Source organism: Mesocricetus auratus, unplaced genomic scaffold (genome assembly GCF_017639785.1).
Source record: "Mesocricetus auratus isolate SY011 unplaced genomic scaffold, BCM_Maur_2.0 Super-Scaffold_15014, whole genome shotgun sequence".
Taxonomy (NCBI): domain Eukaryota; kingdom Metazoa; phylum Chordata; class Mammalia; order Rodentia; family Cricetidae; genus Mesocricetus; species Mesocricetus auratus.
This window is the reverse complement of record NW_024429186.1, coordinates 76,376,634-76,520,812: the sequence shown is the minus strand read 5'-3', so window position 1 is coordinate 76,520,812 and position 144,179 is coordinate 76,376,634. Positions and strand designations below refer to the sequence as shown.

At 39.5% G+C, this 144,179-nt stretch overlaps 1 protein-coding gene across 7 annotated transcripts; it reads left to right on the top strand.

Annotated features, from left to right (window-relative positions):
* The first annotated feature begins 24,484 nt into the window (after positions 1 to 24,484).
* On the top strand, positions 24,485 to 114,182 carry Etv1 (ETS variant transcription factor 1). 7 transcript variants are annotated; one of them, XM_040743215.1, is made up of 13 exons: positions 24,485 to 24,613; positions 26,029 to 26,160; positions 26,985 to 27,072; positions 28,392 to 28,439; positions 38,281 to 38,334; positions 72,959 to 73,088; positions 75,828 to 76,016; positions 79,811 to 80,058; positions 95,816 to 95,884; positions 97,577 to 97,645; positions 101,347 to 101,516; positions 105,457 to 105,558; positions 109,484 to 114,182. In XM_040743215.1, the coding sequence occupies exons 2-13, from the start codon at positions 26,116 to 26,118 to the stop codon at positions 109,703 to 109,705; spliced, it is 1,434 nt and encodes a 477-aa protein (XP_040599149.1). In that variant the 5' UTR covers positions 24,485 to 24,613; positions 26,029 to 26,115; the 3' UTR covers positions 109,706 to 114,182. The 7 variants fall into 7 exon arrangements, with proteins under 7 accessions (XP_040599149.1, XP_040599147.1, XP_040599148.1 ...); XM_040743213.1 differs by lacking the exon at positions 24,485 to 24,613 and adding an exon at positions 24,750 to 25,605; XM_040743214.1 differs by lacking the exon at positions 24,485 to 24,613 and adding an exon at positions 25,752 to 25,899.
* Positions 114,183 to 144,179: the final 29,997 nt, after the last annotated feature.

Genomic DNA, 144,179 nt, shown 5'->3' with positions numbered 1-144,179 from the left:
GGTATTGGCACAAAAATAGACAGGCAGACCAATGGAATCGAATTGAAAATCCGGGTATTAACCCACACACGTACGAACATCTGATCTTCGACAAAGAAGCTAAAAATATACAATGGAATAAAGAAAGCATCTTCAACAAATGGTGCTGGCATAATTGGAGACTGGCATGTAGAAAAATGCGGATCGATCCATGTTTATCGCCATGCACAAAACTTAAGTCCAAATGGATCAAAGACCTCAACATAAATCCAGCCACACTGAACCTCTTAGAAGAGAAAGTGGGTGGTACCCTTGAAAGAATTGGTACAGGAGACAGCTTCCTGAACATAACACCAGTAGCACAGACAGTGAGCTCAACAATTAATAAATGGGACCTACTGAAACTGAGAAGCTTCTGTAAGGCAAAGGACACAGTCAGCAAGACAAAAAGGCAGCCCACAGAATGGGAAAAAATATTCACTAATCCCACATCTGACAGAGGGTTGATCTCCAAAATTTACAAAGAACTCAAGAAGCAAGTCTCCAAAACAGCAAAGGACCCAATTAAGAAGTGGGCTGCAGAACTAAATAGAGAGTTTTCAATAGAGGAGTCTAAAATGGCTGAGAGGCACTTGAGAAAGTGCTCAACATCCTTAGCCATCCGGGAAATGCAAATCAAAGCAACTCTGAGATACCATCTCACTCCTGTCAGAATGGCTAAAATCAAAAACACCAATGACAATTTATGCTGGAGAGGATGTGGTGAAAGGGGGACACTCCTCCATTGCTGGTGGGAGTGCCAACTGGTTCAGCCACTTTGGAAAGCAGTATGGAGATTCCTCAGAAAAATGGGAATAAACCTACCACAAGACCCAGCAACTGCACTCTTAGGCATATATCCAAAAGATGCCCATTCATATAACAAAGATGTCTGTTCCACTATGTTCATAGCAGCTTTATTTGTAATAGCCAGAACTTGGAAGCAACCTAGATGTCCCTCACCCGAAGAATGGATAGAGAAAATGTGGTACATCTACACAATGGAGTACTATTCAGCAGAAAAAAATAATGGAATCATGAGATTCGCAGGCAAATGGATGACACTAGAAGAAACCATCCTGAGTGAGGTAACCCAGTCACAAAAAGAGAAACATGGCATGTACTCTCTCATATATGGATTTTAGACATAGATCTGGGGAGTGCCAGCCTACAATCCTATTGCCAGAGAGTCTGGGAAACAGAAACTTCATTTACTGGCTGGTTAAGTACTGAGCTGAACTCAAGAAAGCCAGTATCAGAGAGGGAGGACTGATGATCAAAGGGATTAAGACTGGGCTGGTTGAACCCCCAGAAACAGCTGACCAGACAAAGGTTAACTCTTGAATCCCAGGCATCAGCCTGGGAATCCAGCATGGGACTGATCAAGACCCCTGAATCTGGGTGTCAGTGAGGAGGCCTAGGTAATCTATTGAGCCTTGGACAGCAGATCAGTACCCATCCCAAGTATACATACGGTCTCTGGACTCCCATAGAACAATGTGAGGTGCACTCTCACCCTGAACTCTTGGGGAAGGGTCTAGGCCCTGCCCTATATGAAATGACAGACTATGGACACCCCCATGGAGGGCCTCACCCTCCCTGGGGGAATGAGGGGATAACGGGGGGGGGGGATGGGGGGAGGGCACGGGAGGAGGGGAGGGAAAGGGAGAGGGACCTCGTACTGACTTGTGAAGCAACCTTGTTTCTTATCTAAATTTAAAATGGAAAATAAAAAAATATTAATAAAAAAAAAAAAAAAAAAAAAAAAAAAGAAAATTAAATGAAACTTGCTGTGGGTGAGCTACCTTTGCAAGATGGAAATTTAAGATTTTTTTCCCAATTGTTGCTCTTGGAGATAGAAGTTTATAATTCATGTTATCCATTATATCATACCATATGTTATATCATATAATTCATTAATAATTCATGTTATTTTAAAAATAAACTCTATTTAATGTGAAAAAAAAAAAAAACAATTGTTTCTCAATTCTGGCCTACAGTCTAATGTTCAGATAAAGCTGTCTTTTTAGTTTGTGAGGCAAACTAAAAAGAACATATACAAATACGCACACATATGTTATGAGGTTATTCATTTCTACTCTGGGAGCTTACTCTAAGTATTAAATATCCGTATGCTGACTTTTGTTGTTCTTAATAATATATATATATATATATATATATAATTTTGTTGTTTGTTTGTCTGTTTTGAGACAGGGTGGTCCTTTGTGACCTGGAACTCACTATATAGTTAGAGCTGACCTTATCCTTGCTGTGACCCTCCTCTCTCCATCTACTGAGGTTACAGGTCCACGATACCTGGCAGAACATATTCTTTTATATCATGTGCATGATGTTTTCAACTATGCCATACAAACATTGAGGGGAAATGGGAGTCTGAGGAAGGTGGATCTCAAATTCAAAACCTGTCTCATCTTCTAAAATGAACAAATCAACCAACAATCTCTCAGGTTTTCAAAGAAATTTCTTTGTAGAGATTCAGTTAGAGGCATAAACAAATAATCTCTGAGTTTCTGTTGTTTCTTGACAAAAAAAAATCTAGCTATGCAGCCTAGAGCAGACTCCTGCTATCAACATTTTGCCTCAGGCTCCCAAACTCTAGGATGGCAGATGTGTACCACAACAACAGTCTCTCCATGAGCTTCTAATAGGGAAAGAATTCTTCCATTTTCCTGAGTTCAAGACTAAATAGCTGCTTTGTCCATTGGTAAAGTTGGGGAACAATAGAAGAAATTCAAAATAGAGAAGAAGACACAGTGAGAAAGTTGCTACTTCAAATACTGACTGATACCAAATTAATACTCCTCTTATTAGAAACTTTCATAGTAAAAAGCATCATTTATGTCCTCCTGCTGACATAGACTCAGTACAACTGATCAGCCATTGCAGTAAACTCACCCCAAATAGGTTTGTTTTTATCTAAATCATTTCTACGTGTTTTTCACAAGTATAGCTCATGCAATGTTGGTTAATACAGATGTTGGGCCAGAGCAGAAGGTGTCAGATGACCAGACAGATGTGCCTAAACTTTAGTGCTGGCTGTCTTCACCCTCACCTTCACTACTAGTCCCGTCTCCTAGAGTCATTCTCCTTCTCCGATACACCAGCTATTTCTGAGATCTGAGTTGCATAGCCATAGCTCTGATAATGCCAGATGGCTTTTTGAATTGTTTTAAATTCACTTGTATCCAACCCAACATTTCTCAAATCTTTGCTTTTTTGTTTTCTTTCCAGATAACATCATAACCATTGGTAACTCCATTTCTAAGGCAATCCTATGCCTCTGGCCTTTACCAGGCACACACACACACACACACACACACACACACACACACACACACACACAGTCACACACACTCGCACACAGTATATAAAATAATAAAGTAAATTTTTGAGCTGGGAGGTGGTGGTGCCCTTCTTTAATCTAAGTACTTAGGAAGCAGGGGCAGGCAGATCTCTGAATTTGAAGCTATCCTGCTTTAGGGCAGGCAGGGCTACTCAGGGAGACCCTATCATGAGCAGCAAAACAAAAAATTTTGTATGGATTTAAGCACTAGCATTAACAAAAACATAGATACATAAGGAAAGGATATGACACACCAAATGTGAGAATAGACTTTACATGTGACATGTATTTAATATGTGAGTGTGGTGTGTGTACCTATAGATATATGCATATGGTTTGGTAATGTCGGTTCAAAGATTTGTGGGTTCTTTTTAGTGAGAGTTGAGATCATATGGTAGATCCTAGGGTGCGCTGGTAAAATTACTGGCTGATAAGGTAAATACCATAGGTCACAAGGACAAAGTTTATAGTTCTGCATGTGAGATTCCCACAAAACTATAGGCTTACATCTGGGAAAAAGTGAGGCTGTTCTCAAAGGTCAATACAATTAGGCATTAAAACATGGTTTGTTTCTATTTTAAGAATCTTATTTGAAATACCTCTATATAAATGGAGTATTTCTTCTGTTTTAGCAACTTCTAGAAAAATTTAATTATGAGGGATATATATATATACAAATGTATATATATATATATATGAGAATGAGAGCTCATATTGCCTCTGCTGACTTCAGACTTTCTATGAAAATTAAGATGACCTTGACTTTCTGACCCTTCTGACCCCAGCCGTGCCCATGCTGGGATTGAAATCATGTATCACCTAGCATCATTTATGCAGTGCTAGGGATTAAATACAGGCTTTCACAAATGCTAGGAAGGCACTTTATCAAATAAACGACATCCCTACTGTTGTGCTGATATTGTTGACTACCAGTGGGCAAGAAATGAAGAACTGGAAATCAGGCTCCAGGACAAGGGTGTTTCTTTCTTATGCTCCCTAAATTTTTCCTTTCTATCTTTTGTCAGTAAACTCTTGTCTAGCCTACTGGAGGTACTGGGTTCAATATTCAGCAACTCAAAACATGTATAAATAAGTGAGAATAAGAAAATAAAACAAAAAGCTAAGGAAATAACTAGGACTTGGCATAAAATATCCATAGTTATCAAAATATTGAGAGGTAAAATCTTAAGCCAATGCATAAATAAACAGAATACTATAGTCTGTCATGGCATGAAGCATGTTCGTGTGGGATGCATGTGCACAGTGAGGACAGAGGTGATCAATTGGGGTGGGAGTTCCCAGGTGCTGCTTAATTTTTTTAAATGGTGTCACTTAAGCTGTTGTTTGGATGTATTTGTGGCTTGTATCAGAGAAGGATTTATCTTCAAACAACAACAAAATGTTAACACACACACACACACACACACACACACACACACACACACTGGTCTGTTATTGTCCTGAAGTTCACTAGGTCCCAGGAGCTTTCCTGTCTCTCTTTCCAGTACTGGGATTACAGATGTGCACATGATGCTTAGTGTTGTTTAACCTCAGGTTTACAAAGCAAACACTTAGCCAATCATGCTCTCCCAACCCCTGCACAATGTTAATGAATACTAAAGAGAGAACTCAGCATGAGAAAGTAAGTGTGAACTCCGGAACATTAGATTTCATATTTACTACACAGAGCTTCATTCTACAATGGCAAATCCCTAAATGATACTTTATCTTGAAGTTCTATGTCTCCTTTACCTGAACAACTTTAAAACTTGTCTGCTATGGTAGTGCATGCTTGTTTTTTAAAAACAAAACAAAGAGAAGACCCGCCCACACAGGAAAGACATCAGCCCCTCCAAGACCCCAACCCCAGCGAATCCAGCTTCAGGAAAGACATCAGCCCTTCCAAGACCCCAACCCCAGCAAGTCCAGCTTCAGGAAAGACATCAGCCCTTCCAAGACCCCAACCCCAGTGAGTCCAGCTTCAGGAAAGACATCAGCCCTTCCAAGACCCCAACCCCAGCAACTACAGCTTCAGGAGACCTGCCCACACAGCAAAGAAGTCAACAATTCCAAGACCCCAACCCCAGTGAGACCAGCTTCAGGAAAGACATCAGCCCTACCAGGAGCCAAACTCCATGTCAGCATCCCCAGCTTCAGCTGCAGGAAGGAAGGAGACCAGTAGAGACGGAAAGACCCCACCAGCACCCACTGAAAGAAGAGATGGGAAGAAGAGAGAATAAGAGATCACTCAGCAATAGAAACACCAACATGACTCCACCAGAATCCAGGGATCCAACACCAGCAAGACCCGAAAAGCACAACATAGATGAAGAAGAGGAGACAGACCTTAAAAATTATTTCATGAAGATGATGGAGACCCTCAAAGAAGAAACGAGGAAATCCCTTAAAGAAATAGAAGAAAAAACAAAAAATTCCAGGAAATGGGGGAAAATTTCAAGAAATAAACAAATCTCTCAAAGAATCTAAAGAGCACCAAGAAAGAACAACCAAAAAAATTAAGGAAACAACTCAAACAGTTGAAGGATTGAAAGCTGAAATAGAAACGATAAAGAAAACACAGAATGAAGGGATGTTGGAAATAGAAAAGCTGGGTAAATGATCAGGAACTACAGATGCAAGTAACACCAATAGAATACAAGAGATAGAAGAGAGAATCTCAGGTGTTGAAGACTCATTAGAGGATATAGAGTCGTCAACCAAAGAAAATCTCAAAACCAACAAATCCTTAACACAAAATATCCAGGAAATATGGGACACCGTGAAGAAGCCAAACCTGAGAATAATAGGTATAGAAGAAGGTGAAGAAATTCAACTTAAAGGTACAGAAAACATATTCAACAAAATCATAGAAGAAAACTTCCCTAACCTAAAGAAAGATATGCCTATGAAAGTACAAGAATCTTACAGAACACTGTAAAGAGAAGCTTTTTCTTTGCTAGCCGCTTCGGTTTATCCCCCGCCAGACGCCTGGGCTCTGCCGCTTTGTAGTCCCCAAATAAACACACAAGACGCTGTATTAATTATGAAGCTGTTGGCCTTGCTTGTTTCTTACTAGCTAGCTCTGACTTAAGTAATTACCCCATAATTGTTAATCTAAGTATGTTTCTTACCGGAGAATAGTTCCAGGCTTCCTACCCCCATGGCGTTACATGTTGACTCTCTTGTGTTTCTCCTTCCCAGAATCCTTCTCGACTCCTAGTCCCTCCTATCTAGATTCCTCATTGGCCAGACAGTACTTTATTGACAAATAACAGGCAAATAACAGACTTCCCCAACAAACACCAAATAGGCTCGACCAGAAAAAGAAGTCACCTCGCCATATAATAATCAAAACATCAAACCTACAGAGTAAAGAGAAAATATTAAGAGCAGCTAAAGAAAAAGGCCAAGTAACATACAAAGGCAGACCTATCCGAATTACACCTGACTTCTCAATGGAAACGATGAAAGCCAGAAGATCCTGGACAGATGTTCTACAAACGCTAAGGGAACAAGGATGCCAGCCCAGACTACTATATCCAGCAAAGCTCTCAATTACCATAGATGGAGAAAACAAAATATTCCATGACAAAGCCAGATTTAAACAATACGTATCCATGAATCCAGCTCTACAGAAAATGCTAGAAGGAAAACCTAGAGCCAAGGAAGATAACTACATTCACAAAGACACAGGCAATGTATAATCACACTTTACAAAACACCAAAAGAAAAAGGGAGGAGAAACTACACAAAATAACTTCACTAACAATAAATCAAGCACAAACAAGGATCACCAATCAATGGTCATTAATATCCCTCAATGTCAACGGCCTCAACTTGCCTCTAAAAAGACACAGACTAGCAGAATGGATATGAAGACAGAACCCTTCCTTCTGCTGCATACAAGAAACACATCTCAACATCAAAGGCAGACGTTATCTCAGAGTAAAGGGTTGGGAAAAGATCTTCCAATCAAACGGTCCCAAGAAACAAGCGGGTGTAGCAATCCTAATATCTAACAAATTAGACTTCAAATTAAAATCAATCAAAAGAGATGAAGAAGGACACTTCATATTCATCAAAGGAAAAATACATCAAGACGAAGTCTCAATTTTAAACATCTACACCCCAAATACAAAGGTACCAACATTCGTGAAAGAAACATTACTAAAGCTCAAAATGCACATAAAATCTCACACACTAATAGTAGGAGACTTCAACACTAGGCTCTCACTGCTAGACAGGACCTCCAGACAGAAACTTAACAAAGAAACAAAAGAATTAATAGAAGTTATGACCCAACTGGGTTTAACAGACATCTATAGAACATTCCACCCAAATACAAAGGGATATACCTTCTTCTCGGCACCACAAGGAACCTTCTCTAAAATTGACCACATACTTGGCAACATAGCAAATCTCCACAGATACAAAAAAAATTGGAATAACCCCCTGCATCTTATCAGACCACCATGCATTAACATTAGAATTCAACAATAACACAAATCGCAGAAACCCTACAAACTCATGGAGATTGAACAATGCACAAATGCACCATCCCTGGGTAAAGGAACAAATAAAAAACGAAATTAAAGACTTCCTCGATTTCAATGAGAATGAAGACACAACATACACAAACTTATGGGACACTTTGAAAGCAGTGCTGAGAGGAAAGTTTATAGCACTAAGTGCCCACATGAAAAAACTCGAGAACAGTCATACTAGAGAATTAACAGCACAGCTGAATGTTCTAGAACAAAAAGAGGCAAACTCCCCCAGGAGGAGGAGACGCCAGGAAATAATCAAATTGAGGGCTGAAATCAATCAAGTAGAAACCAGGAAAACACTGAGAAGAATCAATGAAACAAAGAGTTGGTTCTTTGAGAAAATCAACAAAATAGATAAACCTCTGTCCAAACTAACCAAAAGACAGAGGGAGAGCATGCTAATTAACAAAATCAGGGATAAAAAAGGGGACATAACAACAGACTCTGAGGAAATCCAGAGAATCATCAGGGCATACTTAGAAAATCTGTACTCCACAAAATTTGAAAATTTAAAGAAATGGACAATTTCCTGGATAGATATCACTTGCCAAAACTAAATCAAGAACAGATAAACAACCTAAACAGACCTATAACCCCTAATGAAATAGAAGCAGTCATCAAAAGCCTCCCAAATAAAAAAAGCCCAGGCCCAGATGGCTTCAGTGCAGAATTCTACCAGAAATTCAAAGAAGAGCTAATTCCAATACTCCTCAAAGTATTCCACACAATAGAAGCAGGAGGCTCACTGCCAAACTCTTTCTACGAGGCTACAATTACCTTGATACCCAAGCCACACAAAGACACAACTAAGAAAGAGAACTATAGACCAATTTCCCTCATGAACATTGATGCAAAAATACTCAATAAAATACTCGCAAACCGGATTCAAGAACACATCAGAAAAATATTCCACCATGATCAAGTAGGCTTCATTCCAGGAATGCAGGGATGGTTCAACATTAGAAAATCTATCAATGTAATCCACCATATTAACAATCTGCGAAAGAAAAACCACATGATCATCTCACTAGATGCTGAAAAAGCCTTTGACAAAATCCAGCACCCCTTCATGATAAAGGTCCGAGAGAGATCAGGGATAACAGGAATGTACCTGAATATAATAAAAGCAATATACAGTAAACCAACAGCTAACATCAAACTAAATGGAGAGAAACTCAAAGCAATTCCTCTAAAATCAGGAACAAGACAAGGCTGTCCACTCTCTCCATATCTCTTCAATATTGTACTTGAAGTTCTAGCTACAGCAATAAGACAACAAAAGGAGATAAAGTGGATACAAATAGGAAAAGAAGAAGTCAAACTTTCACTATTTGCAGATGATATGATAGGTTACATAAGTGACCCAAAAAACTCCGCAAGGTTACTCCTAGAGCTGATAAATACCTTCAGCAATGTGGCAGGATACAAGGTAAACTCAAAAAAATCAGTGGCCCTATTATATACAGATGATGAAGTGACTGAGAAAGAAATCAGAGAAACATCACCCTTTACAATAGCATCAAATATCTGGGGATAATGTTAACCAAGGAAATTAAAGACCTGTATATCGAGAACTTTGTGTCTTTAAAGAAAGAAATCAAAGAAGATACCAGAAAATGGAAAGATCTCCCATGCTCTTAGATGGGTAGGATCAACATAATAAAAATGGCAATCTTGCCAAAAGCAGTCTACAGATTCAATGCAATCCCTATCAAAATTCCATCACAATTCTTCAAGGACCTGGAAAGAACATTAATCAACTTTATATGGAAAAACAAAAGGCCCAGGATAGCCAAAACATCCCTATACAATAAAGGAACTTCAGGAGTCATCACCATACCTGACTTCAAGCTCTATTATAGAGCTATAGTCCTGAAAACAGCTTGGTATTAGCACAAAAATAGGCAGGTAGACCAATGGAACCAAATCGAAAGCCCTAATTTTAACCCACACACCTATGAACACTTGATTTTTGACAAAGAAGCTAAAACTGCACAATGGAAAAAAGAAAGCATCTTCAACAAATGGTGCTGGCATAACTGGGTACTGGTATGCAGAAGACTGCAGATAGATCCATGTTTATCGCCTTGTACAAAACTTAAATCCAAATGGATCAAAGATCTCAACATAAATCCAGCCACACTGAAACTTTTAGAAGAGAAAGTGGGAGATACTCTTCAACGAGTTGGTACAGGAGACCACTTCCTAAACATAACACCAGTGGCACAGGCACTGAGATACACAATTAACAAATGGGACTTTCTGAAACTAAAAAGCTTCTGTAAGGCAAAGGACACAGTCAAAAAGACAAAAAGGCAGGCCACAGAATGGGAAAAGATATTCACTAACCCTACATCTGACAGAGGGCTAATCTCCAAAATTTACAAAGAACTCAAGAAACAAGTCTCCAAAACACCAAAGGATCCAATTAAAAGGTGGGGTACAGAGCTAGATAGAGAATTCTCAGTAGAGGAGGCTAAAATGGCCAAGAGACACTTAAGAAAGTGCTCAACATCCTTAGCCATCAGGGAAATGCAAATCAAAACAACTCTGAGATACCATCTTACTCCTGTCAGAATGGCTAAAATCAAAAACACCCAAGACAATTTATGCTGGAGAGGATGTGGAGAGAGAGGAACACTCCTCCACTGCTGGTGGGAGTGCCGACTCATACAGCCTCTTTGGAAATCAGTATGGAGATTCCTCAGGAAAATGGGAATTAATATACCACTAGACCCAGCAATTCCACTCTTAGGCATATATCCAAATGAGGCAAATTCATACAACAAGGGCATCTGCTCCACTATGTTCATAGCAGCATTATTTGTAATAGCCAGAACCTGGAAGCAACCTAGATGCCCCTCAACTGAAGAGTGGATAGAGAAAATGTGGTACATTTACACAATGGAGTATTACTCAGCAGAAAAACAACAATGGAATCTTGAAAGTCGCAGGGAAATGGATAGCACTGGAAGAAACCATCCTGAGTGAGGTAACCCAGTCGCAAAAAGACAAACATGGTATGTACTCACTCATATATGGATTTTAGACATGGTTCAGGATAGTGCCAGTCTGCACTTCCACTGATAGAGAGTCTGGGAAACAGGAAAGAACCTAAAAGATATGCATATATGCATAGTACCCAAGAGAAGAGGATGGAGACAAGATCCCCTGAATGGATGGGGAACACGGCGAGGGGGGGTGGGTCCTGGGAAGAAGAGAGGGGGTGAAGAGGAAGAGAGTTGGTCATGGGGGAACAGGAAGTTGAGGGGGTGGGCGTAGAATAGGGGGAAGCTGGAATCATAGGATAGAAGACAGATCAGGCACCAGAGCAACCTCGAGTGATCTAAAGGGATAACACCAATTGGCAAGCTAAGCAATAGTGGAGAGACCACCTTGAATGCCCATTCCTGATAATGAACTTGATGTCTATAACCATCCGGGAGCCTTCATCCTTTGACTGATGGAAGCAGAGGCAAACATACAATTAATCACTGAACTGATCCCAAGGAACCCAGTGACAGAGAGAGAGGAGTGATGAGCAAATTGGCAAAGAATGGGCTGGCAAAACCAGCAGAGACAGCTGATCTGAACAGGGGAGTGCTCTTGGACCCCAGACTGACAGTGGGGAGGCCAGCATGGGACTGATCTGGACCCCCCAAATGTGAGTGTCAGCGAGAAGGCCTGGACAACCTATGGGGCCCTGAGCTGTGGATCAGTGTCTATCCCTGGTATACAAACAGTCTTCGTGTGCCTATAGCACAAAGAGGGATGCTCTCTCAGCCTGGACTCTTAGGGGAGTGCCTGGACCCTACCCAGAGTAAAATGACAGACTCCAGATATCCCCTATGTGGAAGGATTTGGCAATAGGGTGGGAGGGTGGGGGGGGAAGGGGAGTGCGGGAGGAGGGGAGGGAGAGGGAACTGGGATTGACATGTAAAACAAGCTATTCAAAATTAAAATAAAAAAATAATAAAAAAAGAAAGAAAACAAAACAAAACAAAAAAAAAACAAAACAAATTCATCTTTATTGATAAAGTAGAGTTGGGTTCCAGGCACAATTTTCTGTTGAAATTAGCATATTTTGAGCAAGAAGTACAAGAGGGAAGCCTTTGTTGTGTACGATGCTTGTAAATGTAAATATTTATAAGTAAGATCCCTGGTTCCATCCTGCCCAGTAAATATTATGACCCCATGTCCAAAGTTGTGACCACCAGTGACACCCTACACACATTTCCATCTTGTCTATATTCACAGACACAAGAGTGCAAGGCTCTACTAACTGTACAATCCTAAGCAATACAGCATGGTGCTTGTGGACACAGAAGTAGACTATGAGACAAGCACATGAATGAAACAATTAACAAACTCAGAGGAGTGGATAACTTGGGGGAACTGAGACAGGGAATTAGCAAAGGATGTTCGAGGAGCTTCAACCAGAACTGTGATTCTTGTTATACAAATGTTTCGGCAGCAAATACAGTGACAAGTTAGGGTTTGTCAAAACTAAGTGCAGAATTTATTGTTGTCAGTTTGTGACTCTATTCAGCTCAGGCTTAAGAACTTTACCATAATCTCAGAATCAATGGTACACTACAGGCCCAGCTGAGGGGCTTTGGTGCCTCCAGTCTTCTGATACACTGAGTGCATGCTTGTAATCCCAGCACTCACGAGATGAAGGCAGAAGGACTGAAGTTCAAGGCCAGCCTAGGCTACACAGCAAATGTGATACTAATCTGGGTTATATAAGATCCTAACTCTGAATAAACCAAGAGAAATAAACAAAATGTACTTATCAACGATTTTGACATTCACTTAATGTCTCTGTTTGGATATTGCTCCAGAATTATGGCAATGTAAGCTGGAATCTAATAGTAGGAGCAATTTGTTCAATTCAGAATGTGTTGTATTACACACATTGAAAAAAAATTATTTTGTTAGTTTGTGTTACTTGGAAAATCAGAGTCCTTGTTAGGGTTCTTAGTCACATTAATAAAAAAAAAAAAGATAAGTGACTCAGAAGAGAGCTCCAGGACAGTTTTAGTAGTGTTTAAGAGAAAATTCCTAGGTCAATCAAGCGGTCAATCTCAACAGCTGCCTGAAGGGGTGGGATGGAGATGAAAAAGAGAGAAAACCATGCTGTTAAGGATAACTACACGATGGACAAGCAGCCACTCAGTGGGGAAGAGGGCTTTAGAGAAGCAGAGGAAAAAATCCACAGTACTAGAGAAAGTGTACTTACGTTCTGGCCAACAACCAAAAGAACAAGACGGAAGGAAGAGGGAGGAAAGCCACCATTCTGGAGACAGACAGACCTAACAGGACCTCATGAGGACAGCAGAGACTCTGTTAAGAAGAAGTACATAATCTCAATAAAGGGGTAGGTATTTCTCCCATCTCTTTTCACATCTTAAGATGAATCAGCTTTCCTGGGGTTTAGTCCCTTTGCTAGGTGCCTGACCTGCACAACTGTATTAATTCTTAGCAGAACGGACAGAGGCGTGGCTCTACCATGAACAGAGTGTAGTCTTTTTGTCCAGAAGTAATAGCTTCTTCTAATGGGTGTGGTAGTTTGAGTGCAATCGACCCCCATAAGCTCATATGGAGTGGGCACTGTTCAGGGGTATGTGAAGTGTGTCACTGTGGGGGCAGGCTTTGAGGTCTCTGCTGCTTAAAATTTACTCACAGTTGCAGTTAACTCCTATTGCCTTCTGATCAAGATGTGGCCAAGCAGACATGTCTGCCTGGACTCTGCAATGCTCCCTGCCATGATGAGAATGAACTGACCCTCTAAAACTGTAAGTGAGCCACCCCAATTAAATGTTTTCCTTTATAAGAGTTGCTGTTGTCATCCACAGACCCCAAGCTGTAGGATATCTACAACACAGGGCACCGGCAGGATGTCCAGGAAGAGTCCTAGTAGGGACCCAGCATGGAATGTGTAGTGGAGACAAAACCAGTGACTCTATGCAATGAACACTTGTAAGTAGAGACGTATGGACAACGGGATGTGCCTCATGACTGCCTGCCTTGCTGGGATGCACGGTAGCTTCCATGCCTAGACCTTTAATTCCTTCCTTTTTATTATTTTATTTTCTTCATTGTTTTCTCTTGAATATTTTTTGGGGGGTGCCGTGGGGAGGGTAGATGCAAAGGGACACAAATTAATGGGGTCAAGATACATGATGTGAAAAACACATAGAATAAATATGTTCTATTTTAGATTAAAAGGGGTTGCTGTGTCGCTTCACAGCAATAAAAACCCTAAGAGCACTAAAAATTTGTAAAATGACCACTTGTGGTTCCAGCCTTCTTAGATCACTCTGTCAAGCAGGTGGGTTTGGATGAGACAGCATGTGACTGAAGTGACAATGAGTCCCTACTAAGGTAAGGCTGAAAAGACTATGCTTTGAGCTCTCACTTTGGACTCACACAGGGGACAAGTGATGAGCAACCTTACAAAGAAACCCACATTCAAAAACCTGAGATTATGTGAACTGCGGTCAATAAGAAGCTTAGACTTGTCGCTTGCTTCATTTGGGCTGAGTGGCAAGAGTTCTTAGCCCCAGATGATGGCAACCCCAGATTCTAACAACTTCAAACAGTTTAAGAGAAACAGGGTTTGAAGAAAAGGGAAAAGAGAAAAAGCTCCCATCTTGCCTTGCGCATGCTAAGGTCTCTAGTGACCTACATAGACTATCATGTGGCAGAATTCCTGAGTTAGGAATGTTGCCCTTAGTTAGGGTTTTATTGTTAAGAGACACCATGACCAAGCACCTCTTATAAAGGAAAACATTTCATTGGGTGGCTTACAAGTTGAGCCCATTATCATGGAGGGACATGATGGCATGCAGGCAGACATGGTGCTGGAGAAGGACTTGAGAGTTCTACATCTTGATCCAAAGGCAACAGGAAGTGAACTGTGCCAGTAGAAGTAGCTTGAGCATAGGAGACCTCAAAGTCCACCCCACAGTGACACACTTCATTCAGCAAGGCCATACCTACTCCAACCATGTCACACCTCCTACTAGTGTCACTTTCCATGGGGAGCATTTTCTTTCAAGCTACCACAAGTGTTAATGGACAAATTTCCACAATTTTGATATCAATGGTTTAATTAGATTTTTATTTACTATTCACAAACATGGTGTTGTTCAGTCTTCTAAGTGGAAAATGTCTTCAATGAGTTGAAACCTATGGGCAACTTTTAGAAGCAGAAAAAAATACAGGTGGGCCCCTGGTCTGTTTCTTAGGCAGACACAAAAGAGTAATTGCTGGAGAGGTGATCTAGTGATATTCCGGATTCCTCTGAAAATTACGTCTTAGAAATAAACAACTTGAGTTTTGGTTGGAGACGTGGGACCTTAGCACAAGTGACACCACCACCTTTTATGTCTGTTGTCTTTTCCTTAACAGAGAAACACGACAGATATCCTGGAAGCTTCTCTGACTCGATGAAGGATGCTCTAGTTATGCACATTGAAGAAGGTGCTTCAGGATTGTCAAAGTACCATGGTAATAATGAATGTAGATTGGCTAGAGTTTCTAAACTTCATACTAACCTGTAACTCCAAAGGGGATGATTAGCATATGACTGTCAAGTGCAGATAACTTGAGAATCAATAACAGGGTATGTTTGAGCAGTGGTCAGGTACTAAAAGCTTAAAAGAAATGAACAAGATATTTCTAAGTATGGGTTCATATGTTAAATGATAAGAGTGCTGATAACTAACTGAATAAATGAATTATACATCTTCTTTTGGGGAGACTGAATCATATAATAAATATCCTACATTACATTGGGAAAGAAACATTTATAGCTGTTCAATAAATGCTGTGACCTTTTCCTTCATTTTAACTGATAAGGTATTATTTTTAAGAAGCCTACAGGATATGGAGGTGTATGGCTATAATCTCAGCACTCATTAGTTGGAAGCAGGAAGAGCAGGAGTTCAAGGCTAACCTCTACTACATGGAGAGTTCAATGTCAGCCTGAGCACATAGTAAAACCCTTTTTCAAAAAATAAAATGAATAAAAGAAAGAGGGTAAAAATAGAAACCGAGAGGGTGGAGGGAGAGAGGGGGAAGGCCGGAGTGAGAGAAATTGGGAGAGGGGAGAGGAAAGGAAGCAGGAGACCAATCTGAGTAGATCTCAATAGGAGTGGTAGATAATGTGTGCAAGCTCAAAAAATAATGCCCATGCTTGAACCTGTAAATACCTGAAGCAATGATTCCTTCTTGAAGGCCATTCTGATAACATTGCCTTCTTTTATAATTCCAAGTGGTGCCCGAAGTATCACATGAAATCTTCCCTTAGAAAAATAAGACTCCATACATAAGCAGGATTTTTCTAATTATACTATGCTGTTCCCAATACATATGATAAACCAATGAGCACTGATATTATGTGACACCATTGCTACAAGGAGTAATTGCAATCTGCAATCTAAAAGTGAACCAAGAACAAAACCCTGAGCTTTATTTAGAGTGTGTCACACAGATATAAGGAAGAGTTGTAGCTTTCTTTGATGTGCTCACATGAAATGCCTGTAGTCAAACGGCTATTTTTAAACTTGAGAGGAAACTCAGGGACAAAAGGAACATTTTAAATATAAAAGGGAATTCAGGAAGATCACAAAGAAGTAAAATCACTATTACAAAGTTCAAAGACACATTGTTCTTCAAATATCAAGAAGCTGACTTAAATATCATTGGTGACCCTTATTCAGGGGAGACTTTCTAGGGTTTAAGGAAGTGATGGACACAAGGCCACTCTCTGCACCCTTTTACAAACTGCTTGGTTTTGGGCCACTATTATGTTTTACTTTCTTGCAACCAAGTCTTCTATTGTGTCAGACTTTTGAACTCAGAAAAGAGATCTAAACTGCAAGATAATGGGTGTGTTGTGACAAGCATCAAGTCAGCTAACCACCAAAGACTGGGAGAGGACTCTGAAGTGTCAATTCTCTGAGCAGCAGACAGTCCCTTATCTGTGTTAGGGACCAAGAATTGGCCTCTGCACGGATAGGAGCCAGAATTTTGTTTCCATTGTGAGAGGAAGTCAGGCTGCTTCTTGACTCAAGCATAGTCCTGAAAGGCCTCCATAAGACTATATGGACAGATCTCAATGAAGACTTGCCTAGAGAAGAGATCTAGTAGTGTTAGAAAACCCTCTAAATGTACATGGATAGCAAATGGTGCAGAAGTCCTCTGCTGCAACGCAATTCCATTTGCTGGTGTCTTTTGTCCTTGCAGAAATTTTGGAAAATAATCTTTATATGCAATTTGCAAATGTGGAAATTGACACGTGGAGAGAAGTAATCTGACCTGTATTGGGACTAGACTTCCTTTCAGTCAATGATTTGTGAATGCTGTCTTTTCATTACTCTGGTGGTGTGTGTGTGTGTGTGTGTGTGTGTGTGTGTGTGTGTGTGTATTTGTGTGTGTGTTTCTTTTGCTCTCAACTGGTATGACCAGCAAAGCCATTTATTAGGAATATAAAAATTATAGAATTGCTTTAATAAGAGTTCAAGGACATCAATTACAATCCTTTCATTTAACAAACAAGAAATCAAAAGAGGCACTGGTACACCTGAGATTGTGAGTCATATACTTTGGACACTTCATTGGTACACACATCAATATCACATCTCTAGAAATCACAGAGAATGTACGTTTCTGTGCCAAAAAAAAGAAAAGGAGATAAAACTTTTACATTTGAGAAACACATTGAGCTCTGTATCACTTTTAAATCATCATGTTTGTATTATTAGAGCAAAATTCTATTTCTATAGCTTTGTTGAAGTGAGATTGAAAAATACAAAAGATGCATTCATTTAATGTACATAAAGGATGTTACTTTTAATATTATGGTTGAAACCTGGAAATTCATATACATTAGCCAAGGGCCTCCAGTGAGGCATATTTCCAGCCTCCTCATTCTCTTCCTCTTCCCAACATTTTATTCATTTATATTACTACTACTACTACTACTACTACTACTACTACTACTACTACTACTACTACTACAGTTGTTTGAGACAAGGTTTTTCTGTGTAGCCCTGATTGTCCTGTAACTCACTTTGTAGATTATGGTGGCTTTAAACTCAGAGATCCCCTTGCCTCTTTCTTACAGGTACAGGTAACAAGCCTTGAGCCACATGGCAAAAAACAGATAAGAAATATGAATTAATTCAATTGAAAGAGTTAGGTAGTAACCAGTCTGAACTATCAGCTGAGCATATATAGTTTATACTAAGTCTCCAAGTCCATTATTTGGGAAGTGGCTCCCGGTTATTTGGGAGCAGGCATTCAGGACAGGAAAACTCTACCTACACAAGGGTGCATGTGTGCATTCTTTCATGTTGGAAGCATTTGCAATCTGACATGAAAATCAAGGACAACATTGTTTTTCTTGACACAGTGATCTGGCTGAGTAGCCTAAAATGTCTAGAACTCCTGTCTTCAAGACACCAACCCATTAAATACTCTTGATTAGCTAGATGACAAGCATGTACCCTCATGCCTACAAGAACAAACTTTTACCTTACGCTATTTTCCGTGCAGATGTCTGACCTTTCTCAGTTCTCTAATGGACAGTTTTGATTTCATGTTTCTTTGCTTGTGGACAGGAGGGAAAGAACTGAGGCCGACAAAAATGTCTCCATCAGATTGGCCTATAGGCAAATCTGTAGGGCATTTTCTTGACTGTTGTTTGATATGGGTGTGGGAGGGCCAGCCCAGGGTAGAGGGTGCCACCTCTGGGCAGATGTGTTCCTCCATGGCTTTTTCTTCACTTCCTGTCTCCAGATTTCCTGCTTTGAGTTCCTGCTGACTTCCCTTCATGAACGAATGTGCTCCATGACAGGGATGTGTAAGCCAGATAAATCCTTTCCTCCTCGAGTGATTTTAAATGTTTGTTTTTCTATCTTTATCAGTGTTTTGTCTGCATGCAAGTATGTTAACCACCTACATTCCTGAAGTACTTGGGTTCTGGGCTCCCTGGAAATGGAGTTACATAGTGTTGTGACCTGCCGTATGGAATGGGGAAGAGCCAAACTCCTAGCAGTAAGCAAGAGAAGCAAGTGCTCTCAAACAATGAGCCATCACTCCAGTCCCTACCCCTGCCTCGCAAAGCACATCAAGTTGCTTTGGTCATGGTCTTTACTGCAACAGAAGAGAGCAGACCTGTCAAGGCTAATATCTAAATTCTGTTTATATTTTGGAGGAAGCCACTCAGAAATATGCCATCTGTTATTAACTCATTCACCAGACAATGTACGCAAAACTGTCTGTATGCCACTAAGAACATTAGACTTCTGTGTTTTGGAATATTTGATTGCATTATGATGTTCTGGGACTGTTAATAAAGTTAAATATTTTATCAAGGGGCAGAATCCACAGCTAGTTGACTGGAAGCAGCCTTAGAGGACCCAGATATAGAGGTAGAGGCACAAGAAGATACAGGGAGGGACTTGGAGAGACTCTTGGCCTTTTCCATCCTGGAAGGTGGAAAGAGAGGGTCAGTTAGTCATTGTCTCATTGCTTCCTTAATCCGTCCGTTTTTACCCCAGTATCTGACTCCCAACATTCTGTTAGTAATAGAACGAATTAGATAAGAGCTTTGGTTCTGAGGATTTTATCAGTGGATAAATGGTGACAAACAATAACACAGAACACAGAGGTCAGAGTAATGCCCCTTAGATATCAGATAGTGGGCCTCTCTAATGCTCCAGTGGTGTTCAGAACTAGATCTAGGAAAAAGATGTTTAAGAATATGTGTACTGTACATAGATACATCTGTCTTTACTCACACTATCTCCTTTTTTAAGAAACAAAATATGTGGAACCATAGATAATGTTCCCTGGTTTGTTTTCTTCGCTACTTCTTTTAAGAATAAGTCACAAAGACACTTGGAAACATAAACATGCACACAACAGCTAAAATCATAGGTGGCACATCAAATTCAGTAGGAAAGTGTGAGAGGCAAAGGAAACAAAACAAACAGAAATTACAAAAGTACACAAGGGCAAAACTGAGAGCCCATGTCCCTTCACAAGGAATGTTTGCTCCTTTAAACATTACTTCCTGTTGGTAGTTTCTAGCCCAAGCAAGTTATTTTCTGTAAGCAGAAGTTTCTGTCCTGCAAGGCCGGCCCACACAACCCAGGTGGAGACTCAATATTAATTATAAATTCTCAGCCAATAAATAGCTCAGGCTTGTTACTAGCTAACTCTGTACATCTTAAATTAATCTATATTTCTTGTCTACACTTTGCCATGGTGCTTGCTACCTCTTCTCTATAGGGCATGCCGTTTTGCTTCCCTCTGGGTCGGCTCACTACTCCAAGACTCCACTCTTCTTCTACCCAGAATTCTGAATTGGCTGTCCCACCTAACCTTATCCTGTCCAGCTATTGGTCATTCAGCTTCATTATTAAACCAATCACAGTGACATATATTCACACAGTGTAAAAGAACATTCCACAATTTTCTGTTGCAAAACAACAGAATTAGGAGTTCTGGCCTATTAAGTTTCAAACCTGGGAAAAACAGCCAAGGTGTCTAGTTAACACATTAAATGGACCTGGCCTCCAGGTTCTCCCAGCATCCCTTGGTTCCTACCTGTTAGAGAGTGATTAGCATACCCTGCCCTCTACCTTGAACTCTTCAGCCCTCCACAAGGGGCTCTTCTCCATGTAAAGCAGGCATTTTGGTTACCCACCCCTTTTTGTACCTTTGGTCTCCTGGCTCCTGGACATGGTTCCCTCTCTCCCTTTTCTCTTCCCTTCCCCTTCTCCCCACATGGTCCAGCTCAACGTGGACATGTCCACTCTGGACTCTCCCAGATGTCCCTGCCTCTGGCTTGTGCTCTGCACCATATCTATAATAAACTTTCTTCTCCATCATGCCTGGAAACAGTCACGTCCTTTCATTTCTTTTTTATTCCTTATTTTCATTCATGGCCCAGTGTTACCATTCTTTGATTTTTTTGCAGGCATGCTGATACGGGTTGTTGGACATAATTTGAATTTTAAATGTTGTCTGTGAATTTCCTGTGAAGGTCAATGTGTAGGTCAGGTAAAACATGTCTGACTGGCACACACTGAGCACTTCCCCTTGTACTCTTGTAGAAATAAGCACAGGGTTCAGACCCCTGCATCTTAGCTCCAGCCCACAGTGCCCAAGACCAAATGTGTTCAAGAACCTGAATTCTTAAGGAGTTTCTTACATAATCTCATTTGTGAACCAGGACAATCACACACTTAGAAAAAAGAAAAGAAAACAGATACATTATCACAACTGAATTCCAAAGCATTATAATTCATAAAACCCAGGGAGTGCTCTCTTGGTGGGATTGGATTGCATCTAAAGCTTTTCTTCTGTGGCAGTTGTGGGATTTTTCAGGTCAGGATTATTGACTCTAATTTAGGGTTTAGCAGATAGTTCCCATGTAAAGGAACAGGAGATAATATGAACTCATGTTTAATACATTACATAAGGTCCAAGCTACAAGGTATGTGACTTCCTTTGCTCTATCATCTACATTCCTGGGCATTAGGAGTCAGTTTTTGAGTTGATGGTGGACAGACTTTTACTAGATGACAGTGGCAGTGTCAACCGTAGGGAGGCGAATGTCTTCTACCCTGTCTTCTCTCTCTCTCTCTCTCTCTCTCTCTCTCTCTCTCTCTCTCTCTCTCTCTCTCTCTCTCTCTCTCTCTCTCTCTCTCTCTCTCTCTCTCTCTCTCCCTCCCCCTCCCTCCCTCTCTCTCTTTCTCTCTCTCTCTCTCTTTCTTTCTTTCTTTCTTTCTCTCTTTCTTTCTTTCTTTCCTTTTTCTTTTGTTCTGTGTAGTCTTGACTGTCCTGGAACTACTCTGGAGATCCTCCTGCCTCTGTCTCCACAGTGCTGGGATTAAAGGTGTTTATCACCACCTCCTGCCTTCTGTGCTGTCTTGTTTGATACTCTTAACTGTCACCTCACATTCCTACTTGCCTTGACAAGGATATCCCCATGAGGTTTTCAGCTATCTTTCAGCATGCTGATGAGTCACCATCCTTCCCCTTGGATTATTTTCATATAGTTCATAACCCTATATAATGGCATATCTTATCCTGATCTATTTAATGTACTCCTATGGAAAAAATCCAGGTCATCAACAATTCACTTACATAGCATTTTATTAAAACAATTTACAAAATTGCTACTCTACTTAATAATATAATTTTGAGAATTTTAAATTTTAATTATACTAGCAATTTTGTTTCACTTATTTTATTTTTTCCTCAGAGGAGAGGTATGTATCTTTCTGTATCCCTGACTGAAACTTGCCTCATAGACAAGGCTAACCTCAAACTTGCAGCCATTCCCCTGGCTCTGCCTCCTGAGTGCTGGAATTACACGCATGGGCACCCTGCCTGCTATATTAACCATTTTTAAAAAATAGGACCACAATATTTTGTATTTTTCTAGACAATTTTCAGAGATGAAATTACTAACAACGTTCCTTTTCAATGTCATAAGTCAACTGCAGCAAACCACTAATACATATCATTTTACTTCATAAAACAGCAGCAAAGGAACTATAAAGCTTTAAATAACTTTATATAGAAGTTAAAAAACTTTCCAAAAAGGGGGGGCACTTGGGGAGTAGGGGGGTACTTGCGTTCTTTCAAGAGCTCTTATTTCAAAACCCAAATGGGATTTCAAAATACAAGTAAATAAATGTCAACTCCTCTTGGCCTTTGAGCTGCCATTCTATGTTTGAAATCTGGCCAAAGCGAAATTTTCCATTCAAGAAGGACTGAAATGTACCACACTGATTTAAAAAGACAGTCTCAAACGGGGGAAGGGGGAAACTTGTGCAACTTCAGAATACCTCTTCTTATGCAGTCATTTTCCATCCCTGTAACCCAACTGAAAATTATATTACCAACCCTTTCGTTACTTTCTGCTACCGGACTTATTGTTCTTTTCCTCAGTGACAAGAGTAGACCACAGCTGGATGCCAGGCTAGACCCTAGTATTTCTGTAAGCCGCCAGGGGAAGAACAAGCAAGAGAGAAAATGTCTCACTGACTATGAAGCCAGAGGAAGAGAGCTGCAGAGAGAAGGGTCCGGTCACAAAAAGCACGTACTTAGCTCAGCAGTTTGGCTGCTTGGAAGAGTTGTAGAGTGGGTGAATGGCTGCTTAGTCAAGTAAGAAAATCCCTCTCAACTACTGTGAGAGCTGCAAAGGAAAACTTTGGAGCTCCAGCAGCAAGATGGACCATCCCAGGGGAAGAAGGGGCCTGAGTAGGGCCGATGGGCTTTGGAAACCAGAACTGAAATCGTCAGCCAGTGAGAACTTGCACTAAAAGTACCTGGAGAGCAAAATGACCCCGGGATAAACCAAAAGTAGAAACAGAAACAAAAGAACCCTTAGGGGAGAAAGCTGAATACTTCTGTAGAGACAGCTTGCACTTTTCAAACAGCCTGTTGCTGAAGAGAAAGCAAAAGTTGCTAGACCTCTCTAAGCTCACCCCCCCCCCACTCTCAGTTTTCTGTTCTTTAGCAGGACTTTCCTCAGGTAGGACACCCCGGAATTGTCCCCTGTGAGGGTTCCTTTTCCCTGGTCTTCGTCCCTCTCACTCTCTTCTACTGCCTTTGGACCAAAGGGTACTTTCCCTCATCTACTGTCATTTGTTACCAAGGCTGCATAGGGGAGGTAGTAACGGATTAAAAACTTTGGTGGTTTTTGAGAACTTGGGCCTTTGTTGTGTCTCCCCCTCCCCCTCCACGCCCCGACCACGTGACCCAGAGAGCTCGGGATTTTGTGAATGGAGCCGAAAGGTGGCTGGGAGGGGGAGGGGAAAGTCACGCGCAGCCAATCCGCGGGCGGAGCGCTGAGGGGTCAGCGATAAACAACAATGGACTGGAAATCTACGGTTCCTCATTGGCCTTCGGAGAAGCTCCGCCCTCTCCCGGTTGCCCTGGAGACTCGTCCGGCTCCGTCCTCCTCCGAGGGTTTTGGAAAGTGTTTGTTGGGGTTCCGTCCCGGGTTTGCAGGTCGGCGGGGTACCCGCGCCGCCGCCCCCTGCCTCCCCGTTCTGGTTGCACCCTCACAAAGCGCTCCGGCGCTTCCCGACTCCGGCTCTGCGGCGTCCCGAACGCAGCGCAGCGCTCGCCCGCGCTCCGATGCAGAGCTCTCGGGGAAGGGGACATGCGCGGTGCCCGGGGACCAGCCCCGCGTGCGCCCCGGAAAGCTGCGCTCCCCCGAGACGAAACGCGGAGTGCTTGTCGTACGCCTCTTGCCCAGCGGGTCTGGCGTGCCAGGCGCGCACCTGCCCATTTTACTGTCCCCACCGCGTTCCCGTTAAAGACAGAAACTTTCAAAGGGAACTAGAGCGCCGCAGCACGCCGCTCCGCGGGAGGACGCAGCTGGTGGAAAAGTCCTGCATTCCCAGCCCCGGTCTCCACTAGGGTTTCAAGTGACTTTCAACACCATGCAGCCTCTTGTCCGCGCCTCCGGGCCTCTCCTCCCGGGTGGGACAGGGGCTACGAAGGGGGCGTCTGAACTGAGCCCCGTGGGCTGGCAGCTTCAGAGACGTCCAGGCTGCCAAAGGTCCCATCATCGTCCTTGTAACCCGAGCTCTCCCCGCTCTCCCCTCCCCTCCCCTCGGTGGAGGAAGTGAAATCCTCAAGTACAGTAAGTGACACTCTCCGCCTCTCTGTATACATAACAAAAGCTCCGGAAGCGGCGGGTCCGGGGTGGGGTGGGGTGGGGTGCGGGGGACGTCTCAACCACCCAGGCCTCCCCCACCCCTCCGTGGCCGGCAGGAGGTTTCTTTTCCCTCGCCACTCGCCCAGAGTGAATCCGATTTTTACACTTTGCTCGCCTTCGCCTTCGCTGCACCGCACTCCTCCGGATCCTCCCTACGGGCTCCACCTCTCCCAAGAAGCCCCTTCTCCAGCCTGCTCTCCTTTCTTACAGTATTTTTTAAATCCCACGGACAAAAAATAAAAAAAAAAGGAGACCTTTTCAGTTGAGGATGCATTAAGAAAAAAAAAAGATTCAATAAGCCCTATATAGTGTTGAAAAATGAGAAAGTATAGCTCGGGCCGAAAGCTGGTGGGGAGCGAGGCGGGAGCATGCGGTGGGCTTGGGCTCAGAGCTAGGGAAGAGGGACTGGGGGACACTCGCTTTGTAGATCTGTACCTGAACGTCACGACGGGGCTTTAAGGGTATCTGCCCCATAGTGGACCAAACATGCTAGGAAAGAGAATTGGTTGACTTGGTACGCTAGGTTTCAGTATCCACCTTCCCCCATCCCCCGGGTCTTGCCTAAAACAGCAAGTTCGGAAGGTTTCCTCGGTGGCTTTTCTGGGGTGCGCACCCTGCGCCTCCCCGCAGAGCGGTGAGAAGGCAAGAGGGGCGCAAGAGACCCAAGGGTAGGGGCCGAAAGCCGCCTGATTGACAGGCCGAAATCTGATCTTGTGAAAGAGACGTGGAGCCAATGGGAGGCAGCGATCCATCAGTTTGGATTGGAGGCCCCTGGAGGAGAAGTAGAGGAAAAACCACCGAATTGAGCTCTGTCAGAGGCGCTTTCGGCTTCCAAGGGGAAGTGCTGGGCAATAATTAATGTTTTTATTAAATTTGGAGGGAATTTTTTGCAGCCGTTCGCCTAGCGTGGCCTTCAGGTGGGTCTTTCCAACAACTTTTTATGTCTCTCCAGATAATTGCATGGTTGTGGGTTGCAAAAACTATCCTAATGAAAGAGGTGTCTCCTTCTCTTTAGTCCCGTTAGGTGAAAAGCAAGTCTCGTTGATCGCCATTGCTAGTTTTGCACACGTTTGCGAATCAGAGCTGCCTGGGGTACACTGACCGAACAGGGGACGTCCAGAGTGTAAATAAACACACTGCCTCTGGTTAGGATTTTTGGTACCACCGAAAATATGTAAATTGTGAACTCTCTTGGCTCTCTTTGGATCCAGGTGAAGAAGGCGGCGTAGGGGAGGGTTATTTTTGTGAATGGGACTGTCGAGGGTAATTAGCTATGCAAATGCAAGAGCTTCATTCATGATTTTTTTTTAAAGCCTAAAAGCCATCTTGTTCCCCTCTAGGTTGATAGAAGTCCAGATCCCGAGGAAATCTCCAGCTAAATGCTCAAAATATAAAACACTGAGCTAATATTTGTGAAGAGCTGCAGAATGGATGGATTTTATGACCAGCAAGTGCCTTACGTGGTCACCAACGTGAGTGATCAGTTCGAAAGTTGCTGTTTATAAACTTGACTCGGACGGGGGTGGGGAGAGCGAGGGATGCAAAGGGGGGCAGGGGGTTGGGACTGCAGACACTTTATCTCTTTGTTGCCACTGTAGGGCGACTCTGCTTCTAGAAGCCCCATCTACAAAATGAGCTTACCTTTGAGTGATTTGGCTAAGGCATAGTTTTGTTTTAAGACCCCTTCTGGTTAAAGCGTCCAGGATGAGTGCAAGGGGAGACGAAGGGCCGCTGCATCTGCACTCCAAGTTTGTGGCTGGGTTTGTCTGCCACATTGAAAAGAACCAAGTTGAGACAAATACTGACCCTTTTTGTTTACATGGGGTGTCTTGGGGGGTTGCTTCCTCCCTCCCTCATTTTCTTGCTTTTTCCAGTTTTCCACTCCTTTGGCTTCTCTTACTGCGGGTGTTGAGGGGGGGTGTTGTCTGAGAGAGAATGGAATCATTTTTAATCTAGAGTTGATTTAGTAAAAAAAATAACATTAAGTGTTTCAGCTTAATGTGTCGGTGCTGGGATTACATGTAACTATGACGAGCATAAACAGGACTGTTAGGATCTGCTCTGGGAAGCCACTGTCAGGCTGTTGAACTCGCAGCCTGAACCTTCACTGCCAAAGTCAGTCAGGCAATACGTATTGAAGTTCTTCCATGAACTTTTTTTTCTATTCAGAGAGAGGATCCAGTAGGCTTATGTTATGAATGCATGTTTGTTTTTGTTTTTTTTTGTGTGTGAGTGTGTGTCTGTGTGACATCTGAGGTTTATATTCTTTTAAAGGATTTTATCTTTCCCTTTGTAGAGTCAGCGTGGGAGAAATTGTAACGAGAAACCAACAAATGTCAGGAAAAGAAAAGTCATTAACAGAGATCTGGCTCATGATTCAGAAGGTGAGGTTTGACTCGGAGCTGAACCCCCTCTCTTACTGACACTCTCTACCCTCCAAAGAAGGGGCCCATCTCAACCTCATCTAAAAAATAATAAACATTGAAACTCCTGAATTCAGCATGGACTTCCCATGCAATCATTCCCACAGTGAGTTTGCCTTGGAGACTATTTTATGGACTTGTTACAAACTAACGGGAGAAGGAAATTAGCACCCGACAGTGACCTTCTTCTTTGAAAGACTGTTTTCTGTTTCTTCTTGTCCATATGGCATATAACTAATCCCCTACACTGAGAGAACAATTTAAAACTATCTGACACCCTGGGACAAAGCAAGCAGCTATGCACACTGCTTACGTTTTTCTTTCAATTTTATTACAAGTTAAACAATATAAATGAAGCCATATACTACTGTTGAAATTTTATGAGTGAGCTTGATGACTGTATTATGAAGTCATAACATCTTGTTAATAGGCCTTGAAGTATTCACTAGATCAAACTTCAGGCTAAATGAGTAGTTATTATGTTATTTGGTAAACAAGGCTGCAGACTCTTCTATAAACTGTTGGTAAAATGTCAATGTATTAAGAATTATTTCAACCTTGTGGGGCATTTCTAATGTATTGAAGAAATTACCCAAGTTGAGTGTGAATTTAAATGAAGTGTACTGAATTCTAAACTCCATTAAGTTTTCATTCTTAGTAGATATCCCCCCCCATACCCCCCATGCCAAAGTACAATTTGGAATTGATAATAAAACAAAGCCAGGGTACTCTCTTTGATTTTTATAAGTCTGCTAATACAGAACTTTTTCTTTATATGCCTGTGTGTGAAGTTGTTCCGTAGTGTTGAGGTAATTCGGTTGGAAAATATAACTTGGGAATTAATTCAAGTTCTGCTGGTATTTTGCTTATAAACTTAGGAGAGGTAAATGTTTTGTCTTTTTAATCCTGGTCCTGCTTTAGCCAATCAAGTGTTCTTAGGAAAGATTTCTGTATGTAGACCATTTTTAGTTCAGCACCTTGATGAATCTTAGTGCATATGTATTTTTCATTCTCTTTGAGCTTACTTTTTATTTGTTAAGAACGATAAAGAAGATAGCCGATATTATTTAGTTGTCTAAAGAAATCTCTTTAAGTGCCACCTAACTGATGTCATAAGGAAGCAGGGTTGTTCAGATACTTCAGAGGTGAATCCTATGTTCAGTTGTTGATGCTCTCTAAATTGAAATCATACTGAATGCCAGCATCATGACAAACATTTTCAGTTAATGAAGACTGCAGACTGTTCAGTCTTATGTTTGTGTCTTTGACTTGCTTTTTAGAACTCTTTCAAGATCTGAGTCAGTTACAAGAAACATGGCTTGCTGAAGGTAAGGCAAAAAAAAAAAAAGGCTTTAAAGGGGAAAAGCGACTGTAGAAGGGGGTGGAGGGAGTCCTGAACTTGCTGTCTTAATGTTCAACCCAATTAATTGAGCTCTAAAAGAGTCACCTCATGTGTCTTGCATACATTAGAGCCTCTGATGAGCTTGTCTTTGGGGACTCTGGGGCTGCACTACCCAGTGTCATCACAAATTACCAGGAGAAATTGCTTCCAGCTCACAATCACATCTGCTTTTGGCAAGAACTAATGCACCAGGACTTCAGGTTCTAAGTCTCTGTTCAGATTTTAATTGCAATTGATCAGGTTTATATTATTGTACCTCGAGAGACCTAGAGCCAGAACCGGCTGGCTTGCTGTTTCCTTTAGAGCGGTTCATATGACTATTTGCTGTTCTGGTGGAGGACTTTTCTGATGGCAGAAATTAGTTTCTCTGGGCTCATCAGGACGGGATGCTTCAAGATTTAAGTGCAGGTGTCTTCTTTCCTCCTTGTTCACAACACAGAGCATTAGGTGTGTATCTCTCAGTTAGGAAACCTGTGGGTTTCAAGGAAATCTTTTAGTGAGAGTTGAGGATTTTAAAATTGTTTTGTGTGTGATGATGCATGCAATGTTTGTTGAAGTTTGACTGTTGATGTCTTGTCACTTTTATTAGGATTTAATGTGGAGACATTTAATGCCATTTTGGATTTTTTTAAAAAAAATTCCACGTTGCCACCTAATCATATCTTTTATTGCGTGCAACTTTGTTTATTGGAACAATGAGCTGTGGCTTCAGTAAAGCTCGACATATGTTCAGATATGCTTAAGGTGGGAGGGTTTCTGTTAGTATCTACAATTTACAATTTTCTACTGGAATTCCTGCATTTGTGAGATGTTATTTTGTGATTTTGTGTATGTGTGTGTGTGTGGTGTGTGTGTGTGAAATGAAAGCTGTTGATTTTTAAAAATTTAGTATATTTTGTTACATTTTTAGTATATTTTGATGTATGTATGTGTATAGTTATATTTTCTGTGGGGAATGTGATTGTGGCACAGATTTTCAAGATGGTTTAAAGTGAAAGGAGGGTCTCCAAATGGAACTCAGGGCTCCTGTGGCAGCTCTGAAGCAGACAGATGAGAGCTTTTAGCTACGGTCTTGTAGGCAGTTGATCAAGTTGCTTTTAGCATGTAAACAAGTTTCTTTGTCTTGCTGATAATTCTAGTTCTTCAAAAGGTTTTTACAATCTTAAATGATTCAAAATCATTTAAGCTAAATAGCTCTTAATTATCCTTTGAAAGGGGATTGCATTTATATGTTAATGAATGGTAAGTATTAGTGAAAGTTTTGTTTAAATTTAAGGTCATTTTTGCTTGTCTCTAAATGAAACTTTCTGCAATAGATTACTTAGTATTGCAACATAAACCATATATTCAACTAGCTTTTTTCATGAAAAATTGCAAAGTCTCTTGCATTAACTTTTTATCTGTGGGTTTTGCTAAATTGAAGGTTATGTGGAATTTTGTTTATTCAAGAATTTTACTTGCTTATCCAGAATACGTTACCGTACTTACCTTAATTGTTGTGGAAGGTTTATTGGTTCTTAAGATGTTTAGATTTGGAAACTGAATCCATGTCAGTGCACTGACTGGCAGACTTGGAATGTGCATAGCAGCTGTTTCTGAAATTTTAAAGTGTGGATCTGTGGCAGACTTTTATCATTTTCAGTACATTTTCTTTCTTTCAGTTTTCACTTTTCCCTTGTTTTACTTGTGCCTTATGCCTCAGATAAGAGAGTTGAATAATTTATCCGAGTTTGTCTTTTAAAATAATATGGGATTTTTCTTATCTCTTCATTACCTGCAAATCAGTTCTGAAGACTTATCTTTATATAAAGTAAACCTAGATAAGGATTAATGTATTGGGAGGAACTTGGGCTTTTACTTAGAAAAGAATTCATAAACATAATTAATTTCAGAAATTAAGCTGGAGTTTTTTATTGAATACTCAGGTGTGCTAATGTTTACAAACTGCATTTTAGAGTCATATAAACATTTTCAAAGTAGTTACATTAATTTATCCAGTTATTATATAAGCAAAATTTATTAACATAAAAAATCTAATAGTAAAGAGGTTTTTTTAAATGTTAATAAGCTACAAATTTAGTTTTGTTCTTGGCAATTAAATACAGTTACTGTGCACATGTATTTTTATTTGGCTTAAGACTGGAACAATAAGAGATTCCAAAAACTAGACAGCTTAATTTGTTGCTAGTTTTGTTCATTTCTGCTTTTCTGGACAGGCAGAAATTAATGTATTGCTAGCCTGGCAAACTATGTAATGCATAGCCAAGAAAATGACCACAGGTTTTTTTTTAAAGGCATTTTAATCTTTCAAAAGGAGATGATTGACAATTTACCAAGTTTCTCTCATGAGTTAGAATCACTCTGGGAAGTCTAACAGGTTCCTAAAATTCTTTTTTTAGACATAAGAGTCAAGTTTGCTACAAAGTGTCATATGATAATCACCTTAAATAAAAGAAAATTCTCCAAGTCCCTAAATAGAAATGAATCATCTTAAAATTTTAAATATTTTTTCCTGTAAGAATGTTTAAAATTATACCAAGTACAGCATATTGATTTTCATGAGTAAATTATTGTAGAGTATGAAATATGTTTCTTCTCCAAAGGGCAGTTGAGGTAGATAAGGCAGGACTTTCGGGTAATGATAGAGGTCCTGTATTCAGTCTGCTAAAGTCCTTTGGTACAGATAGTGATTGCACTCTTCCTTGCAGCTTTATTTGCAGACAGAGGAGGAAAACAAGTTGGTAGAATGTAGTTTCACATTAGAAGCACTCTCCAAGCACTAGCACTGAGGTTTAAAGGCTGGTAACAAACATACCACAAACTCAAATAATCACCTTCTGAAGAGAGAGTATAAAGCTAATGTTTTCAATGACCACAGTAGCCGATAAAAGGAATAGAGACGATGATTATCTTAAATGTTACCGTAGTTGCTTTATATTGAACTTCACTATGGACAATACTTTATTGATTCTCAGTCCTTTGAATTAGATTGCTACTGACAGGCAATTGGAATTATTTGATCCCTTGAAATAACAAGTTCAAATGTCACTCCTATCAGCATCGAAGCAACTTTTTGTTCTTAACTTGTTTTGAGAGCTATAAACAGTAGGTGCTGTCCAAAACTTCTTATTTGGGGAACAGAAGTAGAAGGGAGTAAAAAACAAGTCGAGAAAGCATTGCATCCTTTGGAATGCGTCCCATCAACGTATACCTGCAGTACAGCTTACAGGGAAGTCATACAGTTTAGTGTACATCCCAGGTGAAACTTGACTACTTCTGTCTCCTTTTGTTGTGGTCTGGGTGTCTTGAGGTTCCTGCTGTGAATGAGCTTGAGAAAGTCACCAGTGGTGATTCACTACCAACAGGGTAAAAGGCTTCCAGGGACATAGTGAAGTCGGTTCAGGATGCAGCTACAGCTACACCTCAGAGGTTTACCACCAAGAGCAATGTGCTACACAAAACTTCATTATTATCTCATACAAATAAGGAGATTGCCTTTGGTTTTATGAAACTGTCAAATAATGTTCCTGTTGGCTTGGAAATAGAGATGTTACTGCATTTTCCTCAGTTTGCTTCTGATACAAAGTTTATGTCCAAATTATATTTTCGTGATACTTACTGGGAATATGAGTTGCCATTATCATGTGACCTCCACTATACACAGTACTCTTGAGTACTCAATTTAATTGCTCTACTTTACAAAGAAGAAAGAACACAATGTTACCATAGGATGTACTCATATTTCTTTTTCATATGCAGTGCAGTTTTTGTAACTATAGTACTTTATATGGTTATATAAATAGTATCTGATAATTCAGCATTAAGGAAGTCCACACAGGTTCTTAGAATTGGGTGGGAGATGATTCTTGTTCGTGTGTGTGTGTGTGTGTGTGTGTGTGTGTGTGTGTGTGTGTGTGTGTGTGGTATGTATTGGGGTAGCACCTGCTACTATCCCTTTCTTGTTTTACTCGAACGCTCTGTAAAATGTGGAAGGACTCTGATTTGGAGTAAAGCTAGAACAATTGTATTTTCCTTCTAAATATCCGTTGGAGGAATGTAAAATGTAGCTCATCCATAATCTGCTTTGAAAAGAAGAGAAATTATTTTTAAATAGAAAAATTGGATTTGGTAGAGCATAGCGTAGTTTTTTCAGAAAGTGCTGACATGTGAAATGCTGAACTTTTCCAGTTGAGTTACAGAGAATGTGTAATACCTTGCATGCTGCAGTGCAACTCTCTTTCTTTGGTTTATGCACAGTTTTGTAATTAAAAATAATAAGAACAACGACAGAGTCAGGCCAGTGTAGAAGGAGAGGGAAACCCTGGCTGCCGACTGTGGCTGCCTGCCTGGCTCTGGGCTCGCCTTTTAAGTTTTCAAGTCACTGCAGGTCAGTTTAGTTAGAAACTGAAGCCGACTGGAGGCCTTCCTGTTTTCCTGCTCTTCGTGCACACACAAAGAGTGCATCCAGCATTGAAGGCCTTTCTGTCTAGGGAAGTCCTCCTCCCCTTTCTACTTAAATATGTTTATATTTCTGCACTAATTAATGCTTTTACTTTGCAATCATTTTAATGTTAAACCGGATGTGGTATAAAAGTAGTAGGCTTAGTGAGCTCATGATTATTTTGTTCTGAAGCCCCATTTTAGGATTAGAAGGAGCACCACAGTGCAAATGTTGATTTTCTTGTTTTGCTTAAAATAAAATTTAAATTTCTTCAGACAAACCTTCCCAATAATAGGTTGCGTGCTTATGACTCAAAACTTGAATGACAGAGAAGCAAAAAAGGCCATCTATTTATTTTATTAGCAGTATTGTTTTGCTGCTGGGAATCAAACCCATGGCTTCCCACATGCTCAGCAAGTGCCCATCTCCTTAGACACCTTTCCCCTTCAGTGCCCCCTACCGCCTCTCCTCTCCCATCCTCCCTTTCCCTTCTTCCTTCTTTCATCCCCCTTTTTCTTATTTTCTGCTCTCTTTCCTAGGTTTGGCACATGCGTGTTTTCGGGACTAAGGTACCCTGTGCAATAGGATGGGTTAGATACATGTGTGTGCATCTTGCTTCCTTTCTCCCTTTCCTTCACTCCCCTCTCCGTATATGTCATTTATTTTAATGTGTGTCTTAGCGGATCTGTTTGAGGCAGAGCAATAAAATTTGGTGTGTTTATCCTGCAAGTTCAGCTTTCTTGCTTTAGTTCTCTGGAAGGGTGTGACATGAAAAGATTGCGGTTGGGCCACATGGTTCATGCTGGACTGTGTTTTTGTGAATGGAGGCAGAAATCCAGTTCTGCCTGCCTGCCTGTCTTGAGGAAGCGCTGAGGAGATCAGCTGTCTCATTCACGGGCAGAAAGAATGAGTCACACATCTTCCGCCTTGTTTGGCTCCAGGTCATTGTTACAGTGGATGGAACTGGTTTTAATTAAATATTAACCCCTTTAATACTTGACATTTGTTTCAGTCGTCATTTTCCCCAGTCCCTCAGAGCCCCCCCCCCCCCCACTGGCTTTAAAAGAAAACTCATCAGACAGCTGTTTGTAAGAATAACAGGTTTTTTACTTGCCTGCAGCTAAAGTTGAAAAAAAAAAATTTCAACGTTCACCATTTCTTAGGTAGTGAATATTGTTTTATTTAAAAGTTGAAAATCGGCGTACAGTAAAAGCAAGCTGTATTTAAAACTGCCTTTCCCCCAAGGCACTGACGCTGAAAGACTGCCGGTTACGTTGGAAAATGGGGCATTGATACTGTGACGTTTCCGTTGTGATTAATACTTTTATAAATTTCTTTCCCACAGTGCTGCTATGGCCTAGCAGGAAAGAGTACTAAAGAACAGCTTCGGCTAGGAAGCTAGATAAAGCAAAAGCTGAGAGTGCGGATGCTACCCCTTTAAAGCAAAGACTCAGAGACTCGATTGCAAATGTCTATTAATGGGAAATGAACTGATAGAGTTGCTTCAGCTATTACCAATAAAATCTACATGCTCAGTGTTCGCGAAAGCCTTTTAAAACTGACCTTTGGTATATATTTCCTCCCCTTCTGCATCCTTCTTGTTCTCCTTCCCCTTTTATTCCATTGTATAGAGAAGCATTTTCACTCCCCAAAGATGAACACTTGAAGCATAGTTTAGACAGCGATGTAATTAAAAACACTTAAAAAAATTTAGGTCGGCTTATACTGTTAATTTTCACCTTGGGGTTTGGTATGGCTTGCAACAACATTTCAGGCAGCTGAAGTCTGCTCCTTCATAGACTTTTTGTGAATTAAAGAAAAAATGTGTGCTCCAAGTGTGGTGATACTGTGTCATAGTTTCCTTGCCCAATTCCGAGTTGTGTTTTTAGTTAGATGCATTCCCTTTACTCCAACTTGAAGTTAGAGGGAGACTTAAGCCTTTGTCTATTTAAGTGGTGTGCTGCTTCGTTCAGTCTATTCCTCTTAAGATCAGCTTCTGTGAAAATGTGAGTCATATGTTTTTTGTTAAAAGTCTGTAATATGTTCAAGCATAAGTGTGAAGTACTTATTCAGTATGTTAAGGAGTTAGGACAGAAATAGCATCCTTCATCCTTACGCTTTTTACAAATTGTTAGTATGGAGCTATTTTCTCTGTACTTGTGAGGTGTACCTTCCAGATTCTTCTGCCCCCTAAGTGTTTCCCCTAGCGGCACACACAGGTGGACATCCAGCGCACCCCACACACCCGTTGCTGGGGCCTTGCATGCCGTTCCTCATGTGATCTACTCTGTGGAGCTGCAACTCTGCCTTACGAAATGAAGGAAAAGGTCTGGCTGTGTGAGCGTGCTAAGTCTCGCATAACTCACTACCTGCTTTCCAGCATTCCTATAAGCAGGCATTACGTTTTCACTAGATTGTTATAAATGATACTTTATTATTTTATTTTAGTTGTCTGCTTTGTGCCACTACACAGGAATGAAGGTTGACTTTAAATTAAAAAAATTGTTTTCTTACTTAATGTGTGTGCATGCTTTGGCTGCAAGTATGTCTGTGTACAGTGTGCGCGTGCCCGGTTCCCGTGGAGACCAGACTCCCTGGAACTGGAACTGCAGATGGTGTGAGCCACCGTGTGGAGTGCTAGGTGCTGGGTATTGAACCTGGGTTCTTTGAAAGAACAGCAAGGGGTCTTAACCACTGAACCATCTGGCCAGCCCCAAGTGTTGGCTTTTTAAAGGAATATTTTGTACCTCAATTGCTGTTTAGCTGTTTTGTTTTGGGTTTTGGTTTCTCTGTGTATCCCTGGATGTCCTGGGACTCACTCTGTAGACCAAGATGGCCTCAAACTCAGAAATGCACCTGCCTTTGTTTCTTATATGCTGGGACTGAAGGTGTGTGCCACCACACCTGCTCTATATCTGTTTAGCTCTCAATTTGGAGGGAAATCTAAAATATGGATGTATTTTTAAAAGTTGAGAATTTAATTATGTATTTGCTGTTATTAAGTATGTTAAAACATTTGTAACTATTTTAGGTGTAAAATGACATTATAAAGTACATTTCTTCATCAATCTGAGCAGAAAGTCGAAAACTATGTTGTCAGTAGCAAAGAATAGATTGTCAACAGCTAAGAGAATGCTAATGCACCCCTCTTTTCTGCCTCTAGTCATGGTTTTACTTTTGTTTTGTTGTGGTTGTTTGTATTTTTGTTTTTTTGAAGCAGGGTCTTTCTGTGTAGCTCTGGCTGTCCTAACAACTTTCTCTGTAGACCAGCCTGATCTTGAACTCACAGAGATCTGCCTGCCTCTGTCTCCCAAGCGCTGGGATTAAAGGTGACTGCGATAATGCTTGTAAGTGCATTTGTAAGTGTGACTTTTAGAGAGGGAGTGATGGCAGAGGATTGGAAAGGAGAATGTATCTAATATCCAAGTATGTGGGATCATGCTTAAACTACCCCATTTATTAGTTTTGAAAAAAAATCCCTTTAGTATTTCATCAAGTTACACTGATGTGTGTGTGTGTGTGTGTGTGTGTGTGTGTGTGTGTGTGTGTGTGGCAAGTGGCATTTAAAGAAATGGAAGAATTTACCTATAGGTGACAAGTTACCAGTCTTGTCACCAGTAAAAATCTATATAACTTGAAAGCTATCAATCATAGCATCAAATACTGGTGGAATGAGAAGAAAAACTTGCTTCTAGTATGGGTTGATCAAGTTGGTACCAGTTACGACTAGAAATTACTGTTGGTTAATTTTTTTTAATTTTCATTTTTTTGGCAGCAGGGAATGGTGTGTCTTCCATAAAGTACTGGTATAAGGAAAATCACTAGGGAGCAACTCTGTAACACACATATTTTAATACTAGGCAAGATTATCTTGGGATAGTTATGTTTTTGACCAAGGTAATGCATGCTTATTCATCAAAATGTTTCCATTTGCAAAGAATGTGGTTAGATAAACAGAAAAGAAAAACCTGTTGAGGATGTGTTCTGTTTTTATGTGGAATTATATCATAAAAATCCTTTTTTTCTTAACTCACTTAACCGTTTCAACAGAGAGGAATTATTGCTATTGTTGTCATATGATTCCTGAGACAGAGCCCCAGTTTGCACTTTAGGCTAGCCTGGAGCTCTCTGTGTGCCTCAGGCTAGCCTCAGACTATTGGTGAATCTGCCTCAGCCTTTCAGAGCTGGGGTTACATGCCTGGCTAAGACCGAGTATTTTTAACTAACATTCTCCACACAAAATAATTTCATTTAGAAAAATTTGATTGACATCTCTTTTAATATGACAGTTATTATACAATATTAGTAAAGTAACACTAGCTAATGAGATCACATTGGAAGTCAATAAGGATGACAGCTCATTACATGTTCACCAAGTTATAAGTAACCTGATTGCTGTTTTGTGTAGTTTATGCAAAAGGTATGCATATCTGTTTGTGTTTGAAAACTCACTAATATTCTATGAGATTATAGGTTATTTAAATGCCCACATCAAAGATAATAAACATTTCAAGGTGAAACATTGGACTTGAGTTTTCATTGCAGCTGAATGTATTACATTCACCTAATTAGCCCTTTTCTTTTAATCAAGCCGGAAGTCAATTGACCTTAGGGGCAACCAATGGCATGGTTCTTTCCTCAGTGCTGACTAGCATAACCAGGAGAACATTTTGCATGAGAAGATGACATTTTTTTATTGTTCGTTATTTTTATTACGAACACAATTGTTAAAATATATTGCTTTGCTACATGTGGCCCAAGTCAATGAGGGTTCTTTCATTTTTCAAGTTTTATGGCTTGCTTTGAGCAAATTTAGGGCAAATGTTTTCAATTATGGTAGTCTTATTTGCAGGAGACAGAGCTTACCCAAAGAAGTCGTTTCAAAAACTATGGGGGAATTGTATGATAGCTGCACATCACTTGAAAAAAAGAACCCTGGCAGTTCACCACGATGGTCAGCTTAAGCGCCAGGCGTGGGTGAACGGCCATGCCTTCAGCACAACTCCTGCAAGGTGCAACTGTGCAGGATGCATGGATCCTGTTCTCTTAATTCGCCATCTCCTTAACTTCGGCCAGGCAGGTGAAACTCCTGCCACCCCGCTGTTTCTGACACTGCCATGCTTTCCAGTTACACCTAGGGAACTTTTCTTCTACTCTCCTAGGCTGTCAAGGCTGTTTTAAAGAGGAGGTTGTGGCAAATAATCATCACAGGTCTGAGCTCCGTCAGAACAGGCCTTGCTTGACACATCTGACTTGACATTGCTTGTATCTTGGCAGTTCCTCTCTTAATTTTTTAAACCCTTTTTGTTTTCTTCTTCTTCTTCAGCTCAGGTACCTGACAATGACGAGCAGTTCGTGCCAGACTATCAGGCTGAAAGTTGTAAGTACAGCATGACTCATCTCTTGTGTTCCCCTCTGTGTGTCCTCTCTCTCGTTCTTTCTCCTTGGTTGCTTTCCACTTGGAGTGTCTGTCTTTGCATTGTGCGGGTGTTGTATTTGGCTTCCAGTTGTGAGGTGTTTGTATTTGTCAGGCTGTGACATCAGCAGAATCTGTGCAATCTGAGCAGAGCTTCCAGGGGTGGGCAGGGAAAGCTGAGCTGTTGAAATGCTGGCCGACTTCTCCATAGGTAGTGCATCTCCTTGGGGAGGAAACAGGGTGTGCTGTGCACATGTGCGTGTGTTTACTTCAGTTTTGCCGATGCGTTCAGACAAGGAAAAGTCTGCATGCTGGTGGCAGTCAGAGTAAAAACCCACATGGAAGTGGTTATCCTATAAGTTGTAAATAAAGACCTTGGCTCGGACATTCATTGGTTAATTGTATTACTCTGCATTCACAAACTTTCACCTGCTCTGACTAAAGTTTTAGCCTGAAGTTTTCAGCTTCCAGGCTGCAGTAGCGCACATGGAAGCAGCCCTTAGCCTCTCACAGCATCCCTTTTGTGTTCGTGTCCCTGAGCCTTGCTCCAGGGCCTGTCAGAATGAAGGGAGAGTGATTCATGGACACTTCCCCTCCCTTAATTGCAGAGCGAGCATTTTGCCTGCACAAACATAGTTGCCCCAGGGTTTACTGCTGATATTTATACTCTGCAATTCTAGCACTAACTGAAGCTACTGACCCGTGAAGTGAATCCAAAGGAGAAGCAGGGTTACTCCTCATCCCCCAGGGACATGTTCCAATAGAGTTGGTAGATTCATGTCTCCATGGAGAGCCGAGCAGCTTGTGTTCCAGAGCCTGCTTTGTCATTGTGTGTATATGTCTATGACAAAGCTTAATTTATAAATTAGTCAAGGCAAGAAATTAACAGTGGCAATAAGAGACTAGAACAGTCGTAACAAAGCTCTATCATTAAAGCCATTTGAAATCATAAATTATTTCTAGAATTTTGTGGCAAGTTACAGGAAACTAAATATGTAGAAAGTGAAAGTGCCTGTGAGTGGGGAACATTGTATACAGTATGACACTTGTCAGACGTGTTCTTTTTCCTTTCAGTGCTGTCTAAAGTGTGTTCAGACTGTTGATGGTGTCAGATGAGTGGATGTCAACAGATACGCGAGATTGTTACTAACTTATACCTCAGGAAACCCGTATTGCAGACCTTGATCTCCCAAGCACCTATATTACTTCAAGTAGCAGATGCTTGCTGGAAGTGTTTGTTTTCAATGTCTGTTATCTTAAACTTTCCAGGCACAAAGGGCAGTTAGAGGCTTCCCAAGAATAAAAGCCACTTAAGGAGTCTAAAGGAGAAAAGGTGTAAAAGTGTGACCTCACAGTAGTTTGTTTTCCCTGACAGCTGGTGCTGTACCAGAACCCTCACCAGTTTCTCTGGATGTGAAATGTCTCTATGAAGCTTCAGTCTTCAGATGACAGGTTTCACATGTAGGAAAAAGAATTCAAGTTCCTCATATTATAGCTTGATTTTTTTAAAAGCGCTGTAGTAAAATGCACATAAAACAAATTCCATCTTTTGAGATTATCTTAAACGTAGAGTTCAGTGGCACTAAGTACGTTCTGATTGCTGGACTATCATCAAGTCAGTTCAGAATTTTCAATTAGCCGGAAACCCTATACTCACAGCGCAGCACTTCTGTCTCCCCAGCCCCTGCCAGCGTTGTCCTGTCTCCTTAATTTTCATCAAAGAAGAGGCTTTGACGTGCTCGCTGGTGTCTGGGTCCAAGTGCTTCACGTAGCTCTGAAACGTATTTCTGAGATTTCAGCTAGAGACTTTCAAAACTCTCAAGAGGACCATGGCTAAGGACAACAGCTCTGAAGGGCCTTAGAGCCTGGGAAGGGAACAGTCACATTTTTACCATTTCCTTCCCTGTGGAGGGACTTGAATTTCTTTTTCTACAAACTCAGCCTGTCCTCTGAGTGAATGAATGAAGTCTCACTGAGTCCTTTCACATCAGAATAAATTGGTGATGATTCCATAACTGTACCAGCTGTCAGAGCAGAGAACAATAACCAAAGGTGACTTTTACTCCTTTTCTTTTTTTTCATAAAATATATATTTTATTTTATTTTTTTATATTTTATTTTCCAGTTTAAATTTAGATAAGAAACGAGGTTGCTTTTCTTATTTGCCGTCTTTGCCATCTTTTATTCTTGAGTGTCTCATCCGTCATATCCCCAGACTCAGCAGTGTGGACCGTTGTTTTCTCTGTCTTTGATTCCTTCTTACTCCACTCACTGCCCATCTATTATGTTGATGATACGTGGTTAGTGGGACCACAGAAATGAATTTTTCCTTTCAGTTAAATTTGATTACTTCCATTGGAGACTCATGTGAGTGTCGGTTAGTGTTCTGATCAGCAAGGCTCTGAGCAACCACACCCACCATGCCATTTTCCATCTTTGGTCTCGTCTCCTGTGTCTCCTCCAGCTTCTCTAATGTGCCACAGGGGTCCTCTGGAGTCACCCTGCTCCACCTTCTGTGGGTTGGTGTGAAACACTGTTTAAATCAACATGGAACCCAATAGAGAGTTCACATTAGAAAGACAGAGGTTTTTCCAGATTGACAGTTGTTTTATTTTTATTTATATTTTTTGAGTTGTGTCTTATAAGTTTCCAAGTTGGCCTCAAACTCACCATCATGGATGATTATGGATGATCTCAAACTTCTTATTTTTCCCCCCTTTCCCAAATGCTGGGATTGTAGGTGTGTGCCGCCACCCCTGGCTGCAACAAAATGTGTCTCTTTACGTCTGCTGTCCTTGTACGTGAGGTATTGCTGTCCAAGCTCAAGCCCTTGATTTACACTGTCCCTTCAGCTCTCTGCAAAAGCCTGCAGTTACTGAGTTGTTCATCCTGCCTCTCAGAAGCATCTCAAATGTTTCATCCGCCTGTTTCATCGCTGTCCCCCTGGCTGCCCCCTGAGGCTGCTGCCACAGAGGTCCAGAATAGGTTTTGAAGTTGCCTTTCTTCCCTGTGATCCTTTCCCCTCCTAGCCACACTTGCGTCCACGTACAGTTGTCTGGCCTTGTTAATTTTCTCCTTGTACCTCTTGCTGGACAAAGTCCTTAGGCTTGAGCTCTGCAGAAAATTGTTCTATAACCCAGGCCTTGACCTTTACCTTTTCAACTCAGCTTTTTAGCTGCTGGGTTACCAGTACTCCCTTCCCTCCAGCTGCCTCTACACTTGGTCTTTTCTACTTTCCAGTCCTTCAAACAGGACACACTTTTTACGGCTCACAGTGCTTTAAAAGATTTCACTGTGAGATTTCGGTGGTCCTATTTCACACTCACTTCAGACTGCAACTTGTTTGTCTTTATCAACTTTTTCTTGCTGCTGCCCTGTCTTACGGAGTTGCCCGACAGCATCATGTGTCTCGTATCTATTGTGTTAGAGAATTTAATAGATTTAAAAAAAAGAGAGAGAGAGAGATGGTCTCACTATTCAGTCTGGACTGGCCAAGAACTCAGTGTGCAGACCAAACTATGTTCAAACTCAGTTTGCCTCTGTCATCATACCTGGCCCAGAGATTGTGAATTTCCTAAGAGTGAGGGTCGTGTCATATTCAACATGATCAGCATGTTACAGATGCACCAAAACTAAGACAATTATCCTACTCATCTTAATGTTGCTTTAACCATTGAATAATGACATGTTAATGAGACTTTGAAACTTATAAGTGAAACATTTTTCTTTATAAAAGAAACATAAGCAAAGGGTAAACATAATTCTGAAATTGTCTAATAAAACTCATGGTAAGGCATATTTCAAGTTTTAACAGATGTAACAAATATTTATTCAGCTGATGCTGCTCAGCTAATTTCTCTTGCTGCTACGGAGAGAATAAGAATGACCTGAAGAAAGGAGTAGAGTATTGGAGCTTGGATTAAATGAAGGCTTTCTTCAAGAAGAAGCTCTCAGAAACTAGACTGGAGAGGTCATGGTTTCTGAAGAGCTTTCTGCCGGGGGTTGCTTAGCATGACAGGATTTTTCTTCTAGGAATAGGAAGAAATTCTTCATCCCAAATGTGACCAATCATTTCTACATTTACCCATGATGAACATAGATAATTGTATTTCCTTACAGATCTCCACAAAACAAGACATTTCTGTATTTGTCGTTGTTGCTGCAGTCATTTGGTAAAGCAAGGTTAGCCAAATTAACAGAAAAATTTTATTCCACACTTCACACCATAGAAGATCAATGATACTATAGCATATTTAAGTACAGATAGAAGGTAACAGAAGAAAACCTTCAAAAATGTGAACAGATACAGACAAAATATTTGAATTAGAAATCTGGAACCCAATGTTTTCCTCTTGCTGGCTAATTTTTTAGAATTTCAAAATTTTGAAAAAAAATAACTTTCGATTAATTCTTTCCAAGAAACAATTGGTCTGAACACATTATGTTGCGTTGATATATTTTCATAACTTAGACATGCTATGGAAACACATAATCAGTTTATGATTAACTTTAGAAAAGGCACTTCAAAGGGCAGTTTGAGATGGAAATGTATGGCTAGCAAGAAGTTTCAGTGGATGAAGACACTTTCTGCCCTGTCTGATGACCTGAGTTCTATTCCCAGGATATACAGAGTAGAAGGGGAGGGAAAACTGATTCTGAAATGGACCTCCAGATGCAGACATGTGCACACACACCCACAGACACATTTATACAGACCCCCCCCACAGAGAGAGAGAGAGAGAGAGAGAGAGAGAGAGAGAGAGAGAGAGAAAGAGAGAAAAAGAGAAGGAGACAAAGAATATCATTTGAAAAATTACAACTGCACAGATGAGCCTTAGTCTCTGAAGTTCAAACAGATTTGCATATGAATTGAATGTTTTAGAAATGAGCATTTAAAATTATTTCAATCATATATCAACTCATTCTAAATGAAGTCATATCACAATAGTCCTTTAGAATCTACCCTTCATTTTGTTCATCACTCAGCTATACATTATTTTCTTAGCTAGTTTTTTCTTTAGGTTACATTCTTTCGTCACTTCAGTATTTCTCTGTAGGATTCCCCAGGATGGTTTATGGTCACATTTCACATTCTCCCAGGATTGTCTCAGTCATTCAGCTGGATTTCCAGCAGGTTACACCTTGTAGCTCTACCCTGTCTTCTTACTCTCAAAGGACCGTGGAATGCAAGGCAATTAGAATGATGACATTGAGGAAAAACCTAGTATGTTTATGAAACTAATTATTTTCAACCACTTCACTTGATCTGATATGTGTAACAGAGTACTAGTGCAGCATCTGCCATTAGTCAAGACAGACCAGTGTGTAGGGAATCGGTGATTTAAAAGTGACTACTCCATGGTGATAACTTCAAGTAAACAAAAGCCTCAATGAAATTTTCTCACATTTTTTAAAAATTAAGAACACGACCAACCTTGAGTTTTTGGGCAGTGGAGGGAGTGCATTTATAAATTCCCACTAGAAATCTGCTTCTTTTCCAGTCTTTTCTTGAGGGGCGGATACTGGGCCCTGCATAAGTCTCAGCACACTTTCTCACAGAGCTGTGCTGTATGCCCTGTAGATCTATTTTCTAATAGTTCGATGCAGACTCTCACTGACTAATTTATTTTGGAAAGTTCCATTAACAATTTATGTTTCTGAACCTTTTCCCTTTCTAGTAACCTACAACTTCCTGCACCTGATGCTTTCTGTGCACACAGGGAGAATTTTTTTAACGCTTTGCTTCTTGGTGTTAGTCTTGACGTCTTTGTCCATAGACTAAATTTTTGAGTTTGACTGTCCAAGAGGACTTTGTGGTCTCCTTTCGTGACTTTTGGACAATGAGGCAGGGTGTTCTCAGAGCATACATATTAATTTGTTAGTGTGCTGTGTCCTTTTTCCTCTCCTTTCTCTCTCCCCCCCCCTTCCTTGCCTCTTCTCTCCCTCCTTCCTTTCTGTAAATGTTCTTGTTGGGGAGGGACAGTAACTATGGCTGGGCTAGAACTTTCTGTGTAGACTATCATTGATTTGAACTCAAAGTGATCTCCCTCCTCTTTGTAATCTTGGGAGGCAGTATTATCCATATTGTCCTAGTAAGACTCATCTCCATTGTCTTGTCTTTCTTCACCAGAGGGTCTATCCAGGTCTGAATGCTAGCTTTGTGGGGGAGCTTGCCTCACCTTCATCCTTGGTTTGTTGGTGGTGGTTGGTTTGCTATTGTCATTACTGTTGGTTCTTTTTTTTTTTCAAAATTCAAATATTTTAATAAGGCAACATAGGCGATTTATACACATAAAATCATTCCTTGTCTCTACAATTCCTTATCTCACAGCCCTTTCTGGAAATAAACATACACTTCTCCCCTTTCTAGTTGTCTCAAGGTTCAGATAATATGCAGATGTTGCCTTCTCCAGTTAACCACATTAAACTGTAGTTCTTTTCTTCTTTTACAAACGTGATGTGTAGGTGTTTTACCAGAATGTCTGACTGTGCATCTATGTGTGTGTGCAGTGCCTGCACTGGTCAAAAGAGGGCACTGGATCCCCTGGAACTGGAGTTACAGATGGTTGTAAACAGCCACGTGGGTGCTGGAAATTGATCCTGGCTCCTTTGGAAAAGCAATTAGTGCTTCAAATTGTCTAGCCATTGCTTCAGCTCTGTTTTTGATTTTTCTTTTTATGATGGGCAGGGTGTTTTATGTTGGCAGATGTTCTTGAGGTGGCATAGGTTGTTATGGTAGGGAAAGTATGATGGAAGAAATGTGGAGTTGCTTGATCAGCTCTGAGCATATCAAAGACTGGGGATGAATTCTGACTCGTATCTAGCTCTTTCTTTCCTTCTTTCTTCCTTCCTTCCTTTCTTTCTTTCTTTCTTTCTTTCTTTCTTTCTTTCTTTCTTTCTTTCTTTCTTTCGCTTATTTAAAAGTTTGAGACAGGATCTTATCTAGCCCATGCTGGACTTGAACTTGCTTTGTAGTCAAAGATGATCTTAAAATCATAAACCCCTGTCTCCATCTCCCAACTGCTAGGGTTAGAGCCACTATCTCCCATGTCCAGTTCTAGATTTCATCTCTCACCTATTAACCCAGATGCAGATAAAGAAATTTTTGGCTAAATTCTAATTACTTTATAATGTAGGAGGTAGGAAATTCTTGAACTGGACCTCAGAATCTCTAAGGGGCTATTAGATGATTCCATGTAGACCTACCATGGAATATAAGGTTAGACATTTTGCCTACCCTGTCATTTGCTTACTCAGGGCAAAGACAGAAGCATTGGTCTTCTGTAGTAAGCTGATGGTCCCTTATTTGAGATTGTGTGTGTATTTAGATGTTATTATGCAGACAACATGGTCAGTTTCTAACAATATCATCTAAATAACATGTCATCCTTTTATGACTTATGCATACTAGAGTATTAGAAAATGTCTGTATAAAATACTTTAAAATGTTTCTCTTTTGAAATTTTTGCCATAGTAAATATATATTTTCCAATCCCAAAGCCTATTTCTATTTATTTTTCTTTCTGTTTTGAGAGTCATTACTGACTCTAGTATAGAATCATGTGTGGTTGAACAGTGAACACTCTGTTATTAGAGAGGAATAAGGCACTGCTGGTCCTACCCTACTGAGTCTTTCCAGCCAGGATTCTCATCCATAGAAGTTCTCTCTGTTGTTGGTGCAGGTGTGTCCTGTGTCTGTCTCTACAGACAGCCCACTGGACACACTTTCATGAAAGCAGAAATCTTAGTTTGGTCCTTGATGGTTTCACAAGAAGTGTATTTTCTAATCAAGGTAGAAACCTAATGACAAATCTCCAGACACAGCCTCGTGATTGCGCTAAATCTCCTCTGCCCTCAGAGGCTAGGTAGGCTAGGCCTAGTACTTAGATGGGGAAAATCCAACCACAACTTTGCCTTGCATGCATTTTTGTGTTAAGTGATATTGAAATCCACTGAGTCCAAGAGAAGAAATAAAACTAAACCAGCTACCCTACTCAAACTTGACTTAGCCATGGGATAGAGAAAAGCTGACTGATTTCTTGGCCACAGATCACATTTTGATCCTATGATGGCTTTTCCTCACTAAAGGACAAGAGAGAAGGGTAACCTCTAATGTGGAGAAAAGCATGCCTGAATTTAAAGATGGACTTCAGAAAAAAAAGACAAGTCATTAATATAGAAGTAAAAATTACTATAAGCTAGAAAATACATAACTAGAAAGTTCCTTTAGTTTTGGTATTTATGCATTCTCTAGAATTTAATAAAAACATTTGATTTGATCAGTTTCTTCTTGCCATAATCCCAAGAGAAAAACCAAAAAGCAAAGCAAGACTGTTAAGTCTACCAACCCTGAGGTTTACTGTTTCATTATAGTTAAGGGTGGAAAGAGCTTATTTCAGCCCAGTCATTAGCTTTGTCTTTCTTAGTTTGTCTCTCATTTAGTTTGCCCTTGCTGCAGCAGCATGCCCTGGAAACTTACTTGTAAAACATGTCCAAAGAAGTATGGTGGCAAATACTTTCCACTCTTCCTGCCTATAATTAGTAACAAATTATTCTAAGACAAGTGATCTGTGACATCTTTGGTTGAAGCTCACTCAATATTAAATAGACATGTTATTATGCACTCACTGGACTTAGTAGGGATGAAAAAAATCTAGGTGGAAGAGGAGGGTGGAAAATTATTGTAGTGTGTTCCAGAGTTTTATCGTGTATACATTATCCTGCTCAGTCTTATTCACTGTTTGGTCTCGTATATGGCACTTATTAGTACTTGAAACTGTCATTCAGAAAATAGGTAAATATCATAAATATCATGAATTGAGATGTCTATTGGACGCAATGTGTGCTAAATGAGTACCTGGACACCTTTATGGAGTTTTGTTTATTTGCTGTTTCTTAAGGATTTTCATTTCTGTGTTTCTCCCTATTTCCACTTGCCACAAGAAATACAAGCACATTTAATTATTCATAAAAATATTGTCAATGACTAGCGGAAAAATCCTGTTTATAGAATGTCTTGTGAATTTTTAAACAGAAATAAATGTTTAGGTTAAATGGTTTTGTATGCAAGCCTTTGAATATTATTGTCTTTTATTCATACCAGGTCACACTCTGTAGACCAAGCTGGCCTGGAACTCACAGAGATCCACCTGCCTTTGCTTCCCAACTGTTGGCATTAAAAGCATTGATAGGGGGTGGGATAAAGGGATTGATGCCTCAATGGATATCATTTAAAAACGGGGTTTAAAACAAAACCCTTTTAGCTGTAGATCACATATCAGGCCATGTAAATGACATGCATTTCATAGTTGTCTACAGTTATAGTTTTCAGTTGTGGTACACATGATTCTGGATCCTGTAGAAAACTTTTGAGTCGTAATGATTTCTTCCTTATTTCTTATTTTACATGGGGCTTTTGTATTTGTATTTGGCTGTTGTTATCTTACTGAGGATTGAGTTTGGAGTCCTGTGCATGTTAGGCGAATGGTCACTCACTGAACTGCAGACCAGAATTTGTGCCATTATTTCTGTTTGTAATATTGATTTTTTTTTTTTTGGTTTTTACGAGACAGGGTTTCTCTGTATTGTTTCGGAGGCTATCGGTTCAGCCTAGCCTCAAACTCACAGAGATCCGCCTGCCTCTGCCTCCCGAGTGCTGGGATTAAAGGCGTGCGCCACCACCGCCAGGCTGTTTGTAATATTGAAATGATTGTGTTTTAGAAGTGTAGCCTGTATTCATAGTATGTCATTCTGTAATTTTAAAATATGAACAATACATTTTAATAGTGAAACGATTCTTATATCCCTTGTTAGTATGCTGTGTAGCCAGTGTTACTTTGAATTTGATACATAGCTGAGGATGACCTTGAACTTCTTTCTGTCCTTGTTACTTTCATCTCCCAAGTGCTAGTTCTGGGATTAAAGACGCACACCAACATGTCCAATTTAGTTCTTTTTGCAAGACGAGGGGATGCTTTGGAATGTGCAACAAGTACTGTACAACTGGATTCAGGCCAACACCTTATAAACTTTAGTGTTACTTATATTGAGTACATGTTTGTCTAATTATAGTCAATATAGAGGTACAATAGACTTACAAGACTACAAGCTTACTTACTCAGCAAACATAATCTGAAATTCTGTGGTAAACAACAAGGTAAAACATCTCTACCATCAAAGCACGGAGATCTTATGGCATCTTGTAGATACATGTGAGGGGAACTGTCTATGCAGTCATTATTATATATTTAAATTTGAATCCATTACTGTATTCAGAAAAAAGTTGCTATGTATTGTCTCTTTAATGTAACATTTATTTCCACAAAGCACACCTTGCACGTGGGTGTTAATCACCGGGTCTCCCAGCCAACAGCTCAGTGTTTGTAATCCTACCTCTTTGTCTTACACCAATAGCTATCCTGTGGATTTTTAAGGATTATATACTGTAATTTGTATTTGATAGCTTTTTACTTTGGGGTTGTTTTGTTCTTCAGTGCTGGGGATCAGATTGGGGCCTTGTTCATGCTGTATGCTTGGCAAGTGTGTTACCCCTGAGTTACACCCCAGCTCTCTGTTTTCATGTTCATTATTGCTATGTACAGAATTCTTTTCTCTGCGCTTTGAGGCTATAATTGCTCCTTTTGATCCACTTCAGATAGCACTCATTCTTCAATGTTTTAGGTTTAGTAACTTCCATGTGTTTATCTACCTTCTGATCTTGCTCTTCCTTCCATTGGGTCATGTCCCATTCATCTGTGTCTGAATCATACGCTGTATGTCTTCACTGGGTATCCATTGGTTGAGTGACTAATGTCTTGCATAGTTAGAATTTTTTTTAACCTTCAAGCATAGGTGGCTATAGTTACCAGAAATCTAATGTGCATATCTGCTTTATTTTTCTGTTTCATTTCCTTTGAGGAATTATGGATATTGCACTTATGCGACATTAGAGCTAGACCCTGGTTATCATATTAGAGCCCTCTAATAAGTATTAATTTCTACTTCTATCTCAATACATTTCCCTGTAATCTCTATTTAATATGAATACTGAGAAATTATTTGGTATTGTTCCTGTTTTGTTTAAAGATAAATTCAGAGAGCATAACATAATCAGATGGGTAAGGCATGTGATGAATGATGTCATGCAGCTTGACTCTCAGCTCCCAGTTGCTTAGTTTGTGGTAATCTTCCTTCTTGGACAACCAGCCTTTACATCATCAACAAATATCAAAAGGTTTTCCACCATGAGAAAAAAACAAAACAAAACATACATACATAGCAAAGTCTATGAAAATTGATCAGTGGTAGAGTAACATGCTTGAGTCATCAAGTTTGAGTCCTGGCCAAACACACTCACCCACACTCAAACCAAGGCAATTATGATTAACAAAGATTGCTCACACAGGGCATTGACACTTTTGAAAATTCTTCTCATTAGGGTCTGAAGAATTAATGGAGACTTCGGTAAGGCAAAAGAAATCTAATAGGTGGTAGGCCCTGAAAAGATACCTTGGGAACACATTTGGTTTAATTGTGCAAACAAGATAGCTTGCTTGTTGTTTGCCAACTTCAGTTGTCATCTGGGAAGGTGTGCTTAGCTTTCACTGTTTTGAAGATTTTTTTCTTGTTTATTCCAAATGTGAAGGATGTTTATGAAGATACTGTCTATTCGTGTGCTACTAATGCAGAGGTGTTAGTTTCTGGAATTAAGGAGAGCCTGTTACCCCAGTACTATGGAAGTCGAGGCAGGAGAATCCCAAGTTCAAGGCTAGTCTGGGTTTCTTGGCAAGACCCTGAATCAGAAACAACCTAGCAACAGAATCCAAACCCTGAACTGAGGGAGAGAGAGGTAGAGAGAGGAGGAAGAGAGGAATCAGCAAGCCTGCTTGGAGTACTGTAGCCATCCTGAGTTCCCGGTAGCTAGTAAATCCATTTCCACTGGAGCCCAGAGCTTCGGTTTGAGATATATTACAAGTTAATGATGTCAACATTTTAGGTTTAAAGATGAAACGCCGAAGTCCAAAAGGATTCTTGTGGTTGCTCTCGTTTTAAGGGAATATTATGTGCCCTTAGTTATGTGCTAGGAAATAGAAAATTAAAACAAAACAAAACAGTAAGCCACAATAAGAAACTGTAAAACTGTTTGCTTTATCAAAGTTGTGTGTTTGTAATGTTGGAATATGATAGTGCACGTTTTCTTGTCTGAAAATTATTTTCATGTTCTACTGCTTGATAAGCACAAAAATAAAACAGACTAAAAGTAAATCAGTGCAGTTTACTGCAACATGCAGCTTAATTATCTACGTCAATGATAATACACATACACGTAATTCTTAGTTTACTGTTATTTAGGTTGTTTACATTAACTGTGATCAAGACCTATAAACCCATGTTAGGATCTGATAGATTTGCATTAGAAACTTGCATCCTCCTTTCTTCACAGTTTGCACTGAACTTTTCGACACTGACATTTAGTGCTGAAGCTTGAGAGCTGGTTTGGAGAATCTCCTATAGCTGCAGACTTGCCAGCACAGGATCTGTCAAACACTATCACAACCACAGGACTCACTCCCAATGGCCCCTTCCTACAAGACTTATGGATAGCATTGAAGTCAACCCTGGGCAGTGCTCACTTTCCCTTTGAAAGGTGGTCATGCTGTGTAGTGAACTTTTATCACTGGTTGAGGTTGATTTCCTCTGTCCTCATGGACACAAGAGCCTTGCTATGTTAGTTTGATTTGACTCTCCATTCCTTGGCATCCAGCCAGACTGTCAGGTGATGAGGTTGTCACAGGCCTGCCAAGAAAACCAAGTGACTGGAGGACATTGCTCTGTGTTTCTGGTTGTTTCTGCCGGTCTTAGATTTCTCCTGTTGTGTTTTCTTCCAGCATAATCAAACAGTGTTTTCCTTTCTGAAGCTCTACTTTCATTCACTGTTTTATTGCAGATTAAAGGCTGGTACATTAGAAGGTTATCAGTTAATCAATAAGCTTCAGTCATGCCATTTTGTGATGAAGATATCCATTGATCAAAGTGCAAATTTAGACCCTGGGCTTTTAAATGGCGATTTCAGAAGGTTAAGAGAGAGTATTTGTGTAGTGCACAGTATTTATATTTAGAAGGTGGGCATTAATTTATGCATATGTATAACATATAAAAAACCATACCTCTGCTTGCCTGTTATATAAAATTACTTGCATGTTACATACACTCACATCTCTTAGTTTTTTTGTTAAATATTAATCGTCGGTGACTCTTTCAACATATAAGTGTGTGTGTGTGTGTGTGTGTGTGTGTGTGTGTGTGTAGAACAAGAGGAGGAGGAAAAGGGGGAGGTTGAAGAGGGGGAAGGGAGAGACAGAGATGGAGAGGGAGGAGGAAGAAAAAGCCTTCACGTACATATGGAAACACAGTAACTTTTTTTTTAATTTAAGTATAGTATTATAGTACCTTCTACGCGGCCTGTGAATACAAAACTTGAAAATCCGCATCTATTCATATGAAGTATATAGTTAAACAAACACGAATTTTAGTAAAATTTATCATCTTTATCTTGACTAAATCCAGTTTGTCCTTTTAATTGCATCCATCTGTATTGTGGCTTTTGGGTAAAGAGAAACCACTTAAGCCAATATCCCTTGACAGTGCCAGGTGTTGAGCTAGGTGCTAGGAACTAACTACTGTACTAGTAGCTAACACTGATCTTTGAAATCTGCTTGGCACCTTTGAGTTCGTGGACCATTTCTACATTTCACACCTGATTTACCTAGCAACGTCACCTTCGTATGTAGGCATACTTGTCATTCAGTGGCTCTCAGAATCTCACAGATATATGTATGACAGCACTACGACTCACCTTCTAACATTTTCCTTTCTATACTTTGCAGCAAATTGCTAGACTGGCATTCACTGAGTTGTTGTTACTGTTTCAGTGAGTGGGATGTATGTAAGTAAGTATTTTTGATACACGCATGCATGTATATATTTACTGCTCATAAAATGCAGTAAAGGAAATGGAAAACAAAATATGTATTTCTTATTTATAGGATCCTTCTAATTTATCCTGAATGGACAAAATAATGCACACACAGAAAGCAAGCGTGGAGTAGACAGCATCTAAGTTCCTTATTAACCTATGAAAATTTCTATCCTTGTGCTTTGAATTGGAGAAATGTGGTTAAGTCCTGTGTATACACAACTTCAGCTTCAGGAATCTTGAATGTTTGCTTAACAAAATAATGATGCTCCCAAAAGGGAATTTTAAAATTTTAGTTTGGACACTGTTTGTCTTTGGGAAATATATAATTAGGACAAAACATTTGCTAATATTTGCTAAAATTAATTGAAGGCCCCATTTGTTATCATATTTTATCTGAAACTCCTTTTAAAAATTCCTTTTCTGGCACATGTAGTGTTGATGCTGTAGACAATGGAACCATGTACTATAATCATCATGGTTTTCACCCAGGGATCCTAATGCAGTGTCCTGTCCCTGTATTGAGTTCAAATCTCTGTTGTTGACTAGATATGTGACCTGTTACAAGCAACTTAAGATCATCGTGGCTTCACTATCTCATGCATGAAAAAAAAAAAAACAAAACCAAAAACTAGGAACCAGTGTATGGTGGGTGGAATCAGTGTAACAGGAGAGTATATCTCTGTGTTTCCTGTAACATTGATTGTGTTTATATGCAATCTATACATGTTTGGGACATAGAAAACAAAACCACACAACCCTATATCTGGTATAAAAATAGAGCGCATGAACTATCTCAAGCTTACTACTCATGTTATTGAGTTCACTGTGACCAACTTACCACTTTGCATTGTGTGTTTTGTTTGTTTGTTTGTTTGTTTGTTTGTCCACATGCTTGGGACTAGCATGCACAACTCCTCGCCTTTAGGTCACAGCTCCACATACTGTAAACCGATTGCCACAACAGTGACCCTTTCTGTTCACACTAAGTAGCTCAGAGGGCAGTCACAGTGGCCCAGAGAAGAAACTCTAAAATACTGTTCCAGATCTGCCAACACACTGATTGTGGGAATGCATGAATGGAAAGTTCAGCTAGACTATTCTGATTCTTGCAATGCAGACACATTTATAGGACCTGCTAGCATCTTATGTTTCAGGTTACGAATGCTGGCTGATCAAGGACATCCTTGTGGGTCTAGTAAAATTGCCTGCATCTTCAGTTTTCTTGTTCATTTTGAAATTGATGTATTCATTGAGGAAAAAAATAGTGTTGATTTTTCCATTAAGGTGCAACCTTTACAATGCAATGCATAATAATTACAGTATTCACTCAGCCTGAAGAAATATTTTTTTTACATTTAGATAGTAATAATCAAAGTGTGAATTGCCTCAGAAGGGTGTTAATTTTATGATACTCTCTACTTAAATAATAGAAAGCCCACAGATCCTTTGCTGTGGTACTGTTTTGTTGGTGTGGTATCCACCTTACATGCAGCTTCTGCAAAGCCCACTTACAAGCAATTGGCTGCAGACACTGTGTTGGCCAAAGACCACCCCTGTAAAATAGATACTTTCCAGCTGCTAAAGAGCCACTGTGCTTCAACAGAGCTAGATATGTTTGACCAAAGGCAGTGGTGATGGTTCTTAACAGTCTTAGGGAGGACCACCAATCACAGGAAAGCAACTTAGATTTGAAGGTCCAGCTGTCAGCATCTGCATGCTGAATATGTTTAATAGTAGATGCCAAGTTTCCTGACCATCAAACGGTAAAGCTAGCATTTGAGGAAGAACTATTCAGCATTGGAGGAGGATCTTGAAATAACGATGAGCTTAGAAAGCAACAACACACCTGGCTGCACAGCATGCTCAGGTCCAGACTTTTATAACTAAATGGTGAAGATATGGGGAGTGGGTACGGGGAGTTAAGGAGCCATATTTTGTCAAGATATTATCAGCTAGTCTGGGAAAATGCAGTAGCTCTGTGGAAGTGGGACAATATCAGTATTTGTTAATCAGAAACTATTCTGAGCATTAGAGAATTTTATAAGATACATTAACAGCAATGAAGAATTAGATAGTGATGCCAATAGTACAGTTGAAAAAGATGTGAGGTGATTGTATCTTATTGATGGAGCAATCAAAGACTGTTTTATGATGTCATCCCTGATACACACGTGAGTAACATATCTTCATAGATTGGTGTAGTTCTCATTAATAATCAATTCCACTACCCGTGAAAGGGAAAAAGTACTACAGATCTAACAGCAAGCAAATTCCAAGTTTATGGAAGACCCTGCTTCTTCTCTTGTTTGAGGGGCAGTATTGCCTGAGCAAGGTGTTCTGTGTGCTTTGTTTATTACATTCATGGTTGTTAATGGAATAATAACAATGGTAACAACAACAAAATGCTTTACTGGAGTACTCAACATTTTTAAGCCACTTTTAAGTCACTGTTTTTATAAGTTTTTGGTTTTGCTTGCATGATCAGAATGCTAAGGTAATGGTTATTTATTTATATGAGAAATCATTCTTTTGTAAAAATATCTTATTCTTGCTTTCAAAAAGCATTCTAAGCAGGACAGTGGTGGTGCACGCCTTTAATCCCAGCACTCGGGAGGCAGAGGCAGGCAATTCTCTGTGAGTTCGAGGCCGGGCTGGACCAACAGCCTCTAAAACAACAATACAGAGAAACTCTGTCTCGTAAAAGCAAAAAAAAAAAAAAAAAAAAAAAAGCATTCTAAGAAGCTTGAAGGAAGAAGGGAGGCATGTTTGAGATATTAAAATAACAGTAGTGTAGGATAAGTTCAGAGAGCAATGGCATTCTGCAAGTCAGGCTGAATTCGCCCTCCAATACTTTCCTTTTATTTTGTCTGTATGTGTACCTATGTGGGTGTGCCATGACTCACAAAAGGGGTTCAGAGGGTGCAGTGAAAGTCAGTTCTCTCCTTCTACTATGTTGGTTATAGTGGTTGAACTCAGTTTTTCAGACTTGGGAGCAAGCTAAGCCATCATGCCAGCCTCCATTCTGTTACTATAATCTTGGTAAGTCACTAAATGCCCCACTGCTTCCATTTCTGCATCTTCCAAAGTGGTGAGGATGATAGTAAGGATAGAATGAGAATAATTTGTCCATTTATTATTAGCACAATTACTATGATATTCACCATAAAACCCAAGGACAAATTGCAGGCTTAGACACCAAGTTCTCTACTTTGTTGTCTTTTGTTTGTGCCTGATCGAGATACTAATATAAATTTGAATAATTGTGAAAAGTCTCATGGAGAAACTGACGTATGCTCTTCAAATACAGACCAGGCATTTAGATAATTAGAAATACTATGAACCTAGATAATTCCTCACCCATTATGTCTGTGCTTGCTGGACACTATAGTTCTTGCCTCGGGCACACTAGGTGTTGTATATTATTCTAAGCACTGTCTACGTCTTCAGGCATCTGATTTTCACAGCAGCCAAATTTAGTAGAAACTGCCATGTCCTTTTTTATGTTTTACTTTTTTGAGGGATAAAATTACGTTACAGAGAAGTTAAGTGTTAATTCACCAAGACCAGCTATAGATAAATCTTCCTCAAGAGTTGTTTTTAACCAATGCCTATCAGATGGAGCTGTATCAAAACTGAGGTACTTAAAGCAAAGCATGTGGTCAAGGGAGTAATAAGTAGTGCCAAATAGTGACAGAAGTAGACTAAAGTAGCTGAATAGTGACAGACTTCCCTTGGCAGAGAATTTTCAATGCCACTCATTCTGTCTTTGGGGTGGATGAAGATGAGATGTTGACACTGCAGATAGGCAAGTGTATTTCCTACATTTCAGTGAGGATAGGCTCAGTGTCTCAATACAGAGATGGGCTTTAGACAGTGGGGGAAAGGCAGGCATAGGTGGGAATAAGTCAAATTCTGTGGACTAGCGAAAGTATATCAGATGCATTTGGAGTTTACTTGATGAACAAATGAGCCTTGAGGTATCTCAGGATCAAGTTAGCTATCAGAATGTTGAGAAAGAGAAAACAGAAACATGCAATCAAATAGTCTCTTTCAAGTATATTTCAGCATATCAGCACGCTTGTACTCAATTAACCATATTTCCAAAATACTTTGGGAATTATACAACTTCTTTTGGAATCTTATGTGATAATTCAAAATAGTATGCAGTGCCTAAAAGTCATGTTTGTGTAGTAAGGAAAGAGGAGATTCAGGCCCAGCCTCTACACATCCTCAATTTACAAAGCTTGATCTACTTCAAAGGGTCCAGGAGGAGAATGCAAAGCAGCCTATTATGTTTGTGATCCTACAGTTGATTTGCAGCTGGTATCCATGAGCTTTTTCAAAACTAATCTATCCTTTTTTATTTGCACACTCAGAAGCAAAGCAGACTGCTCTTTTGTCTTCATAGTTTTGAGTTTCTTGGAACTATCAGTTACACAGAGGACTGCATAACACAGACACACACACACACACACACACACACACACACACACACACACACACACACACACACACCTGCCTTTAAGTGCTAGGATAGGCTGCTGAGGCTGCTGATTCTGTCAACTGGCCTAGCATCAGATGTACCAAATGGCTCCTTAACATCTGGTGAGGCAGCAAACGATTCTTTGTAGAATGAGATTATGATTCTGGGGGAAAAATAAAAGAGGAATATAGGGATAAAATCCATTCTATATACAATCTTTGATATCATGTGTAGGTAAACAAGAAGCCTAGTTGTCATTGTCACTCTCTGATAACTAAATTATAGGTAAACAATATGTCTGTAGTTGTGATCTGCAATAGTCATTGTTCTGTCTAATCTAGGACATAACAGTTCCAAATGATTAAATTTAAGTTTAAGTATGTCGACGTGGCAATAAATATAATTTTGACAGTTTTTAAAAGAGGCAGCTAAACATTAGAACACTTTGTGGTTTAGTTGTCACTTAGATATTATCTAGTAACAAACGCATGTTTGCATTTAAAAATTCAAAAGCTATTAGTAACTAATAATTATTTGAGTGAACTTTTTGTGAAAATAAAAACGTGTAGACGTCATTTTCCAGTTAGTGTCCCTGTATACACCAAATAATAGAATATCTTCCTTTGTGAAAGGATAGCTGCTGTGTAGGTTTTTATGTTGCCACAAAATGTGTCACCCAAGATAGAAACAAAAAGATCTGTAATATTCAAATATCGTTGTGTGTGTGGTATAATTTTTCCATTTCCGATAGTTCCTGGACACCATGGCTACATTCTATATCCTATGCTCTACAGTTTGTATCTGATGCTGTAATTTAATTTATTTATTCTGCTTTGTTGCTAGCAAGTCAAAGTAAAAAATATACATTGGAGTGTTGCCATGACACTTTTGCTATAGAGTTAAATGAGTGGCAGGTGAGGAGCCTCTGTTCCCCTCAGCTCTGGCTCTGTTCCTGATAGATCTTACTCTGTGAAGTAGTCCTGTACTGTAGCTCAGGAGCCTTGTGGGTATTGTGCCAGGAGGACTGTAGAGCAGAACGGAAAGGGGAAGAGTCCTTTGAACTGGCCTCAGTAAAGTATCCATTTTCTATACATTTTGTTGAAGACTCTGATTCTATAAACAGAACAAAAATGAAGAACATCTTCTAAGTCATAAGCATAGGCAATAATGAGTATTTGGGTAACTATTGGTTATAAATTCCAGCTACCTCAACAGATCATATCATCTCAGCTAAATATAATTGTAATTTTGTATAAATGATATGTTACAGATTGCTGTGAGGTACTGAAATCTGATTTAACAAGCTAAATATCCACAACTAGAGTGCTTCTCAGTAACTTCATTCTCAAGTTCCTGAAGGAGTAACCTGGTTTGTTTATGATTGTAACTCTCAGCCAGATTCCACTTAAAAATGAGAGATTGTTTTTGCTGAAAAAAATAAATGAATAAAAAGAATGACTGTGTCAAAGTAATTGCAAAAATTGCTTACAAAAATGTAATAGAGTTCTGAAATTATCTGTTCCAGTATCAGTTTTCTTGGAGCCTAGTATGTCCTTTAGCTATGGAAATGTGAGCTGTGTGTTTACATTTTGCTCTTACAATGCTTGCAAAGTCATATCCTTGTGGAAGTGTCTTACCATGGTGTCTGCCTACTGCCGATCTCATGGTTATGGCTATGCATGTCTAAGTCTTTCTTGTTTTGTTTCCCTTATCGTTGTGCTTTAACTTGTTTGCTTTTTGTTTCATTTGTATAGGCTGGACTTGTCAGTAGAGACTTAAAGTTATTTTGATGTCACTCTTGTGCCCTAGATGATACTGTTTGCGATTAAAATGATAGAATGGGAGAGCTGATTGATTAAAGAATGTGATTCTTCCAACACTACTCTTTCTTCCCTATCTCATGTTTCTCTCTCTCTCTCTGTCTCTGTCTCTCTCTCTTTCCCTCTCTCTCGTGAGCCTATTTTTTAGCTGTGTGTTTGAAACATACTCTTGTTATATAGCCATGTTGGCCTCAGACACTCAGTCCTGCTGCTTCAGCTTCTGGCCGGGGCGGGAGCTTGGGTGAGATTATAGCAGTGCACACCACCTGCCCAGATTGTTCAGCTTTCTTTGTTTTTTCTTTAAGATTTATTTTATCATATTTTATGTGTAGTAATGTATTGCCTACATGAATGCTTGTGTTTCATATGAATGCTTGGTGTCTGTAGAGGCCAAAAGGGGGACATCGGAACCCCTGGAGTTGAAGTTACAGACAGTTGTGAGCACTATCTGGGTGCTGGGAACCAAACCCAGGCCAGCCAGTGCTTTTAAATGCTAAGCCACCTCTCAGAAAAAAATGACAGTTTTTCAAGGGTTGTAAATACTTCATGTCAAAGCAGCCCTCCAAGAGTGGCAACTCACACTACACACACACACACACACACACACACACACACACACACACACACTCATGTAACCGTGGCTTAAACATTAGAATGCATTTTAGCTTATCCATGCTTCCTACGTATCTGTTAGTTTATGTGTGTGCACGTGCATGCTACAGCACATGTGTGGAAATCTGATGACTTGTGGGAGTCAGTGTCCTTCTGTCACTACACAGTCCTCTCTGGAACTGAGGCCATCGCCTGGGTGAAAGGAACCTTTATCTGCAGAGCCAGCTCACCCATCCCATTAGGAGACATTCTGAAGGACCTTTCTCAGATTTATTTTAGGAGACGAATTATACATATGCTATGTTAAATTAGTTATTTTAGATAAAATGCATTCAGAGTGTTTACCTGAGCCAGCATTAACAGCTGTAATACGGCCAGGTGACAGATCCTTTCTGAAGAAGGTGTTTCTTGTCAGGAAAATTGCCATGCTTCCTTTGTGATCACTGTATCTTTGTTATTTTGGCAGCCTGTAAAATTTTATTGGTATTTACTGAAAGGTAGTTTGTGTGTGTGTGTTTGTGTGTGTGTGTGTGTGTGTGTGTGTGTGTCTCTAGCCAGCTGGCTTTCTTTTTTCCGGGCAAACTTTCCTAGCTCTGGTACTGAGAACATGTTTTCAGCTTTGATTGTCTACTGTCGGGGTCTTTTTGAACAAGGAGCCAAGTGACTAATAATGTTTGAATTGATGTCAATCATGTCCTTTGTAGGGTCCCACAGAAATGCGGCAGGTGTGCCGCAACCCCATGAGGCCTGCTCCGTACTTAACTCTGCACATTATTTTGGTACTAAAATGGTCAATTTAAGACTATGCAAATTGCAGGCTTTATTTTTTTCCCCATGCAGATGAAAAGTGTGTGAAATTATTAATCAAACACAAGGATTCAATAGCTTACAAGGGAGTGGAATTATATAAGGACGATTGTAACCAAAAGATCATTTTGATGAGGTACATATGAAAACAGTCAGTGCAAAAAGAAAATACCTAAATTCACAGAATAATAAGAATTTGTTAGACTTGAGTACATGGTGTATTACAGAATGGAATGTCAGCACTCTAGCAGGCTCCCACCACAACCCCAGACCTTATTCCTGGGTTGATTTGAAGGCTTTTCCAAATCATGCTAATATATGTGAGATGACTTCTAAAGTTACAGTCATATTGCTAGACTTTTGAAGAATTCAGTTAGTGAATTCTCCTCAACACATATTTGTTCCACTACTTATTTCACTGCATTTAAAATTGAAAAACAGCCTAGGTTTCCTTCCTTAAAATATTGGCTGCTTGTTAAGCATTTTAGACACATATTTTGTGTTTGTGTGTGTGTGCACGGGCATGTGTGTGTGTCCATGCCACTGCATGCATATGGGTGTCAGAGAACTGTCTGGGAGGTCTCTACTCAGTGTAAGTCTTGGGGGTTGAACTCAGATCCTCAGGCTTGTGCAAAGTGCCTTTTTGAGCTAAGCCATCTTGTTCAGCCTGATTTTTTTTTTCTGTGAGTAGAACTTACGAACCATAAGAACTATTGTTTGGTATTCATTCTGCAGAGATAGGCATATTAATATTTGGCAGGCTTTTTGGAGCAATGCAATATTATCTTAATTTTGTTTTGCATATTACTATGGCCCATAGTTAAAGTAATTACTATGAAATTTTAGGGTTGAATTTTGTGCTCATGAGTTAATAAAAAGGGAAAATTGAAGGTCACATTTATTATTTGTCACTTTTAAGCAACACAATTTAGTGTTTTCTTTTGTGTATTATTGTTTTTCTTCTTTTCCTTCCTTCCTTTTTACAGCAGTGTATTTTGAAGAACAGATTTGCCACACTTCTCTTATGCTATTTGTTAGAGATCCGTCCTCATTACCAACTGAGGGCAACATCCAAAGAGTTGCTCTAGATGCTGGAGGAGGTCACAGTGCAGGGTACTTTCTAAGCAAGGAAGTGGTCTTCATAGTGGCCAGGCAGAGCGTCTCTCCTGTCTGGATACACAGGCCCATGGGCTATTGTGGGAACACCAGACCTTGAGCAGAGACCCACTTCCCCTTCTGCCTGGGAGTAGGCAGACAATGTTTAGTAAAAACATGTTTACTAAAAACGATACAATGCCCGGGGCAATAAGTTCCTGGAAAAAGGCCTTCCCAGGGAAACTGCCCTGACCTCAACCTGGTCCAAAGACTAACTGCACCTTCAAACCCACACACATCCACCTCTGGGGTCAGAGAAGAACCAGCCAGGGTAGAGGAGAGAGCAGAAGCTTTTTTGGAGGGAGCCTTTCTTAGGAAGTTTTCTTGAGCCTTTTTGGGGCCTGTTTAAAGTTTTCTTTATATCGTTGAACGAGTCTCTGTGTTGTCAATCCCCGACACCCTCCGCATGTTCTCGGACACAGGCTGAGAAGCAGACGTGACAGGCTATAACATTCCTGAGTGTATCTTCATGCAGGATTAAGAGACACCAAGAAGTACTAGAATATTCCAGCCTATACCCAGCTAGGGGTAATAACTTCCTTCCTAGTCATTCCCAGATAACGGTAGCCTATCATTTGAAAGAAACCACAGATTGAGATGCAGAGAAATCATCTTTTGGGGAGGGAGGTTTTGCAGGTCTTGAAGACCATCTGTGTTAAAGCACAGTGGTGCAGATTCAATAGACGAGTAGTTCCTGGGTTTAGAAACGTCAGGGTTAGGACCTGATTAAGGGCAGCTCTAGGGAGGTGTGGATTTGGATGGTTTTACTCATTTGGGACTTCATTTCGATTGATTAGATCTGTTTCTCAAATAACTGCAGCTTGTTCTGTTTTGTTCTTGCCAGTTGGATGTGGAATGCTGTATGTTTGGGCTCACGGCACAGAATTTGTTTCCAAAAAAAAGTGTCGTGCTGCTTTCCATCTACTGGACCAGTAGGGGTAGGAAGAACTGACTCAAAGCCAATGCAAAATGCAAAAGTGATTTGATTTGGATCATTCTTCCATCAGAACTTCGTTTCCCTGTTCCTATCCTTTTGCAGATAGAAGAACCCATTCCTTCCAGGGTGTTCTAGCTGGCAATTAGCCTGGGAAAGGCGTATCATTTAGTACCACAGAGCTGAACCGCCATTGTATGAAGTTTAGGCTTTAAGTTCAGAGGAGTGAATGAACACGTTATGTATTTAGTCTCATTATTTTTCAATTAGTGGTGCTTTTGAAAATTAGGAAAATTACTTTCTGGTTTGATACTGCTTATTGTTTTATTAATATAATATCTTACTTGCCCATATCAACTAAAAGGTAGATAGTCCATGTAATCGAATTTAAAAGATATTTGAAACACCTTTTAAAACAGTGAGTGTTTTAAAATGGCAACCATATTGCCTGCACAGCTTTCTAATGTGCATTATGTACCCTCCTTGCTTAAATACAGTATTTATACCTGAGCTTTACTTTTTCATAATGATTAAGGGTCATTGTGAATGTGAGTTACTATTATTTCCACAGTGCAAAAATGCCTGGAGCAGAGTTCAGTACCCATTTTCCCAACATGGTCCCCCAATAACATCTGCCCCAAAGTCTTGTATCAGATCATTGCAATTTTTCTCATGTTTGTTTAGCAGTAGTGCTGCTACTTGTTACTGCTGCCTGAGAAAGCCTTATGGATACAAGCCATTAACATAACAATTACTATTGGAGCTTGTGTCAGTGTGTGTGTGTGTGTGTGTGTTTGTGTGTGTGTAAGACACATAGAAATATTAATAGATAAGTAGATGGATGATGAAGGGTGGGTGGATGAATGAATGTGGTGTGTGTGTGACATAGAAGTGTAGATAAATAGATGCATGATAGATGGATGGATAGACAGACAGACAGAAAAGTGGACATGTGCATACATGCCTATATGTGGACACATGATGACTACTTGTTATATAATGGGCATGGTACTCACATGCCTAGCAGATAAGTAGGTGAAGTGAGCTCAATGCAGATATTACTGGAGATTAGCATGGAAGAGCGTGTGTCAAATATGGAAAACCAGGTCTTGGTGGAAGGGACCAGGTGGCCAAGGCTCAGTCAACCACTGACCTGTGTTACATGGGGGAATTTTGACCACTACCAGTGACATTGTTTTGTTGTTGTTATTCCTCTCTGGAGGATTCCTAAGCTTGAAATTTTAAAGCATAAAAGTAACTGATATGTTAAAATTATCACAAGTGACCAGATGTAGTTGAAGCCAATGAAATGCTGGCACCTCTGACTGAGATCATCAGGGCTACTCAGAAACATCATTTCAGTCAAGTGAGAGAAGTCCTCTTTGCACACCCACCACTCTGGAAGGAGTGGGATGACACATCCAAACCCAGAGCTCGTCCATTTGGTTCTGTTCCGATGTTATACTGGTGCTGTGCGACGCACAGAAAGTTGCCTGAGTGAGTCAACTTTTGAGGAATAGCTGCCGCAGGAGGTCAAGGCTCTACCAAGGGGTCCATTCTTCCGGTGACGAGGATTCTGTGCTTCTAGTTCAGCTTTGCCATCAGGACAAGTCTGTGGACATGTGACACTGGATGGGAGTGTGACTTTTAGGGCCACTGGCACCAGCAGGACCTCTCCACGTGTCATCTCCTCTTTGCTCAGGTGTGCCTCTGACAGGTTTATTCAGAAATCCATGCAGTAGAGCACAGTCCCTGTCACTCATAGGGGTCACTGAAGGCCCATGTCCCTCTCCTAATAGATGCACAATTCCACTAAGATTCCCGGCTGACAGCCTTGTTGGTTGATATGCTTTCCTCTTAGTATTGCTGTATTCAGAGGGCTCTGAAGATTAAACCAACACTGTCTCAGTCACACAGCTTTGCCCGTATGTAACATCTTCTTGAATTAAAAAATTCTGAGGGTCAGAAAACAGAGGCTGTTTCTCATGATTGCTGAACATCTTTTAAGTTTCGAAAACACCAAGGGGCCCACTACATAGTGGATTTCCATGAACCATCAATATCCCCTTAAAATTTTTGTGTCATCTTTCTTATAACTACTTAAAGTATCTTATTTAAGAAAGAAATGGATATCATGTTGCTATGCAATGATCAATTTCTGCCTCAGAGATATCAGAGATATTATAGGTAAATATATTTCCAGATGCTGCAAACAGTGGAAAATCATGAAAACTCAAATCAGGGTTCCTGCCCTTAAATGCATTTCAGTTTGCATTTTGATAGCAGTTTAGAAATGTTATCGCTTGTTTTGTCACAGACATAATTCACATCTTTCTTCAGGCACTGTAAACAAGAGAAATGGTTTAATGGCCCCATAAAGGCACTCTGCTGATAGATGAGATTAGGCTCTTTAGTAATGGATGTCAGTGTGTGTGTGTGTGTGTGTGTGTGTGTGTGTGTGTGTGTGTGTGTGTGTATGTGTCCTGTGAGGGTAGGGAGAGCTTCAAGAGGTAAATGTACTGAGAAGGAATCTTTTGAGAGGCTCAAATGGAGCTTGAGGATGCTCTGAGCCTCTCACCTTGCAAGGTGTATTTACAGAACATGTGACATTATTGTCCTTACTTGTACATAAGCCTTCCTCTTTGCTTCTCAAGTTTAACGGAGCACTAATTGAGGACACTGCCATCCATTTATCACCTGGACTTGAAGTGATACCAACTTAAAGTAAATGTTTCATCTACTGAGTGTACTCGTAACTACATATATTTGTATAAAAGGCTGCATGCATTTTTCATGACATGCTTGTATCTGGTCTTAAATAATCTAATTTATGTATAGCATTTATTTTTTTCACCTTTTACAGAGTTTTTTTTCTTCCCTCAAACCACTTCTATAGCCAAGTATTTTTCCCTCATAAGCACTTTGATGTCTACAACATGATTTGTTTTTATTTTGACTTTTTCAGTTATATATTCTAGACAGGTGTAGAAAATTCTACATGTTATATGCCCTGTTGGTCTAAGTAAGTGCTTTGAAATTCCTCATGCCTCATAAATTTGTAGTGTTTTAGTCTCAATTTTGTGCCATTTTTCACCAGCTTGTTTGCATAGCACCGTGCATTGATTATGTGAGGCCACACGAAGTTTTACCGGACTCAGGTGGCCTTTGTTGACTAAGTGAACAGTGGATAGGAGAACACATTACTTTGTCAGCGTCTCTCTTGTTTGTTTTCTCCCTTATCAATATAGACCATGATCTGAAGGATCAGCGAGCTGTTCTCTGGAAAGAGTCAGATGGCAAACGTGTAGGCTATGCAGCTAGCTCTTCTGGTCATGACTACTCAAGTTAGCCACTATGCTCAAACTATCCCCAGACTGTCCACCCATGAACGGGATGGAAAAGTTATATTAATAACTTTTTATTAAGTTATATAAGCAGGTTGGACGTTGTAGGTGACCACAGTCTGTCATTTAAGAACTCCTCAAGTACCGTATAGTAGATTATTCTCAACATCATGTTTTGATTTTGGTTTTATTTTCTGAATAGACCAGAAGTCTCATTACCAGGGTAAGGAGACTCTTATGGGGAGGCTGCAGACCTGGTTTGTAGTCCTTGAAAATTGTTAAGTTTGTTTCAAAGACCTGTTTCTCTTTTGAAAAGAACTAACAACTAACATTTCTTCTCCTAGGGTAAATGCTTTGTATTCATAGGAATTGTTATTGTGTTTCACTCTTAGAAGAATTAAGGAGTTAAAAAAAAAGGGAAAGGTCAGAGCCAAGCCCACTTCCTGCTTAGTAACATTTTCCATCCTTGTCTAGATAGAGACTTGTATGTTACTTGTGATGTTTTAGCTCTCCCAGGGTAGGGCAAGCTTTCAGGGCGGGACAGCACCATATTTGCTTTAGTGTAATATGAGCAGTGTGAAATTTTAAATGTCTTTGGTCTCAGGAATAAATTGAAAGAAGGCAGAATGCCTAAAACAAACATAAAAGGCGCTGAGAAGTTTTTGCATTTAGATACAAGTGCCAAGAATATATTAGTAAGGTCATGCTTACAGCTGTGTGTATCATACGCACATGAATTAATCACACATAAGGAATATAGAGCAGGCTGAGATCTTTACTAGAGGAAATACTTTTTAGAAATCTAAATAAAACTCTTCTTGGACCCTCGTATGCACTTGCTGGTATGCAGTCATCTTGTATGCACCTGCATTCCACAGTTCCCTATTGCTTTCTAGCTCTTGGCACCTACTGTTGCTTCTGGGGGCCCAGTAGATACAGTAATTACCAAAGGAATGAAGGACTTGGAAATACTCTATGTGGTTTTATATAATGTGACTGTGTTTGTGAACAAAAGGCATTGCAAGTGCAAGTATAAACAAACTTGAATTTTATTGCAACCCAAGTCCCAGTGTTTTTTCAAACAGTCATTTATTTGTTTATTAGGTTTAAAGCAGGGTCTCTTGTAGGCCAGGCTGTCCTTGAGGACCTTAAACATCTGATCCTTTTGCTTCTACTTCTCAGTGCTGGGATGACAGGCATGTGGCAGTACTTACATTTTTAAAGTAAATTCATTCATTGTGCTTTATGTGTGGATATTTTGCCTCCGTGTGTGTCTGTGAACATATATGCTTGGTGCCAGGGAACGTAAGAAGTGTGCATTAGCTCCTCTGGAACTGGAGCTACAAATGGTTGTGAGCCATGCTGTAGATGGTGGGAATCGAGCTCAGGTTCTCTGCAAGAGCAACAGGTTCTCGTAACCATGGAGACATCTCTCCAGCAGAAGGCTCAAAGGTTTAGCCTGCTGTAATGTAGTCTTAGGTCTTTACCGAGACAGCAGGCTTAGCTTCTTAATCACTATGGTAGCTTCTCATCTGTTTGACTAAAAACCCAATAAAGTAAACTTAAAAAGCAGAATGATTTATTTTGGCTAATAGCTTCAGGGATTTTAGGTGCCTGGCTATGCTTCTCTTATCCGCAGTACACAATACATCATGTCACAGAGGCTTCTTATAGCTGGGAGGAAAAAGAGTCACTTGTGCCTAGAAGTTACACTCCAACAACCTTCCACTATGTCTTACCTCCTAAAGGGTCCCTCTCTTCACCATAATGCTTCAAACTGGGGACCAGGACTTCAGCATCTGAGCATTTGAGTGACTGTCAAGTCCAACCTTAATACAACAAATGTTACTAACTGGAATGATCCTAATAACTAATAGAATCTGTTTCAGTTCTTTGAAAATTATAAAATATTTTGTATATCTGAGTTATTTTGATACACAGAAATGTCATCTATTTGTGGACGAGTTGTTAGTGGATAACTACAACAAACACGGTCTGTTCTCAGTGGAAGGTTGCAAGGAACATCTTATTGTCGTGATAAGAAACTATTCTCCTGAGAGAATTTAATCCATTCTCTCTTCCTACGTGTTATGTTATTATTGTGTTTTTGCACAATGAAAGATGCATTTTCGAAGTAGCCTCCTCACTCTTGGAGAACTAAATGTGTTTGGGTTCTTCTGTAGTGCTCTGACTGAATTGTTTCCCTTTCTGAGATGTAGGTAGCCATCAAAAGGAAGTAAGCCATGTCTCATAGTTCACTTTTCTAAAATGAAACAATTACTAAATTATCAGTCACTTAACAAATGAATACCATAAACATAGTAAACGCTTGGGTTAAGAAGTGGTTCAATTTATTTTGGAAGTGCATGTTTTTTAAGTCCTGATATTTTGGAAGTCTTAAATTTAACCATTAGACAAGCTCAGTCATCATTAGTCAAACCTATGATGTGATTTCAAAGGTCAAAGCTCCATCAAAGCAAAGAATGCAAGGCCCATCGCTTCAGTGTTCTCATGGCCTAGAAGAGCTGATTGCTAGAACTGTGGGTCTTCAAAGTTTGCACAGGAGACCTATTTCAGGAAGGCCTGAGATGAACTGTGAATTTCATACACAGATCAATGATTCAAACTTTATGAAGCCAGGAATAAAGCATCATTTCAAAACATCATTTCTTTGTCAATGAAATGAAGAGGCTAACTCACTTGATTTAATTCACTTGGAAAAGGAAAGATTCACTTTAATTAAACTACAAACAATGCCGATGCCTGCAGGTCTGTGTTCCAGACCCGGGGAGGACCTCACGGCAAGCGGAGTTGTAAGCAGCCTCTGCAGCAGGCTGGAGCCGTGTTCAGCGAAAGTAATTTAATTAGTGTTGATCATGACTCCAGATGATGGTGATTTGATAAGGAATAATTTAGTACTTAACAGCCTTTTACATGCACCGACTCCATGTGGGAAGGTACAGCAAATTGCACGAAATGAATGCGCTGCTTTCTCTTGTGCCGGTGCCAATGATCTGGAAAAACCTCCTATTAGCAGACGCTAAGCCTCGAGTCCTGTGATGAAATATACCTAGCCAGCTTCCAGCTCAGCCCTCTCTGCTGGGAACCTCTGCCTCTCTCATGTAAAGGTAGATAAAAAATGTTGCATCCATGAGTTAAGATCCCCAGTAGGCAGGCAAGCTAAAGCGAGGAGCATAAGAAAACTCCCTTGTTCTTGTGCAGAAAATGGAAGGCTCAAGTTTTGTTTCTCACATGCAGAAATTAAAAACAAGAAACAACAAAAGCAAAAACCAAACAAATTGAAAACCAAACCAAAACCTGGAAAAAAATCCAAACTAAACAAATTAAAAATTCCTGGGTATCTTTAGATCTGTCAGGTTAGACATTTGACTTGACTAGTAAAGACAGAATTAACTCTTGGTCCACAGTGATTAACAGCCGCCCACACATAAAATGAAGATGTAAAGAGTTGAAGCTCTCCACTCCTAGAACTGGAGAACCTACAAGGTGAAGATGTTACAAGCGTTGGCATCTATATGGATTTGTCAAGTGCTGGGGCTATTTGCATGCAGTGCACACTGGTGTTGCCAAGCATTTATGCAGCTATGGTAATCCCCTAGAAAATTTTGTAACATAAAATCATCACACAGCCAACTTGGTGAAAAAAATTACTGGGAAAAGGCATTAATCTGGACAGGCTGCAATAACGAAGTGACATGTACTGGGTGTTTTAAGAAGCAGATACAGCCTCTCTTGGTTTTCAGAGACTACAGAGCCAGGAGAAGATATGAACAGGGTTCTGAGGAATGGCGAAGATCCACTCCACAGTTCTTCCCCCCAATATTTGTCACTTTCTTGTCAGTCTTTGATATTTCTTGTTTTCAGAATCCTCAACTTGATCTCTGCCTTCAGCTTCACGCGATGTTCTCTTCAATCTGTATCTCTTGTCCACATGTCCGATTTGTGAGAAGAGACTAGCCATTGAGCGGACAGATCACCTTAGAGATTTAATTTAACTGAGGCTCTGAACAAAACCACACACGAAACACGGAAGGCAGTCTTTCCACTCTCAGCTTTGTTTTGGAAATTACAAGGTTTAACCCCATAGCTGTGAGAGCATCCATGTTTGTGGACCCCTTGGAAGGTACTTTATTCCCTGCTATTTCTGGATGTTCTCTGCCTGCAGATGCCATATTTCACTGACATATCTCCACCAATGAATATTCAAAACATTTTAGTTTTCTTTTTATGAATAAACTTCTACAAACATGCCCTCCTGTCTCATATATGCATACACATGCATATATGACAATATGTATTAGTATAATTACTGGATCATAAGGTACATTTGTGTTGAACCTTAGCAGGTAGCCACACCCTTTTCTGCGATCCTTATACCAGCCCATCCTCTTAGCAGCATGAATGAGAGTTCCCGTTATTTTCTTTCTTCAGTCTCAGTATTGCTAACTTTTATAGTTTAGTTTTTCTAATGGGTATTCGGTTATAATTTGTGATTTTATTGTCAGTTTCCTGATGAGCAATATTTGATTACATTTTCGCTTGTTTTGTTACTCCCTCCATCTTGCTATTTGGATATTTTCTTTTATGAATTGCTTGTCCGTGTTTTGTCCATTCACGTTGGTCATTTGTATTGCTGTAAAGCAAACCCTTTAATGTTAAATAATAATTATTTGAGATCTTTCTGTTGCAAGCATCATGGAGATCATGGTTTTTCCTTCATTCTTCTAATGGTGCCTTTAAAGAGACAATTTTAATTTTAGTAAAGCTTGATTTGTTAATTTTTTTCTTTTGGGTTAAGTGTATTTTGCAAGCTGCTTAGTAATCTTTTCATACGTTTTGAGCAAAAATATAGAAATATGACATCTTAGGTCTTCACAAATTTTTATTCTTGTGAATTAAATCCCAGATCTTTGTTACTTCTTTGAGGGAAAATTGATTTCTTTAAGAAAATGTAAAACCTAGGTTTTAATTCAAAGTTCTAGAAATTGGTGTATATATTTGTATATTTTGCTATCTATGTTCAAAGAGCTAGTAAGTAATTAAAAAGTTCTTCTAAGAATGAGTAATAGTGCACACACATGTATCACACATGTACACAGGAGGAAAATTTTTGTAAGTGAGCACTGTGAATGCCTTTATGGTTTTTTTTTCCATGTATCAGAATTTTTATCATGGACATTTAGTAGTGAAATAAATATAAAGAGAATATATTGAACTCTTGAGTGCTTACCAGACTTAAAAATACAGTGATATTTGTTAGTTGATTTTATAGTCATAAAATAAGCACACTTATGTGAGCATATACATATATAGATTTCTTGTAGTGTACATTTTATGACATAACCTATATTAAACTCAGCATAAATGAATGTATATGAGGTATAACTGTACATCACTACACACAAAAACATATGAAAAAGACCATTTGATACAGAATTTTCATGGAGGATCTCATGTGATGAAAAATTTTCATGTATCTTTTATTGTTGCATGACTTCTCTTTGGTTTTAATAATAAAAACTCAGAGTCATCTATCAAAGGGTGAAAGCTGAGGGATCAGAGAAACAGAGCAGCCAGCGACTAGTAATCTCAGACCAAAGGGGAGATCCTGTCTCTATGAGTCCTCATACTACATCTCCGACTAAGCCGTCAGACTGCATCCGTAGCTACAAATCCTCAGACTGCCTGAGCTCTTGTCTCTTCCTGCCTTATATTCTTCTATCCACCCAGCCATAACTCCTGTCACCACCTCCATAGTGGTAGGATTAAAGGCATATGATCCCAAGTTCTGGGATCACCTTTGTGTGAGCACTTTCTCTTTTAGACAGATTCAACCTCATGTAGGCCAGGGTGGCCTAGAACTAGCAGGGATCCATTGGCCTCTGTCTCCTGATTGTTGGTATTAAAGGTGTGTACCACCACTGCCTGGTCTCTGTGGCTAACTAGTTGCTTAGCTCTGCACTCTGACCTTCAGGTAAGCTTTATTTGTTATAACATAAATAAAATATCACCACATTTCCTGTTTTTTGTCTAAAATAAAAAAGTTATAACTAATATAAGAAAAACTATATACAATAAGTACAGTAACTTTATACAATATATACAGACAATAAATACATCAACAATGTCTAGTTCATTAGTTGACAAATTGAGAGAAAATACTGTATCTATCCTATCTTGATGAGTCCAAAATGTTGTATCAATTCACTTTCTTTTCTAACTTTCCTTTCCAAAACTGTCTTTAATGTCTCTCAAGCTTATGCACTTTACACTTCTTTAATGAATTTCTTTTCTGAATCTGGTATCAAGGAAAACTATAACTATAAAGTCTTCAACTTCATCAGAGACCTGAGAAGAAAGTAATATTAACTGAGTAAGCAGGAAGTGCAAACAAATGACTTCCAAAAATTGTGAGAAATGACAGAAATATCTGACTGCCTGGACAGTCACGCAGAGTTCCTCTGTAAGGTTGGGGCATCCATCTTCAGCCCACAGGCCTAGAATATTCAACAGATTTTTCTATGAAGGACTGTCCGCTTTGTCTTCGCAAGGATTGGCAGTCACTCTTTTTGGTGTCCTGTTTGTCCAATTTGGACAGCATACTGTCAGCAGTTGAGGGAAGAACACTTTCCTGACAAGTGGCTACCTTTGCCACAAAGAAAGTATACTCCATGTGGAATTTCTTTGGTGCCCGTCATCTTCTCTGACATAGATTGGTGCTGCTAGGGGCAGACATGTCTCATTCTCATTAAAAAAAAGAACCTATGTTATCAAAACATTTAAAATGCCATATTCTGTAGATCTCTGAAGTGTTTGAAGATGACCTGTCTGTCTAAACTATATCTCTTGATTTTGAAAACATGCCTAATATGACTACAAGTTTAATTATAATAGGTGACTAATTACTAACCTGCATTTTATCTTCATAGTTTTGGTAAATAGATAGGCAGGTAGTTTAGTTTCTGTTTTAAAAATAACCATTGGCTTTAAAGATGTTGGTTTTCCTCTTCCCATGCTATTGTGGCTTTCCTTAGGACCTACATGAAATCATTACTACTGAAAAACACCCAGAGCAGTACTCCAGCCTTGACTAGGAGTTGTATTTTTTCCCTCTGTTTAGTCACTAGAAATCTTTATGACATGTTTAAAACTCCTTTTCAGAAAACCAAGCTTCTATAATTGTTAGTATCAGCAAAGCCAATTACTACTGGCTCAATCTACTTTAAGCAAAGAAAAAAAAGCAGATAAAGGGGGCTGCAGAGCCCAAATTTCCGTAATCCTTTCTGTCTCATGGACTATCACATGCTATTATTCTTACAGACATAAATTACTATGAAATAATAATGATACTTTAAATAAGAGAAGTAAAACAGACTAATAGACTTAATTCCTAATTGAATTGAATCTTTACGGATATTTTTGTTCTGTTTCTAGTGGCTTTTCATGGCCTACCACTGAAAATCAAGAAAGAACCCCACAGCCCATGTTCAGAACTCGGGTCTGCCTGCAGCCAAGAGCAACCCTTTAAGTTCAGCTATGGAGAAAAGTGCCTGTACAGTGTCAGGTAAGCAGCTCGATGCACATAAGGAGAGCAGCACCACATCTTGAAACAACATGTAGAATGATATGACAATCTCAGGTCATTTTTGTGGGGTTACATCTTCGTTATATAATAGACTAGTTAGGTAATGTCTTCAGCAGAACTCTAAAGACCCATTTTCCATACAATCACACACCTTAGCATCATTTTAAATAGTAATTCTCAGTCATCAATTGTTCTACTGTAGTGATGCATCTTGGGCTTGAAAAGAGGGTCTTGTTTGGCACAGGCAGCTTTTGAAGTTCCCATCAGAGTGAATGCATTATTTACTTTAGGTAGATAGTTTGTCAGAAAAAAAATAACATTTGGCAAGCAAAAGCAGTGCATTAGTTATCTGATAGGCTTTACAGATGATCTATAAGATGCATTTATGGACAATTGCAATAAAACTAGAATTTTATAATGCCTAGCCAAGGCTATTATCCATTAAAAAGCCAGTTGTTCTTGAGATGATAATAAAGGGTGGTGCATTCTGAGTACATTGTTCATTTGCTAGAAAATTTGATAACACATGTGTTCATTAAAGACCCTTCATAGTGAATTGCATGCTTTTACTCTTCATCTTGGCCTCTAATTGCATATAAAAAAATTGGCTCTAGCTATTGACTATTAGTCTTGATTATAGTAGAAACTTAGTTCTTAAAGGGAGATGGTTTGAAAACATATGCAAAATGATTCCAAATATGTGCACTGTTTTATAAGGTGTATCAGTTCAAGCTCATAATGCATTGGGATCCGGGGCAATCTTGTGTTGTTGCAAACGCATCTGTGAGATGTGAGACTCAAGAAAATTGTACTATCTCGTGGCAACTGACCAATGTTGAGATGTTTTGTTCTTGTTAGTTCTTGAAACTTATTGTTTAATATCCGACTTCTTAAAAGGCTTACTAGAGCCCGAAATTATGGGCTCAGTTGAAACTACAAAGTTGTATAAAACAGATCTATTGTAAAATTGAACTATGAGGGCATATTGAGTCCACATAAGGTTTGGAGATTTAGTTGTGTTGTTTGCATTTTGTCCTTAAGGCATGTATCCACATTAAAGTTATGTTAACAGTGGAGAATTTCCATGCATTGAACAGTTAGATGTAGGATTCCCTTTGCAATTCAACACTGATCATTCCAGTGACCATAAAAACATTGATACAATATGTCTCTGATCCATAAGTTAACAGTTAAGGAATTAGCTGACAATCTGGAGGACTTTTCTGGAGACCAGCATCTCTCAGCATATAGGGTTTATATGATACACTCTAGTACTTTCATCTGTCTCTAAATAATAACATTTAATATAACACCTTACGGGGGAAGAAAGTGATATCTTAGAATAGTTAGCCAATTGTTTCCTTTTTATGGGAAAGCCTCAACCAAGCCACTTTATGAAGGAGTATGTTTTTGCTCAGTAATATCAGTAAAGAGCATGCATAGAACTAAACACGAGAGAATCCCACACAAATGTATAATGTGTTTTGATGAAATCTATCCCCTGTTACCTCTCTTTCAATTCCTCTCTTTTCTCCTCTATCAGTTACCTTCCCAGTGTTCCTTATTTGAGAACAGATTGCGTTAAAGCTGGAGTAGATGAATGTAACACTTGTCCCTACACTTCTGGAAAGCATATTTAATTGTGGGTATAATTCTGTTGTTGTAATAGAGAAAGTAAGTGATTATACATTAATCTGAACAGAAGTATTTCTTTTAAGATGCATATATATATGGAGGGGGATCTCACTTGGTAGCATTGGCTGGGGTGTAGAACTCAGTCTACAGATCTATAGACACAGTTGACTCACAGAGAACTGCCTGCCTTTGCTGTGTTTAAAGGCATGCACCACCTTACCCAGCTCATATTAGTGATTTTTTGTTGTTGTTGTTGTTTGAAGAGTAAATCTAGATACTTTCCAAAGAAATATATTTTTTGCTGTTGTTCAGAAAGTAAAATCTGATTTTTTTCTAGATTGGAGATGTTAGTTCAATCATATTCCAGAAAGCCACACATTGGGGAGCAATTTAAATTCATAATATAAAACAAACAGCTTACTTTTTTTGTTTTGCTTTGTAATTGAGAGTGGAAGTTACTCTCAGATAATAGGATTTTATTCTTAATATTATTTTGTACACATAATCAAAGAAAGTTTAAATATATATGAGACATTTTAATTCACCTCATTAATCTTTATTATTTCATGAGAGGAATTCAAAGACCAAGCATCATTTATTTAATATAAAACCTCCACAAAGGCAATAGCACTGCCTTAAAATGCTACTACAAATAAAGGCAAATCCAATGTGTTCTCTCTTATTAAGCTAATATTAGGTCTTGTTTTAAAATGTAGTACAAAGGGAGAATTAGGACCAGGTACTTAATGACTTGGAAAGGATCTGTATCTGCTCAGCTTTCTGAAAGCGTACATATGTTGAGAATAGATGCGGGTGAAGTGCCCTCTGCCGCAGGGGTCTTCCTTAACCAAGCTGTCCGTGTCCTAAAAATTTATGTTACAATTATTCACATTGCTATATGATTTCATATTCTATTTTCTGTTTAAGGGCATGGGAACTTTGAAGTTTATAAGTTCTAGAATTAAAAAACAAAATCCAAAGGTTTTAGCCTCCTTATCACTTATGCCGAAGATACGTTTCCTTTCCCTGAACCTTTAAAAGTGACTCCAGCGCATCCTGTCCTCCCTTTTGTTCTCTGGGCAGTGCCTATGATCAGAAGCCACATGTGGGAATGAGGCCCTCCAACCCCCCGACGCCATCCAGTACTCCAGTGTCTCCGCTACATCATGCATCTCCAAACACAACTCATACTCCGAAACCTGACCGGGCCTTCCCAGCTCACCTTCCTCCTTCTCAGTCCATACCAGACAGCACCTACCCCATGGACCACAGGTAAGCTGCAGATGCCATTGCAGACAAAGCAGGCAAACCCCCCCCACCAGTGTGTCAGCTTCTGTGGCGGGCATTGCTCTTGGCTGTTGTGAAGACTTATAGCGTTTTCAGGTAAGCATGTTCGTTTTGCACATCTACACCAACAGTTCCAATAAAGCTTGCCCTAACTGTCTAAGAAAATTTGTGGCGATCATTTCCAAACATTTCTTTTATAAACATTTAAGCTGACTGCTAAAATGGAAAATCAATCTGTAGGCTGGCGTTTGAACGTTTCTCCTTCACTTCTTAAATCACTTAAACTTTACATCAGGTCATGCTTCTCTTCCTGAACATGTGCGGCACTTGCTCCGCAAAGTTAGCAGACTCATTTTAGTAGGTGGCTTAGGAAATTAGATTCATTACCTTACATTGGATTATTTGGTTCTACGTAGTCTTACGGAATAGAACCTATTTGATTCATCCGTTTGCTTTGTTTTTCAATGACTATTTAATGCCAGTAGACCCGTGACTGCGGACTGACTAAGAGTGTGCTTCAAAGAGACAGACACCAAGTGAGCGTTACTTAGATATGAGCCAGGGAAGAACAGGTGTGTGGAGCTAGTAAGAGGACTGTGTTAGAAAACTGTTCGTTTGTATAGATGGAGACGTCCAGGTGTCAACACAACACTGGGGATGTACCGCCTTAGTATGTGAGTTAGAACCCCGGGTGTCTCTACCCACCTAAGTGCATCCCTCCATCTTTCCCCCCATAAGCAGTGTGTTCCTGGAAAATGGTTGACAGTAGTATCCATGGGAGAAAAAGACCTTATCTAAAATGTGTACTGAGTTGATGACAAAATATGAGCTCACGTATGACTGTCTCTGTGAGAGCACTGAGTACTAACTGGAAAGAAATGTTCATCACGCTCCACTATGTAATATCTGCAGCCGGTTAGACTCCAAGAGCACAAGTAGGACTGAAATCATTAGGGAACTCAGAGCTTAAAGTTTCTATTGCTTTTCTGTTTCCAATCTGCCCTTTACTTGAAAAGCTGTATAATTAGATTCTTAATATAGGAATACGTTAACAGTTGGACCCCTCCCCCAGACCCCAAACATGTATCCATGAGCTACAACCATGACTGACTGAGGTACATCTCTGGAAATAGCTGATTGAAAGGACTCCTCCTAGACAGCAGAGGAAGCAGGTGTGCCGCAGGCAAATCTGGATGCATACAGGAACCCTGAGTCTCAGCCGCAAATACAGTCACTGCTTGCTTTAAAGGAATAGGATGAAATCATATTTCCCTGTGTGAAGCCGGTCAGGTTTTCTACCATTGCTCCCGTCCCCCACCCCGTATCCCCTCCCCTTAGCTCCCCTCCCACTAAATGCCGCCTGCTGTCTTTCCCTTCTTGCCCCATAGACTTGAGATGTATTGAGAGGGAAATGCTGTGAGCATCTGTGTAAACAGTTTTGTAAATACGAAGGAAAGAATGCTTATTGCAGGGTGGGCCATCAAACAGAAGCACATTGTGCAGGGCCAAAAAAGAAAAAAAGCAGGGGCGATGAAACACTAGCAAGGTTGCTTTTGTCCTCTGCTGAAGCCTTCCCCGAATTAATCATCACCAAGCCCTCCCCCCCCATTGAAATGAGTGCTGGATTATGGGTTATGTCATCTGTCCCCGATCAGGCTGGTTATTTCTAAGGCAAGGTGACTGCTGAGTAAGTAGTGTGCTCGTTTTTATATGAACTAACTGGAGATGCTTTTGCCAAATCCATTTTGGTATCTCAACTTGAAGTCAAGTACTTGAGACTGAGAACAGCCGGCCCGGAACTACAAGAGGGAAGCTCGGGGTCTTTTCCCACAGCCCCCCCACTGAGTTTTGAGGACTGCACCAGCTGGCCAATCCCAGGAAAATCTCTGCAACCTTATGTTTCTGATGAGGATTTCTTAGAGGGCTCTGGCCAACAAATGGCAGTCCCTTGGTTATAAATGGCAAATTTGCTCTGGGAACAGATCCCTTCCCCAGATAGACACCTCCAGCCCTGGCACCCCACCTGTCTCTGGGAACGGTGTACAGCCAGTTGGCCTGAACTCCATTTCCTATCCTCAGCCTCACTGCACACCTCAGGCCAGCCCGGTGGCACTTTTTTATGGACCCACTGTGCAAGAGACCTGTCTGTTTTCCTCAGCAGTGTCCCCGATGCATACCCAGATTCTCTTCACCCACCGGTGTGTTAGCATACTGTCCTCAGCCACCAAACTTTTTCCCTCCGTCTCTTTCTCTTTCCCGTTGGTCAGTGGCTGACCAGAATGATACCCAGACCATACATCTTCCTGGGAAGTGTGTCACCAACGCATGCCTGGCCTCCAGCAGGAACAAGTACAAATCAGGTTGACTCGTAAAAGCAAATGGCTCGCTTCCTTACAAAGCTTTCCGTGCAAGCATTATTAGCTTCCTTTTAAGGCTTCACAAGTGAGCCAGCTTCTTATTTTATCGTCAAGTTACAATTTTCTGATTCACTCCTTGACAGTTCCTAATGATAATTTCTGTTTCTTTTTTTGGCTAATGAAATAAGCAAGAGAAGGGAAATGAATGCAGTGCCAGCCAGCCTAGCTGTTTCACAATATCCGAGTTTCTAAGTTTGTTTTGTGCAGGTGTAAGTGGAATTTCCATGCTTTTCATGGCAGCCGGTATACCTAGAGTTAAGCCCTGGCATCCAGTATGCTTCGAAATGCTAAAGCAGTTGCTTTGCCATTCTTTGGCTTTTATCTTATTTTCATTTAACATTACTAAAATTAAATGCTAACTTTCAAAATTAAAGTCTCGGGAATGCTTTTAGTGGGGGGGTTAATAGGCTAATATTTGCTTATGGATATGTTTTAGAGGTTATTTTTTAAGCACTTCTGCGGCATTTTTTAGAGTACTTTTAAATCTTTAATTAGTCCACATCTTTGTGGTGGGTCAATGATATTACGGATGAAATACACAGACCAGAACAATTACGTGATTAACCAATCGTTACCGAGAACGAAGGAGCACGGGCCTCACTTCTAGCTCTCGGCCTAGACCTTAGAGCTTCCTCCTGTCCTTGCAGCCTGGCTGACCCCAGACCTGCTCAGCCTCTGCGTATTATCATCTCCATCTTTCATGGTTGGCTGTGTACATACGCTTAGTTTTTAATCAACTCAACAATTTGGGGTTCGTGGACAGCACAGAGATAGTCTTTAGTAAAGAGACGTAAGCTCCCATCATGCCTAAATGTACTTGTTACAAGAACACATAGTTAATTTGGGCTCTGCTGAAGAAGTTAAGGGCCTGGCTGTGGAGGGAAAGGCAGTGAGTAGCTTTTTGTCTGGCTGTTGGTTAGTTTGGTGACAGAATCTGAAGGGAAATAATGCCGTTTGAGATCAGATCCTGTTGTCCCTGCTTTTTCTTATGTGCAATTATTTGAGAACCCTTTCTTTCAGAAGTTATGTAAATGATCCAATTAGCTTAAAATTGGTCATTTTAGCTGTTAGGGTTCATATTTATTCCAAACAGTTCATTGTCCTAGAGCTACTGGCAGTACACCTTTAATTGCACGATCTGCTGAAGTGTTTGCCATGGATGGATGAGAAGGGGGAGCACACGTCATCGTGTGATTTAAAAATCATAGCACTACTGTTCTAAGAAAGAGAAGTCTAAGGCTCATTAAGTCTGTTCACGTTGGGCGATGGGTATTAACTACTCACTGGCAGTTAGGCATTATGTCAGTCCCTTAAAGACAATGTTGTGTTACCATCTCATCTGAGACCATCTCTCTTCTCCAGATTTCGTCGCCAGCTTTCCGAACCCTGTAATTCTTTTCCTCCTTTGCCGACATTGCCAAGGGAAGGGCGTCCTATGTACCAACGGCAGATGTCTGAGCCAAACATCCCCTTCCCACCACAAGGCTTTAAGCAGGAGTACCATGACCCCGTCTATGAACATAACACCATGGTTGGAGGTGCAGCCAGCCAAAGCTTCCCCCCTCCTCTGATGATCAAACAGGAACCCAGAGACTTTGCATATGATTCAGGTAGGCCTATCCTTGGATGAAATTATATGTAAATCATCTTTTCTCCTCCCTTGTTGATTTGATTAGTGTTGTCAGACTGGGTGACTTCTGACCATTGATTTGTAAGTGGTATCTTCCTGATTTTATCCCATATGGTTATCAAATGACTTTGCCATGAGATGGTGATCAAAATAGTGTCTGAAAGAAAGAACAATGTATAAAATTACATATATTCAACCTGGAGCAGCAAATTGTAATTTCTTCTTGATCCTGTGTTTTCCCTTTTTATTTTGCTATGATAATGCTATTTAAAAGTAATGCTTGCAAAGTAATAGTCTTTTATGGTAGGTATTTGCACTTGGCAACTTAAAAATATACCTGTGGACCTAAAGGAAGAATTCTTACATATTAGAAAGGGAACAGACAAAAAATACAGATTTAAGCTTCTCTCATAGGATTTGTCTTTGTCTCGGAGAGCTAGAAAATTCTACTGCATACCATCTGACAGAGGAAAGGGGTCTTCTTGAAGGTAAAGGAAACTTAAAGTTGGTTTCAAATGATACTGTCAAGTTTGGCCAACATTTAATTTTGAAACTCAAAAACTTACCTAACTCATCTCTATTGAGTTGTTCCTGCTATAAATCTGTGAAATTAGAACATAAGCTTTTTACTCTTCTAGGTATTTTGAAAAGATGTGTGAAGTAAAGGATAATTTTTATAAGGAGGGCACCATACATCTGTAAATTTTTAACTCAAACATTATTGTAGCTATTAGATGTAGAGACTCTTGAGTACATTGAAATTTCCTTCCATCTGGATGCAAGTGCATGAAAGAACTATTTCACCAGGCGAATAAATGCTGAGTCCTGCTTGAGAGGGCAGAAGGCTGCTTCCAGATTATAAGTTGAATAAAACAACTGGCTTTACTATGAATGTCCCTTAGAGTTCAACACAATATGGTCCTGTGACTTTGAGGCTTTCCCTTAGCTTCTAGCCTCAAAGGACAGGAAATCAAAGAACCGAGGACATTGGCTACTCTATGGCATGCCTCAACATCCTGAAAACACAGTAATTTCCCAACAACACTGAGTTTCATGTCTAACTGACCCTCCTAGGGCCTAAGGAGATTCATCCCAGGCTTGGTTTCTTGAGAGTAGAGCATCTGTTTTTGACCCCACCTAGGTCCAGAGGGTCTCCCTGAGTCAGCTGTTTAAGAAAGCATGGGGCAGAACCAGGAGTACCCGTGTTGTGTCAGGCTTTGCTAGGTCAGGGGAAACATTGGATTGAGGGATAGGAAGGTAGTTGGCTTAGTCTATGCAGAAACATTGGTTCTATCCTATTCCAGGGCTAACCTTAAGAACTTTTCTTAAAAGCTAATTTGATCTGGACTTTTGGGTTGTATTCAAGGTATATTTTCAAAGAAGAGAAAGAAAGAGTCAATATCTATTTCATAGATGGTTTACAATTTAGAAAAATAAGCCTGTTGGCAGGCATCTTGGGAACTTGAAATTCTTGCTGGTGATTTGAGGTTTTTAGAGACTTTTCATCTCTACCATTGGGTCTTCATAACTAAATACCTTGCAAGACAACAGACTTTACTTTAGGTAGGAAACATTTCTGTCTGTGAAAATTCAAATTCTGTTAGCTGCTATTATGCTTGCCTCTAACTGTATTTTCGTTTGCTACAGTACAGTTGAATTCATCAATGACTTTTAAAAAATACAGATGGGAATTACATAAAATAGTTCAAATAGTCAGCCAATGAGACTTGTATATTATGTTGAAAACTTTGTTTTCACTCTGTTTTTAAATGTATAATGCTGAAAAAGAGTAACATGAAATCCTTTCATGATTCTGTGATTTATTCCCCACATGTCTCCTCATGTTTATTTTGCAAATACATGTATGTGTAGTGTGGAATTCAGTGTTTATACTATGTGAAACAAGCAGGAAGAGATTTAAGGATTCTTAGGAGACAAAACTTTAAGGGGCGGGACTGTAAGAGATTAACTTCATTTCCGTGGGTAAAATGCAGTGTGGATATTAGAGTCTGCACTGTGTGTCTCAGAAGCACAGTGTTTGCTCCTTATGAGTTCCAAGTTATGGTTCAGCATCCCGCCTTAAGTGTGGGGTTTTCCTAAGTGTGTCAGCTATGTTGCAGCTGGCTTGCAAGAAATACTTACTTTTTGAGAAGCTAATAACTTTATGCTACCCCAATTATATTTTAAAATGACTCAGTTACACAGTGTGTCTTATTCTAATTTCATTTTGCCTATAGGATTCAGCTTTATGTGAATACTTAAAATGTAAAGATTGAGCTTTGGTATGAATTAAAAGAAAGCACTTTGGGATATGACTTAGAAGAAAATCATTCATTTGTGGTACCAAAATGCATTCTGCTGCTATGAAGTTGTTCCTCCCTATGTGTCATGTATTGCAATCAACAAGGATGATCTCTGGATATTTTGTTTGTTGCCGTTAGCTCATTCATCTTTCCCAAGAGCACATTAAACAACCTTTTAGGAACTCTAATGTATTTATCATTGAATCACTACTACTCTTTTTCTTACTGGTTTTGAACCAGTAGCATATTAAGAAATACTTTATATGTGATTTTAAAACAATACAAAAATGTGTTTTTTTAAGCAAGTAATCTAGAATCTTGTGGTATTAAGTATCACTTCAGATGGATTCTAGGATACTTTATTAGTTAATTCAATGTACTATAAATGTTGTGACAATAAAAGATGTCTTGAAAGAGAAAAGACAGCATGATTGTGCTCTAATAAAACCTGACATTAATTATGACATGGGAAATGGAAGGTCTATTAGTTATAATTATAATTACAGGAATGCAATTTCAACTGCCGAATATTTAAGATGAAAAATTCAAAATATTATGTTATTAGAGTAGAAATCTTTATTCAAGGGAAGAAATGGCGAAAAACCTTGGATTAGAAGACAGAGAAGAAAAAGAACTAGATATTTAAGGAGCCAGTTTGTTTAGCTGTATAGTGTAGTAGTTACATTATGGCACTATGCTGGGAAGTTTGTTCTGTTGATTTGTTCCTCTCCACTAGCCAGGCATTGCTGTGTGAAGCACCACACAGGTTTTTGTTTATCAGTTAGTTGCCTCCTAAAATTCAATGTAAGTACAGCAGTCATTGGTCAAGTGACCACATATAGTTAGGATGTGTAGAGTGCCTTGTTCAGTGTGTACAATACAGTTACTTTAGTGAATATCCCACTTGTATGAGCCCATGTTGATAACTATCTATGCTACTTTAGAACACTAGGGATACAGGTATTCTATTATTCACCCTATGTTTATATTTTTGTGTCAGTCTTGCTATGAAATGCCAGTTTGCCTTGTTCTCACCATGTTTACCAAGTTAACCTTGAATTCATCACAATCCTTTATCCTCAACCTCTGGAGTACAGCCAGACCTGGTACATGTCCCCCATCCCTGAATGTACAGACAGAGAGAAGGAGGGGGTGTGTGCAGATACATTCCATCCTATTTCAAGGCATATATATGGATTTTCTTTGTAGTTCTTGGCTTATTGCCCAGTTCATTTTCTTTCATTGTGTTTGTTCAGAGTGAAGGGGAATGTGCCACCGAGTTTTACGTGCTCTATTATCATTTTTCTTAGTCTGGGTTAGGATTAGGCTCTGTATGATGGAAGGCTCTTTATGAGATCCAGGGTCTAGAATAGCATCAACTTCTCTCAGATTTTTGGCAATATGCTTCCTAATTGAGGAAAGAACATATTTCACATGGGCCAGTGGTCAACCTTTCCTCTAATTTTATGTGCTTACTTATTTTAGGGTAGCAAATTATCAGACCTCAAACCCTATAAAAGATTAAATTGTCCTCTCTCTTTTCTTTCTTACTTTCTTTTTCTAATATGTTTATCTCAAATTTCCAAAATCTTTGGAGACAGGGCCTTACTGTGTAGGTCTGCATGGTTTGGAATTCAGTTTGAGGATCTAGCAGTCAGTGAATTTACAGACACCAGTCTCCAGAATGCTGGGATTTAAAGGCATGTGCCACCTTGTGTAGCCCCTCAAACATTTTTAAGAATTTGGTTTATCAGCAGCTGCAGCAGAGTGCTCACTGTTCCGGCCGAGGACCTGAATCGGTTCCCAGCACCCACATGGCAATTCACAATTGCCGGCCACTACAGTTCTAGGGGATCCAAAGTTGTTTTCGGACCTCCATTGACACCAGCCGCACATGTGGTGAATATACATACTTGCAGGCAAACCCTCATACACATAAAATAAAAACAAATACATCTTGAAGAGAAATAATTGAGTTTACTATAGAGGTATTCCTTTACTAAGTTATTTTGGCAAGAACTCAATAATAATTAGAAGAAAGAGAAGGACATTAATAGTCGACTAGCTACAAGTGTTTTGGATGAAATTTGATTTTGTCTAAGTTCTGTCACCAGACTTCCCACTTTTATTTGAATATCCTGATATGTGATACATACAGTTAAACCAGAAGAGAACACTGGAAACTTCTGTCAGCTGTGTTCACTTTACACAAGCAAACTTGTGAGGTAGCCCGCTATCCAAAACAGATGTAAGGAAGCTCTTAGGAGAATAGCATGTCCCTCTTTTTATTCTTCATCACAAACCATTTTTCATTTCATCCATTTTTTTTTTACCTTGGCAACCTCTCGTATTCCACATATATTTCTTTTATCACCTTAGAAAAATGTAAAGACTTATTTTCTGTCCTTGGCTAGTAAAAATATGATGTGTCGGCAGAGAAATGGGAAAATAAATACTTCCAAAGTATTTACCTCATGTTAGATATGTTAAAACTAGAATCTGTTTTAGCTTTCTGCTGTAAGAATTGACGTATATGTCTGGGATTTCCGTGGGCCTCGGTTGCCACTTCAATAAAGAGCTCTGAGTCCTCTGCAGTTTCAGCAGTGGAGATGGTTGGGATTTTCATGTTGTGAGTTCTGCTCTGTGTTTTGCTGATGGATAATCATCTTAAGCACCTCGATCAGTGGTTCTCCTCTTTCCTGATGCTGCGACCCTTTAGTACAGTTCCTCATGGTGTGTTGACCCCAACCATAGCATTTCCCCACTTGCTGCTTCAAAGCATAAAATTTGTCACTGATATAATTGTAATGCACACATTTGTGTTTCCCCATGGCCTTAGGTTGTTCAACTCCCAAAGGGGTCCAGACCCACAGGTTGAGGGACAGCAGTAAAGTCAGTCCTACCTCTACAAGGAGTGAGCAGAGTTTGGGCTTCCAGTTGCAGGGTTTAGAACATGGTTTTAAATAGAAGATGAAACAACTGGGAAAGTCAGCAAGAACAATGTCCTTATTTGTGTGTGTGTGTGTGTGTTTGTGTAGAAGTACAGAGGCCTCTATGTGTTTGGAAGTCATTTGTCACGAACTTAATCTAACCTTCTAAAACACTGAAGAAAAACAGAAAAAAATTAAGAGGGCTAAAATTACTTATAGTACATCTGTAGATTATGACTTCAACTAATGTAGTTCCCCATTTAACAATAATATCCCAGAACTCTTTCATCAGTGACAGCAAGCCCAACACAAACAGTGGAAGTGTGTGGAGGGCTTATTTTGGATCAAGCTTTTGAGCTCTCAGTCCATAGTCCATGGCAGCATTGGTTCTTGATGTACAATGAAAGAAGGCAGCAAAGCATCCTGCCAGTGGGAATGTATGGCAGGGGGTGGGGGTAGGGGGTGGGGGGGTTGGGGGAGGAGGAGGAGGAGGAGCCTGAGGAGACAATAGAACCACAAAGAGGTGGGGAGGGGGAGGGAGACCAGATAGAACCTTCAAAGTTCCTTCTCTGGAGACTGATTTCCTCAACTCCTAATTTCTACCACCTCCCAAATATCCTAACAGCAGGAGACCGAGTCTTCAGTCCTGGAGCCAATAGGGGATAGGCATACTCCAACCATAACATAAAACTAAACTTTAAAAAACAATTTCTTATTTGCGTACAGAAAGAGGCATATATCCTAGCAAAGTTAACCTCAAACATACCTTCTAATTAGTTCTCAACAACTGGGTATTTTCAGAAAGAAAAAATATCATCCAGGAAATACAAGGAGTGTAATGATCACAAAAGAAGGTGTCAACAATTCTAATATAGCAAACAATTCGAATGCAGCAAGCAAAGCATCTTGGCATTTGCTGGAATATCCCAAGTCATCATAAAATACCTGCTTTCATTATTTTCAAAATGCAAGAAATGTGGAATTTTTATTTGATGAACATTCTTATGCCATTGGCAAGTGACTTTATTTTGCACTGAAGAAACCATTTTTCCATTTTTAGTTATTTGAAAAATCTAGTCTGTTTAGATGGGTAAGTGGGCAAAGAGGTAGAATATGTTTTTCTGCTTGAAATCCCTAAGATAGCTGTGAGAGTCACCACATCCTTCCTAATGCACACCTTCTCTGTTCAGGCACACCGTTATCTCGGTTCACCTCCTTGAGGGTAGAATGGGACACCTAACCTAGGTAAAGTCACAATGTCTAGATCTGTTCAACTCTTCAAGTAGTGTGCAAGGCTCCTTCATGTGTGATGAAATCATACCTTTGGACACATCCTGAAAGAAACAATTAAGTAAAGCATGTTTCACATGTTCAACTTACACACCTGTAGCACTTATGAGTATGACAGTGTTATTAGTTTGCGTAGCTTTCTGGTCATGTGGCTGATACAGAACTGCAGCCCACTGCCACTTCCCAGCATCACACACATGAGAATTCAGCCATTTATCTCCAACCCTGGAAATGACCAGAATTCAAAGTTTGAATACAGCTCCTACCATCCCAGCTCTTACACTGCAGCTCTTGCACCACCCCAAAGTTAAAGATAAGTAGAAAGCTGTCTATTTCAGTACAAGTTCTGAACCTAACGCACCAACCAACAAGTCACCACCATTTTACTGTCCATCCAGAAATAGTTGTTAGGGTACATCCCACGAACTGTTATGCTCAATGTTCAAATGTATTGAGTCTCAAGAGGTTAATCATCACAATAAATTCTTAAAAATATGAAACAATGCTGGGTCTGGTTGCACACACCTTTAGTCCCAGCTCTCTAGAGGCTAAGACAAGCATGACTCTATGTGTGTGAGGCAAGCCTGGTCTAGAAAGGAAGCCTCAGACTATCCACAGGTTCATAGTGAGACCCTGTCTTTTAAAAAAAAAACAAAACACCACATAAAATGGTGTATATTCATTCATTAGTAGCACTTGTATGGTAGGTTACCACTCATCTTCCCACAGGACTTCTTCAATGAGCCTGGAAGACAGGGCCGTAATGTATCCTGGCGTTGATTTGCTGATGTTGGAGGTTGTTAGTTACATGCTGAACTGCCATAATGCTGTGGTAGAAACAGATTTAAAACAAGCTGCACTTCACCATTCCTGACTTTCTCATCTGTCCTCCCTGGGCATGGCATGCTTCCCTAGCAAACTGTTTGGGTGTGAACACGGGGCCTGTTGATTGCAACTGTGTTCCCATGTGCCTTCAAGTCGCCAGAAGACAGACATGCTTTCCTCCCTCAACAGGCAAAGCGCAAGTTACAGATTGCACATAAAACCCACATGTAAAATTGTTTGGGTTAGCAACAGTCCTTTCCAATCCGTCCCCATGATTGCTTAGATTAGATAATTGTGAACATTGCCATTTTTGGTAATTTCCAGTGCAACGATGATTATGGTTGCATAAACTCTGGCTTTTTGTACCTGAGATGTATCAATACAACAGGCTGAGATCTGGCCCTGTTCCATATGAAGCTTCCTTACTTAAGGCCACATTTTATTTCATGGACTGATGCAGTCCCTCTCTCCTAACCTTTAACACTGTTGCTTGAAGAAATGCAAGTTGAGAATCACTTGAGAATTTGAAGGAATGAGCTATTGATTCTGTGGAAGATGCTAACCTCCTATCTGTTGCTCTAGCATCCAAAGACAATTTTCTTTTGCTCAGCCAGGGATTTGTGGACAAGTAGGGATGGTATTTTAGGTGGTTGAACTGTGAAAAGTGACAGTGGCATTTACCTAATTGATCTCATTATTATAATAGTTGTCATGGGTCAGCCTTATAATTGGACTGCTTTTAATTGCCTCCCATGCCCTGTGTGGGTTTCTGGTTAAAGCAGCAACTCTACCAAACCAGGATAGTGGACTATGCTATCAGTTTTTCTAAGAAATGCTTCAATATACGCTAAATCTACAGTTACTGTAAGTGGCCTTGGCGAGTGATTTGATTTGAGAATTGAGACTACAGTCTGGATTTACTCTTTATGCATTAACACAGGTCAAATGGACAGGGACTGCATTTTAAGTCAGTAATGGAAGGCTGAAGGCTGTCTTAAACCAATCATATCAGTTTTGCCCATGACTGATTGATCCCTAGGGGCAGAGCCTTGTAAGCATTTCTCTTCCATGAATGGACTCCATAGAGCCTGGAGTTTCATTCATAAAATGGAGACTGAAAGGAAGCACACACACATATGTACAAGCACACACACAGCCTGGGTCTCTGGAATGTCATTTATACAGAGCTGGAGGGTGTAGTGTTCCATCAGCTGCTGCTTTTGCCAGTTGACTGGAAGTAATGATTAATGCTCATTGGTCTTGCGTGTGTGTAACCTGACACTATTTATGGCCTTCTAGAGTTCCTAATGTATGGTGAATGAGAAGGCAACATTCTCAAATCAGAAACATAAACAGGAACTGGTGGGTCTGAATTCCATTCAAATATGTCATCTCAGCCCCACTGTGTTTGTCTAACTTGGATTTTACAGGCAGGAAAGGGGGAAGGGAGGGATAATGCGCTTGTGAGCTGTACTAGCTTGGAAAGGGGACTTTGGAGGGGGTGGAGTGCACTTTTCTAGTGTGTAATTTATGGTTTCTTTTCAAACAAAACAGCCAGGACACAGCCTTCGAGTTGCTTACCGCCAGTGGGTGAAATGAGCATATAACTATTTTCTATAACTGGAACTGAGATTTGAAATTAAGTGAAACAGTTTAAAGACTGTTGGCTATCTCTGTGTTTAGTGTGAACAAAAGAGGCAAAGAAAAAATTGCCTTCTTTTCAAAACTCTCTCTCTCTCTCTCTCTCTCTCTCTCTCTCTCTCTCTCTCTCTCTGTGTGTGTGTGTGTGTGTGTGTGTGTGTGTGTGTGTGCGCGCGTGTGTGTGCGCGCGCGTGTGTGTGCTTCCTGGAATGTATGTTTTTGGATTATAAATACTCTTGTAAATATTTTGGCACTGAAGAACTTCCATACTCAAATGTGTTAGCTAGGTAAGAGGAAGAATGGATTTCATAAAGATTTTCAATGACATAGGATGCTAGTAGTTTGAAATGATAGTCAAACAATTTGGTTGGGTTGAATAGATGCTTATCAATTTCATCGTGTGTGTTTACATTTCTATTTAATTGATTTTAATGGTTCCAGGCACTTTTTATAAAAACAAGTATTTCAAATAAATAGGAAAATAATCATAAAGCAAAACAGAACTGAAAAATCCCAAGTGTGGATGAAACAATACTGAATTTATCACTCCCTTCTTAAAACTTAAGCCATGTCCAAATCCACCATTTCTTTTCTTAGATGTATTCATTTTATTATATGTGCATGAGTGTTTGCTTTCATGTATGTCTGTATACCATGTGTGTGCCTGGTGCCCAGGGAGATCAGAAGACAGTATTGCATCCCCTGAAATTGGAATCATGGATGGTTGTGAGTCACCATGTGGGTGCTCGGAATCGAAACTAGGTCCTCCAAAAGAACAAACCACCACGCCATCTCTGTAGCCCTCCCACCACATCTTTAGATTGTTATATTCAGAACTTTGTGACTGAAAACCAGGTAGTCCCTAAAGCATCACTGTTTGAACTCCTTGTTTGTCATCTTATGTGACTCTAGGCAAACTATTGCTGGAACTTATCCTGACCTTAATAACTTGTAGATTTCTTCAATATGGAGTACTTATATGGGTGCTGAAAACATCTATTGTATGACTGTGTCTTTTAAGAAACTATAGAATGTAGTTTTCTTGATTAACTGTACCGAGTTCATGCATGCATCAAATGTAAAGGCAGAGTTAAAGGGTAATGTGGGTGTCTCTGTATTTGTATTCATACATGTCTTCATGAAGCCTGTGTTGTGTACCCCCTAGACACCCTCTGAGGTTTTCCTCTTCCTTCCTTCCTTCCTTCCTTCCTTCCTTCCTTCCTTCCTTCCTCTCTCTGTTTCTCTTTCTCTTTCTTCTCTGTGTAGTAGTCCAGGCTGTCCTTGATCTCACTTTGTAGACCAGGTCGGCCTTCAATCCATTGAGATCTGCCTGCCTCTCCCTCTCAAGAGCTAGGATTAGAGGCATGTGCCACCATGCCGGGCTGGTTGTTAACATAATATGAGATACTATAGGAGAGAGAAGAAACAAACTAGTGAAGTAACAACTTGAAGACCTGAAGGGAATGAAAAGAATAATGTCCTAATATTCATCTTTCTTGAGTCAAGTTGGTGTCATTAGTTGTTCGTATAGCTTATGTTAGGAATTTTTTCTTTAGTGCTTGGACTTGAAGCAGGTATTTCCTGCATTCTAGGGAAGCACTCCGCCACTGTGTATTTCCCCAGCTAGGTGAGAATTTAATACATGTATTTCCAGGAATTTGTTGAATAATAATATTACAAAAAGTGGTTAAATATTCCAGGTTTTCATTGAAACCCACACACCAGTGCACACACGTGTGCATGCACACGCACACACTGATACACACATACCTTACAAAGCACATACTACATACATACTGCTTTCAGATGCATGTTTTGCAGAATACATCATTTATTTTGACTTCATATGTTTAGCATTTCAATTTTTCTCCCATTATGCAAATGTACTGAACACAGCTTAGCACAGCAGTTCATGCTTGTGATCCCAGTACCAGGTAGAATCAGTCAAGAGGACAGAATGAGACCTCATCTTAAAAGTGAATCAATGAATGAATGGATGGTTCCGTGTGGACTTTACTTAGTCCTGTCACTCCACAAGGAGTCAAAGTATACAGCCAGCCAACTTCTGCATTCTAATTAAAGGAAGGCAAAGGCACCATCCTGAGCTACTCCTACTTTTCTGGGGTTTCTCATTTACCTTTAGACATTTGAAAGCTGAATTAAGTTGTACATTGATTATTACTGGAGGGGTCCAGGAAAAAGCATTGAATGAAGGAAACTCTCTTTCCAACCTCTCTATTCTGTTTGTTATATGAGATAGTCCCAGGTTTACACACTACTTGGTAACAAAGTAGTTTCAGCAACCATTAAAATGCCCTGCCCAGTCATGACTAATCTTCCTTCTCTGGGTCTGGTGTGGCTTTTGGAAGCATACACAAATGATACCTTAGAGGGAATTTCCATTTTGTACAACTGAGCAGCAAATATGCAAATCAAAGGAGTGCCTAGCGTACTGTAAGTGCGAATTCAAAACTGCATTTTGTAGTAAAACTTTTGGTTAAGCTTCCCATGTCAGTAATGTATTTTCCAGCATGGCTTTACACTGGAAGGCAAAGAGGGAGAAAACACTTCCTCTTTTAAGTTTCTTGCACACGTATCTTGATATGAAGCGATACGTTCCGTATCACTTCAAATCTGGTGCCATTAATAGTGATGCTATATGAAACCTAACCCCAGAAGGCAGTTTGGAGACTTGCAATGCTCTGCTCTTCTTTCCACCGCCATGCATGGAAGCCAGGAGATGCCAGCAGCACTTGATTGCTTTGAATTTTTACAGCATATTAGATCAGCTGTCATCACCACAAGAGCTCATCTGTAACAAATTACAGACACTGTGATTTCTGTGAGATGATTTGGTCAGCACTAATATCGAGTTTTAGAACGCTTTGATCCACAAGTTTCTACATCAATAAAAATCCTTTGTCCTAAATTCAATTTACATAATCCAATTCACAGACTGACTTTTAAACTTCTTAAGTCAGTGTTATTTAAAAACAAACAACAAGGGTTAATATTGCAAAAATATGAAGTTCAAAGATGAATCCTCGGGTGTTTAAAGTGTCTGGTGGAAATTCTGGCTTAATCATAAATTCTTGATGACTGTTTAACCAATATATTTTTAGATATTGGATGAAGAGGTAGATCTATAGAGTCTATCCCAGAATAACTACACTAGTAAGCAACAAATCAAACAGTTCATGGGACTTAGAAACACAAAATTAATGTATATAAGTAAATTATTGAAATATATAATTCTTCTTGTATATACTAGTGGAAATATTACATGCATCATTATGGTCCTCTTAGCATCACTTATAAAAGTATCACAAGAATTCCCATTTTCCAGATGAGAAGGTTGAGGAAAAAGCTGTCAACCTGGCAACAGCTACACTTCCATTAAACGAGAGACCTTAGACTTGAACTTGTGCCTACTAGGTGGCAAAGTGGTTCTTGGCAGTCACCATGCTGAGCTGGTCATCCTAAAATTTTAACCAGCGGATAGTGTAAGTGTCTTTCCATACTAGTATGTTTGCATAGGTCAGGCTACAGTGAGTGGCTGCTATTGCATTGTCCTTCCTTCCATAGGGAAGTGGAAGACCCTGCCCAGCGACACCTCCATTCTCTGTCACCAAACATTGTCCTTTGAAGCCACCACTAAGTCCAGCCTGGATCCTCATTGAACATTTAGCTAAAGTTCAAATGGAATGCCAAGTCTCACCAGTTGGACTTTTTTTATTAGATAAGGTAGAAATGAAAGCAGCAGGCAATTTAATTAGCAGTAATTTTTCTGGGCAAGTCATTACTTTGATGAACTTCAGAGCAATGTTTACGGCCCCTAATTAACCATGTTAGTCATTTGATTGAATAATCACTTTGGAAATGTTTCTACAATCTGATTAGAGTCTGACCCACTCTGATAGTCATAAATTAACTGATATCACTTTAGAATAACATGACTTCAGTTATTCTATGTGAATAAACCTCCTAGCTTTTTCTTTTATTTGATTTTTTTCTGGCTTCTCTAGACTATATAAATGGCACCCATTTAAAGGGCAGACTGGATTTAAAAATGCTAGCCAAGGCCTTGCCTTTAAAATCTAGTTGCTAATTTTATTTACTCTTGTGTAATAAATGGCAGGATTTGAAAAGCACAATTCTCTGCATAAATTGCCACCCATTGTCTTCTTAAAAATGTAAATCACACATTGGTCTTTATGAAAACTGTAATGAAAATTCTGGCCTGAGCCTTATGATATGCCGCTGACTTTTTAAATAAATTTTAGAACCATCTATTTTAAATATCTACGTAGACCTAGAATTTTTGAAGAACAATACAGTGTAAGAGCAGTAATAGAAACACCAGCTGCTTTTCTAGATGAGGAGAATTAGACAAATTTTGCATAAAGTGTGTCTGACACTATGTCTAGATTTCCAGGATTACACTAATTTTACACCACGTTAGAATATTCTTTAAGTGTCCTTCAGCCTTGGATACTGGATTCCTCAGAAATGTTTGTGTTTCCTCTTTTTCTCCCCCCTGGGCTGGATAGCACGCCCAGTCACATTTGCATGTAATAGATTTCAGCCTCTGTCTTTTCCTCTAGCTGCCTCAGAGCCTGCCAGCTGTTCTTACAGCCGTACTCCAGGTGTGCAGCAGTCACTAAGAGTATTTTTGTGGCATGGTATCAACATCAGTACAGCAAAATGCTTAGCTCTGAGCAGCTGTTGCCCCGACTGCAGTCATTAACACTGGCCCTTGTAGGACCAGCTGTTTTGAGGGACCTTCTGCCTGGCAATAAATCAGAGTAACATTAAAAATTAATTTGATGGCTCATCATTAGGTTAAAGTTGGAATAAAGTGGATTGCTAACTATTTGGCCTGTTATCAATACTGTCAGGGAAAGAGTCCCTTTGCCTTCATAGACTCAGTATTATACATTATATAATAATAAATTGTAAAAACCATGTTATAGAAAAGTGTGTATCTGCAAGTTTTTCAGTGTCTTCACCACATAAACTATGCTTTCCTATGAACTTTTATTTCACGTAAGTATTTAATTTTTATCTCTCGGATGCTGAGGATTGTATGTAGGACCCATTCGTGCTATGCAAGGGTTCTACTGCTGAACTGTATGTCCAGCCTCTTACACCCCTGGCTTTGTTTTGTGTTGAGAGAGTCTCTCTGTGTGACGCAGAATGGTCTCAAATTCACAAAATTTCTTCCCTAGCCTCTCGAATATTTGGACAATAGGCATGTACCACCAAAACCATACTTTTAAAATGTTGTTAAAATTATGGCTTACTGGTGAAACATTTTAGCTTAAAACCACATGGATTAAATATTTTTATGTTAAAATTGCTCATATTTTTGTTGATGTTAATCATTAGGCCAGAAAAACTATCACTTGTCATCAGACCGTACAAATAAACAAGCAAAAATACTGACTTTGAAAATGGGAAATTCTAGACCAAAGGATTAACCAGGCTGTCAGTATAGGGTATTGTTTACCTCTTGTTAAAATGAGTGTGTAGATGGGTGGGTCTGGAGAGGCTGGGCCTTGAGACTCATCCTTTAAGGGTGGTATACTTGAGTGGCAAGCATTGGGAAGGATGGATTTTATTTTTGTCTTAAGCATTGCTTTTGTGGTGCACATTTCCTTTTTTTATTTATTAATGTTGCTAAAAGAAAAAGAAAAAAAACAGAAAACCATACACAATTGACTTGATCAGGTGTTTATACATTAAAGGGTAGGCCTCAGATTGGGAGATCTGAAACTTGTATTTTGAAGAACTCGTTTTAAGAAAAATAGATAAGAATGAGTACAAAAATAGGTATTAGGTAGGGCTCACAAGGGACTCCCAACATACAGAAAGGCCTTTAATGTTGGGGCTTGCCATGCATAGGTCTCTGGTTTCTGGGTGAGTATACCCTCAGCAGCAGTGAACTGGAGAACTGTAACAGGTATCAGGGAACATCTCTCAACCCTTTATTTTATATAAGTACAGGTCAAAAAGCAAGTTTATTCAAACGTAAGTGCTTACACAGTAATATGGGCTTGAATTGAAATCACATGTCTCCTGGCCCATGTTTACTTGGTTTTTCCATGTCAAAGTCATTGAACGTGTTCAGTTCTCAATCAGCACTGTGTGAGTCGAGTGTTTGTTTTCTCTTCCAGATCTCTGGGCCTTGGGGGTGGGGCTGTCTTTTTCTTAGCACAGACATCATGAAACTGTTTATTTCGTACTGTTTCATTGTTAGTCTTGAACATGATCTATACTCTTAATAAAAATGAAAAGTCAGATATGCTGTTATCTAAGAGAGACAGCTAAAAATCTTAAAAGGCTCAAGATAACATGTGAGATTTAATTATTCTATCATTTCTCAGTAATTTCTGTCTAGTACTTTTGAAGTCACCCATAACTGAGTCTTTGAGTTTTGCTGTGTGCGTAGACAGAATAATGTGGGGTATATAAATGAATTACACCTGCCCTTAAACACACTGGTATGACATCTGTGAGATATTACTGAACTTCAGCAATGTGGAGTTGGTAAAACTATGCTCACCTGCCTATTGAAGGGAGTCTCCCTTCTTGAAGGCCCCACTGACAATGTTCAGTATGTGCTGACGCTGACAGACTTGCTTCTCTGGATGCTTGACGTTTCGGTGCGTTTCTATCTACCTTCTACCTGTCCTGCCCTTCTAACCTGCCTTTCTTTGACAAATGTTGTTTGTTTTTTCTTTTTCAGAAGTGCCTAGCTGCCACTCCATTTATATGAGGCAAGAAGGCTTCCTGGCTCATCCAAGCAGAACAGAAGTTAAGTTCTTCATTCTTAAAAAAATTCCTTATAAATAACATTAAAAACAATCACACATTCCAAATTTGGATTGTCTTATTCATTCCTTGTGTGCTTTGGGAAATCGTATTTATGTTCCTCAAACACTATTTTAAAAATTATCCTTTGGGGACTGGGGATGATCAGTGGCTTAGTGCTTGTCCAGTATGCTCAAGGCCTTGGAGTCAGTCCCTAGCAAGGCAAAATAAACACAAACCACACGCTACCTTTTGAAAATGAATGGTTAGTCTTTGATATCTTGGTAGCTTGTATTTGGTGTTAATGTAAGTCTTGTCCACAAAAATAGCTGTGTTCTTTTCTGCCAGCACCTGACAATCTTTTTAACTAGAAATTACTTTCAGGTTATGTACCTTACTCCACTCTACAGGCATAGAGCTTGAAGAATAATTCAGCGGTGACCTTATAAACCAAAGTCACAGCTTTAGTGAAACATGGTAGAATGATTTTGCCTTTCAATGTCCTGGGTTTTGTACCTTTTGGAAAAGTCATTATTAAGAACAGATTGACATAAGCTGTGTAGAGGAGTTATTATATCAGGTGGAACTCTCTGCACTAATAGATTTTTGACATCTGCAAAGTAATAGAAAAGAAATGACTTTATGTGGATATTATCTCCTGAAGGATTGCTGGAACTGTGACTTAAACAATATGTTTCTTCAGTAAAATTGCCTTAGATAGAACCTTTTCAGTTAGGATTAGTATCCATGATGGTGTGTGAATGATGTTAATAGATGTTTAAGTGACAGCAGAAGACAGTAAATCTTGAATACTTCAGAGCAAAAGCTTTTCACCAATGATATAATTACTTTTGCTGGTTTTATTAATATTACCAGCCTACCGAAAAGTGCATTGTATTTGAGAAGGAAAGCTATGTTTAGATTGTATGAACTCTCATCCCATAATTAAAGGTGACAATTAGGTGAAATCAAGTGTATGGGAGAGAGAAAATGATTACTAAGAGTATCAGTGTATTTTTACTTCTCCTGTGAGCCGAGTTATGTTATGGCACAAAACAAAAACAGCAATAACACCCCTTTCGTCCTCTATTGGCGATTAACGATGGGGAGGGCTCGGTGAGTCAGATGACTCAGTGAGTGGAGGCGCTTGCTACCCAGGCTAGGGAAAGCTTATCTCAGTCCATGAGTCCACGGCAGAAAGAGAGAGCCCACTTCTGCCAGTTTTCCTCCAGCCTTCAGGCCCGTGCTGTGCTGTGTGCACAGAGCATATACCGTGTATAATAAAGATGACTTTAAAGTGAGAAGATTATCTTTCCAAGACACTTCTACAGGAAAGTAAAGGGTAAACTAAATCAGTTTCTGAGTGCCAGGACAACACCAGAAATCAAGGACAATACCAGAAATTCCCTTTGTTGTCCTTGTTTTGAATAATGAAATAAAAAAGATACCAGAAAATGAAACGGTGCATTATGAAGCCTAGGTCTGCCATCATTTTGGCAAGGTCTGTGGTTGGGACAGCATGTCTCTACTGCTGATACATCACCCCACTGCGGTGCCCTTCTAAACTGGAGTGCACAAAAGCTACTCAGCCCTTACGACAGCTCTAGTACTCTCATTCCCATTTGGTAGACGTGGAAACTGAGAGCCTAATTTCACATTCTATCATTAATAACCATGTCCTGCTCTCCCCCAACAGGCTGCATGTTTGAAAAGGGCCCCAGGCAGTTCTATGATGACACATGTGTTGTCCCGGAGAAGTTCGATGGTGGGTTTCTCTCAGGTTCATTGTTTGACTTTTAAGAGTGCAGAACACATTTTCCTTTTCTAGAAGCAGTTGACATTTACACTTAGAGGATTCTGTGTGCATCCTTTTTCCCGCACTAAGGACTAGTGAGCTTACTGAACGTTCTCTTTGCTCCCCCTCCCTTAGTTTCTCTCTTCTCTTTGGTTCCATAAGAGGTTTTTTTTTTTTTTTTTTTTTTTGGAGACGTGGCAGGAGAACAGGAGAACGACAATGTTGCTGTGCTTTCTGTAGAGCAAGGCATCTTTCCATTGCCCTGCTGAGCACATGAGGCTTGTTATTTGAGATTTACTGAAAGCTGATCCTGTAATTAACAAAACAGAGCAGAAAGCATGCTACTGTGGATGCACTGATGACTAATGCAGCTCCCTTTCTTTTTATTGTTCATGAAAAGATGCATTATGGAGGACAAGAACAACATAACTGCCCATTGAGTTTTCTGATTGCTTGCCCCCTACACCCCCACCAAGGAAGATGTACATTGCTAATGTAGCATTATGTCGTAATTGCTTAAAAGGAAGTAAGGAAAGCATTACCTTTTAAACATCTCTCGCTAGTGCAGTGAAAGGGTCCCAGATATTAGAAAAGAGCATCAAACTAGATAGAGTCTTCTTCTCTTGACATGCGTGATGGCAAAGGCTGACATTTACAAGGAAGCTTGGAGGAAAAGTGAATGGTTAATTCATTTACTGGTTCTTCGGAGTGGTCTCCATATTTCCTGCTTTGATTGTCAAACAGGAAATGAGCAGGGGCCCTCTGATTAGTTGATTGCAAAAACTTTGGGGATCTTGGCTGTAATGACTTGGGCGCTCTCTCGGAGTTTTTAATTGTCATTATTTAAACAGCAAAGTGTATGCTCAGATTACTGTTCAGTCTCCTATAATTAGTTACTTGAGGGCTTAACTGCCAAGCTTCTTGGTGCTCTTGTAGTTTTTGGAAAGGATGGTACATTTTAGGAAAAACATATTTTTTTAGCTTCCCTGAAGGTAGCTAAATTTATTAAAGGTCATGGAGTTGAACCCCCATAGGGAATGAATTTTCCGGTTTTCTTCTATATTAGTGCTTACACTTCTGTTTCAGAAATGTGAGTTGTATTAACTACCCTTATTAGCATCTCCGGATAGTTCTTAAAATTCCACGTTTTGTGTTGACTTAGAGCTTAAAACTTGCATTTTAGAATTCATTTCATTTATTGTAAGCTCTACATTTTAAATAATCTTAAAATTAGTAAGGGTATATAAGGAGGGAAATTATCTTAAAACTATGGGCAAAGTAAAATGCTGGCATCTGACTGTCCTAGTTTGCTTTCTTTGACTTTAAATACTTCATTATATCTATGAAAGTGTCTTGCATTTTTAAGCATTAGAGAACAAAAAGAAAAGCAAAGAGGATTTTTTACATGTAGTTAATTGAGTAAATAACATTTATGGACTTCAACACCATAGAAACTACATTTCATAAGGTTTCACTCTGTCTGCATGATTGCACTTGCTTCCATGGGGGGGCACTGGAAATAATAGAAGGAATAATCAGAGGTAAATAAAAATGACTTTGAAATCAACATGAAGAAACACTCCTATATTGCCTGGCTAAAGACAAAAAATGCCCTTCCTGATTTTTTTAGTTACTATTGACTGAATAATTGTATGTGTTTGTGTTGCTGTTGAAGAGTTGCTTTTTTCTGATCATGTGATTAGGTGCATTTCTACTTACTGACTACTGGAAAGCTTGTGATTTAGTTTATTTTGCAGTTCACACTTTAGTGTGAATAAAGTTACTTGGCTGTATTCTGCCTGAATTGTTTCTTCAACAAAGAAGAGATCTGATTGATCTGTATGTAGTAGCCAGGCAGTATGAATTGGAGGCAGGCCCACATAGTTTTGAGATGCATCGCTAGGGTTAGAAGAAAATGATTAGTGGTTGCAACACCAAATGTTCTAGTTTAGTGTTTGGTTTTGAAAAGTCCAAACAGTTATATAGCAAAAGCATTATTGACACATTTACTCATATTAAATTTTTATGCCTTTTTTATGCCAGGTAAATGGAGGTCACATATCTTTTTGGTAAAAAATGTATTTCATAAAATGCTCTGGTATACATACTTTTTGAATTATTAATTATCCTCTCGTACAATACATCTGGACTGCAGACTTCCCTCCGTCTATACCTCCCAGTCCTCCCCACCCAGTCCCACTGCTCCTCCATTTCCCTTACTTCAGAAGATATCAGCCAAGCATGGCATAACAAGATGCAATAAGACTAAGCACATATTCTCCCGTCAAGACTGGAGAAGCCCAGTAGGAGCAAAAGAGTCCCAAGAGCAGGCAATAGTCACAGACACCCCTCTCACTGTTAGGAGTCCAACAAAAATCCCCAAGCTAAACATTCACAGCTTGTATTCAGAGAATACAGGCCATACCCACACAGGCTCCATGGTTGCTCTTTCAGTCTCAGCCCCCGAGAGCCCTGCCTAGTTGATTCTGTGGACTGAGTTCTCCTGGTGTCCTGTAGGAACCCTCTGGCTCCCACAGGTTCCCTGAACTAGGCATAATGCGCGTGGGACCCTGTATCTGCTCTCATCGGCTCCTGGAGGAAGCCTTTCTGATGTGTATTGGATTAGACACTGATCTATGAGTATAACAGAATATCTTTAGGGATCATTACTTTTCTTTCTTTCTATTTTTTTTGTCTGTCTGTTTTTTTCTTTTTTCTTTTTGGTTAATTGTATTTGGTTCTACCCTAGGTCTCTGGGCCATCTAGTTTAAAGGAATGTATGTACATTCATGCTTAAGTTGCCCTTTTAAAAGAAAGACCAACAAGCCAGGCACTGTAGACCACATTTAGTCCCAGTACTCAGGTGGCAGAGGCAGGCAGATCTTTTAGTATCTGATCAGCCTGGTTTACAAAATGAATTCTAGGATGGCCAGGGCTACCCAGAGAAACCCTGTCTCGAAAAACACAACACAACAAAATACTAAAAACTCAATTTAATGAACAAGATGCAGGCAAGTTGTATTCATCAAAAACATTGTTTCCTTTGTTGCCCAGTGAAAAACAGTGGTTTCCAGAGGAAGGCACGTTAGGTCAGACGATAACGCTGCAGAGTCCTCATGAATTTCCCAATTTTTTGAAAGTGTAGGTCACTCAGGCTTTATGGTATTACTAAATTTATCTTGAAATTTGTGCTCTCGGATTTTCAGTAGTTTGTCATATGTGGGTACAATAAGGCATTTACAAATTACAGTTTGTAGAAATTAATTTAAACAAGTAAAATGCACAGAGCTTGAGGCTGATTACATCCTCTGAGAGAGAAAGAAATAACAGTAATGGAGCCGATTTGAACAAGTATGATTAGGTACCACGGGTTTTAAAGATATGAAAGCAAGACAGACAATTGTATTAGGTTTTTATAAGTAAATGATGTTTATGAATTTACTCCTACTGGTGTGTATTTATATTAATGAGAATAAATAATGTTAATGCTGTCTACAGGTTTCTGTAGATTGCTGGTTTGCATAGTCATTTGATTATTTTAAATCTTCATTTATTGGTACTGTTACAAAATCCATGAAGTGATTGTGTTTAACAATTTTCATGGTTGATTTAGTGTAAATTTTATACAAATGACATAATACTGCTGACAATAGTTTATATTTTAAATTTAGGGGACATTAAGCAAGAGCCAGGAATGTACCGGGAAGGACCCACGTACCAGAGGCGAGGATCACTTCAGCTTTGGCAGTTTTTGGTAGCTCTTCTGGACGACCCTTCAAATTCTCATTTCATTGCCTGGACTGGACGAGGCATGGAATTCAAACTGATTGAGCCTGAAGAGGTTAGTCTAGTAGACTTTAAATAGGAAATCAAAATGTCCTGTAATATAAACAGACTTGGTTAATATGCTAGAGAGGTGTACACAAAATTTTGAACCTATATAGACATATTTTAAATTTGAAAGTAGGTCAAAACAATGTAAAATTATTAATTGTTTCATGGTCTTTACCATTGACTGCAATGGTCTCTCCCAGTTTACAATAGTTTGCATCTGTTCAGAGGACTCGTTTTGTGGTCGAGTCCTGGCCTCACACCAAACAACACACAGAGGACTCAAAAGCAGGAATTACCATTGCTAAGTGTTTGGGTATTTAAGTTCTGTAGTGTATTTAAAGCTCCATTTGGCTATAAAGAAACTTTGGTCTTCTGTATATGTACCAAAATAATGTAAGAAATGAAGAGCCACAAAAATATGGTGTAGGCCGCAGAAACTAAAGACACGTAGCAGAATGATCACAGAGTCCATTACCATGACGGGGGAATGTGTGCTCCCCCTTCATGGGAGATTTTAATAACCCAAAAGACTTGGACTGGGGAAGTGCAACAGGGATTTGTGTCAGTTAAACAGCCATTTCCCTCCACCTGTGATTAAAATAAACTGAGCAGAAACAGACGTTTTGCTTTTGTCAGATTTGTTAGGATGGGAGACATTGCTGAATGATGTCAGTAACAGTGAACCACTCAGAAGAGCCCACATTCTCCAAGTGATGAAGTACTTTGTACAACAACCCATGGCGTTTAGACGTTTGAGTCTGAATAAAAAGAGTGGAAGATCTGGCTAGCTGGCCAGCTAGTGCCGTCATTCTGAATTTTTGTGATCAGCTTAAATGCGAGAAAGACAGGCAATCACATCTGTCTCATGCAGTTGACCTTTCAATAACTCTGCTGTCACAGGTGCATAAAGTCATAAGCAAGACCCAGTAATTCAGTTGGCTGACTATTTCCACATGGTAACTAGCTCAGTGGGAGTTGTGCAATAGGTGTGACGTGTCTCCTAAGCTTTTGTTCAACATCCAGGCCTTGGGGCCCAGGAAGACAGCTCAGTGAATAATGTGCTTCTGCACAAGTGTGGAGATTTTGTCTCTGTTCTCAGGAGCCACGATAAAAGCCAGGTATGGCACCATACACCTTTAACCCCAGTGCTCTGGAGGCAGGCACAGCAAGACCCTCGGGACACACTGGCCAGCTAGCCTAGCTGGGTCAGCACATTGCATCAAAAGATGAGGTCAAGGGTAATTGAGGAAGACACTGTCATCAGCCTCTTCCATGCACATGCGCACACAAGTGCATGTGCATGCACACACACGCGCACACACACACACACACACACACACACACACAAAATAAAAAAATGAAATAGCCTGTTTCTGATTGCTGCCAAGCTTATCTCACACTTACACTCACATCCATCAGACAATGACTGGGTTATCTTTTCCAATCTCTTCTTTGGAAAGGATCTGTGAATGATTTTCATCTGTGTGGCCCACAGGGCCTCTCTTACCCTCTTGTACGTAACAGACCTTTCAGTGTTGACCACCACAATCCATGAATGATGTCTTGGAAGCACCATGTGGTACTGCTCACAGGTTTTATTTCCTCATGTTTCATCTCTTGGTTTAGCATGTTGAGTGAACTTCGGAATCTGTCCTGCTTATCGACTCAGTGTGCTAGGATAACATTAGCAAACACGGCTCTCTCTCCCTCAAGTATCTGAGATAATGGTATATCACTTCCAAATTAATCAGTCATCTTACGGAAAACATTCCTTAACACAGAAAGAAACCTGCAGGGCTCCCTGTCACCGTCTTGATGCTCAAGCTAGACGGATACCACAACGTCAGACTGCCAGAGCCTGATTCTGGGATTGGTATCCCATAGCCAAGCATCACCTTCCAAAGTTGGTGGGTTGGATGATATATGTTACCGATACGGTGCTTCCCTGGCACACACAGAGCCTTGAGTTCAAACACCCACACCAAAAAGATTTTGTTTTTTAAATAACAGAGGATGTCAGTGGCTCAATAGAGATACAACTATACTGCATGGGAATCTCGGGGAAAGTGGAAAGTGTTAGTAAGCATCAAATGACTAAAACATTCATTTACAAGTGAGTCTTTTCCTAGAATTATACCAGAGTGCACTTCAAAATTAAAATGCAACAAACTGTAAGGCACCAAAGGCATCTCTGGACATCACTTGATAGTTAGAAATACTATAAAAGAAGGTTGTAAGAGTTTGGTTCCTATAATGTCAAATTAATTCTCAGCACTGTGGATTATTACCCTAGGCTTTAAAAAGTATGCCCTTAGAGTTATTCTGTCTCACAACTGACACAAAGTTAAAGAAGAAAACAATATGCCTATACTTGTGGCCAAAAAGGCTCTAAAATTAACAAGAAGCATAAATAACTTTCAGGTTACCCAAAAGTTAAGACAGGCCACTTGATCTCCATAAGTACCACCAATAATATACACAGCATAACTCAGAGCTAAGGCACAATTGCCAACATGAAGTCTCAAAGGTGAGGTCAATGCTTCCAATGCTGGTCTAGCGAAGTAATTTCACATGAGAGTTTACAGTGTTAGGAAGCAGCAGAAAGAGTCTAGCGAGTGGCATCGCGACATTTATCCTGAGAGTCGGTGTCGTAGTTCAAGTATGACTCCATCCACCAGCATGACTGCTAGCTAGATAGTTGTCCTGGCCCCATCAAGTCACTTTGCTCATGAAATAGTATACCAACCTGTGTGATCAAAGATCATCATGTTTGTATTCCAGGAATACCAATTAGTGACAGAGAAAATAGTAAGGATTATTGTTAAAGGGGACGGGTTGGGAGGACAACAGATAGGTTGTTGCTAATGAAGAGGAGAGGAGCAGATAGATGACTTTGAGGAGTTACTTTGTGGGACAGAACAACTCAGAATTTCATGGAAACGAAAGGTCATGCTCTGGTAGAGATGCTCTCCTGGCCTTGCTTAGGCTGTGCATGGTTTCTCCTCAGCCTACCAAGGAGAGGAGTTAATGAGTCCATGACGTCACCTCCCTCTGTATGCCTGCATCAGCCCAGTGTGATGGTGAGAGGAAGGGTATCACTGAGGAGTTGCTTCCAAGGCTCTGCTGGAGGGCTCTGCCTTAGCCAGACCCCCGTGCTCCACAGGGTCACCCAGTAAACCCTTCTCAGACCTTTACTAAACAACACTGGACATTGTGCTTTAAAAAAAAAAAAGTTCATATACATGGTGACTTTTCCACTTCCACCTTATTTATAGTATCCAATCAATGTTTCCTAAATGAGTGTAATTTTCCAGTTTGCTGTTGGCTCTAACTTTCTTCAGAGACCGCTTTGGGCAACAACAATTATTTGTAGTTCAGCTTATTAATCGGCACACTGTTTCCTCAGTTGACAACCCACCAGTTGTCCTTTCTTCTGCACAATCTGAGCAGGGTCTTTCTTTTTTTCCCCTATTATTTGCCACAAATGCAATAAAACACCTTTACAAAAGTAGTCATTAAGCAGTTCTTCTTTTGGAATGTCTGTCTGAAAGTTCAGGAAGGAAAAGATTGCCTGTGTAGTGCAGAAAGGAAAATCTGCCTTGCTTTGGTCAATTGCAGCCTGTTCTTTCCTGATGTAAACACATTCCCTTATTCCCATTTAATTTCTATTTGAAACAATGGTGACAAAGAATTCTATTGTGACCTTTAAGAAAGAAGACTGCAAGCCTGGTTTAAACCAGGACACAGGAAATTCAGATCACAAAATCCATTGCTGCTTTACTTATGTCCTAGATTTGGAGGTTTTTTGGTGGGTTTAGAAGGCATACATTGATAAACTTGTGAGTGTGTGTGTGTGTGTGTGTGTGTGTGTGTGCTTAAGCCACTAATACTTAATGGTGTAACTGACAAAGACTGCACACTAGCAATGTGATTCTTGTTTGTGGCAGGTGGCCCGGCGTTGGGGCATTCAGAAGAACAGGCCTGCTATGAACTACGACAAACTTAGTCGTTCTCTCCGCTATTACTATGAGAAGGGAATCATGCAGAAGGTGAGGTGATATTACATTTGAACTCACTGTGATGTGCCCACCACTGGTCAGTACTAAAATCACATTATCACTGCCTTGCTCCAGACAGACTTTCACATGTGTTAGTAGATGCTTGACTCCTGTTTGGAGCATCACAAGTCTGTTGAAAGGTCATAGACACTCACTCGAGATAAACGTATGGCAGTATCTACCAAATAACAAAAGTTATTTCAGTATCATTCTAGACCTACACGTCACTAGAATCTGTTACTTTTAGTGTGCCCCACAATCATGCATTTTTGAAATACCTGTATTTTTCTTTTTCTTGTTCTGATTCTTAAAACACTCAGGCATCACTTGTTCTTATCGGAAAAAAAAAGCCAAAAAAACAACACCTTTTTTCTTGCTCCATATCTTGCCTGGTCTTATCACTTGACAGTTTAATATCCCAAACCACTTGCTTGAAATGAATGTTTCATCATATTTGGTTGGCAGACCAAAGTTCAATTTCTTTTAATTCATATGAGCTTCTTTTAATATTCAAAAGTTGTTTTGTGCAAAATCCAAAAACATGGATGAAGATAAAATGTACTAAAAAATGACATTTATAAAGGAGACCATGAATAAATGAATGCATAAGGATAAAACACTTGGGTATCTGTTGTTATTTCCTTCAGCCTTGGGTGGTTTACTGCTTATCTAGGCACGGCAGCTTCCTGTGGCCACTTGACAGGGCAGACCTTTCACTGCTTGGCATGAGGAAGGCAGGTCGTTTACCATGCAAGCACGCAGAGCTTGGACTCTGCATGTAGGTAGTAACCAGCCAGGGTTCCTTGCCATGTCAGCAAGTACTTTTCATCTTCATACACATACAACCATTTCCCTGCTTCCCACTCATAACTCCTATGGGAGTTCTTTCCAGAGTATTCTGCCTTTTTCATTGCCTGTTACTGTGTGGATACTTCTGATGGTTAAGTAAATTGTAGCACAATTTATTCAGAAGAATTCTATGTTTCCCCTTCTCATCACATAAAAATATGTAATGGGGAATTACATTCCAAGTTTGTGTGATGATATTTGTTCATTGGCTTAAAACTTCAATTAGACATTTGTGATGGATGTAAAGAGTAATTCAATTAGAAGCCTGGAGAATTAAGATACAATTAAGCAAATGGGTTAATACAAGTAAAACATTTTAAATGATTAATTTCAGTAGTTCTGAAACAGAAATAAGAAGTGTTAGAAAAATGCTTGCTGTACTGCATAGAAAAAAATCTGCACATCTAGTCAAAAATTTAGCAATACCTAGAAAAATGTATACTAATGTAGTAACGTTTGTGTTCTGCATTATATAATTATGTTTGTTTCTTTTTGCTTTACCTTTTACCTTTGAGATTTTATTTAATATTCATACACAGATAAACTTTGATTGGGTCAAATATACCCCCATTTCATTTCCTCCAGATTTTGAAAGAAATGTTATATTTATTAGTATGTGTTTGTGTGTATGTGTACCTTCAGTATATGTGTGTATGTAAGTCAGAATGACAGCTTGCCATACCCAGGTCTGGCTTCCCACTAACTGGGCCTGAGGGATTGAACTCAGGTTTCCAGACTTGGAGGCAAGTGCCTTAAGCTGCTGAGCTACCTTGACATTCTCAAAGTTGAAATGTAAGTTAAATATCTGTCTAGGCTTTACAAGATACCCTTCTCCCTGGTTACTTCTGATACATCCCTCCACAAAATTCCTGTGTTTTTTCATCTCACTGTTGCATAAGTTTTACCTAATATTTGGGATTTCTTACACTGTGGCTGTATCCCTAACAAAGGAAGGCATCGTTTACTCTGTATGTCTGTCAGCCTCTCTAAACTCAGCAGTATCTAACAGTGCGACAGATACAGTAGTAGCATGTAAAGCAATGTTTATTTGGAGAAAACTAGAAACATATATGACAAAACTCCCTAGGAGATTTTATAATTTCAATTGCCCTTATGCATTTAAATTCCTCATGATGAAATGTTTTTCATTTATTATGTTGCTTCTAAATAAAGACAACCTCAATGTCAGACAAAATGTCAGGGCCAGTACCCAAGACAAACAATTATTTTTTGCACTCCTATAGCATTTGTTTTAATTTTATTTCCTGAAAATACTTTGAAAACTAAAGAGAAATGGCAAGAAATCTAAGCTTTCCTACCTTTCAGCTTTTGTCTGATACTGCCTGGTTTTCAGGTTTTGCAGTCATTTCACTAGTTCACTTTTTTTCTTTCTGGAATGAGGACTAAAGGAAAAGAGTTAAGCTGTATGCCTCCATTTGCTTTGCGCTGCGCTAGGGACTTCCCTCTACGTATCGCAGCTGGCTTTCCAAGCAGCCCTTCCTGTCTCCATTTCACACGACGAGGAACCAAAGGGCAGTTTAAGAAACACGTCCAGATTCATAAACATTGCTCAGTGTTGGCTCTTTCAAACCTCTGGATGTCCAGATTATTTGGACTCTAGTATGGTTCCTTTTACTTAAATTCGGGGCAGCAAATATTCTAAATCTGAGTCCGGAGCTGCAGAGAGATCCTTGGCAGTCCTCCCTTCTCTCCCAAACATGTACAGAGAGTTTATAAACTGTGAGCACACTGTTTCCCCATGTCACAAATCAGCTAGCAAGACCTTTAGACACAGAAACATGAGACATTCAGTTCTTTTCAGCTTTCTGAAATTGTGAGACACAAACACACACACCCCTACACACACACACACACACACACACACCCCTACACACAAACACACATACCCCTACACACACACACACGCACACACACACACACGCACACACACACACACACGCACACACACGCACGCACACACACATACCCCTACACACACACACGCATACACACACACATACCCCTACACACACACACACACACACGCACACACACACACACATACCCCTACACACACACACACACACACACACACATACGCACAGAGCAGAGTTAGCACGAGGAATTGCCTTTGCTTCCCGTCGCAGCCCTGGGTCTTGAGTTCCTCAGCATTGTCTATTAATGGCAGGTACATTTGTCTCCTTCAATTGTTTATCATTTTCTACAGAAGCATTACTCTTCAGAACTTAAGCTTGGGGCACGTCCTTCCCTACAGACTGTGCTGCGTCTCCTTTATTTCAGGCAGTTGTCACATTTCCTCTTCTCATTTCCTCCCTTCCCAGTGTGTATTTTAGATTCCTTTCACTTTTTTTTACGCCTCTTGCTTCAATTTGACACTTTACACACATCCTTAAGCTTCGTCTAATGTATCTTGCCTTCATTGTAAAAAGTGATGTGCTCAGGATAACGTCCTCTTGCCCTATCCTTCATTTAAATAAGGCTATGTGTCTTTGGGGTTTCCTTGGATGGGAATGCACAGTGCCAGGGGAAAGATGAAGGGGAACGAAGCAGTGCATCTTGGGAATTAGTGATGACTACTGTCGTCTTATTTAGGAATAAAGCACATTTTCCTTTTAAAACTTGCAAGTAGTAGAAATATAATAGGGGAAGATAAAGCTTAAAGACCTTTTCAAAAGCATAGATGTTACCATTGAAACAAAAACTTCAGTGTGAATTGCTTGCATTGCATGGTTGATTTTTCTTTCCCAAATGATAGTGTAAGCACACCTTTATGTTAAAAAGAAAAAAAAAAAAAAGCAAACTGCCGAGTTTCCTAGCTACTTGTGGAGTAAATTAATTATTACTCAAGGGCAACATTTTGTGTTTCCCCTGATTGAACCGTGGCTTATTTCACCAAGTAAAGACGTTTTCCCATGAAAGTGCGTGTTATTTAGTCAAATGTTTTCTTTTGCCCTCCATCCCTGCCGATGTATTAACGCATGTTTGTTTCTCTCTTCCCCTACCCATGTGGGGACGGTGACACTGGGCTTTTCCGTGATATTCTCAGGTGGCTGGAGAGAGATACGTCTACAAATTCGTCTGTGACCCTGAAGCTCTTTTCTCCATGGCCTTTCCGGATAACCAGCGCCCACTGCTGAAGACGGACATGGAACGCCACATCAACGAGGAGGACACGGTGCCTCTGTCTCACTTTGATGAGAGCATGGCCTACATGCCGGAAGGAGGCTGCTGCAACCCCCACCCCTACAACGAAGGCTACGTGTACTAAAACAAGGGACAGTCAAGCAGGGCACCCCGTGCTTCGCCTCTTTTTTTTTTCCCAAGATGGAGAGAATCCCCGAATTCTCTTCAAACTTTGTTTTATTTTTGTTGTTTGTATTTTGTTTTTTAAATAATAATACAAAAGGGGGCTTTCCTGTTGCATTATTCTATGGTCTGCCATGGACTGCGCACTTTATTTGAGGGTGGGTGGGAGTAACCTAGACATTCATTCTTTGTAACAGGAAGATGGCGGGTGAACGGGCAGAGGGAACTAGGAATTCATTTTTTACTTAGGCTTGGGATGGGGTCCTACGGGTTTTCTGTATGAGGAAGCTATATCATGTTTGTTCGATTTCATAATAACGTAAGGTAATTTTCTCGGTGTCTGCGGTACATTTGATTTGATATCGTGTAAATATCTACTTGGAGACCATTTGCCTTGAGCACTTCCCCGTCATTACCGAAGTCTTTGCAGGTGTACAAAAAAAAAAAAACTACTGTAAATGGCAGTTTAATGTTAGACATGACTGTTTTTGCACCTCTTGTAAAAAAAAAGTATTTAGCAATTGCATTGGTTGTTCTTTTCTATCCCATTTTGCTTTACAGACGACTTGTAAAGGATAAGCATAACTGTGGGCAATTCTCTGAACTTTGAGTCATCACCATGACTGCAAATGAGGGGCACAGTTTTGGACTCTGACTCCAGCTGAGTCATAGGCCAGTAGCATCACTGTCTTTCGAATATGTCGATGCCCATTTCAGTTAAATAACAACGTGTCATGATCCTTTGGAATCTTCATTTAAGTGTTAAATCTGGGATCACAATGAAGCAGAAAAAGAAAAAAAAAAGGAAAAAAAATTACCTGTCTCCTTTCACTATCTTCCGTACATAAATACATTATTTAATCAATAAGAATTAACTGTACTAAATCACATATTATGCTGTTCTAGTTACAGCAAGCACTCTTTAAGAAAAATATCCACTACACTAAATAGGTATGATAGTAATTTTTAGACATGGTACCCATTGATATGCATTTAAATGTTTCACTGCTGTGTTCTGTTGATAACATATATAAATATTAGATAATGCTAATGCTTCTGCTGCTGTCTTTTCTGTAATATTCTCTTTCATGCTGAATTTACTATGACCATTTATAAGCGATGCTGTTAACTACAGATAGCAATCCAGGACAAAATAGATGACTCAAACCATTTAATTGCTTAAGAAATAGCTTACCCCATGCTATGCTATAAGCAGCTTTTATGCACATTGACAAATGAAGAGTGAGCTTCAGCTTGCTAAGGGAAACTGTGGAAATTTGAGTAAATTTTGGTGAAGCGGGACATGGTGTATGAACTGTTATCGAATATGAGGAAGTTGCTATGTGACATAGTGCTGATACTGATGTTGTCCACCATCTCCTTTGGAACACACCTGTAAACGTGATCAGACTGTATGAAAGAACATTCAAAGATCTGAAGTTTCAAAGATTTTGCTTTGTTTTTCTTTTGCTTTGATTCCCATTTGAAAACAACAGCATTAAAAGTGTGCCATGTTATGTTCACTCTGAAAAACCATATGGAAATGGTGTCCAAATAACCCTGAGTAGCTGCTTTCATGATCCAAGCAAAGGAAGTGAATTGTGTTCAGTCTGTTACTGTTCTGGAGAGCAACTTTGTAAAGAATCTACAGGACAATACTTTTTAGAAAATCCTTAAACTCAAAGCCCAAAGAAACCTAGGAAAGCATTTCTGAGCACAAGAAAGACTGTGTGAGGATGACCCCTCAGTAACCATTCCCCATGCTGCACAGATCACAGTTGTTTCTCTAAATTAACAATTCCTTCACTCTCCACACGCCCAAGCCCGTACTATGTGCATCCTCCAGAAGTGTTTCGATGTCTGTCTATAAATTATTTCATTGACTGTGCTGCATGTACCTCACTTGGCCCTTCACAGGCTGATAAGTACTCCTTAAAAATCAGGACACCCACCAAGATCATGTGGATACTTACAGCACTCAGAATAAAAACCAACTTTCTAAATAACCACCTAAATATTTATTGGACAGACAGACACCTGAGATATATGATTGGGCTATTTGGCAAAATGGAAGGAAATTCTAAGTTCATCTTTAAATGTAAATTGTGTTGAGGAATCTTTTCTTTTTATTGTTCTTCTTTTTCATTTTTAATATTCTTTTTCTAGTCAGTCAGGGAGGCAGAATTGGACCCTGAGCTCTTTTACAGGCTCAGAAGAATAAAGGTATTAATTCTGATATCTAAGGACAACTACATGCTTTGTTGTTATAGGTAGTGACTTAATGAACTAAGTAAGTCATTAGCAAACAGTAGGTATATTACTAATATGGACAAATTCAAAATATAGCATCATAAACTTTAGCAAAATGAAAGATTTTATATTTTGATTTTTGTTTTTTTTCCTGCTTTTTCTTTCAGGTAGATTAATAAATCTAGCAGCTGATTTCTGCAAGATTCTTGCATTTTGTATTTCAACAGCTTTGGTTCTCAAACATTCAAATTAGTAATGTTTCTCTTCAGCTTGATAAATGAAAAGATATATCCTCTAGCATTTGATGCCTCTCATTGAAGCTGTGCACATATTCAACAATTTCTTAAAACAAAGAATATTATTTTCCAAATAATCAGTGAGAAATTATTTTATTAGGGGTACTTCAAAATGAAACTCCACAAACCAGCTAGTGTGTAGTTTTTCCTCAAATCACAGATGCTATAACAAGTTACTTTAGTACCTAGTACCAACACAAATTTACTTCCTTACAGTTCTGGAGGTTAAAATTCCAAAGTCAGACTTAATGGTCCAAAATCAAGATGTTAGGGAAGCTGCTTCCTTTTGGAGGCCCTAGAGAGGCACTGTTTTTTGTTTGTTTGTTTGTTTGTCTGATTTTTTGTTTGTTTTGTTTTTTGTTTTTTTCCAGTTTCTGGGCTGCCCTCATTTCTTAACTACTAGTTAAAAAGTTTCAATTTTGGCCTCCAGGGTCACATACCTTCCTCTCTGTTATCACACTTCCTGGCTCCTTCAAGGACACGTGATTATATTTAGGGTTTGCTGGAAAAATCCAGGTTGATCTTGTCCTCTCAGCCTCCGCAGTCACGGGCCACATCACTTTCGACAGATAAACAATTCGTAAGTTCCTGGGATCATGATGTGGTTACCAGGCAGGCCTGGGGGGGGAGGCTGTTTATGAAGTTTCCCACACAAATACCCAGGGAGGAAAATCCTAATTGATTTATTCATGAGCAAAAAGTTCTATTGAGGCAGCTAAGATTAGCATACTAAGGAATATTGTCATTTACCATTAAGATTATCACCTCTTATTTTTAAAATACCTTTGAAAAAAGTATTTCAAATACTTTCAAAAGAAATCTCTGTATTAGAATTAACTTGTTCTAGTAAATCGTCTGGGCTACACATCAAGCCTTTATATGATTTAAAGATCCCCCCTCCTATCCTAGTTAAGCACACTTTGATAGGAAAAATAACTAAGCTGTGATAATAAGGGCAGTAGCACAGTTAAATCTGATGCTCATGCCATATTATGTTGTCAAACGAATTTTTTTAGTATCAATAATGAGTTGATTCCTCATGATTTTCACATCTGCAAATGATAACTGCTTGTTCAATATGAATGATAACAATATGTCTCATTAATTAAAGGAATAATTCTGAGAACTGGAGCTGATGTCTCTTTATATGACTATGAAGGACATTTCTTGCCTGATGTCACAGTACTTGGTCTAAACTGTAGTTTAGCCCTTTCCAGATTATAGAATGACGGAACATTGTGGAGGAACCAGGTGAACACCTATTTCAGTCCTTAAAATTTTGTAAATCACAAACAAAAAGGCTATTTTCCAAGCAGTTTGATATGGAGAAAAAAGAATAGAAGTAGGTAAAACAGGGAAATAATCAGTTCAATAGCAACTGATACAGATGCTGGACAACTGCAACAAGAATTGTGGAGAAGCCAAGTTTCTTAAAGGTTTTCGTATTGCATTTAATATTAAAGGAGTTAGGCAGGTGCTGCCCTAGGAGGACGGAGAGGCGGAGGCTGCTTCCGGGCTCTTTGGAAACCTGACCAAATTTATTGAAAAAAGCAGTTTATGTGAAATTACAGTTTAAAGAAACTCTGGTTAGCCTACCAGGTGCCTTTATGCAAATATTGATGGTATTGAATTGTTCGATGAAAATGTATATATAATAGCTGTGGTTTAAAAATCCATATATAAGGTAGGTTTTCTTTTTGCATATAAACGCCAATATTCTTACTTAGTTCTATTCAAAACCTTTGTTTCTATTGGGGGAGATTTTTCTTAATCTGCTTGGTTGTATTAAGATTATAATTATGGTTTGAGAAAAATATTATGAAATTCATGTGGTAATAGCAAATTCAATATGCTCAAAATTTAAGTCTAAAATAAAAGCCCAGAAATTGAAAATATTGGATTGTTGTGATCACTTGGAATGGTGGCACACACAGATCTATGATGTCATCTCATCTGTTGACAGCCTCTTAACTAGCTATAGTTTGAATAGTTAAAGACAAAACTGTAATATTTCTGCACTTCTGTCTTTTCTCGTTCCATTCATTTCTGAAGGACTTAGATACCATGACACTTAGTAAACATTTCCAGTTGTGTTCCAATTTTTTTAGTTACATTTCATTAAGTCCCTGTAAATGTATTGAGGATAAAATCAGAACTTTGGGGCATCAACAGGGATATGAGTCTTGTCTCTGGTGCTTCTATTGTGATTGGTTTGTCTAATGAGCTGACAAAGCAACACCATTGTGTTGAGATGTCAGGAGCAAATTCATAGCTTGGATTTAGCTGTGTTCTTGTTTTAGCTTCTCATGACATGGGTGGTTGAAACAGTATTTCTGGTTGTTGCTCATTCTTACCTCTTGAATACTCCAAGTAGGAAAGCTAAGAAGTAAATCAAACAGCATTTAAAACAACAGCAAAGACAAATTAAAATGACCCAAGTACACTTTGATGCTTTTCCATTGGAGAAGATTCCAGACTAATCTTCACCAAAGTGCATACACACACCCCACCCTACAGTAAGCTGTACACACTGTAAGTGCATATATAACACTTTCCTCTTCAGTAAGCTGTATACATCACACAGTTGGGTGAAGGAAGAAAGGGAGTTTCAGAAAACCGGAGCACAAAAGGATAAATCACATGATTTAGAAGCAACAAAAGTGATCTGAGAGCAGAAATAAACAGAACAGAAAGTATTATAGAAGCACGACTCAGTTGTTATGTCCTGCTTCTGCTAGGTCTAACAACATGTACAGGTAAAATTTCCAAAGTGCCAGTAAACCCATCTCATAGAAAATTGGAAATGAGCATTTAATTTGCACAGAGCAAGACAAGACAATGTGTGTGACAGGACTTTTCAGGCTCCAGCATGCCATCTTTTGTCCAGGAATCACACTCAGGCCCAGCACACACAAGGCAAGGCTTTGCTCCTGAGCCCAGTACTATTATCCTATTTGTAATGGGCCACAGACATATTTTCTTCCTTCTTAAAAATAGTTTTGAAATTTTATTTTAAGCAAAATTTTCCACGCTTTGGGAAAAATTGCTAAAACACATTCAAGTTTAAATCTGCTTGCTGGCCAGGTGGTGGTGGCACATGCCTTTAAACCCAACACTTGGGAGGCAGAGGAAGTTGATCTCTGTGAGTTTGAGGCCAGTCTGGTCTACAGAGTTCCTGGACAGGCTCCAAAGCTACACAGAGAAGCCCTGTCTTGAAATCCTCTCCCCCACAATATGGAATAAAACAAAAAAAATAGGTTTACTGGATAGTATCTTAGCATCCAGCGTAATTAATAACATTCAGAGAAGTATGTAACCACTTTCAGTTTTTAAAAAATTTTCTTAGATGAAATATTATTTAAAATCTTCCAGTTGATACTTAGTTGTGTGTTAGCATCTGAAATATACATTGCAAATTTGTGATTCATTTAAAAATTTGATCGTGGTTCATTTACTAACGGGCTTGCTTAAATTTATTTGATAGTTTGATATCATTATTAAAAATAAAAATCTCTAAATAGTCCGGTAGTTTTGTTGGGAAAACAAAGTATATTTAAGTAGTCAGCTAATTGAGTATTTTTGCACAACTCAGTCTTTTAAATGGGTGCTAACAAATACAAACAGATTCTTTAAACAAACCATATCTGGGTCAGTACAATGGCTCCCAGGTAAAGGCACCTGCTGCCAAGCCAGATGACCACAGTTCGATCTCCAGGACTTAGACCTGACTCCTTCAAGTTGTCCTCTGATCTCCACATGTTCGGTGGGAAGGATGTACCCCCATTTAATAAATGTAATTTATACTTCGAAAGTCTACACCAAACAATTGACATTTTGCTTTCATCTTTCTTTAGTTTGAACTGAGAGATTTTTATTAATAAACAATCTCTAGAGTGTGGTAAGATATTGGTAATTTAGATAATATTTTTAAAGACGGAATTTCAAAACATGCCATATTTGTGCTAGCATGTAATTAATGTGAAATTAATGAAGTGGGCAAGCCTTCCCCGCCCGTCACAATGTTTTTGTTTAAACACTGAGAACATCTTAATCTGAAGCAGGATGAATGTCTTCTTACCCGAACATTCCAATTGGCATCTTTAACTCTTTCCTAACTTGCTAGAGTATAGGACTATAGTAGAAGGTAAACCTATTTAAGAAGGATATAGTGTAGATTTTCAGTTCATTAGGTAAAGGACAGTATCTAAAAGTACAAAAATATAAAAGTCCTATATCTTGTTTACCTTCTCCTTAAATATCTTTTAAAAAATCATTTTTACAGTGTTTACTCTTTGAGAATTTCACACAGTTTATTTTAATCATATTCTTTCCTGGCCTCCAAACTCCTTAGATCCTCTTCACCCATGTCCTATCCTATCTCTCTCAAAAACAAGAAAAGAGCCCCTAAAAGCACAAAGAGTCAGTCTGATTTGTGTTGGCCGCTTACTTACTCCCGCCCTGGAGTGTGGTTGATAGACCCAGTGAGACTCCACTAGAGACAACTGATGTTCCCTCCCCTAGCAGTTTCAATTGTGAATACCTTCTTGGCAGAGGTAGGGCTATGTACCCACTCTGTCTGCACGCTGAAATTTTTGTCTTAAGTTTTCTAGTCATGCAAGTGCTGTCACAGTCTCTGTGAGTTCAGTGTGCATCTTCCCCGTTGTGTCTGGAAAAATGTTTCCTAAGACTCATCCACCTCATTTGGCTTTCAGTATCTTTCTGTGCACCCCCAGACTCCTGACCCGAGAAGGGAAGGATGTGTCACAGATGTCCTATCCTGGGAGGAGCACTCCAGAGCATCACTCTTGGAACACTGCCCAGTTGTGGGTCTTATGCATGTCTTCATCTGCACCTAAAATAGTAAACGGTACAAATGATCTAAACACTGTCATTCAAATTGATTTCCATGCTTACCTCTGAAATTCACTAACAAGAATACCATGAAAAATAATCAAATAATAAATAGATTTCCTTCCAGAATTTCCTGTGTACTTACTTTCACAAGAGTTCGTGATTATGGAAAAACCCTGAGGCAGTATTTCTACAACCAAAAGGAGAAATATAAAAATGAATAGATCAGACTTTAGACCAGGTTGGGTCATGCACAGAAAGTATACTACTTCACTCATACTAGGATGGATTCTAGATTATTTGTTTCAATTTTTTTTCTGTATTGGGAAATCCACATATTCAGCCCCCATACATGAATCTTCTAAGAATTAATATTGAACAAATGACATATTATTTGCTTGCATATTTTGCTCAAATTAAGTGCCTACCATGTAAGACAGATTTATAGAAAATTATCCTTGTCTTCAAACTAATATAGACCTAAAACACAGATGAGTCTAAATTGGAATGCATCATTTGGTGATGACTGCATTTGGGACCTTATGCAAAAGCAGTATTTTCATAGTATCTAGCAATAGAAGCACACAACTTAATTTAGAATATTAATAATGGCTATTTCTATGACATGAGCAGGTAGTTAATAGCTAACTATAAATGCACATGTTACATAGTGTTCAGGATATGAAGATTTAAGAATCAAAGCAGTGCAGGCTTACTCATTAACTTCTGGAACACAGTTGCCCAATGCCCACTCTGAGTATGTGCATATACTGGGATTCCTCACTGAGCAGTGACAGGGTTGTTGTGTTATTCTGTGTTACTTGTTCTAAGCAACAGTAACCAACTGGTGTGCAGATTGTCAAGCCAATGGCACCCTTTTGTAGATGAAGTAGTTATTTTTGGTATATCACCTAACAGCTGGCTTCCTACCCTGAGCCTATCACTGATACCCACAAAGGGCCATGGAGATGAGTCACAAGATCCTCGCAACAGTTCAGTACTTTATCTTTCTGCCCATTGGCCTGACCGATAGCAGGAAACTCAAGTTGGTTATCTGCCTGTGTCTGCAACTTGTGTGGGATACTGTCCTGCCTGATGCCATCTCAAGTTACACTTACTTCCCCTGTCTAACACTAATAGTACCCAGTTTACTGTCAGTGTAGCCTGACTCAAAAACCTTATTAAAAATGTTCTGCTTGAGGATGCCTTGAGGAAAAGTTTTACACTACGGCTCTAGTCCTGGAAACAGATGTGAATCGGTACACTCTCATTTAGCACTGGGTGGTCTTGAACTCAGAGAGATCCATCTGCCTCTGTCTCCCAGTGCTGGGATTAAAGGTGTGTGCCACCACCACTCAGCTACAAGGGCAATTCTTCTTCACCTCTTTTAGGTAGAATACAAAGGACCTAACTAAAAGAACAGAAAATAGGGAACACAGCTTTCAGAAGTCATAAGAATTTAGCTTTAAAAACCTTGACTTCAAGCAATGATACACTTAGGTTCTACTGCTGAAGCCAATGTCCGTAAACTATGTTTGTGTTCCTGTATTACTTACATCATGATTTGGAACCTAGAAAGAGAAACCCAGTGTTTCTTCTTGATTTGTGTTAATACCCCTCCACTCATAAAACATGGAACTTTTTTTATATGTGCCACAGGAATCAAAACACTTAAAGAAGATGGAAAGACACTAGATATATTGAAATCTGTGTCCATTTCCATGACCTAATTTTAGTTCCCCTCTGTAAAGACCTTGTCTCTAAATAGGTCTACCTTATGAGGTACTGTAACCAGAATTCCAGCTTATCTATTATTTACTTGTTTATTTACTATTTATTTATTTGAAGGTGGGTAATAATGAATTCACTAGACCAAAGATAAATGATAAATGGGTGTTCATTGGGGAACACTTACACAGATAATAATACAGAACTGTCAGAGTTTCTCTGCCCTTCCAGTCAAATCTGAGACCCAAGAGAAAGAGAGTACGAGTGAGAGACCATGCCTCAAGCTTTCCCCTTTCTGCTTCCATCATGCCCGAAGGGTGTGGCCACTGTTAGAGGTTCCCAGGCAAGATGACACTGTATTTATTTATTTTTCATCTATTTGTTTTACTTCCCAGCTGCAGCCCCTCCCCATCCTACCCTCCCAGTCCCTCTCCCCAAACTCTCTTCCTCTCACTCCCCTACCCTCTCCCCTTCTGTCTCTATCCAGAAAAGGGCAGTTCTCCTATGTGTATCAATAAAACATAGCATATTTACTTATACTAGGATAGACTGAAAGTGAAGAATTCCCAATGTGCAATTAAGGCTTAAATCATAGTATCTTTTGTATGACAAGCATAGGGAAAGTTGTATAATATGAGAAATTCATTCCCTTTCCTCCCAAGGAGATGCTTGACATCAAATTCATTTTCATACTCTTTTTATCTTTTTAGAAATCAATGCCTTTTTCCCTAAAGCTATGTTATAAGGAAATTAGAATAAAGAAGTAATACATTGAATGCAAGTCTAATAAGAAAATGTAGAGACAAAAATAGACAACAGAATGATATAAGAACAAAACAAAGAAAAATAAAATAAAATAAAACAGTATTCAAAAGGAATACTGTTCTTTAGGTTTTAGGACCCAGAAGCTAGTTAGAAAACATGAACAAAATGATCAGTTTCCTGAACTCAAATAAAAAGGTAGATGAAGACATTTGATTTGAACTCTACTTATCATTTCAGCACCATTGAGCAATGAGCTGCGTGGGTTTACACAGAACAAATCATGCCAAATAAATATGATTGCTTTTTTTTCATTAAATTAGTAGATGAATGCAATGTGGGAGATGTAATACATTTGAAGTTCAGAAATACATTTGATACAGCGTTTCATGAACTCTGAAATGCATTCAAATAGGCAGGAATATTAACACCAGTGTAAGGAATGGATATTAAATAAAAGATTGTAAAAAAAGAAAAAAAGCAATAATGTACTGTTGGTATGGCAGCTTGGGAATACATCATTATAAGGTGCTACAATGTGTTACAGTGATCACAGGATTTGTTCAGTACGTATTAACATTCACACAGTCTTCTAGGGCTTGATAAAAAGAAGTGAAAGAAAAGACTAAGAATGTACCCTATGACTTCAGACAATACATACAATCAATCTGGGTTTACGGAAAGAAGAAAATAGATTTGGCCCCCTGGATTTTTACTGCTTTTGAAAATAGTAACATATATAACTGGATCATTTTAATCTCTGCATGCTCCAAAAGTCTGTTACTGATGCATTGATTTGAACTGTCTGTGTCTCAGAATAAGCCATTTCCTTAAATCACTCAATTGGCCTGGCATTACATGCAAAAGTCCACAGAAAAGACAATACAGTCTCTCTTGATTTGTTGACTCTACAGTGGTCACGTTTGGCCAGGTTCTTGATTTGATTGCAGCATGTGAGTACTTCATGTCAGACACTGCTTTTTAGGTGTAAGTTAAATATAAGTGGTAATTAAATAAATAGGATGGAGTAGAAGCATCGCAATGAAATTCACAGTTGATTCTAAATTAGATGCTGCTAAAAGCAACAAAGTCAGTAACATCATAGCGGTGTCCTGGCACGAGTGAGAAATGCTTGCATCAACTGTAAAGCATCAGAATAACTAGGAAGGAGAGAAATGTGTGGCATTCATTCCTGGGATGCAAGTGATGACAGCAAACAGAAATTTACTTATGAGTTTATGGTATCAGGCATCACCCAAGAGATGCAATCTGATGTTTGATCTATTAGAGGAGGTTCAAGATGATCCATCAGCTTCTGAATATATTACTAAAATTACTTCTAGAGGATAGGATGTATGCTGTCTGGAAACATTTCTTTTTGAAATAACAAAGAGGTTCAGAGGAAAATCAGAGCACACACAAGAACAGTTATGAAGTGGTAGGACTGCCATATGATGGAAGATTGGAGGGGAGAAAGTCATCCTACAGATGTATAGTCTTTACTGGGGCAGGCTGCAAAAGAGATTCAGTGTTTTCTAAAAGGAAAGCAGGCATGCCGTGAATGAATACACTTATTCTTACATTAATAAAAATTAAAACCTTAGGTAGAGAATGCTGTGTGTCTGAATATACTGAGGAAATGGTTCAAGAGTATGCAATAGAATATAAGAATGTAATGAATTTCTGAGCAAAACTCTGGCAAGAATATGAAGAAATCCCTTACAAATTGATAGTTTCAGTTATATATTTGAATAAAAAGTTAAAATTACAGTGTAAACTCTCCATAAATTTACTATGAACACAACTGTTAAATTTGTTTTTTACTGGTTTTTGCAAGCTAGTGTCTCCTTACCAATGCATCATTATTTGGAATTATGATTTCTCATAAACAAAACCTACTGTATGAGGCATCCCATCTGTGGATATGAGCTACTAGATGCTAATAAGTCTCTCAATAACCATTGGCAGCTAAGTCTTGATTGCATGCATGCCACATGTATGTAACTATGCACGCATCTGTCAGTCTCTACAGAAACCTTTAAAATGCTTGCACACAGTACCACTTCAAGCCCATGGCTAAGGCTTTCATACTTCAGTTCATTGCCATAGTTCCTTTACTTATGGATTTTCAAGTCTCCAGTGTCACAAGAGCCCTTCATCATTCATTGTATACCAATTATGCAGCAGAGTTGGTAGGTCTTGAGTTTATTTTCCTCTGTCTTTACATGTTATACATGGGTCAATTTCAGACTTCATTTTACCTTTCTGGTAGTGCACTCTCAAGTTAGAACAGGTAGTTATGGTATGGGAAAGAGAAGTTGATTGCCTGCCTTAGTTAGGGTTTCTATTGGTATGATAAAACACCATGGGCAAAAGTGGCATGCAGAGGAAGAAATAAAGAAGATGATGCATAGAAAATTCTCAGACTAGTGAGGCAAAGAAGATACAGAAGGCACTGATTATAATTCAGTGTGGGCAACTTTGTATTATAAATATCTAATAAGCATTTGAGTACAGTTATGAGAGCAGTTAATCTTTCTCAAATGTGAATATGAAGACATCTTTATAGAATAGCTGATATATGACCTGGATGTTTAAATTTGATAGACAGTTTCGGGAGGATAGTGGAGACTGGCAGGTAGAAGAAATAGAGAAAAGGGAAGGAAGCTCAGAATTATTAAAACCTTCTGGAAAACATTCTTAATCCTTTCCCTCAGTCCCCACATTCAATAACAACAAAAACCTGGTGGCCTGATGAGTCTGTTCAAGCTCCCGAAACCATGGCACCACAACGTCAGTCTGTTCTCAAAACCTGCACCACCCCATGATTTAATGACCACTTCCCTAACATTAGAATCACTTGGGGATTTTATTTTAAAATAGACATCCTTCAATTTCCCATTCATTGTTGGAATGTGGTGCAAGAATCTAAATCTGACATTATCACTAACTTCAAAGTTGAGAGTCCAGATATTGGAGGAAGGACGCCAAATACTGGAAGTCAAACCTGATTATTGCAAGTTGTCATCTGACTTGCACACTTGTATTGATGGTACACACACACACACACACAAACACACAAACACACACACCCACACTCACACATATTGTTTTCCTCTCATCAGTTAAACAGAAGAACAAGCCAGCTTTGGCTTTTTGAATGTATACCATTGCCATTATTGCATCCATGTTTTTGTTCACACTCTTTCTTCTTCTTAATTTAGAATTTCTGCTCGTATTTCAAGAATTTTTCAAACACCTTAGATTTTCTGTCTATAGTCACAGGGTAGTAAATTTTCTTTAATAATAATTATATTTTGATCACATTTATAATACGTTATAACTCTCAGCATAAAACAAAATGTTCTGTCTTGTTCATATACACCCTCTTTTTAATTTTAAGCTTTTTTATTACTTTAATTTTAAATAGCTTGCTTCACATATCAATCCCAGTTCCCTCTCCGTCCCCTCCTCTCTCACCCCCCCAACATCCACCTCCAGCCTCCCTCCCTATCCCCACTTCCTTCCACATAGGGGATATCCAGAATCTGTCATTTCGCTCAGAGCAGGATCCAGGCACTCCCCTAAGAGTCCATGCTGAGAGAGCATCCATCTTTGTGTTATGGACACACGAAGTCCGTTTGTATACCAGGGATAAATACTGATCTACTGCCCAGGGCCCCATAGGTTGCCCAGGCCTCCTCACTGACTCACACACTCAGGGGGTATGGATCAGACCCATGCTGGCCTCCCAGCTGTCCGTCTGGGGTCCAAGAGTTTCCCTTGTTCAGATCAACTGTCTCTGCTGGTTTTGCCAGCCCATTCTTTGTCAATTTGCTCATCGCTCCTCTCTCTCTGTCACTGGGTTCCATGGGTTCAGTTCAGTGATTAACTGTGGGTGTTTGCCTCTGCTTCCATCAGTCACAGTGAAGGTTCTAGGATGGCATATAGTGTAGACATCAAGTTCATTATCAGGAATGGGCATTTAAGGTGGTCTCTCCACTATTGCTTAGCTTGCCAGTTGGTATCATCCCATTAGATAACTAGAGGTCTCACTGGTGTCAGATCTGTCTTCTAACCTATGACTACCTCTTTTTGGTGTTTCTCATTTTGTTCTCCCCCTATTCTACCCCCACTCAACCTTCCGGTTCCCCAATGACCTACTCTCTCTTCCTCTTCTCCCCCTCTCTTCTTCCCAGCTCCCACTCCTCCTCACCCCTCGCTGTGTTCCCAATGTGTTCAGAAGATCTTGCCTCATTTCTCTTCTCTGGGGTACCATGCATATCTCTCTTAGGTTCTTTCCTGTTTCCCAGACTCTCTGTCAGTGGAAGTGCAGACTGGCACTATCCTGATCCATGTCTAAAATCCATATATGAGTGAGTACATACCATGTTTATCTTTTTGTAACTGGGTTACCTCATTCAGGATGGTTTCTTCTAGTGCCATCCATTTACCTGCAAATTTCAAGATTCCATTGTTTTTTTCTGCTGAGTAATACTCCATTGTGTAAATGTACCACATTTTCTCTATCCACTCTTCAGTTGAGGGGCATCTAGGTTGCTTCCAGGTTCTGGCTATTACAAATAATGCTGCTATGAACATAGTGGAGCAGATGTCCTTGTTGTATGAATTTGCCTCTTTTGGATATATGCCTAAGAGTGGAATTGCTGGGTCTTGTGGTAGATTGAGTCCCATTTTCCTGAGGAATCTCCATACTGATTTCCAAAGTGGGTGTACGAGTTGGCACTCCCACCAGCAGTGGAGCAGTGTTCCCCTCTCTCCACATCCTCTCCAGCATAAATTGTCTTTGGTTTTTTTGATTTTAGCCATTCTGACAGGAATACGCTAGTATCTCAGAGTTGTTTTGATTTGGATTTCCCTGATGGCTAAAGATGTTGAACACTTTCTCAAATGTCGCTCAGCCATTTTAGACTCCCCTATTGAGAAATCTCTATTTAGTTCTGTACCCCACTTTTTTTTTTGTTTCAAAACTAGCATCCATGTACACGAGAGAACATGTGATGTTTGTCTTTCTGGGTTTCAACTGCCTCATTCAGAAAAATTATTTCCTGCTCCATCCATTTACCTATAGATTTCATTTTTCTTAACAGCTAATTAATATTCCATTGTGTAGGTGTACCACTGTTTCATTGCCCATTAATCAGCTGATAGATACTTATGTTGCTTCCAGGTCCTAACTATTGTGAATAGAATAGACATTATTATGGATAAGCAAGTATCTCTGGAGGAGGATGTCCTTCTGAATATATGAACAACAGTATGAGTATAGACAGAAAATATGGTAGATATATTTCTAGGTTTTTGAGGAATTTAGACTCCAGTTTCCATGGTAGTCACGCCACTTTTCACTCCTAGCATCAATGGGTAAGTGTTTCCCCTTTGTCACATCTATACAAATATTTTATTGTTGTTATTGAATCATAGTCATTCCAACTGGGGTAAGACAAAATCTTTTTTTATCATATTTATTTTAATTTTAAATAGCTTGTTTTACATGTCAATACCAGTTCCCTTTCCCTCCCCTCCTCCCGCACTCCCCTTCCCCCTACCCTCCCACCCTATTGCCAAATCCTTCCACATAGGGGATATCTAGAGTCTGTCACTTCACGCTGGGTATGGTCCAGGCACTCCTCTAAGAGTCCAGGCTGAGAGAGCATCCCTCTTTGTGCTATAGACATACAATGACTGTTTGTATTCCAGGGATAGACACTGATCCACAGCTCAGGGCCCCATAGGTTGCCCAGGCCTTCTCGCTGACACTCACATTTGGGGGATCCAGATCAATCCCATGCTGGCCTCCCCACTGTGGTCTGGGGTCCAAGAGCTCTCCCCTGTTCAGATCAGCTGTCTCTGCTGGTTTTGCCAGCCCAATCTTTGCCAATTTGCTCATCACTCCTTTCTCTCTGTCACTGGGTTCCTTGGGTTCAGTTCAGTGATTAACTGTGTGTTTGCCTCTGCTTCCATCAGTCACAGGATGAAGGCTCCCGGATGGTTATAGACATCAAGTTCATTATCAGGAATGGGCATTCGAGGTAGTCTCCACTATTGCTTAGCTTGCCAATTGGTGTTATCCCTTTAGATCACTCGAGGTTACTCTGGTGCCTGATCTGTCTTCTATCCTATGATTCCTGCTTCCCCCTATTCTACCCCCACCCACTCAACGTCCTGATCCCCCATGACCAACTCTCTTCCTCTTCACCCCCTCTCTTCTTCCCCGCTCCCACCCCTCCCCACTCCTCGCCGTGTTCCCCATCCATTCAGAGGATCTTGTCTAAATCCTCTTCTCTTGGGTACTATGCATATATGCATATTTTTATGTTCTTTCCTGTTTCCCAGACTCTCTGTCAGTGGAAGTGCAGACTGGCACTATCCTGATCCATGTCTAAAATCCATATATTAGTGAGTACATACCATGTTTGTCTTTTTGCGACTGGGTTACCTCACTCAGGATGGTTTCTTCTAGTGCTATCCATTTACATGCAAATTTCAAGATTCCATTGTTTTTTTCTGCTGAGTAATACTCCATTGTATAAATGTACCACATTTTCTCTATCCACTCTTCAGTTGAGGGGCATCTAGGTTGCTTCCAGGTTCTGGCTATTACAAATAATGCTGCTATGAACATAGTGGAGCAGATGTCCTTGTTGTATGAATTTGCCTCATTTGGATATATCCCTAAGAGTGGAATTGCTGGGTCTAGTGGTATATTAATTCCCATTTTCCTGAGGAATCTCCATACTGATTTCCAAAGAGGCTGTATGAGTCGGCACTCCCACCTGCAGTGGAGGACTGTTCCCCTCTCTCTACATCCTCTCCAGCATAAATTGTCTTTGGTGTTTTGGATTTTAGCCATTCTGACAGGAGTAAGATGGTATCTCAGAGTTGTTTTGATTTGCATTTCCCTGATGGCTAAGGATGTTGAGCACTTTCTTAAGTGTCTCTTGGCCATTTTAGCCTCCTTTATTGAGAATTCTCTATTTAGTTCTGAACCCCACCTTTTAATTGGATCCTTAGGTGTTTTGGAGACATGTTTCTTGAGTTCTTTGTAAATTTTGGAGATTAGCCCTCTGTCAGATGTAGGGTTAGTGAATATCTTTTCCCATTCTGTGGCCTGCCTTTTTGTCTTTTTGATTGTGTCCTTTGCCTTACAGAAGCTTTTTAGTTTTAGAAGGTCCCATTTGTTAATTGTCGATCTCAGTGCCTGTGCCACTGGTGTTATGTTTAGGAAGTGGTCTCCTGTACCAACTCGTTGAAGAGTATCTCCTACTTTCTCTCCCAAAAGTTTCAGTGTGGCTGGATTTATGTTGAGATCTTTGATCCATTTGGACTTAAGTTTTGTACAAGGCGATAAACATGGATCTATCTGCAGTCTTCTGTATACCAGTACCCAGTTATGCCAGCACCATTTGTTGAAGATGCTTTCTTTTTTCCATTGTACAGTTTTAGCTTCTTTGTCAAAAATCAAGTGTTCATAGGTGTGTGGGTTAAAATTAGGGCTTTCGATTCAGTTCCATTGGTCTACCTGCCTATTTTTGTGCCAATACCAAGCTGTTTTCAGGACTATAGCTCTATAATAGAGCTTGAAGTCAGGTATGGTGATGACTCCTGAAGTTCCTTTATTGTATCGGGTCGTTTTGGCTATCCTGGGCCTTTTGTTTTTCCATATAAAGTTGATTAATGTTCTTTCCAGGTCCTTGAAGAATTGTGATGGAATTTTGATAGGGATTGCATTGAATCTGTAGACTGCTTTTGGCAAGATTGCCATTTTTATTATGTTGATCCTACCAATCCAAGAGCATGGGAGATCTTTCCATTTTCTGGTATCTTCTTTGATTTCTTTCTCTAAGAACACAAAGTTCTTGATATACAGGTCTTTCACTTCATTGGTTAACATTATCCCCAGATATTTGATGCTGTTTTTGGCTATTGTAAAGGGTGATGTTTCTCTGATTTCTTTCCCAGTCACTTCATCATCTGCATATAATAGGGCCACTGATTTTATTGAGTTTACCTTGTATCCTGCCACATTGCTGAAGGTGTTTATCAGCTCTAGGAGTATCCTTGCGGAGTTTTTTGGGTCACTTATGTAAACTATCACATCATCTGCAAATAGTGAAAGTTTGACTTCTTCTTTTCCTATTTGTATCCCCTTTATCTCCTTTTGTTTTCTTATTGCTGTAGCTAGATCTTCAAGTACAATATTGAAGAGATATGGAGAGAGTGGACAGCCTTGTCTTGTTCCTGATTTTAGAGGAATTGCTTTGAGTTTCTCTCCATTTAGTTTGATGTTAGCTGTTGGTTTACTGTATATTGTTTTTATTATAGTCATGTACGTTTCTGTTATCCCTGATCTCTCTAGGACCTTTATCATGAAGGGGTGCTGGATATTGTCAAAGGCTTTTTCAGCATCTAGTGAGATGATCATGTGGTTTTTCTTTCGCAGTTTGTTAATATGATGGATTACATTGATAGATTTTCTAATGTTGAACCATCCCTGCATTCCTGGGATAAAGCCTACTTGATCATGGTGGATGATTTTTCTGATGTGTTCTTGAATCCGGTTTGCGAGTATTTTATTGAATATTTTTGCATCGATGTTCATGAGGGAAATTGGTCTATAGTTCTCTTTCTTAGTTGTGTCTTTGTGTGGCTTGGGTATCAAGGTAATTGTAGCATCGTAGAAAGAGTTTGGCAGAGAGCCTCTTGCTTCTATTGTGTGGAATACTTTGAGGAGTATTGGAATGAGCTCTTCTTTGAATTTCTGGTAGAATTCTGCACTGAAGCCATCTGGGCCTGGGCTTTTTTTGTTTGGGAGACTTTTGATGACTGCTTCTATTTCATTAGGGGTTATAGGTCTGTTTAGATTATTTATCTGTTCTTGATTTAGTTTTGGCAAGTGATATCTATCCAAGAAATTGTCCATTTCCTTTAAATTTTCAAATTTTGTGGAGTACAGATTTTCAAAGTATGCCATGATGATTCTCTGGATTTCCTCAGAGTCAGTTGTTATGTCCCCTTTTTCATCCCTGATTTTGTTAATTAGCATGCTCTCTCTCTGTCTTTTGGTTAGTTTGGACAGAGGTTTATCTATTTTGTTGATTTTCTCAAAGAACCAACTCTTTGTTTCATTGATTCTTCTCAGTGTTTTCCTGGTTTCTACTTGATTGATTTCAGGCCTCTATTTGATTATTTCCTGGCGTCTGCTCCTCCTGGGGGGAGTTTGCTTCTTTTTGTTCTAGAATGTTCATCTGTGCAATTAATTCTCTAGTATGACTGTTCTCCAGTTTTTTCATGTGGGCACTTAGTGCTATGAACTTCCTCCGTAGCACTGCTTTCAAAGTGTCCCATAGGTTTGGGTATGTTGTGTCTTCATTCTCATTGAAATCGAGGAAGTCTTTAATTTATTTTTTTTATTTCTTCTTTGACCCAGGGATGGTGCAGTTGAGCATTATTCAATTTCCATGAGTTTGTAGGTTTTCTGCAACTTGTATTGTTGTTGAATTCTAATTTTAAAGCATGGTGGTCAGATAAGATGCACGGAGTTATTCCAATTTTTTGTATCTGCTGAGGTTTGATACGTTGCCAAGTATGTGGTCGATTTCAGAGAAGGTTCCATGTGGTGCCGAGAAGAAGGTATATCCCTTTGTATTTGGGTGGAATGTTCTATATATGTCTGTTAAACCCAGTTGCGTCATAACTTATATTAGTTCTTTTGTTTCTTTGTTAAGTTCCTCTCTGGAGGTCCTGTCTAGCAGTGAGAGCGGAGTGTTGAAGTCTCCTACTATTAGTGTGTGAGATTTTATGTGCATTTTGAGCTTTAGTAATGTTTCTTTCACGAATGTAGGTGCCTTTGTATTTGGGGCGTAGATGTTTAAAATTGAGACTTCGTCGTGATGTATTTTTCCTTTGATGAATATGAAGTGTCCTTCTTCATCTCTTTTGAGTGATTTTAATTTGAAGTCTAATTTGTTAGATATTAGGATTGCTACACCCGCTTGTTTCTTGGGACCGTTTGATTGGACGATCTTTTCCCAACCCTTTACTCTGAGATAATGTCTATCTTTGATGTTGAGATGTGTTTCTTGTATGCAGCAGAAGGAAGGGTTCTGTCTTCGTATCCATTCTGCTAGTCTGTGTCTTTTTATAGGCAAGTTGAGGCCGTTGACATTGAGGGATATTAATGACCATTGATTGATGATCCTTGTTTGTGCTTGATTTATTGTTAGTGAAATTATTTTGTGTAGTTTCTCCTCCATTTTTCTTTTGGTGTTTTGTAAAGTGGGATTATATATTGCCTGTGTCTTTGTGAATGTAGTTATCTTCCTTGGCTCTAGGTTTTCCTTCTAGCATTTTCTGTAGAGCTGGATTCATGGATACGCATTGTTTAAATCTGGCTTTGTCATGGAATATTTTGTTTTTTCCATCTATGGTAATTGAGAGCTTTGCTGGATATAGTAGTCTGGGTTGGCATCCTTGTTCCCTTAGTGTTTGTAGGACATCTGTCCAGGATCTTCTGGCTTTCATCGTTTCCATTGAGAAGTCAGGTGTAATTTGGATAGGTCTGCCTTTGTATGTTACTTGGACTTTTTCTTTAGCTGCTCTTAATATTTTCTCTTTACTCTGTAGGTTTGATGTTTTGATTATTATATGGCGAGGTGACTTCTTTTTCTGGTCGAGCCTATTTGGTGTTCTGTAAGATTCTTGTATTTTCATAGGCATAACTTTCTTTAGGTTAGGGAAGTTTTCTTCTATGATTTTGTTGAATATGTTTTCTGTACCTTTGAGTTGTATTTCTTCGCCTTCTTCTATACCTATTATTCTCAGGTTTGGCTTCTTCACGGTGTCCCATATTTCATGGATATTTTGTGTTAAGGATTTGTTGGTTTTGAGTTTTTCTTTGGTTGACAACTCTATATCCTCTAATGAGTCTTCAACACCTGAGATTCTCTCTTCTATCTCTTGTATTCTATTGGTGATACTTGCATCTGTAGTTCCTGATCGTTTACCCAGCTTTTCTATTTCCAGCATCCCTTCATTCTGTGTTTTCTTTATCGTTTCTATTTCAGCTTTCAATCCTTCAACTGTTTGAGTTGTTTCCTTAATTTTTTTGGTTGTTTTTTCTTGGTGCTCTTTAGATTCTTTGAGAGATTTGTTTATTTCTTGAATTTTTCCCCCATTTCATGGATTTTTTGTTTGTTTTTTCTTCTATTTCTTTAAGGGATTTCCTCGTTTCTTCTTTGAGGGTCTCCATCATCTTCATGAAATAATTTTTAAGGTCTGTCTCCTCTTCTTCGTCTATGTAGTGCTTTTCAGGTCTTGCTGGTGTTGGATCCCTAGATTCTGGTGGGGTCATGTTGGTGTTTCTATTGCTGAGTGAGCTCTTATTCTGTTTTCTTCCCATCTCTTCTTCCAGTGGGTGCTGGTGGGGTCTTTGTGTCTCCGCTGGTCTCCTTCCTTCCTGCAGCTGAAGCTGGGGATGCTGACACGGAGTTTGGGGCCTGGAAGGGCTGATGTCTTTCCTGAAGCTGGACTCACTGGGGTTGGGGTCTTGGAATTGCTGAAGTCTTTGCTGTGTGGGCGGGTCTCCTGAAGCTGTACTCATTAGGGTTGGGGTCTTAGAAGGGCTGACGTCTTTCCTGTGTGGGCGGTTCTTCTGGAAGCCAGGAGTTACCCGGAAGATCAAGAGGATGGGTGTTGGGCAGGCAGTCTCCGCCGGAGACCCAATCTCACCTGAAGCTGGACTCGCTGGGGTTGGGGTCTTGGAAGGGCTGATGTCTTTCCTGTGTGGGCGGGTCTTCTGGATGCCTGGAGCGGCCCGGAAGATCAAGGGGATGGGTGTTGGGCGGGCAGTCTCCGCCGGAGACCCAATCTCAACTCTGTACCCCACTTTTTAATCGGATCCTTTGGTGCTTTGGAAACTTACTTCTTGAGTTCTTTGTAAATTTTGGAGATCAGCCCTCTGTCAGATGTGGGATTAGTGAATATCTTTTTCCATTCTGTGGACTGCCTTTTTGTCTTGTTGACTGTGTCCTTTGCCTTACAGAAGCTTCTTAGTTTCAGGAGGTCCCATTTGTTAGTTGTCTATGTCAGTGTCTGTACTACTGGTGTTATGTTCAGGAAGCGGTGTCCTGTATCAATTCGTTGAAGATTATCTCTCACTTTCTCTTCTAAGAGTTTCAGTGTGGTTGGATTTGTTGAAGTCTTTGACCCATTTGGACTTAAGTTTTGTGCAAGACGACAGACATGGATCTATCTGCAGTCTTCTGCATGCCAATATCCAGTTATGCCAGCACCATTTGTTGAAGATGCTTTCTTTATTCCATTGTATAATTTTAGCTTCTTCGTCAAAAATCAAGTGTTCATAGGTGTGTGGGTTAAAATCAGGGTTTTCAATTCAGTTTCATTGGTCTATCTGTCTATTTTTGTGCCAATACCAAGCTGTTTTCAGAACCATAGCTCTGTAATAGAGCTTGAAGTCAGGTATGGTGATGCCTCCTGAAGTTCCTTTATTGTATAGGGTTGTTTTGGTATCCTAGGTCTTTTGAAGATAACTACACTCACAAAGACACAGGCAATAGATAATCCCACTTTACCAAACACCAAAAGAAAAAGGGAGGAGAACCTACACACAGCGACTCCACTACCAATAAATCAAGCACAAACCAGAATCATCAATCAATGGTCATTAATATCCCTCAATGTCAACGGTCTCAACTTACCTATAAAAAGACACAGACTAGCAGAGTGGATACAAAGACAGAACCCATCCTTCTGCTGCATACAAGAAACATGTCTCAACATCAAATAAAATGTTACCTCAAAGTAAAGGGTTGGGAAAAGATTTTCCAATCAAACAGACCCAAGAAACAAGCAGGTGTAGCAATACTAATATATAACAAATTAGACTTTAAATTAAAATCATTTAAAATAGATGACGAAGGACATTTCATATTCATCAAAGGAAAAGCCCGTCAAGATGAAATCTCAATTTTGAACATCTATGCCCCAAATACAAAGGCAACCACATTCATGAAAGAAACATTACTAAAGCTCAAATCACACATAAAATCTCACACACTAGTAGTAGGAGGCTTCAACACTCCACTCTCACCACTAGACAGTACCTCCATAAAGAAACTTAATAAAGAAACAAAAGAACTAATAGAAGTTATGGCCCAAATGGGTTTAACAGACATCTATAGAACATTCCACCCAAACACAAAGGGATATACCTTCTTCTCAGCACCACATGGAACCTTCTCTAAAATTGAACACGTAATAGGAAACATAGCAAGCCTCCACAGATACAAAAAAAATTTGAAATAACCCCCTGTATCTTATCAGATCACCATGCATTAAAATTAGAATTCAATAATAACACAAATCGCAGAAATGCTACAAACTCATGGAAAATGAACAATGCAAAATTGCACCATCCCTGGGTAAATGAAAAAGTAAAAAAAAGAAATCAAAGACTTCCTGGAATTAAATGAGAATGAAGACACAACATACCCAAACTTATGGGACACTCTGAAAGCAGTGCTGAGAGGAAAGTTCATAGCACTAAGTGCCCACATGAAGAAACTGGAGAATAGTCATACTAGAGAATTAATAGCACAGCTGAATACTCTAGAACAAAAAGAAGCAAACTCACCCAGGAGGGGTAGACACCAGGAAATAATAAGATTGAGGGCTGAAATCAATCAAGTAGAAACCAGGAAAACACTGAGAAAAATCAATGAAACAAAGAGTTGCTTCTTTGAGAAAATCAACAAAATAGACAAACCTCTGTCCAAACTAACCAAAAGACAGAGAGGGCATGCTAATTAACAAAATCAGAAATGAAAAGGGGGACATAACAACGGACACTGAGGAAATCCAGAGAATCATCAGGGCATACGTTGAACATCTGTACTCCACAAAATTCGAAAATTTAAAGGAAATGCCCAATTTCCTGGATAGATAACACTTGCCAAAACTAAATCAAGAACAGATAAACAATCTAAACAGACCTATAACACTTAATGAAATAGAAACAGTCATCAAAAGTCTCCCAACCAGAAAAAGCCCAGACTCAAATGGCTTCAGTGCAGAATTCTACCAGAAATTCAAAGAAGAGCTAATTCTAGTACTCCTCAACGTATTCCACACAATAGAAGCAGGAGGCTCACTGCCAAAGTCTTTTTTTTCCTTTCATATATCTTTTTTTAATATTTTTTTCCATTTTAAATTTAGATAAGAAACAAGGTTGCTTCACAAGTCAGTACGAGGTCCCTCTCCCTTTCCCTCCCCTCCCAAAGTCTTTTTACAAGGGTACAATTACCTTGGCACCCAAGCCAAACAAAGATACAACTAAGAAAGAGAACTATAGACCAATTTCCCTCATGAACATCGATGCAAAAATACTCAATAAAATACTCATAAACTGGATTCAAGAACACATCAGAAAAATCATCCCATGAATGCAGGGATGGTTCAACAGTAGAAAATCTATCAATGTATTCCACCATTTAAACAAACTGCGCAAGAAAAACCACATGATCATCTCACTAGATGCTGAAAAAGCCTTTGACAAAATCCAGCACCCATGCAATGATAAAGGTCCTATAGAGATCAGGGATAACAGGAACATACCTGAACATAATGAAAGCAATATACAGTAAACCAACAGCTAACATCAAACTAAATGGAGAGGAACTCAAAGAAATTCCTCTAAAATCAGGAACAAGACAAGGCTGTCCACTCTTTCCATATATCTTCAATATCGTACTTGAAGTTCTAGCTAGAGCAATAAGACAACAAAAGGAGATCAAGGGGATACAAACAGGAAAAGAAGAAGTCAAGCTTTCACTATTTGCAGATGATATGATAGTTTACATAAACTGAAAAACTCCACCAGGAATCTCGTAGAGCTGATAAACACCGGAAGATTGAGGGGATGGGTGATGGGCGGGGCATGGGGAGTGGCCCCAGGGAGACACAAGCTCACCTGAAGCTGGGGAATGCAGGAGTTTGGGGTCTCCATATACACCCTCTTAAATGTACATGGAATTCTAAATATTTTTTAAATGGCCAAATGGATGACTGAGTGAATAGACACTTTAGATGACAGCAAAATACATGTGAGAACAGTGAGGCATAGGAAATGGCGTCTTCTCTGGGAGGGTCCTATAATTACTCAATATCGATGGAACAAATACTGCAACCCTGAATTATTGCCCCTGGCAAGCAATGTAAAGAAAGAGCATAGTAGAATCAGGGGTAAACCCAAGAGAGTCTGCTACCCAGAAGCAGCAGACATGAGTTCTTTGGTTATCCACATGCCAGTATGTTGTCTAAATTATTTTGAAAAGTTTAACATAGTAATTCTTTTTATATCTGGTTGTGGTAGTTTGAATGTAATTGTCTACCCCAACATCTCATAGGGAGTGGCACTATTAGGAGGTGTGGCTTTGTTGGAATGAGTATGGCCTTGGTGGAGGAAGTATGTCACTGTGGGGGTGGGCTTTTAGGTTTCCTATGCTCAAGATACTGTCTAGTGTCTTAGGTGACTTTCTGTTGCCTGCAAGTTGTACAACTCTCAGAATCAGCTCCAATATCATGACTGCCTTCATGCTGCTGGGCTATTTACCATAATGATAATGGACTGAACCTCTGAAACTGTAAGCAACCTCCCTCAATTAAATGTTTACCTTGTAAGTGTTTCTGTGGTCATGGTGTCTCTTCACAGCAACAGAAACCCTAAATAATATACAGGTAAAATTTCTTTGTGTGGCCATCACAAATTAAAGAAAAAATGCTAAATTGAAAACATTTGGTTCTTGATATTTCTTTGGAGTGGATAAATATGATAGATTTCTGCCAGCAAAGTGATTTCTTTCTTTATTCACACGGTAGGTCATATATTCATTGGAATACATCAATGAACTGAGAGATAAAAATTCATGCCTCGTGGATTGGGAATACAGAGAGTATTGCATTATATGTGAAGAGATATAACTCAGAAAAGGGTTGGGGGAATAAATGTGTGTCAGTAAAAATTGAAATAGTGGTAACAGAGAACAACTTCATGAAGATGATAACAGCTGAATAAATAGTAGAAGCAGTTGAGTACAGGCACAAGGGTGAAAGTTCTCCCCCACCAAAGGAGAAGTCAGTGCAAAGAATTCCAAGCTGGTAAGTGCCCAACCTCCTCAGTGTAACTGAGCACTGCCAGATATAGACCTAGGATGTGAGCCCTGGAAGAAAACAGTTAAGTCCCAGTGGGTGTACTGAGTGGGAAGAGGAACAGTTTTGCTTCCAGCAAACTCAGTGTGAGATATCCAGCGGCGGCAGAGCATTTCGGCATAGGCGGTTTGATTTGCATGTGGTTCATCTGGGGGTCCCAAGACTGGCCTGGTTGTTTCTTAGAAATGTTCAGATGAAGTTTGTTTATATATAATGTTTACATCACATTGTGGGCTATTTCTTTAATGGTACTTACTTCTGTTCTCAGATGATAGGCAGATTAAAATAAAATATCTTTAGACCATTGGGTAGAGTGGGATGTATTACACACATTATATAGGCGACTGCAATGACAACTACTTTGTATAGGACTTTTAATTGTACATGCCACTTTACTGAATATGGACCTGTGCATAGGAATGCATGTTTAGCCCCACCAGAGACAGCCCTTTGCTTTTTTGCAGTTTGAACCTAATTATAGAATCACTACTGTTGGTCAGTTTTATCTTTTTTAGCCCTGTCTTTCCAAGAGTAGCAAGATTGCATTTCTACAATGCAAGGCATTCCCACAGTACCTCTTGGCCAGAACATGTTCTAAAATAACATTGCCCATTCTCCTTCTCTCCACAGCTTAACATCATTTTGTTCCTGTCCTCTTTGTTCACTACTGCATAGTCATTCCAAGCCCAGACCTGAACTCAGCAGAACCACATGCAATCTGCTTCTAACCGCATCTTTTAGGTGGACTTAAACTCCTCACTTTACTCTGAAGTTAGGTTTTCTTCAGTTTGTAAAATACAACGACCAACTGCTTATTTTCAAAGGAAAATAAAAGTGAGTATTACCCAGCAATAGTTTTTATAGAGGCCAATAAAAAATTAGAACACTTTGGGAATAAAAAATATCACTTTCTTATAAAATTGAGTCACAGGAGAAAGGCACATTGCTGTCCTTATTTTGTCAAAAAGATACTCTAAATACCATGGATTATTTAGTATTTGTGTGTAGTTTGGAAAAAGTATGGTTTGGATAGAATCCACATGTCTCTGTTATTTTCCTCTCTACTTGTTTGCCATATATCAAGGACTGTCAGTTGTATTATTATGGGGAATATAATTACACTGTCAAATATTTATTCAGATTTCATTTTGTGCCAGATTGTTGCAAGAAATTGGAGTCTCTCTATTTTATTGGCTCACTCTCTTTTGCAGCCTATATCCTTGTGTCCTGCTGGGATAAGAAAATCCTTCAACGGATTGGATAGTAGATGAGCAGTGCAGTTTAGCATGAGCTGAGCATGCATATTTGTCTCAGGATGAACTCTGGGAAACTCAGTACTGACTAGCCCTTGATCATATTTCTCCATGACTTGGAGACACCTTCTTTAGCCAGGTGTTCTTCCAAAGGAAGGCTCCATAATAGAGCATCAATCATTTTTCAACAAGCATTTATTCATTTTCATATCTGTGCCGTATGTTGTACTAAAGGCTCAAAATACAGAATGGATAAACTGGAGTTTCTTGATCCTAGAGATTATAAAGCAACATAAAGAGATGCATCTTGCCCATCTTGTTATGTAAATGAAATAACTATTAATTAGTTGTGATAAATGGAAGGTGGAAACCTGACTAATGAGCATCGAATTGGCAGTTATTCGGGAGGGAAGATGATGAGTTGGTCACTGACTCAGAAAGCAGACTTCTTTGCCTTAAAAAAAAGGAGGGTACAATTAAAATCAGGGAATGGAAATATGAAAAATGAAAACATGGTCTTTTGCTAAGTTTTAGGATTTAAGAAAGTCACGGAAGTTGCGTAGACTAATTTGGCGCACGTACATATAAAATTTTGAAAGGAGAAACGTATGGGTGATGTGTTCTAAAAAACTACAGTAAAAATTCAGAGAACAGCGGTATCATTGAAGTGTGAGGAAAGCCCTAGTTTTAATGAGCAGCAGAGCTGGACAGATGGACGACTGACTTTAATTTTATTCAGAGTCACGGGAGTCTGTAACATGAGTTATAAATATCATCCTGAATGAAATTTGTAAGATAAAAGGTGGCTCTACTTCTACAGAGAAGAATATCACACTAAATAGAATTTATCAGAAGGTGATGACTGCAGGACAGGCTACAGGGAAGCCTTGGACTTACCCTGCCCTCTGCCTTTTAACTTATGTTTTCAAAGCCTTACTGCAGAATGCCCTGAGAATGCATCTTCGGGAGATAGGAATTGAACAACTGAACAATTGGAACTCTCTTATACTCTCTCCCCTCCATAAGGCAGGCCTTTGATATGCTGGCCTAGCAAATCCCATGACCCAGAATTATAAAGCCCAGTATAGGCTGCTTTCTGATTTTCCTTACCTGTGTAGATGAGACTTCATCCTCCAAGGCAGCCATGAAGAATGGTCATATGGTGAATCCCAGGCTATTTGTCTCTAACTTCCCACCTTTAAGAAACTCTATTGTAGCCATTAGAGACAGGCATTTGGAGTCACTATACTAGACGAGAAAGGAACCAGCACACAGTGAACCCACTTCAATTCACAGTGGGTTTGGAAATTGAAAGGTGGGATGAGATTATAATGAGACATCAAGCCCATGACTCTCAAAACTGACCAACCAGATGAAAAATAAATTCACAGATGCCTCTGTCATTTGTTTATACATAGGTCCTGTGAATAAGATATGGGAAGGTGGGCAATATAAAATTAACTTCCTGAAAATCTTTATGATAACCACCAATGCCCTGATATTAGAATTTATCGTTTAAATTTTTGTGTTTAGCTGTGGAAAACTCCTAACTAAAAAATTATTTAATTGTGCAGAGTTCCATAACATATCAACTTCAGGAGAGTTTTTCCTCCAGGAGTTGAGTTGGGAATCAAAGGGCTAAGACTGGTATACATTAGCTAGTTCGGTAGGAAATACAAGTGAAAACCAGGAGTACAGCAAACACCAGGCTTAACATAGTTCAGACCGCTGAAGGCTACATTCATCCCTGGTCAGCACAAGTTCTCATTGTTTGAAGATAAAGATAAACAGTAGCATCTTCAGCACCAGATGTGAGTACCTCACACAGCACTGAAACATTACCAAAATGCACCCCCATGTATCTCCTTGTTCAGAGTTTCAGTGCATTATCTATATTCAGGACTGATATCTGGTACTAATTGGATCTGATAAAGTCATTGCATATATGTTAATAAAGTGGGAAGCAATTATCAAATAATCTTTAAAACACTGGTCTGATGAACACAAACTGGAATAACGGATGAGTGAAATTCCACATTTCTGTGTGTAGAGGAGCAGTGTGTACAAGCTGGGTGGTCTACAGCAAGGCTTTCCTGAGCTCAGCAGAGGACAGGCGCTGAGTTGCCTGTTATGGCCATCTGTCTCTGAGGCTAAGAGGGAAGTCATAAAGGTCATTGCATAATCATCAGGGATTGCGATGTCTTGACTTTTCAAATCTGGTTTGCTTTCCTTAGTCTACTGTGGGTCCTTTTGGGCTGTTTTCTGATCCAAAAGAATTCAACAATTTTGGTTTGTGCACCATAGGGCATATTCAAGCTTTGGTTATGCACGAGAAAACTTTAGCAATGAACTGTGGACTTTATTTTGACTCTCTCCCTGGACTGGAGAGCAAACATGCTTAAGAGAGTTGACCAACAGTGAAGGGATAAATAAAAGGAAATTATCTGTGTATACTGCTTCGTCTACTAGTCTTCTACACATCTTGATGAAGACTGGACTGGGCTCCTCAGTGCAACAAGGAGGGGACGAAACAAAGGTGAATGTTGGATCTATTGATAAGATGGGCATAAGAACTTTTTATAAAAAGCATATATTATTATTGAAGGTTATTTTTATGCAAAACACTATCGATACCCTGATTCTGAAAGAGAGGAAATGAACAGTATTCTGGATTTTCTGTACTTTGTTGTAGCAAGATTTCTTGCTGAACTATCTTTGAACCACCAGCCTGAAAATAATAACCTGGAGACTTATTTTTGATTATGAAAGTTTGGCCTTGGCTTAGGCTTTTTCCAAAATAGCTCTTATAACTTAATTAACCATATTTTTTAATTTATGTTCTACCACATGGCTCAGTTACATCTTCTTGTTATGGCACATCTAACTTGCTCTGAGTCTGCTGGGGAAATGACGCACCAGAGTCCTCCTGCTAGTTTCTCTCTCTTGCTGACTAGAAGTCCTAGCTATTGGCCATTCTGCTTTTTATTATACCAATCGCAACAATACATCTTAACACAGTATACAAATATCCCAGGACACTTTACGGTTTCCATCAGGAACTTATCTAACTTTTGATTTTGAATTATTTTTCCTTTGAAGGAGGAATACTAGCTAGGCTCAGCTTTTCCTGCCTACGTTCTAGAACAAACCCATCTGTTTGGATGGTGCTCTGTGGTTCAAAATTTGATACATATTTTGTAATTTATTATAGAAGTTTTCCTATGCTGGACATTCTGTTGCTTCAGGTTTTGCCTTTATTTTGATTCACTTTTTGTACTATCATAAATCATTGATTTATCTATGTAGCTCTGTGTTGTCTGTTTTTAGTTAGATTCTTAGAAGTGGAAGTGGTGGGTCACAGGATGTACTCTGTGCCCTTATTTTAACTTTCATTGGAGTTTAATCAACTCGCAGCAAAATCCTGTCAAGGCCATTTTAGAGAAACACAACAAAGCTATATCCTTGCATAAAAGGTAACCATGCAAAAACAAATCAATGAAATCTTTTCAGTTTTAAGGTAAGTGACTGGGGAAGTTCAGGGAAGGTTACTGAATATGAGAGTAATTGATTTATTTCTAGCTACAGAGGGACGTAAATATGTTCAAAGCTTGTGAAGAACGTTGGTGAAGGCCTCCGAACATTGTCTTTTTCTGTACTTCTAAAGGAAAAAAAAAACAATTCATTTTCTTTGAATGAATAACATTCCACATCCAGAGAACTATGGAATCCAGAAGTACATACAGACGTAGGAGTAATTGTTCATATCGAGAGGAAGTGTTTACGATGGTGTAGTCGTACAAGAAGACAGAGCAGTTTCCACGACAAGATCAGAAGTGATGGCGACAACACAGAGAGGTACATGGAATGGGAAAAAGCAGTAGGTGACATGAGCTCAGTCTGCTTGATCAAGACAATCAACCAAGCAGAAAGCTTCCCAAACTTCCCACTTAGGACCCCTTGTGCTTGAGAAATTCTTTTGTGTCCTTGGGCTCAAACGTATGAAACAAACATTTACTGACAACAAGTCATAATGAAATTTATTTTAAAACAAAATGTTTTTGGCTATTTATAAAATGCTTTGCCATTCATTAAAGGTGAAGGCAAATCTGCTTATTAATATGGCATGCTTTTCTATTTTTACACAAGGAATTAAATTTTGGCTGAATATTTGATCATGCAAAACTTACTGCAACTCCAGTTTTACCAGATTGACTGATATTTTGATTTTATGATCGTCAATGCAAAGAGCACTGCTGAGCATAAATATCTATTACAAAATGGCAGAAATATGTTTAAGGGCTTTACAAAAATTATTGAAACTATATCCTAATCTTAGACCAAAATTCATGCAAATGTCTCTTTATGAAACTAATCACTAATTTAATTCATATTGTGGTTTTGTTAAATATTGATATTGTCAAATTGAATTTTATCTTAGAGTTTCTATACTTGTCATAAAAATAACATGAGCAAAAGCAACTTGGAGAGGAACAGTATATTATACTTATACTTCCACATCACAGTCCATTATCAGGAAAGTCAGAGCCGAAATTCGGGTTAGGAACCAGGAGGCATGGAATGATATAGAGGCCATGAAAGAGTTCTGCTTACTGGCTTGCTCCCCATCAGTTACTCAACCTGCTTTCTTATAGAACCCAGAACCACTACCAAAGGAGTGGCCCCACCCACAATGGCCTTTGTCCTCCCACATAAATCACTAATTAAGAAAATGCCTTACAGGCTTGTCTACAGCTTTAGACCTAAGCAGCTCTCAACCTTGATCAGAAATACTTCTCTTTTCAAAGGGTTTGAGTCTGTGCTCAATTGTATAACTAGCCAAAGTGCTGAGAGTAAGGGATTGAGTGCTCAGTTCTAACTGGGGCGTCTTTCTCACCCCCCACCCTACCTTAATTAGGGTTTCTATTGCTGTGAAGAGACACTATAACCACAGCAATTTTTATAAGGGAAAACATCTAATTGGTGAGAAGCATGCTGACCTTGAGGAAGACATGGTCCTGGAGTAGTTACTGAGAACTCTATATCTTGATCCACAGGCAGTGGAAGGAGACTGCCACACTGGGCATAGCTTAGGCATATGTGATCTCAAAATCTGTATTCACAGTGATACACTTCTTCCAACAAGGCCATATCTACTCCAGCAAGACCACAATTCCTAACAGTACCACTCCCTATGGGTCAAGCAATCAAACTCATGAGTCTATATGGGCCATTATTATATTTAAATAACCAAATTCTACTCCTTAGCCCCTATAGGCTTATAGCTATAACATAATGAAAAAATGCATTCAGTCCAACTTCACAAGTCCCCATAGTCTCTAACAGTCTCAAACTTGTTTAAAATTTCAAAGTTAAAATTGTTTTATGAAACTCATACCATCTTAACTATAATCATCTGTAAATCAAAAAGCATATGATACACTTCCAACACGTAACAGCACAGACTATATTACCATTCCAAAAGGGAGGAAAGGCAGCATAGTGAGGAAATACTGGACAAAAGCAAGACCAAAAACCAGCCGGGGAGCCTTCAAACTCTGCATCTCTAAGTCTGATGTCAAAATGTTCTTCATATCTCCAACTCCTTTCTGCTTTGTTGACCTCAACACTGTTTTCCCTTCACTATTAGCAGCTTTCTTTATCAGATATCCCATGATTCTGGCATCTCTAAATTTTTGGGGTCTCCAAGACAAACCAGGTTTCATCTTCACAGCTTTCCATAATGACCTCTTTGGGCCTCCATGCAAGGACACCCTTTCATACACCTGGCTAGTGGCTTTCCTTCATTATGGAGGAGGATTCCATAAACCCTTTCTGCTATCCTTGACTGTAAAGCCAGAACCATGTGGATGCTAGGTTCTGCTGCTTGTTGGGGCTGGAACATTGCCACTTGTTTAATCACATCTTCACTAGCTTTCTGCTTTTGGTGGTTTCCTTTACAGCCTAAGCTTGACTGTCTGGGAAGTTAATCTGTAGACCAGGATGGCCTCAAACACTGAGATTCTCCTGCCTCTGCCTTCCAAGTGCTGAGATTAAAGGTTTGTACCACCATACCTGAATCTAAGTTGTGGTGGTTTGAATAGGTGTTGCCACCACAGACTCATATGCTTGAATGTTTGATTCATAAGGAGTGGAACTATTCAGATGTGTGGCCTTGTTGGAGTAGATGTGGCCTTGTTCTAGGAAGTGTGTCATTGTGGAGGTGGGCTTTGAAGTCTCATACATGATCAAGTCATGCCTACTGTGTCAGTCTCCTTCTGCTACTTGTGGATAAAGTTGGAGAACATGCAGTTCCCTGCCTAGCTCCATGTCTGCTTGAATGCCACCATGCTTCTCACCAATTAGATGTTTTCCTTTAAAAGCGTTCCTGTGGTTATGATGCCTCTTCATAGCAATAGAAGCCCTAACTAAGACATAACCTGTTTTTTAACTCCTTTTCAGAAGTTGGGTGATTAGCTTGGTGGAGTCCTGCCCTGAGGTCACCACTCCCTTTATTTCATTTAATATAAGGCTTTACAGTAATCTGCTTATCTTCTTGAACACAGGACTTACCTCCATTTCACATCCAGGTGTCCCTTTCTCCTCAAATTGTACATTTTTTATTCTTTCTTGCTCAGTTTGCTCCTTTTCATTATAGACCTTCATAAGAGTGACCACTAATAACCACATGATAGAGTCAATACTAATCTGTATTGAGATTTCCTCTCTCATTGGAGTTAATCCAAAACTCTTCATTTTAGCATCAGACAGAATTTTCATACAAGGACAAAAAGCAGGTACATTTTCCATTCACCAAAATATCACAAGAACTTTCTCTAGGCAACATACTGAAATTCTCCCCTGAAACCTCTTGAGCCATGCTCCCACAGTTAAAATCACCCTTGGCACCTTTGTCTTCCATGCTCCCAGTAGACCAATTAAATGGCAATTAAACATCATTCATAATATTCCACTAATGTTATCCTAATCCAAAGTTAAATGGTCTACATTCCTCTAAGCAAAAACATGGTCCATCCTATCACAGGAATAC

Bases quoted from the DNA above. Each gene is read 5' to 3' on its own strand.
- Etv1 (XM_040743212.1), top strand. From the start codon at position 26,393: ATGAGTGCAAGGGGAGACGAAGGGCCGCTGCATCTGCACTCCAAGTTT. The intron at 28,440-38,280 runs GTAAGGCAAAAA...CTTCTTCTTCAG, and splicing joins AGAAACATGGCTTGCTGAAG to CTCAGGTACCTGACAATGAC. The intron at 97,646-101,346 runs GTGGGTTTCTCT...TTTTAAATTTAG, and splicing joins TGTCCCGGAGAAGTTCGATG to GGGACATTAAGCAAGAGCCA.